The sequence below is a fragment of the Cryptomeria japonica genome, chromosome 1, assembly GCF_030272615.1.
Source record: "Cryptomeria japonica chromosome 1, Sugi_1.0, whole genome shotgun sequence".
NCBI lineage: Eukaryota > Viridiplantae > Streptophyta > Pinopsida > Cupressales > Cupressaceae > Cryptomeria > Cryptomeria japonica.
In genome coordinates, this window is record NC_081405.1 from 513,955,639 (window position 1) to 514,099,817 (window position 144,179).

The following is a 144,179-nucleotide window of genomic DNA, read 5'->3' on the forward strand; positions in this document are numbered from 1 at the left end:
GAAATAGAGTCTGGGATGAAATTGAGTATTTTGGTGCATTTTCAAAAGAAGCTATTCCCAAGAGTCAAAATTCCCACATGGATTCTTTGGCAGTATCAGCATCTTTATTACTTCCACATCTAGATTTTGCTACCGATGTTTACAGAATTGAAGTAATATATCATCCTAATGTTCCTAATAATTCAGATTTCTAGCAAGTATTTGAAGATGATAAACATATTGATAAGTTCTTACAAAATGCTGCAATGTTTGCTTCATCTTATTTTGAAGGTTTTGAAAATCAATGCAATGAGTTTTGTCAAGATGAGAAGGGAAGCTTCAGAGAGGGAGTGGTTTAGCTTAAAGGAAATCGAATTCCAAAAGGGTTAGAAACCTTAGAGAGCCTGTTTGACCACATTGACAAGTGTGTAAAAAGAACTAACTCCCAAAATGCTTATACATCAGGTGAATATGAGAAAATTAATATTGGTGATGAAAATAATCCAAAAATGGTCAATTTGGGTAAATGTTGCACTCATAAAGAAAGGTATTTGTTTGTTGAACTGTTGCGAATGCTTCTTGATGTTTTTGTCTGGTCTTATGAAGATTTGAAAGATTTTAGAAATGGCCAATTTCAACATCATATTCCCCTTAAACCAGGAGTGGCACCTTTCAGACAAAAACTAAGGAATTATAACCCCAAAGTTGCAGATGCTATTTTCAGAGAAATAGATAAAATGCTTCAGGCAAGGATTATCTATCCAATCCATCATTCCACATGGGTGGCTAATATTGTTCCGGTTCATAAGAAAAATGGACAAATAAGAATTTGTGTTGATTTTCGAAATCTAAATCAAGCTAGCTTGAAAGACAATTATCCTTTACCAACGATGGATCACATTCTCCAAGCTATTGCTGGATCTAAAATGGTGTCAATGCTTGATGGTTTCTCCGGATATAATCAGGTAAGTGTGGCAAAAGAAGATCAACACAAAACGGCCTTTACAGCACCATGGGGAACTTTTGCCTATAATCGCATGCCTTTCATTCTGATAAATGCTCAAGCCACTTTCCAAAGAGCAATGAACCTTTCATTTGGTCACCTGATTGGTAAGATCATTGTTGTTTATCTAGATGATTTGACAGTCTTTTCTAAGAAAAGGAAAGATCATTTCAAGGATTTAGAAACTGTGTTGCAAAGACGCTGAGATCATGGTATTTCTCTTAACCCAAAGAAATTAGTTTTTTGTGTTACTGAAGGAAAGCTTTTAGGACATATAGTTTCACAAGATGGTATCAAGATTGATCCTGATTGTGTTAGAGCTATCCAACAGCTAAGTTTGTCATCAAATAGGAGTGGTGTCAAATCATTCTTTGGTCAGGTAAGCTTTCTTAGGAGATTTGTGTCAGATTTTGCTGAAATTACTAAACATATTGTAGGAATCATGAGTGAAAAACAGATCTTTAAATGGAAGGAGGAAGCAAAGAAATCTTTTGAAGAGGTTAAAAAGGCCATTGCTCATGCTCCAACATTAATTAATCCTAATTTCAAGAAAAACTTTATCATTTACTGTTACGCCTCAGAACATACCATGTCTGGTATTCTCCTACAGAAGAATGAATTTAGTGAAGAGTTTCCTATTGTATTTATGAGCATCCCACTTAAAAAGCATGAATTAAACTATTCACTGAATGAGAAGTAGGCTTTCATAGTTGTTAAAGCTATTAAGCATTTTAGGTATTATATATTGCATTCTCATTCAATTGTTTTTGTGCCAAATTTTGCTACTAAAAGTATCTTGACTCAGCAAGAAGTGGGAATGAATGATAGAGCAACTTGGGTTTCAAAGGTTCAAGAATTTGACTTGGATATCAGGCCGACAAAGTTAGTTCATGGATAGGGATTATGTTGCCTAATTGCAGAAAATAAAGAAGAAGAAGAAGAAAGTTTGCCATTAGCTCTGTTTGTTAGCCTACAGGATGAATGGTTTACAGATGTATCCTTTTAACTAACATATGGAGAATGTCCTACGCATTTGTCTCCCAGAGAGAAAAGAAACTTAAAGTTAAAAGAAGCTAAGTATGTTATTTTTGATGACACATTATATAAGAAAGGTTTAGATGGAACTCTCTTAAGGTGTGTGGATAAAGCATAGCGTGAGGCCTTGTTGAAATAATTTCATGATGATGCTTGCGGTGGACATTTCTCTTCTACAATGACTACTTACAAGATATTAAGGAACTGCTATTATTGGCCTAGCATGTTTAAAGATGCATATACCTGGGTTGCTAAGTGTGACAAATTTAAATTCTTTACAGGAAAACTGAAACTAGCTACTTTACCTCTTAGACCAGTAGTCGTGGAAGAACCTTTCAAGCAGTGGGGATTAGATTTAATTGGTCCATTCACACCCCCCTCTAGCACTAGACATACACATATTCTCATGGCCATAGACTATTTTACTAAGTGGGTAGAAGTAGTACCTGTTAGGAGAACAACCTCAAAAGTAGTATGTGAGTTCATAAAGGAAAATATTGTGGTTTGCTTTGGGGTACCATTGAAGATAGTGACTGATAATGCTGCAAATTTTTCCTCCACTGAAATATCCATGTTTTGTTATGATCATGGCATTTCTTTGGTGCATTCCTTTGACTATTATTGGCAGGGTAATGGTCAGGCAGAGTCCAATAACAAAAATTTGATAAATATCATGAAGAAATTGGTTAGTGAAAATGCTAAAGGTTGGCACAAAAGGCTATATGAAGCTTTGTGGGTAGACAAGACATCACCAAAATGAGCAATTGGTATGTCACCTTTTGAACTTGTGTATGGAGTTGGGGCTCAACTCTCACTTCCTCTTAATTGGCAGCTTCTAAATTGCAAACAGTCATTGAAGATACATATTTTCAAAATGCATTGGAAAAGAGAATTATGCATTTAGTCAGAATAGAAGAAGAAAGGGAGAAGTTGGTCGATCACATTACAGAGCATCAACAACATGTTAAAAAGATTTTTGATCGCAAAGCTAGGCTGAGGAAATTTATGCAGGGAGCCGAAGGGAGCACATGGAAAATTTGAGTCATTGTGGAAGGGTCCATTTTTTATTCATGAAGTAAAGGGACCAAATTCCTTCAAGCTGGCTTATGTGGATGGTACTGTTCTTCCCCTATCTTATAATGGATAGGATCTCAAGCTTTACGAATTGTAAGCAGGTATTCCCTGCGTTTTCTATACATAACTCAGTTTTGTTGTGTCAGGTTTTTGTTGTTTTTAGCTGTGTCTATTTTCGGCCCTCGTCTTTGTTTTAATGCGTAACCAGAGATTCTAAGTTCCTTCCTAGTCCTTCACAGTCCTGGTCCCCAATCAGAGCCATTATTACCCCTTATTTATCCACTTATAGCTTATCAATTAGGGGTCATCATTTTATTAAGTATTACGAAGGTCAAGTCTTCATCAATTTGAGTTTCATACTCATTTGTTGAACCCTTTATAAAGTTCAAAACTCTAGTTCAAAGGAAATGTGGTCTATTAAGTTCTAAGTCTTCATTAGCATAGTTGTTGAACTTGAACTTTGAACCTTTCCGGTTCAAGGTTCAAGGTTCAATCAATCTTTTGTCTTATGTATTGCAGCTGTCCCTTTAACACCAGTCCTTGTGGTCATCTTCAACTTGAACCGTTGAACCACTCTTGGAATGGTTCAAGGTTCAAGGTTCATTTTCGCATCATTGAAATTTTCTTTTGTTTCCTTCTTCCTTTCCGTAAGTGTTGATCTTTTGTCTTTGAACTTTGAACCAATGAACTTCTTTTGAAATAGTTCAAGGTTCAAAGCATTGTTTCAAATTAGCCCGATGGTGTTTAGGAGATAAAGGCGGCGCAATGGGAACAAAATATTCCTAGTTTTCCATGTTTTCAAACTATAATTATGGAAAGCAATCATGAGAAAGCATGTCAACTATGTGGAATTGATTTTTAATTAATGAGCATGTCAGAACTATATCAAATCATGGGAAGTTTTACACAGATAGATGAGCTAGGGTGAAGCATGCTTTGGTACTTTTTGGTGTTTTTCGTCCTTAAATATGATGCTTCTGAGGTAAGAAAATTATTGTTGCTGCTGGTGAAGAGTAATGACGCGGAAGGTAATTTAGCTCAGTTTTTTTGAGGGTTACACAGTTTGATGGTGAATATAGGTGAGTTTAATCACTTACCTCCCCTGCTTTATTTTAGCTCTGAAATTGGTTAGTGTAATTCTTTGCCTCTGGGTTGAATGTTGTCTGATTGATGCAATTTTAAGCAAACATGAGACCAACTCTTCTGAACTTGGGTCAAACATCATGCTTAATTAGTACCCTTCCAGAATTAGATGATACAGCTTTAGTTCAGGATGAGTTAGAGAATTTTATAGGAAGGGCTAAGAATCCAGAGGCCAATTCAATGATGGAAAAGATAGTTCATAGTGGTCTGGTTGAAGCCGCCGCTTTCCCAATTGCTGCTCCTTGTCCAGAATTAGTATATGCATGCATGAGCAAATGTGATGCTAGTAACAGGTGTATTAGGGCCAATAATGGAGACATGTTAGTGCGGATTGATAGAGAAATAGTAATGGCTGTGATTGGGATCCCTCACAAAGATTCATACAAAGATTGGTCCATAGGAACCTCATATGCATTTTGCTCTGAGAAGAAAAGTGTTTATCAGAGTGTCATTGCCTGAAATTGGCTCCTTAAAATGCAAAAGGGAGGTTCTAGGTTACCTAAACCCTTGACAAGGGAGCATTTTATTACAAAAGTGAGGGATATTGTAATTCTTTTGAACAGGCTTAAGGGGAATTCACATGCCTTCTATTGGGAAGACTAGATGTATTTTTACATTTAGGTGTTATTATCTGGCGAGAAATATCTTGATTGGGCGCAAGTAATTGCAGAGAGATTGCATGAAGGTTTGAGAAATTTTGTTGCAATAGCCAGTTTTCATATGTCTTCCTACCTATTTTATATTTTAGCCTGCATCAGAGAATGGCTAGGATTATATCAAGAACCTTGGGTTGATGGAATGAAAGTCTGTGAGTTCTATCCACACTTGCAGAGATATAGGTATACAGAAAACTTCTTGAGATGGAATGATGTCTTTGTAGGAAGATTAACTTTTGAACTGCAGGGAAATATGAATAAAAGAATGTCATCTGAAGCATTAAAATTGATTAGTACTTATGGGAGTTGTTTTATTCAATTTCCTAGGTTCACTTATATTAGAATTGGAGGCTTTGAAGATGAACCTTTCAAATTGCCTAGATATACTCTTGATAGTTATGTACTCCTAGATGTTTGCCAATAGTTAGCTCATGTTCATAAGAAATTAGGGATGCAAAGTGAGTCTGGAGCAATTTTCCCAATTGAACTTGGATCTTAGAGCTACAAAACTATCTCTAATGCATTGAATTTAGAAGTGGAACTCAAGAAAATGAATTTGTGGTAGGGGTTTGACAGTAAAGGCTATGCAATAAAACATCTGAATGTTGATGTGAAATTTTCACATATACACCAATTAGAAAACTACTACGAAGATTGTTGTGATGAATTTGAAGTTTGAAGAAGATTATGGTCAAGGTTCACTTTATGGCAAATCATTACTATGAAATTATCAATGAACATAGGAGGAGTACATGAAGAGGAAGGTGAAGATGTATTGGACCCGGAGTTCAATAAAAGAATTCATAAGCAACCTATTCCTGAAATGGACTGGGATAGGAGAGAAGAAGAAAATATCCAATCCAGAACCTTTAATGTTATAAGGAGAACAGAAAAGTGGTTAAGAGACCGTAAATTTGGAATGAGACTGCCCACTACCTCAGTTGAGAAATTAGTTGAGCAACCTCATACTGCTACACAAACACTCATTTCTTCCTCTGACATAGTTGTTCATATTGCAGGTGCTACTGATACAAAGAGTGAGAAGGTTCAAACTAAGAGGTTCAGGGAATCACTATGTGGCTCCTCATCAGTTCAAGTCACCCATTCCATAAATAAGAAGAAAAGTAAAGAACCTACAAGAGAAGAAGCTATCATAATTCTTGATAGTGAAGAAGCACAAGTAATTTTGGGTGAACCAGTAGCAGATATCCTAGCAACTCAAGATGTAGATAAACAAAAAGAACAACCTGAGAATAATCCCAATCAGGTGACCACTTTGGCTATCATGGATTCATCAGAGTATCAGACGCCGCCAGCAAAGGAATCTTCAAATGTTTCCAGATGGTTGGGAGCCTCACTCAGCAAGAAATGAAATGTGGTTCCTATCAGCATTCCAATAGAATATATGGTGAGTAGATGCCTTATAAAAATGTCTAATTCTAAGAGGCTAAAAGTAGATGCCATGCTGTAGGTGGGTGAGAATGCAGGGCATTGGGTAGCTGAAACGGCTAAGCCAATTTTGGAGAAAGATCTAGAAAATGCTACTGAGAAGGACTTTTCCATTCAAAAGATTGATTTAGGAACTGCTTCCAGGGCTGCTGACGCAAAACATTTAGAGTCTTCCACTAAAAGGATGTTATCTAGAACATGGAAGGATGAGAAGGACAAGTAGGAATGGAAACAAGTTGTTAAACAGATGGTAGAATACATCAATCTCATACATCATCCTAGTCTGCAACCCCTGTCATAAATTTCTCTATGTTCTGATCCTAAATCACCAATGAACCAAAATTTGTTGGATAAGGTTCAGAGGAATTGTATGATAGAGAAAACCTTTGATGAGTGGCTTGAATCCATAATTTGACAGGGAGCAGGGTATATTGCTAATCTGATCAGGGTATACGAGGATGTTGTAACTGTAACTCGGGAGCTTGAAACAAAGGTGACAACGTGAGAAAAAGAAAGGAACAAATGGGCAGTAGTGTTGATTCAGATTAAAGATGTGCAAAAATATGGTGTCATGAAGTTTCTCGCTGAAAAGGCGGTAAAATATTTGGGTGACAAGATATTGTATGTGGCAAAAGAAAATATTGAATGGAGAAATTCAATCATTAAGTAAGGCCACGAAGAATCCAATAAGTTGTTGAAAGAATTGAAAGAACTCATTGTTGTAATGCAGAAAGATTTGAAGTGCATTGATGTACAGTTTCTCAAGGAAGACGGGAAAACCATCGAGTAGATAGTGGATATGGTGGAGAATTTCAAAGGAAAGATGAACCTAGTTAAACAATCAAAATCTTTAACCAAAGATGACTTCTCCAGAGTTGACAGAATTGGATCTATGTTGGTTGTCTATTCTGATCACTTGGAAACGCACAAAACTAAAGTTATGCAAGTGAGTATGGACAAAGATGTTTGGAAGCAATGCATCTTGCACATTAGGCTCCCACATTATCAGGTTGTTCACAACTTTTCAGCGGCTCATATGGAGTGGCGAAAAATACATGGCTCAACACACCAATAAGACAAATCAAGAACCGTTTCCTATTCTACAATTATAGCTCTGTTTATGGCTCTTGGCCATTTTAGTTAATTTCAGTTACAAACGGTTGTTTCTTGAAGCTTTGTATTTAGCTGTTAGGTCAGCCTGGTGGCTATAAATATATGTAATGGATGTTTTGGTAAGAATCCATGAAATTTTGTAAAAATTGAGATAGCAGACTATTTTACTTGTTAATTTCAGTGAAATACTCCATCTTTGAATGGAATGGAATATCTGATACAGCTTTTGAAACCTGTGAGTTTGAATATATAAAAGATTTCTATTGGGATAGTTATATGTTCATGTATTGGATTCCTTTCTCTTATTTTTATCTAATATCAAATCTGTGAATCAATCTGATGAATGAAATTAGCTGAAAGCATTTGAATATCCTGATTCCCCTTGTCCTGTGAGGCATGAGCAAGTATTAATCAAAGTTTAAATATTTTGATCACTTTATATAGGTTAATCGTTATTTGAAGTTTAATGTTTTGTTATGCATTCCGATAATCATTGTGAGGCATTCATTTTGTGTTGACAAGTGAATGTTAAAGCCTTTCTTTTCTTTCTGGTTAAAAGTGAATTATATGATAAATTTTGGTCAAAATTCATTGAATATAATATGGGTAGTTGTACCCTTATGCAGAGGGTAAATTAACATTATTTACCCAACTGTTGGTTTTCATTGGTTTCCTACTAGGAGAACATGAGTATTTGTTAATAAATTTTGGGAAATCCAATCTGTTAACTAACAACAGGTATCAAAATGGGTATAGAATGGAACATTACACAACTTCAAGTCTTTGGAGACTCTCAGCTTGTCATCAATCAAATTAATGATGACTATCAAATAAAAGATGAACAGATGATGCCTTATAAAAAAATGGTTGATGATTTCAAGAAGTACTTTGTAGAAATAGCTTTTCAGCAGATTCCAAGAAATGACAACAAATTAGTAGATGCCATGGCTACACTTGCTTCTCTCCTTCAGACATAGGAAAATCAACAGTCTTATAAATTCCTGATGGAAGAATTGTTTTACCTTGCTCATAATTGTCTGGATTCCCAAACTATCTATCACCTTGTCAAGCATGATTCCTCCCGCTATGGCCAAACTTCCACATACCTGAAAGACAATACCCTACCTCTCAATTTATCAAAGAACCAAAAGAGTAACTTTATTCGCCAATCCTCCCATTTTACTCTCATCGTGGATACTCTATTTAAATGAGGTGTAGATGGTACTCTCTTAAGATGTCTCGAACAAGAAGAATCTGAGAAGGCCTTACATGAAGTCCATAATGGCATTTGTGGCACTCATTCAAGTGGTCTTACCCTTTCAAGAAAACTCATACACTTGGGCTATTATTGGCCGACTATGGAATGAGATTCTTTTCAGATAGCTAGAATATGCAAACAATGTCAGATCTATTGGAATTTGATTCATGCACCAGCACAAGAACTTCATGATTTAGCAACGTCTTGGCCTTTCTGGAAATGGGGTCTAGATCTGGTAGGAAAGATACATCCTTTTTCATCTAATGGACACAAATTCATGCTTGTAGCTATAGAATATTTTACAAAATGGATTGAGGTTGTACCTCTCACAAAAATCACATGAAAACAAATTGTTGCATTTATCTTGAACTACATCATCTGACGCTATGAAATACCAATGAGAATTATCACTGATAATGGGCGACCATTAAAGAACTAGGATGTACAAGAGCTATGTGAAAAATTAAAAATCTAGCACACATTCTCCACACCCCATTATCCACAAGGAAATGGGTAGGTAGAAGCATCTAACAAAACTATTATGAAAATCCTCAAAAAGATAGTGAACGATGCTAGCAAGATTGGCATATTCAACTGAACCCTTCTCTATGGGCCTACCATACTAGTATTCGCACACCAACAAGTGCCACAACTTTCTCTCTTGTATATGGATCAGAAGCCATATTGCCAATAGAAGTAGAGATACCTTCTCTATGTGTATAACTAAAAGGACTCATCCTAGATGAAGAACAAAGAATATCTAGACTGCAAGAGTTAGAACTGATCCATGAACAAAGACAAAATGCCTTTGATCATCTAAAGGTATGTCAACAAAGAATGTGTTGGAGTTATAATCATAAGGTCAAACCAAGAGTCTTTCAAGTTGGAGACCTAGTGCTAAAGGAAAATCCATGCAACCAAGCAAATCGAGAAAAGAAAGGAAAGTTTAAACCAAACTAGTTAGGTCCATTTGTGGTCACAGTAGTATTTGGGTTAGGAGCATATCATCTATCAACATAGGATGGAGATCAACTCAAGGAACCTATCAATAGCATGCATCTGAAAGAGTTTTATGTTTGAAAAATCAGAAAAAATCAAAAACAGTGAAAAACCAAAAACAAAAAATAAAATAAATAAATAAAAATCAAATATCATAAAAAGTACAATAAAAACATATGGTGAAAACCTGGCAAATAGGCACTATCTGTCCGCTAGCTCTTCCATCTACTAGTTCATGTATTCTTTTCACTTGCATTTATTCATTTTCCATCAGTGTTGATCATCATAAAGCCTTTGTACATATGCAGACATCCTAGGTGGCTTCTTGCCATGGTTTGGATCATTGGATATATCATAACGAATTTGTTTCTAGGCTTGGGGCAAAATCCTACACCTAGCTGGGGGTAAAATCTTGATCATTTTGAGCTTAATCAAATAGGTAGAACAAAAGTTAGACAACTCCTATCAAGGGAAAAATGAGACACATCCAACATTGAACACAAGATAAAACTATCAACTATCAAGCTATCACAAAGTCAATCTAAGCACATCACACACTTTTCAGTGGATAATATCTTTTGGATAATGATTATAGCATGATTGTTTAACTTTTCTATATTGATTTTCGCTATCGTGATTTCTGAGTGACTCTAGGATGTCTTTGACTAGAGGAACAAGGAAGGAACATGATATTTTTCTTGTCTGCTATCTGAAAATTAATCTTTAAGCTGTGTAAACTTGTCTCAGGACATGATCATCAGAGTATCATTGAAGACATTTCCAATTTTCATATTGAAATGATTAATACTGCCTGTTTTACGCAAGAAACGCTTAGGTCATCTCGGTTCAATTAGACCTCTATGCTTGTGCTAACTTGCTATATCAAAATCTAGGAAAATAGTGCTGAGGTCATCATGGTTTAATTATACCATCGATGTTTGCACTCACTTCCCACATTTCAAAAGCTCAATGATGACAAAAATGCAAAATAATCCAGTGACTAGTCATAGCTTTGCATTCCATAGCATTTCATTTACATTTTAGCTTGCATGTTATCTAGTATGCTCCTTTTATCCAAGGTTAAATCTATCATAGGAATCATCAAAGTATCATCACAAGTGTATACACAATGAAACTGATGACTCATATCTCTTCAGATATTGTTGACCCAGTGAAAATCTTATGCTATCTCTCTCAAATCAACATCAACATATCCAAATATTTTTGCAACTTGATATCAAAAAACTGTTAGTTCTTTATCTAATCAACCTTGTCAAATCAAATCAATCAATCAAACCTAATCAATCTATCATGTCTTATACAAGATGTATCCTTCTTGAAACCACATGATCTGATTCGAATCCATGTCTTATATAGGATGTATCCTTCCTGAAACTAGATGCTCTGATCATGTCTTATACAGGATGAATCATTCCTGAAACCAGACACTGTGATCATTCATGTCTTATATAGGATGAATCCTTCCTGAAACTAGACTGAATCTAATGAATCAATATTTTTCAATCTTATTCATCTAAGAAATCAAGCTAATAAAAGAACTCGCATTTTAATCAAACATAGTCATAGAAATCAAATCATTTCTAATCGAGGTATCAATCTCGCAAAAACTCCAAAGATCAATTATTTCAATTTATCTCCTGAGGGGGCATCATTATACTAGAATTTAGCAATCAAGAGCTAGAGAATCCTATCAAACCAATATCATCAAAATTAGATTATTCTTTGAATCAAGACATCATCCCACCTCACTTCAAAGAGGGGCAAAACGTATACACCTAAAAATGGTCTAAAGATAATTAATTGAATAAGCAATTATTTAATCAATCTCCCTCCCCAATTTAATTAAATTCATCAACAATTTGATTAAAATACCCCCTTTCATCTACTTATTAATAAATCTTAGGATTTATTTATTAGGTTCATTTCAATAATCCACTTTGATTAATTAATTCCTCCCCATCAAAATCATTTCTTCTAACTTCTAATTATTTAAAACAAATCAAATCATGAGTTGTTGAGATTAATTAGCCTTTTCCTATTAAATGAATTTCTAAATTCAAATTCTCCTAACTTTTAACCACCTAACTCAACCATTCCTAAACCTAACCCATTCCATTTACCCACATGTCCCCTTTCATCTAACATCTTCTAGAACCTTTGTGACACTTGTCACTAAGTATTCCCTTCCATCCAACCTCTTCTAGAAGACTCTTGACACTTGTCACCATAGATATGATAGATGTTCCCTTTAATCCAACCCCTTTGCCAACCTCCTCCAATTTAACCATTGATATCTTAAGATCAATATTGACTGTGGATTCCTGCCACCTCACCCCTAGCCTTGGAAATCCTATAAATAGACCTTATTTTGGAGCACAAAGGGTCCCAAATTTGATTCATCTTATGCATTGTTATTATAGGCATCTAGCTTATAGTTCATCATTTTAACAATGTTATCATGCTCAATTTTAGCTTAAATCTTAGCTTAATCATGCCAGATCAATCATGAACTCATATAGCTTAATCATGTTATTCTTTTCTATGCATCTTAATCATTCAAATCCTCCATTTAAGTATAGTCAAGTCACTGGAATTTGCATAACAAGATCTAAGAGCAAAATTCATACTCACATTTACTAGGAGGCAATAGATCGATTTGTTATGGTTTTAGCTTTATTTGATACAAATCCATTAACCATGCTTGTAATGACCTATTGAGTGTTTTGTGTTCACAGGTACAAGTACACTTCACAATACACAACACATTCTGCAAAGCACTTTGCACATTCACAAGAAATTCTACCATCTTCCATGCTAAAATTCAATTTAAATTATTGATGTGGGTTGTGCCATGTTACCTCCTTCATGTAGATTCATCACCAATCACCATCATATCAAAAATCATTACCAGTTGAGTGAATTCATCACCGGTCCTAAAACCCTACTAAAACCCTAGCACAACTCCATTAGATATTCAAAACATGCCTTTTGATAATCAACATAGGATGCAGTTCCGATCATATACACAAATCCATCATAAAATCTTATGTCTCAAACCACAAGTCTCCAACCATCACTGATTTACTGATTCAATCAAAATCTTTTCTTTTACCAGTTGAAGTCCTAATTCTTAGTCCTATCGGTAAACCCTATCATACATACAAACTCTAAATCCACTAGACCAAATTACTTATCCAACAAATCAAACACCAAAGTTCATCTGTAACCATCATCAATAACAACACAAATAATTTATCATGTCATGATGATTCTTCTACTAATACATCCATCAACTCATGTGCATCAGTTATGCCAATCATGCCAACACTAGTGATGATTGGTGTGAAAGATAGAAGCTTTTGAGTACTAGTTTTTGGTTTGACATTGTACAACAATTGACTTGTATGGATAATCCTTATGTAGATTAAGTAGAATGGTTTTGGTAATTGGTTTCATGGTCCAGGTGTTATGTCCAATAGTTTTGGTAATGTGCAATCAACTATTTTTGTTCACATTAGTTTTTGTGCTCGAATTCAATTGAGTGTTCATAGACATTTGAATAACTTCTAAGTATTCATGAGATAACTATGGATGGATCTAATTTCTTATTCTGGATATATATGATATATTTCTTTGATTACTTTAGACATGGGAAAGAAGTTAGTTATTGATTATGTACATTTTCATGTGTGCTAGATAGAGATTTGTGCATTGGATTACAATAGAGCAATGTAATAGAGTAGTGAGAGATTAATTGTATGAAATTAGTATATTGTACTTAACCAAAACTATAATCGAGCATTTGTACATGCTATTCTTTAGTTCAATCACTGTAGTGATCTATTGTAATTAGTTTGTAGGCAGCAAGCGTCCCTTTTGAGAAATGAGATCTAGGTAGTGAGCCTCAATGCATGTGCATTCTTTATTGCAATAATTTTAATACAATATACTTATATTGTGGGTTCATCTCCATTGTGGTTTTTCCCTTGACTGGGTTTCCATGTACAAAATCTTTGTGGTATGGTGGTGTGGTTGTTTATTTTATGTTCTTGCATCATTCTTTTCATTAAATGTGTTAAGTTCTTACAAGAACAAGCTAAAAGTAAGATTTGCAAAATAGTGATTCACCCCCCCAATAAGTTTTCCTTGATCCCAACAATTGGTATCTAAGTATGGTTCCTCATAGGAAGTCTAATAGCTTAAGAAAGGTTTGGAGAGTTGATGTTAGACACAATGTACCACTGAGAGGGGGGTGAATCAGTGGTTCTCAATCCTTTCCTTTGAACAACTTAGATGTGTATACCAGTTATGTGATTCAACAGAGTATAGATTTACCAGTTAGTGTGGAGATAGAAATACACATGCAATCACACACAAAAGGGTCATCACAAAACACTAGCATGTATAAGGAAAACCCAAGATGGGAAAAACCTCAATGAGCAATACTGTTGGAGGCTAGTACTCCAATCTAGCCTCATAATGAAAAACTGTTACAATGTTTAGGGCACCAAACCAAGGAGCACCAACCCCTGATTTAGGGCACCAACCTAAGGAGAACCAACCCCTAACTTTTTTATGGGCAACAACCCAAAGGAGCTACAACTCAGTGTTCACAAAGATAACTTCAAATAAAAAATTAATACTACTATTACAAGTGAATCTTGTAACCATCTCATATACCTCTCTCTGTCGATGAGACCCCTTCTTTTCTACATTGGTACACCTCTCTCTCTACTACTGTCTTGTCGATAAACTATATCGGTTCACCTATACTTTCCTTCTTCTTTGCTGGATCTCCTCCTCACTCTCTGCTCTTCACTGATACTACAATCTGCCAGTTCTATAACTGCCCTCTCTAGAGCATCCTTCACTTCTTCTCTGTCGGTATGGACACTACCGATTTTGCTCTGCTACTAGTTGAACCCTTCAACCTGGTTCACCCTCACTCTTATTCTCTCTTCTTGGGTATGCATTGAGTACTTGACTGATTTTTTTTCACATGTAGGAGTAACTCTCAATCACTTCATAGCATCTCTATATTCTTCTCTTCAGTAGCAACTTAACTATGTCTTTAGCCTGCATATTTATAGACTAGTTTTCTCGCCAAAAGCCTATTCAAATTCTAGGTGATTAGGGTTTCTTCATCATCCTCAAGGAAAACCAAATCCAATCAGATCTTCCCCGATCTAATCTCTCTGACAACCAATAGTACACCTCCACCATTATTGCACCTTCTTGACCACACCTTCTATCTATGGCAGTTTTCTTTTTCCCTTATAGGCTGATTTCTTGGTCAACCACAAAAATTGGTCTTGTTTTTTCCTTCATTCATCTTGATCTCCTCAACCACTCTTAGCTACTTCTAAGTTGTCCTCCAAACCTCAAGCCGCAAACCTTTGTAACAACACTACAACACATCTCGTGATTTGTGGGATCTTCCATTAATATCGACCAACTCTATAACTACCATGTCGGTGTACATTCCTTCTTCATCCGAATGTAGATATGCCACCTTGACTCCATATGGCATCCATGTGAACCAATTGCTACCTTGACTCTTCATGTCAGTCCAGAAAGAATCACTAACCAAACACTTTATCGATTCCTCTTTCATGTTGATATCTCACATTCTACCAGTTAACTCATCATGTATGCATCTGCATCTACACCTTGCTTATAGTACCAGTGGACTTACATATCAATAAGCACTCTTGATGACACTATATCATCAACCTTCACCAGACTCCACCTTCAGTCAGGCCACATTCCTTTGTTTGCATCTACTCAGCCTTGCCTTCTCCTTGATTAGCTTGGACCATAACACAACTGGTTTGTCAAGATGACAAACACATCACTCTTCACCTGAACTTGCACCTCACCATGCCTTCTTTATTAGTCGAGTGTAAATCCCTATTCTCATGCACTTGAGGTATTTCTTTGATTTACCATTAGATCCGGTGTGGGCATATTCATTGTAAGTCATCTCTTCCCTTAGTGACTACATCTTCATTCAATGGGAGTCCTACTATTCTTCAACCTCACAACATACCTGTGATCTGTTCATTCTTCTCCTCCAGTGTTGATGTGATTTAGGTAACATTTTGTCTCTTCATCATAATCAACAACTCAAACAATTTGCCCATCCTTCTTGTACACTGGTAATCATCTTGCTGGTTGACAACCACTCACTTGGTTGATATGACTTTTCCATGTCAACACATCACTTACCAATTGACAATATTTCCTTACTGGTGATACATTGTACTAGTAACCTATTCATCTCATCCACACAAGTTAGACACTAACTTGTGTACGGGTAACACCAGTGGTCATCCATCTGAATGAAATTCTCTTCCTTACCTTACTAGTGTCTTGCAACACAAGGTGATATCAAAGATATCTCAACCTGTACTCCTCCTTGACAATGTTGTACATACATCATTTATACCAGTAGACATCCCATATTGGTTGACATCAATGACAACACAATGCAAATAGGTGATTCAATATATACCAATAGTCTTCAACAACAACTCTTAGTTGTACTAGATGATCTTGATTAGTCAAAAGCTAAAGTCTAGGATTTGGAGGTTAACCTTAAGGATGCTAAAAATTTCATTCAATCATTAAAAGATCAACTAAACAAGTCTAGGGAAAAGACAAAGGAACTATATGAATAGATAAAGTGGAATGAAAGCAAAATATTGAATGATGGTCATCTGAGTCAAGCCCTGAAGAAGAAGACAAAAGAATGTGAGAAGCTTAAAAGATAATGCAATCCTGAAACATGAGATAGAATCTATGGTGATGGGGTACTTGACGAAGGAAATTTAGGGAAGAAAGAAGAATAAAGAGAATCTTAATCAATCCTTGAAATAAATTTCAGATGAATGGCACAAACTAGATTGTGATATTGGCCAACTAAAGTTTGACCTACAAAAATCCAAACACAATGAGGAAGAACTCAAAAACAAGATTGACATTCTTAGGAATGAACTTGTAACTGCAAATGAGTACAAGGAGAAGTTAAAAATCAACTCAACTAAACTTTAAATGCTACTTCAAAACAAGAAGAAGGTAGAGGACAAGCAAGATCTTGGATTTGGGAAAGGTGAAAGCTCTATAATTGGTCAAAGCAATTCTAAGTTAGAGAATTGAAAGATCAAACCTAAAAGGTGTCCGATAAGACAACCTAGTGCTTGAAGGTATCCATATTTCAATGGTAATTTTTTTGTTTGCAATAAATTTGGTCATAAAGCTATTCAATGCAAAATAAAAATGATTCTAAATGGTCCATCTTTCTTTGATCAGTGTTTCAATTGAAATAAGTATGGACATAAATCAAGTGAATGCAAAAGTATGATAAATAACTCTTTCAAAAGAGGGAATGTTAGGTATTTTGGGTGTAATAGGTTTGGTCACATTGCTAATTAGTTCAAATCAAGAGGAAATCAAATGAATTATAGGTTTGGACAAGGAAATGTTGTGTGCTACAATTGCAACAAATCCGGTCATATTGTAAAATTTTGTAGAAGCAAGAATGTGGATAGGAAGGGTCTGATAGACAAAAATAAAAGTGTGTACAAAGATGATAAAGGGAAAGGGAAAGTAAATTTGGATGAGATCAGGAATCAAATAATGAAGACATGGGTGCAAAAGAGAGAGATTGATGCAAGAAATGGGCCTGGACCTTAATCTGGTGCTGAAAATTCCTCTAGGAATTAATTTAAGGCCTCTAGCCTAGAGGGTGTTTTCAAGAAAATCCTATTCCCCACACTATAAGTTGGTTCCTAAATATAGTAGGATATTATAAGCTATATTGGGGTATTGTAGATCAATTAGAAGGATTTCTAGAGGAAATTGAGTGATATTGCAGATCTGTAGAGGAATTTTTGTGAAGCAGTCTATGAAGACAAGGTATCTAGAAGATATAGGGCAATCACATTTATTACATCAAGAAGTTAGATGTGCAAATAATAAAAGGTAACTTAGTCTTCTCATTTGTCACTTTTCATTCTAAGAGAAAGAGAAGAAGTGATCTCTGCAAACATATTTTAATGAGATCATGGCGTGAAGGCAATTTTTGTGTGAAACCCTAATCTAGTGAAAAAGGTATTTCTCTATGAAGATTATGAATCTGAATTTTTTGCAAATAGATAAACCATTCGTTATTGACATCACTCAATGATCTCTCCCTAAATTCAAGAAACACCTATTCAAATCTATAGAGGTAGATCCGCTAGGTGCATTTTCATCTGTTATGTGTGAAGTTATTCATATCGAAGATGTTAGGACTTATATTCATGAAAATATTAAAGAGCATGGATGTTCACAGCTATTTAATTTGTACTCAAATCAGCTATGAGGAGGTGATTACAGGCTTAAGCTGTAATTTAAGGTGTTGGATAAGAATAAATTTGTCTAGGTTACCAAGTTCCCACTATTTGAGGAAGACGAATGGGTCTGGTATGTGTTCAGAAAAATTCATGTGGTTGAGCAAGCCATTCATGATCACCAAGGATGCAATTAGGACTGTTATTGGTTTGATCTCATCTCATGATTTGCCTATGCTGAAGTCTGTGAAGAATAAACTCGTTACTAATACAACTAGATCAAAGTTTGACAAGTGGGCTATGACAATTAATGACATGTAATTGAGCCAGATGTAAAGTTTGTTACGAATACTAAGAGGGGGGGGTGAATTAGTATACCCAAAAACTTAAACAAACTCTTAAGAAGTTTAACTGTAGACCGGTGTAGCAGATTAAACAATAAATTGATTAAAACATAAACAAGACAAATAGAAAAAGAAAGCATTCACCCATAGAAGCACAATCACCATAACATAAGATGTTTTGACATGGAAACCTAAATGGGAAAGACCACAGTGAGTAAAACTCACAAGTCAACTATCTACAAAATAGTAAGTAAAACTCACAAGTCAACTGTCTACAGAATACTAACCAAACTAGTTAAGGCCTTACAACGTTCTTCACCAGAACAAATCCTATTAGGAATCAAGATCTTTGTTAGGATATAAATCCTACTAAAGACTACCCTATTAGAGGATTTCAGATCCACAACTGTGAACCACCTTGTTACAGGATTTACAATAGGCTTGGATTAGCCTACTTGGTTAAGGGTTTTAGACTTGTCGAAGATATTAGTAATCAACAAGTTAATGATCTAGACAGTAGCACAAAATGCTTGATTAGATCCTTGATAGATTCTTGTTAATGCATTCGACCATTACTTTAGTCTTCTATATTTTTCACTATCTATCTTTGTTGTGAGATACCTTTTCTCGCACAGACCTAATCTTCTCTCCAACATTCACACACAAAAAGTCTTTTAAAACCCTAGACATGATGTCCTCATATAGGAACCTGATTTCATGTCAGTCCAAAAAGATTAGACTACAATTTTCTAGTTACAGTGCATCTAGACACATTTGGTAACACAACACAAAAATGTTACCAAAGTGTCAATGGATGATAACTCATTACACATTACAATTATAGCAGTTTAATAAATTATATAGATTACCAGTTGACAAATGAAGACTGGAAAATTGGAACATAGTGTTCCAATCAAAATATTAACTACCGCTTAGGGTCTTTGTTCCTCTTGAGATCTTCATACCAATTGCAGTCTTAGGTCATGTTGTGACCAGTAAGAATCTTCTGCAAAACACTAATAGTCTTCAACAAACAAAGACTATACATTTAATGACATACAATGCTGGTTGGAACAACTACCGATTGAGAATAACTCATACATCAAATAAATGTGTGTCCATAAATGATAGTCAAAACCAATCATTATCAAAATACCAACAATCTCCCCTTTTGGCATTGATGGAAACACTTAGGAAAATTTTGACATATAAGTGCTTACAAAACAACAAAAAAGATGCCATAATCAAAATTACTCCCCCTAAGGATATATACTACTCCCCTTGCAAAAATTACAAGTATGTGCATGAAATTTTAATACTCGCCAAAATTTTAATATAGACTACTCCCCCTTTGCCAACAATGACAAAGTAATGCAAAATATTCCTTTTTTGCATAATATGAAAATAGAGTATATGTTCATGACAATAAGGAGTAAAACTTCTCAAAAAAAGATTTAAAGTTTTGCATAAAATTCTTCATGTCTGAAGACCATGACTCAAGAAGTGAGGCAGCAATTTCACTCTCAGTCTTCATTTGGAAGGACAATTCTTCCATTGCATTGATGGTGCTCATCTTTTATGTCATAGTAATAGCCTCCAAGTTTAGGAAGCACTTATGAAGAACCTACAATTTTGGCAATAGGAGCAACTGGAGCTCCTGTCGAGTTTGATTGGAGATCTCTGAGTCAAGCTTCGCAATTTGATGCTAGTGAGTATGAACAGTTTGTCCATATATTATGAATAGATCATAGGGCAATTTGAATTTGCCAATATATTTTTGTAGCTATGATTGGAGTTGAATCTTTTGTTTTAGAGCATCTTCACAAAATAGGTGAGGTTGGCAGATTTTACTCAAGAGTAGGTTACCTTCACCCATAGTTGAACTTATATCATATTTTTGCTTAAGCAGTTGTGCCCTGTCTTCATCCATTTTCTTTACTAAGGAAACTTTGAATGCCTTTTCATGGTTTTGCTTTGTAGTGGCCTGGGCAACATCTTCCAAACATTGTACTTGATCATCCACTACTATGCAAAGAAGTTTAAGCTTGGCCAATGAGGAATCGGTACTGGGGAGGTTTGTACTAGGGATTCAATTAGAAAGGGTGTCAACAACAAACTGAATGACATCCTGTTCTTTCTTTTTCCTTAGTTCTTCTAATCTCTCCTGCTCTAGTTGAATCCTCTGCAATAGCTCAGTCTCATCAACTGATTGAGTTAGACAAGCAAGAGTCAGACCGGTGAGACTGGTGGAATCAACCTGCTTGGCTTGATCTCCAGTTTCCTTAGGAGTCTATCCTCCTTCCTTTTCCTTGATCTTTTCTTGTCTTTTCTCCTCCTCTTCTTATTTTTCTTGGGATACCTTGGTGGCCTTCACTTTCTCCTCTTCTTTCTTCTGCTCTTCTTGCCTCTTTTTCTCCTCTTCCTTCTTCCTTTTTCTTCTCTGCTTCCTCCTTCTTCTTCTCTTCTTCCTTCTTCTTTTCTTCTTCCTTCTTCTTCTCTTCTTCCTTCTTCTTCTATTCTTCCTTCCTCTTCTCTTCTTCCTTCCTCTTCTCTTATTGTCTCACTTTCTCCACTTTCTCTTTCTCTTTCTTTTCTTTCTCCGCTTTCTCTTTTTTGTGTGTCTCTTTTTTCGCTTTCTCTTTTTCCTGTTTCTCTTTTTCCGCTTTCTCTTTTTCCTATTTCTCTTTCTTTAATTTCTCATTCTTTTCTTTCTCCATTGTCCCCTTTTTAGATTTTTCTATATCTGGGGTGATATCCTCAATATCCAGTGCATCAACATCAATGGGATCATTTTATTCTACTATTCTTTCACCCAGACTATCGAAGACTTCATCCAATTTGTTTGTGGATAGGTGAGGCTCTTGGTTAGCTAGTCGATTACCTTCGGATACTTTTTTCATTTTGACAACAACTTTAACCTATAGATGGGTGTCTTTTTCCACTTTAGAAGTTTTGCCTCCGAGTAGCTAAAATCTTCTTCTTTGCATGAAGAAAATGCCTTTGTACTTTTCAATAATTTCAAACAATTCTGAATTAGAGGCATCTGGAAAATATTGAGCAAAAAATTTATGCCTAATGTCTTGCTCCTTTTCAATGGCAATGTGTCATTTGTTATCCAAAGAATCATACAAAGATTTAGAAGTAACTCACTTAATACCAGAAGGTTACTGATCATTAATACATAAATATTTAATAAGTTCTTGTATAACATCCTCTATTTCGCTATCATTGAAATCATCAAAATATTATTTTAAATCATCAAGAACTTTTCTTCTAATATTCTTTATGGTCCTTTGACAATGTGTCATACGTTTGTAAGAGGAAATATCTAAAGTTACCAGTGCAGCGGTTGCTGGTGCATTACTAGTTGATTTCATCTTCTTGTTTGATTGCCTTGTATTTTTCATTTCTACCTCTAGTTTAGTGCCTTCTGAATCTGATGAGTTATTCCTAGTTTTCCTCTTCCTTTCAAGTACCTTAGGTGGAATAGCCTTCAGTTTCTTTTTGGCTGGTGACCTCTTGGTCACTTTAGGACTTGTAGAAGATGTAATCGGTGTCGATGTCAATGGTACTACTTTATTCTTTTTTTGCTTTGGTACCTCAATAGGTTTGATCCTCTCTAAGTATCGATCCTCTCTAAGTAAGTATCGGTCCTCTTCTTCTTGGGATTTAGTGGTGAAGAAAGTAGGGTAGAGGCATACCCTATCAGTATATCATTTACCACTTCATACCCGATAGGCTCAACTACATCTTCTTTGGGTTTGATCGCTTCCATTATGCAATGATATATTTCGACTATAAAATAGATGTCATCTTCATATTTCTTAACGAGATCACTAGATATTCTCATTCTCTGGTTCATCTTTAGTCTAGACTCATCAAAATACCTATTTAGAGTCTCCGGATATGCAGTTCCCACTACTTACAGACTCTCCTTTATTTGTCTGGAAACTGATAGGTCAGTTGACCATTGAACATCACCGACTCTAGGAAAATATCCTTGAAAGTAGAAAAATAAACTGAAAAGAAATTGACCAAACTTAAACCTTAGTGTTTTGTCCAATTTGATCAACTTCAGGTTATCTATGAGTTGTTTCTACATGCAGGTACATAAGTCACATTCTGCATTCTTTTTTATCATCTTATAAGTAGCATGCACTGCAGTTGTAGGAACATAATTCATTTTGCTACCATAAAATATTCTATACCCGATTACCATGCATGTATATTTCACCAAGTCATCTTTAATGGTGTTAATAGTCATTGCCCATTGGTTGCTCATAGAATCGGTGAGCTCTGTCACTTTGGTTTTGGTGATCTTTCGAAGAATGGGGACTTCCCCAACATTGCAAAAACTGGTCATGGCATGAATTTCCTCCAATGTAATATCATGGGTTCACTCAAGGTACATTTTATCACCATGAAGCTTGCTAAGGATAATCCTGATGTGTTCTTCTATAAACTCTTCAAGAAAGTATACTGCATTATGTAATTTCTTCTTCTTTATTATGTTGTATTCAGGTTTAATCTTCTTATCATCTCCATAGAATAGACTTAGTTGGGAGTGAATCACTAGGGACCCTAGGTCATCTATTTTGCAATCAATATATCCTAAAAAATCACCTTCGACAATGACTCTGACAGGAATTTGAGATAGGGCATTATATTTCATCTTCTTTTTAAGAAACTCAGGTGCTTCCTCAAGTTTAGTAGAACTAGAAAGTGTTTTATATGCAAACGCCATATCTAGAAGATTCCAAATGATAAGAATGTTTCAATGAGAAATACCTTCACACTCTAAACTTAGGGTTTTCCAATGTTGAGCACAACACACTTCTTCAGAAGATTGTTTACCACTTTGACTTCCACACTAATAGCTTGAAGTGGCTGCAAAATCTTGTGCAAGACTCCTTTCTGAATTCTTTCAAATGCAAGATAAATTACTCTGGTTGCACTGCTCAAGCTTAGAAAAATTCTTCTCTGAAAATAGGTAAGTAAAAATGATGACAAAAGTCACTTTTAACATGCTCCCACCTACCATAATAAATGCATCATGATTAGGGCTCAAACCCTAATTTTACCTTTTTTCGCTTCATTTCTTATGTCGGTTGATAGGTAACAAATACCAATAAAGGTAATTTAGCGATATACTCTAGGGCTTTGAAACATTTTACCGATATGTTTTCCCTTTAAGCTTTTCGAAGCTCAGTTTGCCAATTCAGGGATATCCACAGTGGGTGTGGAAACTGGTACATCTTGTGGCTGCTCTTTAGATTTCTTTTTCCAAGTTTTATCCATATCCACCTAAATGGTTTCAACATAAATCTTCCCTTTTGGATTGATTGGTATGTCTCTCAATTAATTCTTTCTCAGTCTACATGCTTTGGCAGTGTGTCCCGATTTATTGCAATGATAGCATATCATTCCAGGTGTTCTCCATGGTCTGGTGTTCACATTTCCATTCTTCATTTTGCATGTTGCAGTAGTGTGACCACTACCATGACAGATAAAATAGGTTTCTCTCCAATAGGTTGCCACTTCATAACCATTTGATTGGTGGTCATAGGTTCTGTACTGGTTTGGGTTCCAGTTCATAGGAAGTTTCGGGACAACTCCTTTAGATCTTGGTGGATAACTTCTAGGGTTGTTCATAACTAACCTGCACTCAAAATCTCTATGACCAAACTTGTTGCATGCATAATAGTGACCATTAAATCTACCAGATCTAGCCACATTGTTTTGAAAGTAAGGAAAGTTATTGTAAGCCTTGCTCCTACATACATTGGCAGTATGTCCTTTAAGACAGTTAAAGCAAATAGGATTAAACTTGTTCTTACCTTTACTTCTATTGTTGTTCTTAGGTGCCAATTGCTTCTTTAGTGCATCATTCTTGGTTCTAGAGGTCTCACCTTCCTTGTATCTAGAGAAACCAAGTCCGGTCATATCCTTTGATGGCTTCACCGATTCCAGCTTTTGTTCCAACTTAGCAGCACTCTGGTTGAATTTAGCAAGTATCTCCTTTGTCTCAGCAAGTTCCTTGGAAAGAGCATCATTGGTCTCCATCAAGGTTTCATTTTGAGAAATAGCTGCATTTAGTTCAACTTGTATCCCTCCTCCAGATAGGTGGTAATGGTACCGATTTCTTGGTTCAACTTAGAGATCTCATGCTCCTTGTCCTTTACCAAATCTTCATCTTTTCTTCTATTTTCTAGCTCCTAACTCATCTTGATAGTCATTTCTTCCAACTCCCTCCTTAGGTTAGTTTTGCATTCATTTAGTTTTTCCATTTCTCTGACTAGGGCCTCCATGTCTTCTTAATTAGAAGAGTTGTTTTCAGTAAATTCCATCAATTTCTCAACAAGTTCTCTTCTTGCTAAAGAGGCTTTATACTTGATTTTGAGTTCATCATAGGCTCTCTCAGACTTAGTAAGATAGTGAGTGAGTTCCCTCATGTTGTATCCCCCCATATCTCCTTCCAAGTGGTTAGACTTATAGAAAGGTAGGCTTTGATAGCAACTGATGAATACTAAGAGGGGGGTGAATTTGTATACCCAAAAACTTAAACAAACTCTTAAGCAGTTTAACTACGGACAAGTGTAGCAGATTAAATAATAAATTGGTTAAAACATAAACAAGACAAATAGAAAATAAAAGAATTCACCCACAGAAGCAAAATAACCATAACACAAGATGTTTTGACACAAAAACCTAAATGGGAAAAACCATGGTGAGTAAAAATCACAGGTCAACTATCTACAGAATAGTAACCAGACCGGTTAAGGTCAAACCAGTTAAGGCCTTACAACATTCTTCACCAAAACAGATCCTGTTAGGAATCAAGAAATCTGTTAGGAGATAAGTCCTTCTAAAGACTACCTTATTAGAGGATTTCAGATCCATAACTGTGAACCATCTTGTTAGAGGATTTACAATAGGCTTAGTTGGGCCTACCTAGTTAAGGGTTTCAAACTTGTCGATGATATTAGTAATCAACAAGTGAATGATCTAGATAGTAGCATAAATGCTTGATTAGATCCTTGATATCTCCCTGTTAATTCATTCCAGCATTACATCATTCTTCTATATTTTGCACTCTCTATCTCTATTGTGAGATACCTTTTCTCGTACAGACCTAATCTTCTCTCCAATGTTCACACATAACAACTTTTTTAAAACCCTAGACATGATGTCCTCATATAGGAACCTGATTTCATGTTGGTCCAATAAGATTAGACTACAATTTCCTAGGTACAGTGCATATAGACACATTTGGTAACACAACACAAAAACATCACCAAAGTGTCGATGGATGATAAGTCATCACACATTACAATTATACCAGTTTAATACAATATACCGATTACCAGTTGACAAATGAAGACTGGAAAATTGGATCATAGTGTTTCGATCACAAGATTAACTACCACTTGGGGTCTTCGTTCCACTTGAGATCTTCATACCGCTTGGGATCTTTGGTCATGTTGTGATCTGTAAGCATCTTCTATGAAGCACTGATAGTCTTCAACAAACAAAGACTATACATTTAATGACATACAATACCGGTTGAGAATAACTAATACATCAAATAAGTGTGTGTCCATCAATGACAATCACAACCAATGATCATCAAAATACCAACAGTTTGCTTCAATGGTTATTGGTTAAAAAATCTATTTGTCTAGCTAGGAGAATTTTGTATCTGGTGCTATAATTTATGCAACTTATCAGATGGTTAAGGATAATAAAGATTATGATTTGTGTGAGCTACTATAGAGCTAGATAATGAACAATATAGATAAGATAAAGAAGGATAAGAATAATTAATTCAACTATGGGACTTTATTCTTGTTCTTATTATTTTACTTCATGAATAAGGTTCGAGGAGTTGGAAATGTTCAATGGATAAATGACAAGCCAATGGCTATTCAAATTAGGGAACATTTATATAGAATTGGTGCTATAAAGGCCTAGAGAATTGCTCTTAGGAGTTACTTCAATAGTTTTCAAGGTTTGATGCGGGCTAGGTAAAGGATTCCTAAATCAATTGTAGAGAAGTACAAAGACATGATATGTTTTATGGTTGAGATTGATGAGTGCTTAATGCAAGTAGTGGAGCCAAGAATAGTATGGATCATGCCTATGGGGTATAAAGTTGATGTAGAGATACTAGAAATATATGCTCAACATTTGTTGAGTAAGTCAATTGATGCTTTAGAAGATAGATTTGGTACTTTTGCAGAGAGAGACTTGCAATTACAGTCTCAATTTAAGAGACCGAAAATAGTGAAGCAAGTAAGAAAATAGGTAGAGGAGTATGCATAGACTATTGGAATTTGCAAATAAGCTATGAGGGAAGCCAGGAAGAGGACAACGGTAGTCGAAGAGGAGAAGAAGAAACTTGGAAGATATAGGTAACTATGAGCAATGTACGATAAGAGGACACTTAGAAGACATGCTCAGAATCTTAACCCGCAAGGAAAAACAAAGACAACAATTGTGTTGCAGGATAAGAAGAGATAAGTGTCATAGAAGGAAGGTCAATGAAGGCTTGTCCCATTAAGGTAAAATAGGTGCTCCCAAATTTTTTGGGATAAGAAAATTTAAGTATACATATAGAAACCCTATCCTGCATGGATCGTGAGGGGAGTGTGAAATGCCACAGGATAACAAAACAAGAAGAAAGCAAAGTAGACATTAAGGGTCTTCTTTTCCCATGTGACCAAACAAGGATAAGGAGAGACTCACTGGATAAGGAAAGTAACAAACATAGAAAGATACCTTAGCCCGCGTAGGTTAAGAGGTGCACAAAAATTTGTGCGGGATAAAAAAGGAAGTGAAAAATCTAGTCAAGGTTTGACCAATCTTATCCTGTATGTTCCTATGATGTTGTAGAGAAGGTCATAGGACAAGAAGTAGTAAGGAAAAAGATAAAGCCTTATCCTACACAAATTGATAAGCCACTCAAATATGACATGGGCTAACAAAGAATTGGGGAGGCTCTTTGTGATCAAACAAAATTATATCCTGCAATGATAGAGTTTAATGTTACCATGACCATTTGACATGTTTCAGATGACATGGTGGTATCACGATAAGCACGATGGTCCACATGGAAATTGTCTTGGGTTGATAAAATGATTTGTAAGCCAATTATGAAGACTTTTCACAACACTTGTGTATATCAATTGGCACACAGATCTTATGTGGAGGCTGACTGACCTTGACCATCTAATCTAGACAAAGGAAATGGAGACATATGGCTCCCTAACTAGTTGAAGAAGATATCTTATATGTGTAAGTTGGTGATAATGAAAGTAGTTGTTGATCTTGTATTGGTAAGTTGATAAAGGATGGAGAATGCATTAATGGCGACTGAGCTACAAGTGGTTGTTGGGATCCAGAAATTTAACAGAGGCAAAATCAAATCTATTAGGAAGAATGGAGCTGCTAAAAATAACAACTTAAGTATGGAGAATTCAATGCAGATGATCAAACCAAGAAACAAAATCCAATTAACTACAAACCATATCCTTGAAGAGAAGATTGAGATTACTAAATTTAATAATCTGTGTACTGATCGACCTGAAGATAGATGAAACACATTTAATGTATGCAACTAGTTTGAAATCATTTTGTAAATAGAGAATAAGAACTTTTTGAAAAAGAAAGCTGACTGTAGGCAAATCATTCTAATATGATTCATTGGGAGTAGATGAGAAAGTGGCAATTAGTGAAACAAACGACATCTCTCGAAATTGATAGTTGGTGTGAGGTGATGCAATGTAGGGGTGTTGTTGCTCCAAAAGAAAGAGTGAGTATTAAGCAATAGTGTGAGATAGAGTATACAACTATAAAAGAGGAAAATAGAGAAAGAACAACACATTCTAGAAATTAATCTTGTATCAAAGAGAATAAGATAACCAAGAAGAGGAAGGAGAGAAACAAAGGAATAACTCCAACAAATAGGCAAATTCAAGTTTGTAAGTGTTACAAAACTTGTTTGTAACAAGGATTTACCATTGTATTGTAAAATTGAATAATCATTATAAATCTCTAAGTGGGTTCTCAAAGTAGGGGTAGGTGCTCTTTTAAGTAGGTGCTCATAAATCAAGGGTTAGTGCCCTAAAGTTTGAAGGGTTGGTTCTCCTTCGGTTGGTGCCCTAAACATTATAATATGTTATTCATTATGAGGCTGGATTGGAGTAGTAGACTCAAGTAGCTATTCTCATAGAGGTTTTTTCACACATTAGCTTTTATTTGTACATCTTGTGTTATGTGATGTGCTCTTGTGTGTGTGTGTGTTCTAAATTAATTCACAATAGAAATTTGAGAACATAGTTAAAAAATTTTAAAGTACAATGATTCACCCCCCCTCTTAGTTGTCATTTATGTTCTTCGAGTGGTATCAGAGCCATAGGTTCCCTTGTAGTTAAAGCTTCCTCTGGATTGGGTAGATCCTATTGTGTGAACCAAATGTCTAGGAATGAATCCTCCTCTAAAGCATCTATCTTTGATGGCACTATCTATGCCTTCTAGAGTAGAAGAATGGAAACCTACATGTCTTCCCTTGGGTTTGATGTTTGGATGTCAATAAAATTAGTTACACTATTCCTCAAGCTCCTCCTACTTACCCTAATGCTAAAAAGGAATATGAGAATAATGCTAAAGCTAAGAATGCAATCTTAAGTGGTTTTTCAAATATAGAGTTTATCAAAGTCATGCATTTCATATCAATAAAAGAAACTTGGAACAAGCTACAGAGTGTATATTAAGGACATACCAAAGTGAAGGAAGCCAAACTACAAAATCTAAGAACTCGGTTTGAAAACTTGAAAATGAAAGAAATGTTGGCAATTGACACTCATTTATTAAGGTTTAATGGCATTTTGGGTTGCCATTGAGGGAAACCCATCTTCAAGAGATTACAATTAATGGGAATTCATCTCTAGGTGTAAATATTCTATCAAATTCATTACTTTGTTTTGTTTGGGTTAATCGAAATTCATTTCACGTAACTGACATCACTTTGCTTCACACCCAACTAAGTCCTGATCCCAGTAAAGTGCATTTTGGAACCTGGTAATGGATAGGACCCAGCTAGGAGATCTTAAAGCCCCAATCATTTCTTTCATGGATTTTATGGTAGCGTGTGAGGACGACATGTGAAGGCCAACATGATGATTGGGATTATGTTTGAAAATCATTATAACTTTACAGCCGACAGGTTTATACTTTTCATTGAATCCATCATGGTGGAAGTTAGAAGGATATTTAAGAAGATCCTTTCAGTGTTGGATGAATATGGTTTTTGGAATGGGAATTTTTGGTTGTGAATTATTTAGTGATTATTGGTATACAATTTTGTCAATGATTAGAAGCTTTTGTGTGCAGTTTCATGTGCACATCATAACATGTAGAAGAATAGGGTAGAACCAAGTATCAACAAACCGATATATAGTGTAGGTTATTAGAGCATGAATCGGAACTTATCAAGCATGGTTAGATGCATCTTATAAGTTCATTCTACTTTGTAATTCCTTTGTAAATATTTGTAAGTTAGTGAGACTTGTCATTTTGTTTTTGAGCAGTGATCTCTAGGTGGTTGGCCTAATTGCATGTGAAACCCCCTTCATGTAATATTTGTATACCTTGATCAAATATATAGACATTGTGGGTATTAGCTGCACCAAGGTTTTTTCCTCTTCTAGGGTTTTCTACATGTAAATATTGGTGTTATGGTGTTTCGTCTTTATGTGTTATTTGGTGTATGTACTTTAATTTTTATTTATAGATAACAGGTTAATAAGTAATAAGTTCAAAAGTAACATTCCTGACAGAACATTGATTTAGCCCCCCTCTCAGTGTTCCTAGATTCCAATAATTGGTATCAAAGATTGGTTCCTCAGAAGAAGTTTAACCACTTCAAAAAGAACTAGAATTTGGAATCAATGGAAACCGATTTGCAGTAATAACTTTGACTTGCTCTTGAGGATCTTGATAATGAGTAGATGGAGAATAGTAAATTGAAAAATGAACTGAAGCAAGCCAGAGAACACATCATTTTATTGCAAGGAAAGCTTTTGGTTGTTAAGGCTAAGAGAAAGGAGCTCTGTAATCAATTGTAAAATTATAACAATGATGAGGAAGATGCTATGAAGGATCAATGTTAGAAAATCACTTACGAGAACACTATCTTCTAGAATGAGATGCAAGCCTTAACTATGACAATGTGCAAGGAGATTCAGGATTGAAAGAAAAATGAAGAAAACCTAGCTCAAGCATTGAAGGATATATCTGATGAATGTAACAGGCTAACACATGAAAAGGATATGTTGAAACTTGAGGTGACCCAATCCCAAAAGAATGAACAAGAACTTGAGAGACAAATTATAATCATGAGAGATGACTTGGTCATTGTAAATAAGTACAAGGACAAGTTCAAGGACAACTCTACTAAACTTGATGAACTACTGAAGAATCAAAGAGATGCTAATGATAGGAGAGGTCTTTGTTATGAAGAAGGAGAAAGCTCCAATACTCCACAACAAGATCAATCATCCAAACATAAGAAGAATCATATCAACAACTGAAACCAAAAATCACCGGTAAGACAACCTAATGCTCACAAATTCAATGGTGCATGCTTTGTTTGCAATAAATATGGTCATATGGCTAGTCAATGCAGAAATAGGAATAATTAGAAAAATGAATCATTCACCGGTCTTGGAAATGTAACATGTCATGTATGTATCAAATTTAGACATATGGCTAACCAATGCAGATAAAAAGGAAATCAAGGAAATCAAGGGTTTAACAAAGGAATTCAAAAGAACAATATTGTATGTTATGCATGCAACAAGATTGGACATATTGGAAAATATTGCAGAAGTAAGAACCCACTGGCAACTAATGGAAATACAAATGAGGAGGGAAAGGCAAAAGTGGAAGACATATGGAAACAACATGAGAAAAGATGGGTAAGGAGATTGGATACACAACCAGAAGATCACTCAGTAGAGTCATCAAGTCCTACACTAGAAGTCGATACAACTGGTAAGTAAGGTACTTTTCTTTAGGGGTAGGAAAATCATTCAAGATTATGAGAATACCCCCAATTTGATCTATAGTCAAAAAAAATTGATTGCGGATGGTACTCAATAAATTTTAGTAGTTTACCAGAATCTACTTGTAGACTATATGACTTGATAATGCTTCCCGGTAGCATTTATGATAGTCAAAAATTAGGGTTCAAGGTGATAAAAGGAAAAAGTAAAGTTATTTTCTTCAAACAACGATCAAGCATTTAGACAAGTGATTTCCAGATTGATTCAGACTTCAAGGAAATCTATGCAAACACTTCATTTTTGAAGGCAATTTCATCTTTCAACAGTGTCTTAAGGTATTTTTCATTTGTAGAAACCCTAGTTTCCATATCTAGTTATCATGGATACATCATCATCTAGCATCAACACTCCTTTGGTGGTGGAAATCAAGAACTTCCCTCATCCAATTGTCAAGAAACATTATTTCAATTCACTTTTGGATGAACCATTGGGATCATTTTCAAGTGCTTGTCATGGTATTCTTCACACTGAGGATATTAGGGCATACATACATTTCAATAATGAGGAGCTTAGTGGATATAAGTTGTCCTATATTTTCACTTAAAACCTAATCATCAACAAAAAGTTGAAACTGGAACTTGCACACTTGTAGAGGAAGGGTTTCACTTAGTTCATGGATTTTCCTAGTTTTGACGAGATGGAATGGGTGCGATATGTTTTGAGCCGCATTCATGGATAGTTTATTTGGTTTGACCAGCCATACAAGATTATAGAGGAAGTGATTAATAATGTCACCTATCTTAACAAAGTTGGTGGTGTACCCAACCTTACATGCAATCTTTCTAACACTCAACTAAACAAGCTTATTGGTGCAACTTTTGATGGACGATCTATGAGAGTTGATGATGTAAGGGATATTGATTTGAAATTTGCCATGATAATTATAGGTTACAAGGTTTATCAGTCTAACTCGCTGAACTCAGTCTCCTGCAATAACATTTTGGTTGCTCATCGAATGGTTTAGGAGGAGGCACATTATGATCTTTGCAGTGTAATGTTGAATGAACTCATGACAAACCTCTAGAAAATAAAAAAAGACAATAATAATACTTTCTAGTATGGATCTTTTATTATTTGTCTAGTATTTTACTTTTTGGGAATAGTACCCAGTTTTGGAAAGATTCAATGGGATTTTGACTGCCCAATAGCATCTCAGATAGGTCAAATTTTGGATAGGCAAGGGGACAAGTTAAGTAAAGCTAATTTAGAACATTTTTCAAGACATTCCAAGAAGAAATGAAGAATAGATCTAGGATCCCTAAATCTATAGCAAAAAAGTATAAGGATAGTATATGTTTTGTATGGTTAACAAAGATGAGTGCATGATGGAAGTAGTACAACCTAGAATAATTTGGATTATACCAATGGGATATGAGGTGGATGAGGGTACACTAGATGTCTATGCACAACACCTACTATAGGCATTGGTAGATGAAAAGGAAGAAAAATTTGGCACAACTCAAGAAAAAGGACTTAAGGTTTACCAAGAATAGGTTGCACCAACAATAAGGAAGAAGATGACTAAGGTTGTAGTGGAATCAATTATAGGTGAATGGTATGATAGGGTAGAAGTTGAACAAAGAGTTAAAAATCTTGAAGCTCATAGGAAAGAAGAGATGAAGCAGAAGAGAAAATAGCAAAGGGAAGCCTAGAAAGTATCTAAGGCGAATCCCAATGTGGTCTTGGTACAAGCAGAGACTTCTAAGAAACTAGAAACACCATCCATGGAGCTTGCTACTTCTAAACCAGTTGAGCCCCAAAGAAAAAGCAGAAGGCTACTTAGCAATATGTGACTATTTCTTTTATGGAAACAAAATTTGATGAGAATACAAAGTAAATTCCTAAGAAGAAAGGTGTAGAGAGAGAGAAGAAGGAGGAACAAAAGAAAGAAGCTATTAAGGGGACTTCTCAGAAATCCAAGATCACAATTGTACATAAGAGAAAACCCAAGTCAAGTGAGCAGTCCCAACCGGAAGCTAAGAGGAGAACTAGTAAGAATAAAATGGATTCCTAGGATATAATTGGTCAAATCACTAATGATGAGAATTTAGATAAAATTTCTTTATTCTTTGATGCATTTGAGGAGAAGGATAAGAAGGAAATTGAGGAAGAAATTCTTTTATATCTTGACTCTTTTAGTACGACATTGATTGAGCTTGAGAAAATTTTGCCTAAAGAGTTGTATGATAAGTTGGAGGCCACAAAATTACATGCTTGGACTCTGGACTAACAGATAAAAGAGACATAATTGGTTAATCACTATCCCACAATAACCCCTCTAGGGATGGCAGATTTAATTAATAAAACTATCTCATCCGAATTCAATCCTAAGCATAGAATAAACATCCTAATGTTGGAAAGGTTTGAAGAGATTTGGATGGAAAAAATAGATATCTCGATAAGAATTATTTTGATTTTTGGGTATGAGCTAAGTCCTAGTTCTGTGCAATCTCAGAATATTTAGTTGCCAAAAGATCAGTAACCGGTAGAACAAAAAAGTGTACATACTGATAAATTGGCTAGCACTCCATTGGCTACCACTGTACCAATTAGTGAGTTGAATTTTGCATCAAAGGATTTATCGGTTGATAATATACAAATTGTAGGTCACATAGAGGTGAATGTAGATATGGATACAAGTAATAAGGGTACAGAGGATGTACATGATTTGGATTGTGTACCAAGTGGAAAAGCCCTCAGTGTACATGAGATAAAAGATTCTAAGGTTACCTCACCGGTAGACTAGAGTAAGGCAGTTGTGATAGATCTCTCTTCTAGATTGGAAATTTAAACTTCAGCCTTAACAAAAGTGAACTTGTCAAAATTTTCTATCCATTTTGATAAACCCTACCACCAAATGTCATGAGTTGAGAATTTTTCGGTAGAAATAGCACTTCATGTTGGCATTGTGTTGTCATTGATGTCAACTGGTATAGAAGGAAAACTGGTATGAGAGTATTGTTGACATGAAGTCATTGATGTCAACTAGTGTTGTAGATCACCGATAGAGAAGAAGAATGTCATTCAAAGGAATGACCATTGGAGTCACTGGTACACAAGTTAGTGTTTGACTTATGTGGATTATACGGACATGTTACCAATATAGTTTGTCACCAGTAAGGAGAAGAAGTCAATTGGTAAGTGACATGTTGACATCGATAAGATAAACTAACCAAGTGAGTGGTTGATAACCGGAAAACTAATGACCAGTGTACAAATAAGATGAGTGAGGTGCTTGAGTTGTGGTTTGTGATGAAGAGGAAGAATGTTACCTAAATCACATCAACATTGGTGAAGAAGGATGTATAGGTTACCGGTATGCTAAGTGGATCAGAACAACAAGACTCTCACTAGATACAGATGCAGTCACCATGTGAAGAGATGATTGATAGTGAATGTACCCACACCAGATCATGAGTGCATTATAGGATGTAGATGATAAGGACTCACTCCCACCAGTAAATAGAGCCTATCTCCTATTATGCAGAGTATTCATCTTTTTTTTGTGAGGTAAGGAAGAAGAGGTAAAGGCAGGTGTTTGGAGGCTCACACTGGATCTAACCAATGAAACAAAAGGATGCCTCAGGCACATGTAATCAAAGATGTGCATTGGATCAGAAAGGATTGGCATATTGTACCACTAGGACATAAAAGGAAGAGTAAAGAAGTGATGGCTTTGTCACCATGACAAACTTGCTGAGATGATGTGTAGTCTAATGGTAAAGAAGGCAAAGTGGAACATCTACAGAGAGAGAGTGAAACTTGTATGCAGAAGCCTTAGATGGAATTAGTTGAAGGTTGATGACATGGTATCATTAGGATGGATATCGGTGAGCATGAGAATCGGTAAGGAAGCCAAGAGGTTAAGTGATGTGCTCCTACATGATGAGAATGTGAATTCTATGGATAGACATGTCTGGCAACCAGTTAAGGTGATCCACCAGTAGATCCATAAAGTGCAAACATGAAGGGTAAGTGGTAAAGTGAAAGATACTAACAGGGTTAGTGAACCAACAAAAAAGAAGGACCAGTTGTATGTTTGGTCAATGATCCTATCTAAATTGACACAATGGTCCAAGCTAAGGTGGCAAACATGCATGCAGCGGTAGATTGAGTGTACATCGATGAAGTTGTTATAGAGTTGATCTACATTACTTGTAGACCTTGTAAATCATGAGATGTGTTATAGAAGAGTTGCAGAGGTGTGTAGATTCATTAAAGTCAAACATAGGTGATCAATGGGATGCATAGATCAATGCAGAGTGTCGAGGTGCAAAATGAGGTTGGTGATGAAATCTATAGAACCATTTATAGTGATTGATCTTGTGTCTCAATGACTAACTGTCTATGTTTTCTAAGTTTAGAAAATATGTATTGGAAGGCACGTTAATGGTAGTGATGTGCAGATAGTTTTCTTGGAGCTCATATTGAATGAGATTTGATTGGATTCGATGTACCTCATGATCAATGGAAGAAACCCTAAGGTACCAAGTTTGAATGTTTCGTTTGGTAGGAATGTCTGAATACAAATATGCGAGCCAAAGATAGATTGGATGATGCCTTAGAGAGAGATGCTACCAAGTGATGCACAAGGCCAAATAGAGAAGTATAGGAAGTTTGATATCTATAGAAGATCATAGAGGTTGAGTAGTATGGAGACTACTAGTAATAGGTTCTGGTGAATGTTTAACTAGCGAGGTTAAAGCAACCGGCAAGCTTCTAAATGAGAGAGTGTTGCTGCATGTGACAAGAAATCAGTCAAGTAATCAATGAGTATCAGAAGAGAGTCTGATTATGAGAGAGATTAGGGTTGAAGAGTTCAACGAGCAATAGTGAGTTAACTGGTGGTGACCAAACCAGTAGAGAAGAGTTGCAGAAGGGTGCAACGTAGGAAAGAAGGAATTGACAGAAGATAGAATCAATAGAGAGCAACAGAGAAGTTGAGAGAATAGAAAACCAACAGAGAGAATGGATAGAGAGAGATAACCGATAGTGAACTAAGTGGAAGATCCAATAGAGAGATTTGAAGAAGAGCTACAAAATCCATTTCTAACAAGTCTATTAACTTGTAAATGAATATATTTTGTATTTACTAAGTTGGAGCTCAGTGCAGGGGTTGTAGCTCCTTGGGTTGGTGCCCTAAAATAAGGGGTTGGTTCTTCTTGGATTGGTTCCCTAAACATTGTAATAAGAGATTCATTGTGAGGCTAGATTGGAGAAGTAGACTCTAGCAACATTTCTCACCAAGATTTTCCCCATCTTTGGTTTTTCCTCGTATATACTAGTGTTATGTGGTGTCCTTTTACGTGTGAATACATTTGTTATTCGTCTGACCACTAACTGGTAAGCTTGCATTGAGTTAGATCTGATAACTAGTATACATACATAGGATAGTTAAAGGGAAAAGATTGAGAACCATTGATTCACCCCCCTCTTAGTGGTGCATTATGTCTAACAGTTGGTATCAAAGCCTAGGTTCCTTGTTAGATGAGCTTTCTCCAGCATGGATAGATTTTTTCTTAAGAACACAATGGTCTTTTTAGTGTCAATCTCAACTATGGTGTTTAATGGGTCTAACTATTCCATTTGGAGTTGTAGAATGGAAGTTCACTTATCTTCTCTAGGGTATGATGTCTAGATGTCTGTTGTAAATAGCTGCCCTAGTAAAGTCTATCCTCCCACTGATTTAGATGCAGAAAGAAGAAACCAATGCAAAGAAGCAACAATGAAGGCTATACTCAATGGGCTATCTAGTGATGTCTCATCACTGGTAGATAGATGTAGATCTACAAAAAGCTTATGGGATAGATTGAAGAATCTCTATGGAAATGAGCCTACTACTACAAAAGCGACTTGTGAAGATAGAATGAGAAATGCATCTCATGCATCTAAAGGTGATGAAGGTAGATCTACTAGCAGCTAAAGCAATGATGATGAAGGAACCCACCTCTTCATGACTCAAGAATTAGAAGATGAGAGGCACACAGACGAGAATGATCATGCAGATCATGCCTACCGGCAAGATGTGTTTGGTAGTGATAGTGAAGGTGAAGAAGAAAAGGAAGGATAAGTTGATCTTGAAGGAGATCTTGTAAATGCACTTGAAGAACTCAATAGAGTAAGAAATGAATACAAAGTTATTCAAGAATGCTTCTATAATGGAGCAAAACCGGTTGATAAAATGCCTTGAAGAATTTGGGAAATGTATCTCAGAGTTGAATACTCAAGAAGAAGACACAAGGACTTTTGGTGTAAAGATATAGCATTTGAGCTAGAGTCAAAAGATAAATAATATTAGCAGCTTCTTGGAGAAATGGTGGTTCTCCAAAATAACCTTGAGAAATATTAGGATGAGATCAAGGTAAGAATCTAGTTTGATGACAGCAATGATGTCTTGGATACGATGCTAAAGAAACAATAGTATGCCAAGGATAGTGAAGGTTTAGGTAGTGGTGTACGTGAATGCTCCACCAGCAAGAATGTTCCCCACAATGACATTCTGTTTGTCTCCTCAAATGTAAATAACAAGGGATAGACCTTCAAAGTTAGAGATGCTCCATGGAAGAAGGTGGATCTAACCATAACTGGTAAAGACATGCAGACAAGGATAAAGTGTTGGCATTATACACTCAGATGAGAATGGTGGATCTTGTCATTGATGGCAACAAGGTTCCACAGGTTCAACCAGCAATAGAATTCACCTACCGGCACCAGCAAAAACAATAAACTTTATTCACACCAGCATCAAGTTTACACTGGAAGCAGCTCATACTGGCCTAGAAAGTCAACTTGGCAATAGTATTGTTTATGCGAAATAATTTGTAATGTAAATTATAATTGTATGGCCGACATATTTTATTGTAATAACTCATATATTTATGAGTTCTTGTAGGTCATTTGAAAGGTATAAATGGGATGATATGAGATAGGATAGAGATATGATATAGAATAGTTGTATATGCTTTTTGATGTGTTTATTTTGGAGTGAATAAGAAGCAGAGCAGAGTGAAGACTATTCTATATAAGCAGAATCATTATACAAAATATTGGCTAGGCTTTTCACAGAGGCAAAACAAGTATCAGACATAGTATAATAGAGAACTCGTCCAACATTTTGATGCAAGTTGTAAGAGTTCATTTTTGTGTTTACTTCAGTGTGATGTTGTAGTCAGTGTGACTCCATTTTTATTGTTGAGCAGTGAGCTTTAGGTAGTTGGCCTTCCTATATGTGCAGTCTCATTTTGTACTGAGTAATATTTATTCATATTGGCCAGCGAGTAAATATTGTAGGTCACAAATCCCACCGAGGTTTCCCCCTTACCGGGTTTCCTCACCAAAATATATGTGTTATGGTGTGCATTGATGTTGATTCTTTTGTTTCTCTTTACTGCATTATTCTTTGCTTACCGATATATTAATTTTAGTTACATAATTGCAAATAAGTTTAAATATTTCATAAACTAGTCAAACACTGATTCACCCCCCCTCTCATTGTCTTTGGGATTAACCAAGTATCTAACAATTAGTATCAGTGCTTGGTACTCTATTTGCAAAAGCCTAACAACTTGAGGAAGATTCTGAAACTGATACCAATAGAAAGTTTGAGACAACAGTTGGAAGGGGCTCTTGAAGATTTTGATGAGAAACATTAAAGAATATTAAACTAGAAGAAGAACTCAAATCTGCTTGAGAATTCATCAAATCACTTCAAGATAACCTGATCATGGTACAGAATAAGAGAAAAGAATTACATGTACAACTACAAAACCAAGATGATGAAGAAAAAGAAGGTCTTAGAGATATTGCAGAGAAACTAAGACAAGAGAATAGTAACATGAAAAATGAGATGTAAGACTTAACCATGAGACTATGTAAGGATATTGAAGATAGAAAGAAGAATCAGGAAGATTTGGCTAGATGATTTAATGAAAGAGCAGATGAATCTATAAGGCTTAGTCATGAAAATGATATGCTTAAAACAGAGTTGATTCACATGCAACATGACAAAGAGGAACTTATGAGACAAGTTAGGACTTTGGAAAATGAGTTAGTCACTACAAATGAATACAAAGACAAATTCAAAAAGAGTTCAGACAAGCTTGATGATATGTTGAAAAGTCAAAAACCTAATGGAGAAACAATTGGACTTGTATTTGAACATGGAGAAAGTTATAGAACTGCAAATAGTCATGATCATAAAAAACTGGTAAGGCAACCCAATGCTTATAAATTCAATGGAAAATGTTTTAATTGCAACAAATTTGGTCATAGAGAAAATCAATGCGGATATAGGAATAATCAGAATACAAACTCATCTACTGGTCAATGTTCCAAATGCAATAAATATGGTCATAACTCAAACCATTATAGAGTGAATCTAAAATTCTATGCCTGTGGTAGATTTGGACATCTATATAATCAATGTATAACTCAAACCAGACAAGGTTATGGAAAAGCTATTAAAAGAAACAATGTAACTTGTTATGCATGGAAAAATATTGGGCATATTGCAAAATTTTGCAGAAGAAAGAATGTACCAGAAAACAACACAGGATCTAATGACAAAGGCAAGGAAAATTTGAATGAAATCAAGAAAGAATTTTGTAAACAATGGGTCAAGAAGAGAGATCAAAGAAATGATAAATCTGGCTCTACACCGGTAGAACAGAGCAATCCTGCACCGACAAGAATTTCTTCATCTAACTAAGGAAAAATCCTTAGGGGTAAGGAAACTAATTGAAGATCATGCATTTTACCCTTAGATGATGGTAAGAAGTCATAATCCTTCTTTACCAGCACATATGTTGAGTTACAATGGAAATTCTCTGAACTAGTGAAGCATTTAATGCAGTTGTTAGTTAACTTTTTGGCTATAAAGCATTGAAATTTCTCATTTTGACTCACCAAGCATTAAAGTATTTGAAGAGTATAGACATAGAGCACCAAAATTCAAGAAGCAAAGCAACAAATATTTTTAGGGCCTGCAAGGTTTTCACTTAAAAGGTATTTATTTTACGACATGGCTTCTTCATCTTCCATTCTTGAATTCATTGCAAACCCTACTATTGTGAAAAATATCAAACCTTCTAGGTCAGTTTTTAAGATAATTCATAAGATAGCTAAGATGGACGACTCTATTGGAGCATTTTCAAAAATTGTGAAGGGAGTTGTATTCACAGAAGACCCTAGCACATACATTCACTGTAATATTGAAGATTTAGGGTCTAAGGATATAAATAGCATATTTATGGAAGTCATTACAAACAACAAAGGTGTAATCAAACATGAACATAAGATTGTGGAAGATTTAGGATTCGTAGACATCCTTCATATGCCTGAATTCAAAGATGAAATCATCTGATATGTTCTAAGTAGAGTTGATGGTGAATTTGTATGGCTTGAATCCATCTTCAAAATCACCAGGGGAGAAGTTAAAGTTGTTACAAGTTTACCCTCTATTGGCACAAGGCCTAAAAAGAAGAAGAAAATTCCAAACAAAGAGTTTATGAACTTAATCGACGTTACATCTGATAATAGATCATTCAGGGTAAGTGGAATAACTAATGACAATGTTAAATATGCTAGCATGGTTATTAGATATAAGCTTACACATACAAATAGGCTGAATTATGCTTCTAGTCTATGCATTCACAGTGCTTATGAAATGGTAAAGAACAATGCTAAATTTGACATTTGTGAGTGGTTGAAAGATGAATGGATAGAAAACTTGGACAAAATCAAGGGTGATAAAAAGGGAACATTCAAATTTGGGAAATTACTTGCATGTTTAATGTTATACTTCTCAAAGGAGATTCCCGACATAGGTCATAGGGACTTTGCCTATGATATTTATGTCAGAAAACAAATTAAGGAGGCAATTTCCAACATGGGTTCAAATGGTAACAAGCACATAAAGGAATACTTCAAAAAATTTCAAGATAAAATGAAGCAAAGGGAAAGAATCCCTCAGAGTATTATTGATAAATATGAAAAACATATATGCTTTTTTATTAAGAGAGATGAAATATGGATGGAGGAAATTAAACCTATAACTGTCTAGGTAACTGAGATGGCATATGAAGTGGACTCAAACATTTTGGAATCTTATGCCAAGATACTTCTAGATGCACCATTAGAACCTAGTAAAAAGATCTTTGGTACTGCTGAGACCATAGGAAAAGATGTTGATATTCATAAGCAAAGGAAGAAAAGAAATAAAATATTGAAAGATGCTTCGAATTTTTTTGAAGATGTTACAAAGGGATTGTTGAAACTTGATCAGTTGAGTGGTGTTTCTACAAGCATGAAGGAAAGAAATTCTGACCAGCAACCAATAAGACATGTTTCCCATGTTTTTACCTCATCTGACTCTGATAGTGATAAGGCTGCTGAATTTAAAAGGGTGGATAGGAAGGAGAGAAAATACTCACCGACACCTGATCCATCACCTAAGAAGACAAGGACACTTAGAAAGAAAGAACATGTTGTAAGAGAGCCTAGTGGTCCAAAGAATAAGGTTACATAGAAGGAACTAGAACAAAATGTATCTAATACTCTTTCCTTGGAAGAGCTTGTTAATGAAATAAATCAAGATGGAAATCTCAGTAATGTCAGTAAGTTTTATCATTCTTTTAATGAATTAGATAAAGACACTATTGAAGAGAGCATAATTTTGTATTTATATATATATAAGAAAATTCTTATTGAAGTCATTAATGTTCTCCCTAATGACTTATATCTGAGACTTGAAGCTAAAAGAATGTCTATTATGGAATTGGATAAGAAATTGAAGGTTGAAGCATTGTTGTTTTTTCATCTAGTTAAGTCTAGACAATAAATTGATGAATTGATATCTAAACATAACAAAACTATTTTTGCAAGTGGTCACCAGCAAGTAAGCCTCATGGATGGTAGAATAAAGGAAATAGCAAATGAGACAACAAATAAATGGGATATTTTCTTTGTGGAGAAAGAGAAAAGAGAAGAAAAAGAAAGACAAAAGGTCGACAAATCTTTTACTAAGGTATAACAAAAAGGAGATAAAGGAAAGAATAAGGTTGGTAGTGTACCTAACTTCACAATAAAACATAACTTACCACCACTGGCTTAGGACACCCCACTGGAAGTAGTAGAGACATAGGTAGATGTGCAAAATCAGCCCAAAGAAAAGATATCAGAGGAAGTAAAAATAGATGATGCTGATCCCAAGTCAAACATTCTATTTACAATAAATGTTGACACTTAGGACATCAATATTGTAATGGATAATACCTCTATTTCAGAAAGTTTTGAGGAGAAAAAATCTGAATTTGTAAATGTTGAGATCTCTGACTCACTAGTCAAGGCGGTTGACACTCAATGGGATGTTGAGATACCGGCAGAAAAAGAATAAGAATAGATAGCATCTGAACCAGCAAAGGATAAGAATGAGGATAAGGAAGTGGTTAAGGTATCTAAACAAATAACAAGAGACGAGAAGAAACTTAATGCAGAACCTAGCACTTCTCCCAGTACTTCCATTATGGATTTTAGACCAACAACTGTTATAGAAGTACTTTTGGATTCCATAAAGAAAATAATGGAATGTAATTCCTTAGCATTCAAGGCTATAGATGACTCTCTATTGATTTTGTAGATGATTACACCAGAGTGCAAGGTAGATCACATTGTTGGCTCAAAAGGTAAATTGGACACATTGTCTAAATTCATTTCTACTAACATTCAGACATTAGACAAAATAAATAAGGAGACTATTCAAGAAAGAGTTAATAAATAAAAGGAAGAGTTCTTTGGTAAAACCATAAAGGATTTTACTCAGTAGATTGATTCATTGCTACTGACATTGAATTCCACTATTTTGGAATATAAGGAATTATATCAGGAAGCTTGCAAACCTCATCATTTAACTGAAGATATTGATGATAAAATAAGGAAAACTCAGAAGGAGATTGATGATATTACAGATAACATAATTGGTTCTTTAGAACTAACATCAGTCTTCAATAAGGAAATGGCTATTCATGAAGAAAAGTTTGAAAATCTAGAAAAAGAAAAGGCTAGACTGAAAATGAAAACTAGGGAGTTGAAGAATAAGCTTTGTCCAAGATTGGACAATCTACTAACTCACCAGAATTAACTATCCAAGGAAACAATTCAAGGAGACAGATCACCAAAACAACAAATGCACTATCTTACTGGGATTATCAGGTAGACTGAAACAATAATTACTGATAGTACAACGTTTCAATAGGGTCTTAACTTAGTTCTAAAGGATATTTTTCAAATTATACATAACAGACATCAGGGATCTAAGTAAATTTTTGAATTTTTGATAATTTTCACATCCTTTGTCATTAATGTCGAAGAGGGAGTGTTATAGTGAGAAAAATGTATAGAGTAAGGCATGGTGAAAAGTGAACAAAAGGAGATCATTTGCTCAAGGGGAGCACTCTCATTTTTTAGTTTTTGATTTTTCTCATGAGTAATGCCATCAATGCCAAAGGGGATATTGTTGGCATTATACACTCAGATGAGAATGATGGATGTTGTCATTGATGGGAACACGGTTCCACATGTTCAACTAGCAATAGACTTAACCTACCAGCACTGATAGATACAACAAGGTTTTTTCACACCGACATCCAGTTTACACCGACAATAGATCATATCAACTTGGAAAGCTGACTTGGCAGTAGTATTGTTTATGTGAAATAATTTTTAATGTAAATTATAATTGTATGGCTAACATATTGTATTGTAATGACTCATATATTTATGAGTTTTTGTAGGTCATTTGAAAGGTATGAGAGTGATGATATGAGATAGGATAGAGATATGATAGAAAATCATTGTATATGCATTTTGATGTGTTTATTTTGGAGCGAACAAGAAGCAGATCAGAGAGAAGACTATTTTGTGTAAGCATAATCATTTTGACAAGATACTAGCTAGGGTTTTTGGCAAAGGTAGAACCAGTATCAGACAGAGCATAATAGAGAACTCATCCATCATTTTGATGCAATTTATAAGAGTTCATTTTTGTGTTTACATCAGTGTGATGTTGTAGTCAGTTTGACTCCATTTTTGTTGTTGAGCAGTGAGCTCTAGGTAGTTGGCCTTCCTACATGTGCATGCCCCTTTTGTATTGAGTAATATTTATTTATATTAGCCAATGAGCAAATATTATGGGTCACAAATCCCACTGAGGTTTTTCCCTTATCGGGTTTCTTCACCAAAATATATGTGTTATGGTGTGCATTGATATTGATTCTTTTGTTTCTCTTTATTGCATTATTGTTTGCTTACCGGTATATTAATTTTAGTTATAAAATTGCAAATAAGTTTAAATATTTAATGAACTGGTCAGACATTGATTCACCCCCCCTCTTAGTGTCTTTGGGATTAACCAAGTATCTAACATAAAGATCGATGCTGGAAGAAGGAATAACAATACAGATCCCAAAGGAAAAGGGAAGATGGGATAAGACAACTTCACAGGAAGCAGGAACATGAGAAGACAACAAAGTAGACCTCCTATCGATAGAGGAAAAAGAAATGCTACCGCCCACATGTCAAGACAAGTGTGGAAGAAGAAGAGATCAGATGGAAGAAATGCAAAGAATGGACAACCCAAGATCCATCCTCAGAGAAGGAGAAATGGAGATGCTAGATTGGTAAGATCTCCCCATGTATGGCAAAATAAGTTTGTAAGATATAAACCTTCCTTTTCCGATTATTGCTTTGCATGTAATGGTCATGGCCAAAGGGTAGAAGAATGTAGAAAGAGATCTAGAAGGAATAATCTAGGATCTCATAAATCTCATGTATATGAGAAAAATGTATCTAGGAGTAGATTCATGCATATTACCTCTCTCAATTATGTAAATAATGTTTTCCATAACTGCAATGGAATTGGCCACAAAAGTTATAAATGCAGGAAGAAGGATTTGCAGTCACATGGAAGCTGGTATAGCAGCTATGCTCAACTTAGAAATGGATATAGAGCATAGGGAAGACAAAGACCCACATGGAGTCAAAGGAGAAATCTCCTTGCAGGATCAAGAGGTCCACTGGTTTTGGTTGCCAATCACAACAACATGACCAAAAGAAGATGATCAAACTAGCAAGTTAAAATATTCCCCTATCATGAAGTAGGGATGGTTGTTGCATGCTTCTATAGCATTACTTTTGGTTGTGCAACAGAGTCTAGAAATGATAGGACCTATCTGTAGAAGAAGGTAAGACCTGCTCCTATGACTAAAAATGGGAAGAAGAATGAGACCAAGAAGGTATGGAGGAAGAAGCAAGAGGACACAACCATAGACTGATAGTATGCATTCAATGCATACGTAATATCTCCTAAGGCCTAAAGGAGATGCATGACCTCAGTGGGAGTAACATATTGAATAGATCATTCACCCCCTCAATGAATAAGTGCACTTGGAAGAAAAAGATGTTGTCGATATGAAGGATGGAAATGAGAAGATAAGTGTGTGTCATGGCTACCTTGGATACACACCTACAAATTAGACTTGGGTCATTATTGCATGTGTTAATAGATAGAGATTAACAATTGAAAATAAATACATTTGTTGAGCACAATGTACCACTAAGAGTGGGGTGAATCAGCAGTTCCTAATATTTTCCCTTTCTAAAGCAACCTCAGAGTACCGATTTTTATCCTAAGATCTAAAGAATCAAACCCATAAGATAAAAGATAATATCAAAAGGGACAATCACACAAATGCAACCCAATATGGGAAAAACCTTGGTGAGAAATGCTGCTAGAGACTACTGCTCCAATCCAGCCTCATAAATGAAACATTGAATTACAAAGATTTAGGGCACCAACCTGAGGAGCACCAACCCCTTCTGATTTAGGGCACCAACCCAAGGAGCACCAACCCCTACACCAAGCTCCAACTTGGTGATGTATATTGAAATACAATTTTGATACAGTTATAACTTCTTGTTGCCAATGAGTTATGCAACTCTTTACCAAATAGGTCCTTATCGGTTAACAGTCTTCTCTTCTTTACTAAATCTCACACTATCGGTTAACAAATTTCTCTCTCTACTTATTGGCTTCTCTTCTCTCTTTCTAACAACCTCTCAACACATTGCATCACACTGGGATGCCTTATTACTCAATCACACCTCACCAGTTGGGTCAACTGTTAGTCCTGCTACAGTTTACTGATAGTCTATCATAATTGGTTAAACCCTCTCACTAGTTTGCTTGCACACTCACTCTATAACTTTCTTAGAATAAAATTATAAGGGAGATGATCGTTCTCTGCACTCAATCTTGTTTCACTCTTATTCTTGTCCTCAAGCATCAATCATTTATGTTTCAAAATCATCTATTTATCATCATGAATTCCTGCCAAGAACGCATTCAATCATTGTCGTGTTAGGTTTTACCCTCTTCAACTTAATTTGAATTTGATTTGATTTGATATGCTTTTTCAGTGATAATATCTTCATGACTTTGATTAGTCACTAGTAAATCTTTGCATTTGAATGTGCATTTTCCAAATCTGGAGGTCTGCACCATGCTTTCCACTTTTCTCTATCATTCGCCATTAGTGGCTTTGTTGTTTCTTTCACCAAACAAGTATGAATATCAAATATTCTTCCAGGATCAGTTCAATCACTATGCCAAATTACCTTCCTCAAGATGCAATCATCTAGCATCCTCGATGAGTTGTAGGTTCTTCATTAAAGTTGACCTGCTTGCAAATTTGTTACATCGATGCACACTCCATTGACCTATGCAATACCTCCACCTAGCATCTAATTTTCATGCTTTTCGACATCCACATCTAATTGGATTCCTATGTCGGTTTAACATTATTTGCTGACCAAGGTAGACTATCGGTTATGCCCATCAAACATCCTCTCTATTCTACTCATTGGTTGTTGTGCCTCCATAACAAACAAACAACCTACATTCTGATTTATGCCTTACCAGTAAGCCTTCTTTTATGGTAGATGACACAAGTCATGCGTACCAGTAGCCTTCCTTCTATCTTCTCACTATCATGTGTATTTCCATCATACCGGTCACCACTTCTTACTTACAGGTGGCATTTCAAAGCTAGTTGACATTAATGACAACTTAATGCCAATAATGCAAACAACATTGTGACATAAAATGCCAGCAGTCATAAGATGGTTCTTCGGTAGTGATGATGTATCGGTAAAGGAAACCCATATGTGCAGGATGTTACCGACATAAATGCTAACAAGTACTTGTAGGCTATGTAAGACAATGAGGTCTAAGATCATTGCATTAACCCTGGTAATATGGAATGGGAAGTTATGTCTCAAGTGGTGTTTGTTAGACAGTTCAAATAACGGGAAGATAACTAAGAGGGGGGTGAATTAGTTGTCTTAGATTATCGGAACCATTAGCAATTTAAAATTTAATACTAGAAACCAGAATACTAATACTGGAATGCTTAAATCAAATAACAGAATAACAGTTAAACAAATTAGGCATAAACTATAATCATAGAATAAAGACCATCCATATGACACCAAGATTTATACATGGAAAACCCAGTAATGGGAAAAACCATGGTGGGAAGCCTAACCATAGTCAGATAATACTTCTACAGTAAGTATGTGAATTACAATTGAGGGGCTTGCACTTATAGGAAGGCTAACATCCTAGAGCACACTTCTCATCACAAAAGGAGCCTCATTGACTACATAGAAATATAGACTCCAATCTGGAGAAGTGTTTAACTAAAAAAGATAGCATCTCCTATGCCTGGGTACAATTATGATTAATCTCAATACCAGAGTACTAAATCCTCTTACATAAAACCAATTTGATCTCCAACAATTGACCAACTCCTCTACCTGAATGATATTACATTATTCACACATTACATTCCTTGACCATGACCTCTAGCATAACCATGATGATCTACAATAAGATTTTACATCTATATATGCAAACACTCGACCATAAATAATTAGGTGGGCCACCAGATAATAAACCAATTACATAATTACAAACCATGTTGGCCTAAGACCAAACAAATAATATCCAACACATAAGACATCTTGAAAATACATCGAGAGGTCCAATCCACATGTTACATTAAATCTAATCCATAACCTAGATCAACTGGGACCTAGTATAAGTCCATAGGTTATAGCAATGATCTCCATCAACCAAGTCTTGAACAAGATAACCAACAACATCCTAAAAATCCACCAGAAGCTGCACCAAAACCACTTAAGTATTTCATCAAAGGTCTTCATCAAAATCTCTATCGGTGAAACCCTCACCGAAACTAGAAAATAATCTTCTAAGAAAACTAGATAGCATCTGATCATTAGACCAAAACCAAGTGATCAAATATGAGTATGAGTATCATGAACAAGCCAATTCTATCACCAAATCATATTGGAGCCTACCGGATCATGCCGGATCCAAATCAACCAGAAACCATTCAACCTACCGAGACTAGAAGGGTACTAGTAAAGCATCCAAACAGCTAGTGTTGGCATCAATGACAAAACATCAATGCAACACATTATCAATTTCACAAAATAGCCAACAATCTCCTCCTTTGGAATTGATGGCAATGGTACATGTGAAAAACATCTAAGTAACAAGAAATGCCAAACAAGACTCTCCCAATGGAAGACAACCAACAATCACCCACATACAACTTATGAATGTCAATATCTCTCCCCCATTGACTTTTTCTTTTTCTTTCTTTGTCTTTTTCACATCAATATCACTCCCTCTTTGACATCAATGCCATAAATCTAAGAAAAATATCGAACCAAAAACATAAACCACTGAATCACAAAGCTGACTACTCCCCCTGAGCAGTAGCATCCCACATCAGTGCTGGAACAAATAGTATCTCTGATAATGCATGCCAAACTGATTCCAAACTACATCAATCAAGTCTCTATTGAAGGGGTAGAATTTCCCAATATGTCTCTTAGGTACTTAAATGATTCCTTGGGCAAAGTTTTAGTGAAAATATATGCAATCTTCTCTTTAGTGTTCACATAAACTAGTCTAACTTCATTTGCTTCCACCTTTTCCTTCAAAAAGTTATACTTGATATATATGTGCTTTGTTTTAGAATGAAATACCAGATTCTTTGATATATCAATAGCAATAGAGTTATCACACTGAATAACTACCGGTGCATCACAATCCACCTTTATATCATTCAACATTTTCTTCATCCATAAAATTTTTGTACAATTAGTAGTAGCAACAACATACTCAGCTTCAACAGTATATAAAGAAGTACATGGCTATTTCTTGTTGATCCATGAAACCAGCTTCTTTCTAAGAAAGAAAGGTCCATTGGAAGTTCTTTTTTGGTCATCAATATCTCCAACCCAATCAACATCTGTATATGCACATAAAGTAAAGTTATCATCCTTAGGGTACAACAAGCCATATTTTGATGTACCTTACAAGTATCTAAAAATCCTTTTCACTGCAATCTCATGATTTTCTCTAGGATCACTCTAAAATCTTGAAACAATACAAACATCATTCATAATGTTAGGCCTAGTCTGAGTCAGCTAAAGAAGACCTCGAATCCTAGATTTCTATCTTGTAGGATTTACCAGTGTAGAAACATCTTTTCTTGTCAATTTCTCACTTGTAACCATAGGAATACTTACCGATTTAGAATCTCCCATACCAAATTTTCTTAACAATTCCTTAGAATATTTAGTTTGATAGATGAAAATACCTTTGTTAGTCTAAGTAATCTACAAACCTAAGAAAAATTTCATGTCACCAATCATAGACATCTCAAATTCTTTCTCCATATTCTTAGAAAATTCTATGCATAACTTATCTTCACCTCCAAAAATAATGTCATCAAAAAATACTTCAATAATCAGTATATCATCATCAGTGATCTTATAATATAAATTAATGTCAACATTGCCCTTAGTAAAACCAAGCTTCAAAAGATATTTATCCAACCTTGCATACCAAGCTCTAGGTACTTGTTTCAATCCATATAAAGCTTTCCTTAGCCTACAAACCATATTTGTAGCATCTGATAGTGAAAAACCACCAAGTTGCTCAATATAAAATTCCTCATCAAGATCCCCATTCAAAAATTCACATTTAACATCCATCTGATAAACCTTGTAGTTTTTATAAGCAGCATAAGCAAGAAATAAAATTACAACTTCAATCCTAGCTACAGGTGCAAAAGTATCTCCATAATTAATTCCATTATTTCGAGAATATCCATTACAAACCAATCTAGCCTTATTCCTTATAACTTGACCATCCTCATTCAATTTATTCCTAAAAACCCATTTAGTTCCAATAACATTATTATTTTTACGTCGGGGAACCAAATTACATGTGTAATTTTTCTCAATCTGATCTAATTCTTCTTCCATAGCTTTCAATCAATATTCATCTTTACATACCTCAATTACTGATACCAATTCAACTTGTGAAATTAAACATACCTCATTGGTTTCAAGTCTTCTTCCTATCATCACTTCATTTCTCTTATCCCCAATGATCTAATCTACTGAATGATTCAATCTCACATACCTAGGAGTCTTATGACTTTTTGTTCCTCTTCCCTATTCTTTAGTTACTGTAGAATTTTTAGATATTGCCTGAGTAACTAGTTCAACACTCTGTTCTGGTAAAGGTGCTACTAGTTCAGATATAATCATTTCCACTACTGGTTCCTTCTCATAAACTCTGATTTGACTTTTGTTCAGCTCATCTACTTTGACATTAGTGCTCTCCACAATTCTTTGCAATCTCTTGTTGTAACATATATATGCTTTGATTTCATTAGAATAACGAAGAAATATTCCTTCATCACATCTAGGATCAAATTTCCCATTGATATCATCTCTCTTGATATAACATTTACTACAAAAATTTTGAAATACTTAACTATAGGTGTATTGACAAACCATAACTCATAAGGTGTCTAATCGGTTTCTCCTTCGATATTTACTATGTTAAATGTATAAACCACTTTGCTCACTACTTCTCTCTAGTAGATATCAGGTAGACTAGCTTCCCTCATCATTATTCTAGAAACATCCAAGATAGTTCTTGTTGGCCATTTGCTAGAATTGACTGTGTTGCATTGATGTTTTGTCATTGATGCTAATATTGGTTGTTTGGATGCTTTATCAACACCCTTCTAGTCCCAGTAGGTTGAGTGGTTTTTGGTTAACTTGGATCCAACATGATCTAGTAGGTTTTGGTATGGTTAGGTGATGGAAATGGCTTGTTCATGATACTCATGCTCATATTTGGTTAGTTGGTTTTGATTTGGAGATCGGATGCTATCATGCTTGCTTAGAAGCTTGGTTTCTGGTTCCAATGAGGGTTTCACTGGCTGATCTTTTGGTGGAGATCTTTGATGAATTACATAAGTGGTGTTGGTGTAGCTTCTAGTTGAGTTTTAGGATGTTTTTGGTGATCATGTTCAAGACTTGGCAGATGGAGATCATTGTTGTAGTGTATGGACCTATACTTGGTCCCAGTTGATATAGGTTATGGACCAGCTTTAATATAATGTGTGGATAGGACCTATTGATGTATTTAAAGGATGTCTTATGTGTTGATATTATTTGTTTGGTTTTAGGTCGACATGGTTTGTAATTATGTAATTGGTTTATCATCTAGTTGCCATCCTGATTGTTTATGGTTGAGGGTTTTGTATAAATATATGTAAGATCTCATTGTAGATCATCATGGTTATTGTTAGAGGGAATGTTCAAGGAATTTAATGTGTGAATAATGTAATATAATTAAGGCAAAAGAGTTAGTCGATCATTGGAAATCAAATTGGGTTTGTGTAAGAGGATTTAATCCTTCAACATTGAGCTTAACTAGAATTGTACTCAGGCATAGGAGATGCTATCTTTTGCATTTCAACACTTCTCCAGATGGTAGTTTGGATTTCTATGTAGTTAGTTAGGCTCCTTTTGTGATGAGCAGTGGGCTCTAGGTTGTTGGGCTTCCTACAAGTTCAGGCCCCTAAATTGTAATTCACATACTTAGTGCAGAAGTATTATCTAACTGTGGGTAGGCTTCCCACTGTGGTTTTTCATTTTACCAGGTTTTCCACATATAAATATTGGTGTCATGTGGATGGTATTTATTTTGTAATTATTGTTTATACTTAATTGGTTTATGCGTTATTTCCATATTAATGTTTTTGGTTCTGGTATTAAATTTTAAATTGCTAAAGGTTCCATTAATCTATGACAACTGGTTCACCCCCCCCCTCTCAGTTGTCTTCCACTTATTTAAACTATCTAACAATTGGTATCAAAGATTTATTCCTCTCTATAGAAAGTTTAACCACTTGAGGAAGATCCTATAGGGACTAACAGTTCAAATTCATCCAGTTCTTCTGGAGCTATCTTTCAAAGGGATATTCTGAGGCTTGATGGAACAAATTACATAGTATGGAAGATTCAAATGGAGACTCATCTGAGATGTCTTGGCAAGGAGATTTTGTAGATCACATAGAATGGTGTCACACCCTATAATCTAGGATCTAGAAATCCTCCCCCAGCAAACCAAGACAAGGAGCTTGAGAATGATTGTAGAGAAAGAGAAGCCCTCTTTTGTCCACTTTCTAATCAGCAAATAATGGGATTAACTGACAAATCATCTCGAAAGATTATATGTTATAAGTTGGAGACTCTTATTGAGGGTGACCCTACAATGAAGATTGCTAAACTTGATGGTTACTAGGTGAGATATGAAAACCTAAAGATGGAAGAAGATGAAAGGATTACTGTATTCATGGAATGGGTAAATGAGATTGTTATGGGAATTCAATGTTGTGACGGAAATCTGAGTGAAGATTAAATTGTTTCTAAATTATTGAGAGCCCTTTTATCGGCTTACAAAATAAAGGCTACTACTATTAATGAGTTAAGAACAATGGCTAATACATCTATCAGTAGAGATACTTTGGTTGGGAAAATATATTCTTTTGAGCTAGTAGAATTCGGACCTTCTGGAGCTATGAAGTCTGAACATTCTTTTCATGCATCTACATCTACAACTGGTAAGCAAGACTGGAAAGATTTATATGCAAAGGAAATGGAAGATATGAAAAGAGAAGATGATGAGTTTGAGAAACTTGAAGCACTATTTTCTAGAAGAGTACCTAAAGGATCGGTAGGAAGTAAGTTTGAAGGAAAAGCACCTTTTAAATGTTTTGCATGTAATAAGATTAGTCATTTTGCATCTAGATGTCTTGAAAGAAATTCAAGACTTGAAGAAAGAGTTATAAGATCATTTAAGCCTAGCCCTGCATATCAGAACAAGTATAAATAAAAGAAAAACAGAGACAAATTGTGCTACATAGTGGATGAGGAAGGCATTACAGATTCTGATGATGAACTGGTAGAAGACTCTTCTAGTGGATTTGGCAATGGGAAGGAATGGGTATTCCTAGCTATCAAGGAAGATGATCCAACACTCGAAGAAAATATACCTGAAGAGAAGGCACTTGCTACTAAAATTGAAGATAAGGATGAATCGGTAATTGACAGTGGTTGTTCATATCATATGACTGGAGATAAAGGAATTTTTTGTCTTTGCAAGAATTTGATGGTGGTCTGGTTAGATTTGGAGAATAAAAGGAATGTATGATCAAAGGAAAAGGAAATATATCATTGGATGGTAAGAACAATATTGACAATGTTTATGTTAGATAGTTCAGATAACTAGAAGACAATTGAGAGGAGGGTGAATCAGTTGTCACAGATTATAGGAACATTCATCAATTTAAACATTAATATCAAAACCCAAAACAATAATACTAGAATAGTAGTTAACCAATTAAGTATAAATAATAATCATAGAATAAAATCCATCCAAACAACACCAATATTTGTACGTGGAAAACCCAATAAAGGGAAAAACCACAATGGAAAGCCTACCCATAGTCACATAATACATCTGCAGTAAGTATATGAATTACAATGAGGAGGCCTACACTTGTAGGAAGGCCAACAACCTAGAGCACATTTCTCATCACAAAAGGAGACTCATTGACTACATATAAATCCAGACTACAATCTAGAGAAGTGCTGAACTGTAAAAGATAACATCTCCTATGTCTGAGTACAGTTCTGGTTAAGATCAATACCAAAGGACTAAATCCTCTTATATGAAACCAATTTGATATCTATGATTGAACATGATAGTTTTGATACTAAATATGATTAGTATAGATGCCAAGATAACAATATGAGAGGGGGGGGGTGAATCATTCAAACTTAATCTTCAATAAAAATAATAGATTCAACCTCGGTAACCTTATCAGAAAAATAGTAATGCATGCAGACCCATAAATAGATAAGATCACAAACATATAACACCAGATTTAACATGGAAACCCAAATAGGGAAAAACCACTATGGGATTTCAGACCCACTAAGAAATATACTCTTCTAAAGTATGCTCAGTTAAAAGAAAATCCTATTAAAGATTACAAACACATTGCTAGATGTAACCCGGTTAAGGGATTTCCCTCAGATCTATTAGGATCTTCACCTTGTTAGAAGTGACCTTGTTAAAGGATTTCAAACACTCAATAAGAATGTCACCTTCCTAGAGGATTTTACAAATAAGACTGTTAAGTCCACTCAGTTAAGAGATTTTCTACTACTTCTCAAAATAACAGTAATAAAAATATGTCTGCAACTTCACATCTAAAAATATTGTAGCAGATTCTTATTTTTTCAATACAATCAATTCATAGGACTTATCTTGTCCCTCTGCTGGGCTCTATACTCTTTTATCAAAACAGGTCTTCAAGCTTCTATGCTCGGTAATCACTATGTAGCATCCCTGTGCATACACTTGCTCGCATACATTGTTTATCAACAATTTCCTATTTATAAACAATCTTCCAACTGCTTAATGTCCTTGATCACATTTCCCATGATCAATCATAGCCATCAGATCTTCAATCTTGTCCAGGTTCAATGTATCCTTCGATTTGAAAATCTTTTACCCCGCCTTGGAACTTGCATTTTCACCTTGGAACTTGTGTTAGGGTATTGTGGTTCAATATGAGTTGTAGATCTTCCTGCCAATCTTTCTTTACCATAGATTCATTAACAGTCTTCATACATGGGTTACCAATCATTTAATCCACTCCATCTCATCAACTTCCTTCATTAAGTATCACATGTAAACATTTAATGCATTTTGTTATAGCTCGGTTGTAACTCAGTAAATACTAAACTTCACTCGGTAGACATTCTGCCTTCATTAACTGATAGCGATAACCTTAGGGTTTACTGACTAGGTTCCTTAGGGTTTACTGACTAGGTTCTTTTCTCGGTAAGATAGTATAGTATTAACCTTTCAAACAATAGCATATGTAGGATATCAAAACAATCTAAACATCATGATCTCATCATTGTCTAACTCGGTAATAGTTGCCCATTGAATAACTTATCCCATTATTCATCATATTCTTTTTGTGTCTTTTACCGACATCTTTATACTCATCAAATCATACTTCTTAAGATATGGCAACATCATACTGATTTAGAAAATCAATTTCTTGACATCAATGACAAATTAATAATATTAATACAGTAATCATCCTTAATCAGTTATATCCATAGTCATCAACAACCTTCTCAATATCCTTATTGAAATGCCAATAATATCTCATTGTAATTGGAATGCCAACCTTCTTCTTGTCTGTTATAATGCCAACAATCTCCCCCTTTGGAATTGATGGCAAAACCAATTGATTTGACTTTATTGATTCGGATTCAGATTGCTGTGAAATTCTAAAATGCTCTCCCTCTGTCATTAGTCTTCTCCCCGGTTCTGAAATGCAATCTTCTCCTTTGGTCAGTAGACTTCTCCCCCATACATTAGTCTTCTCCTATTTTCTCAGTCTTCTTTCCAATCTATTATCTGCTCTTCTCCCCTTTCATATGTATTCTCCCCCTTTGACAACAATGCCAAAAAGAAAAGAACTAAAACATAATTTGTTTCTGTAAGAAGTTATTTCCTACTATTGTGTATCAACTGAGTCTCGGTCAGAGAATTTGTCTTCAATTCCTGTTGCCTATTTATTATTTCCTGCACACATTTAGAAAACCTCCTAAAGTGTGTAAATCAGCATCAACTCCTAAAAGATATTATGTAGAGTCATCGAATTGATGCTTTCACTGAACTTGGCTAGTGAATGGAAGATAGGGTTAGGACCCCTAACTAACTTCTGAGATACTCAAAAGTGTCCTTTAGCAATGGCTTGGTGAAGATGTTTGCAATTTGTTCCTTTGTGCTAACATACTCCAAAACCACTTTCTTCTCTTTAACTTCTTCTCTAAGATAATGATATTTGATAGAGATGTGCTTTGTCTTAGAGTGCATAATAGGATTCTTTGAAATGTTAATGGCACTAGTGTTATCACATAATATAGTTACTGGCTTAGTAACTTGCTCATTTATACCTTCCAATAGTTGTTTGATCCATGCTATATTGGTACAATTCAGTGATGCAGCAATATATTTAGCTTCTATTGTTGACTAAGAAACACATCCTTGTTTCTTGCTAAGCCAACTCACTAGTCTTTCTCCTAAAAAGAAAGCTCCTCCACTTGTGCTTTTCCTGTCATCAATGTTGCCTGCCCAATTAGCATCAGTATAAACTTTTAAATAAAAACCATTTCCCTTCCGATATACAAAGCCATAATCTTCAGTGCCTTTTAAGTATTTGAAAATTCTTTTGACTGTCGTCATGTGTGTTTCTTTAGGATCTACAGAAAATCTTGCAACAATACCTACTGCATGTGCTATATCTGGCCTACTATGAACAACATATTGCAACTTTCCAATCATAGATCGGTAAAGTGTCTCATCAACAGATGTAGATTCATCATTCTTTGATAGTGTACAGTTGGTAGTCATAGGAGTACTTACTAGTTTTGAATCCTCCATTCCAAATTTCTTCAAGATTTCCTTTATGTACTTGGATTGGGTAATGAAAATCTCATCTTTCATTTGCAGTATCTGCAGACCTATAAAATATTTTATCTCACCGATTAATGACATCTCAAATTCTTTACTCATTTCATTTCCAAAGTTCTTGCATAGAGAGTCATTTCCACTAAAGATAATATCATCAACAAATATGGTTGAGATCAGTATTCCATTTTCATCATTCTTCATGTACATATTGTTGTTTTCACTTGTTCTTATAAAACCAATTTTGATCAAATATGAGTGCAATCTCTCATACCATGCTCTAGGTGCTTGTTTCAGACCATATAAAGCTTTGTTCAATTTACATACCTGATCATTATTTTATCCTTAAACAAATCCTTCATGTTGTTCAATGAAAACTTCTTCTTCTAATATACCATTCAGAAATGCAGATTTGACATCCATTTGATATACCTTGAAATTATTGTAAGCAACATATGCCAACAATGTTCTTGCTCCTTCAAGTCTTGCCACAGGTGCAAAAGTCTCACCATAATCAATTCCTTCTTCTTGGGCATAACCTTTTGAAACTAGTCTTGCTTTATTCTGAATGACCTCACCTTTTTCATTTAGCTTGTTTTTGAAGATCCACTTTGTATCAATTACATTTTTGTCCTTTGGTCTTGGGACCAGTGTCCATGTGTCATTCTTCTTAATTTGATCAATCTCTTCTGTCATAGCATTTATCCAATCTTCACTGTTAAATGCCTCTTTCACTATTCTCAGTTCAAATTCAGATATTAGACATGTGTTCTATTTTAGTTTGTTCATTGCCATCACTGGATCATTCTTATCTCCTATAATCTAACTTGGTGCATGATTGCTTCTGACATACTTGGCTAATATAGGCTTGGTAGGCTCTGTATGATCTTCTTCATCACTCGGTAACTGGATATTCTCTTCATTTTCTTCAACAGTCTTCTCGATAGGACTTCTTGGTTGAACATAGACAAATCCTTCATAATCTTCTAGTTCTCTGGAGTTTTCTTCATCACTTCTTTCTGCAAATTCATCAATTTTCACATTTGCACTTTCTACTATTTTGTTAGATGATTTGATCAGACATTTAAATGCTTTGCTTCTAGAAGAATAACCTAGAAATGTTCCTTCTTCACTTTTCTGATCAAACTTACCATTTCTATCATCTTTGTGAACATAGCATCTACTCCCAAAGATTTTAAAATAACTTACATTAGGTTTCTTATCATACCAGATTTCATAAGGTATCTTTAAAGTTCCTTTCTTCAGTTGTACTCAGTTCAGGGTGTAAACTATTGTGCTTATTGCTTCTCTCCAAAATGTTTGTGGAAATTTCTTTTCAATCATCAAGGTTCTGGCACAATCCACAATACATCTATTCCTTCTCTTAGCTATCCCATTCTACTATGGAGTTCTCAGTGTAGAGACTTGTCTTTTTATACCATGATCATTGCAAAATAAGTTGAACTCATCAAAAGTAAACTCTCCTCCTCTATCTGATCTGAGACATTTCAATTGTCTTCCTATTTCATTTTCAACTCTAGCCTTGTACCATTTAAACATTTGAAAAGCTTCTAATTTTTCTTTTAAAAACATTACTGACATCATCCTTGAGTAATCATCCACAAATAATATGAAATATTTATCACCATAATAACTTTGAACTTTCATAGGACCACAAAGATCAGTATGCACAAGATCTAAAATTCCCTTAGAAGTGTAGGACTTACTTGTAAAGCTTGATCTTGTCATCTTACCCATTTGGCATCCTCAGCACATAGCATTCTCAGGTTTTCCAAGACTTGGTAGACCTCTTACTCGGTTCTTCTTACTTATTTTGATCAGATTATCAAAATTAACATGACAAAACCTTTTATGCCATAACCAGGTATCATCTATCCTTGCATATAGACATTTATTCTGAGTTGAGTCAAGATGAAATGTATTAGCTCTTTTTTGTGTCCCGATAGCAGCTAACTTTCCATGCTTGTCATGAACTTTGACAATTCCTTTTTCAAACTCTATTCGGTAACCTGTGTTGTTTAGCTGTGCTACACTCAACAAATTGTATTTCAAACCTTCAACCCAATAAACATCATTACATTTAGCATTGTCAAGAAGTGTTATGGATCCTTTACCTCTTACCGAACATGGTGCATCATTACCAAATCTTACATAGCCTCCATCATAATCATCTAATTTAATAAACTTGTGTTTATCACTTGTCATGTGATGTGAGAAACCACTATCTATGATCCAAGAATCATTAGTATTTATATGAGATATTAAAGCTTTTTCTTCATACCTATCTTCATCTGATCCATCTTTGATAGCCACATAAACAACTTCCTTTGTATCAGTTTCATCTGATTTATCATCATTAGATTCCTCATCAGCTATTAGGCATGTCTTTTTACCTCTTCTCCTTAAGTCTCATTGTCCTCTGTAATGATTATCTTTCTGTCTATCATCTCGATAATCTCTCTTTTCACTAAATTCTTTGTCAGGATAGTTAGAAGCCATATGTCCTATCGTATCACAATAGAAACATTTTAAAGGTAGCTTTCCTTTATACTTACCTTTTCCTCTCGGTAGCCTTCTGGCTAATAGTGCTTCAAACTCTTCTTGCTTTCTGATTTCCTCATATAGTTTGTGTACCTCCTCCATGTTTTTGCAAAATCTTTCACTTGCTCCATTGTGATTCTCTTCAGAGTACTTATACTTTCTATCATTGTAATCATCAGTTTCATCAATATGAAAAGAACTGAATGCAGATTCAACTTTATTTACCGATGACCCACTGTTATCAAAGTTACTTAACTCAAATGCATGTATCTTACCAATAGTAGCATCTAAAGAAACTAGCATATTGGGTATAGACCTCAATTCATTGATTGCAGAGACTCGGATTGCATAGGCAGGTAAAAGGGTTCTCAACATCTTACTTGTTACATCCTTTTCTTCAATAGTTCCTCCTCCTCCTTTGATTTGATTTACAATCTCCTTTAGTCTTATACTATACTAGGTTATGTTCTCATCTTCATTCATCCTCATAGATTCAAGATGTCCTCTTAGACTATCCACTTTTGCTCTTTGAACATGTTCATCTCCACCATACATAGATATGAGCTTAGTCCACGTAGCCTTTGCATTAGTACATCCTTCTAGATCATTAAACTCTAAGCCGGTCAATGCAGATGTTATTTCAATCATTGCTTGAATATGTTCTTGCTTTGCCTTTATCTCTTCTATTGTCAATGGATAGGTGCTCGGTGTGATGAAATCATTCTCCAGATAATAGACAGCATATTCTCCAATTCTTGATAGATGCAGCTTCATCCTTTTCTGCCATGTAGAGAAACTTGACTTATTCAGCTTCGGTGCATCCCTCTTATACATCTTTTGGATCTTTAACTCAAGTTCCTTTAAAATTTTCTTCCAAAGTCCAAAGCTCTGATACCAATTGATAGTTCTGATACTAAATATGATTAGTACAGATGCCAAGCTAACAATATGAGAGGGGGGGGGTGAATCATTCAAACTTAATCTTCAATAAAAACAACAGATTCAACCTCGGTAACCTTATCAGAAAAACAATAATGCATGCAGACCCATAAATAGATAAGATCACAAACATATAACAATAGACTTAATGTGGAAACCCAAATAGGGAAAAACCACTGTGGGATTTCAGACCCACTAAGAAATATACTCTTCTAGAGTATGCTCAGTTAAAAGCAAATCCTGTTAAAGATTACAAACACATTACTAGATGTGACCCGGTTAAGGGATTTCCCTCATATCTGTTAGGATCTTCACCTTGGTAGAAGTGACCTTGTTAAAGGATTTCAAACACTCAATAAGAATGTCACCTTGCTAGAGGATTTTACAAATAAGACTGGTAAGTCCACTCGGTTAAGAGATTTTCTGCTACTTCTCAAAATGACAGTAATAAAAATATATCTGCAACTTCACATCTAAAAATGTTGTAGCAGATTCTTATTTGCTCAATACAATCAATTCATAGGACTTATCTTGTCCTTCTACTGGGCTCTATACTCTGTTATCAAAACAGGTCTTCAAGCTTCTATGCTCGATAATCACTATGTAGCATCCCTGTGCATACACTTGCCCGCATACATTGTTTATCAACAGTTTCCTATTTATAAACAATCTTCCAACTACTTAATCTCCTTGATCACACTTCCCATGATCAATCATAGCCATCATATCTTCAATCTTGTCTAGGTTCAATGTATCATTTGATCTGAAAATGTTTTACCCTACCTTGGAACTTACATTTTCACCTTGGAACTTGTGTTAGGGTATTGCAGTTCAATCTGAGCTGTAGATCTTCCAGTCAATCTTTCTTTACCATAGATTCTTTAACAATCTTCATACACAGCTTACTAATCGTTTAATCCACTCCATCTCATCAGCTTCCTTCATTAAATATCACATGTAAACATTTAATGCATTCTATTATAGCTCAGTTGTAACTTGGTAAATAATAAACTTCACTCGGTAGACATTCTGCCTTCATTAACCGATAGCGATAACTAGGTTCCTTAGGGTTTACCAACTAGGTTCTTTGCTTGGTAACATAGTATAGTATTAACCTTTCAAACAATAGCATATGTAGGATATCAAAAAAATCTAAACATCATGAACTCATCATTGTCTAACTCGGTAATAGTTGCCCATTGAATAACTTATCCCCTTATTCATCATATTCTTTCTATGTCTTTTACCAACATCTTTATACTCATCAAATCATACTTCTTAAGATATGGCAACATCATACTAATTTAGAAAAGCAATTTCTTGACATCAATGATAAAATAATAATATTAAGACAGTAATCATCCTTAATTAGTTATATCCATAGTCATCAACAACCTTCTCAATATCCTTACTGAAATGCCAACAATCTCTCATTGTAATTGGAATGCCAACAGAACAAATCTTCTACCTAAATGATATTACATTATTCACACATTACATTCCTTGACCATGACCTCTTGCATTAACCATGATGATCTGTAATGAGATCTTACATCTATTTATACAAACCCTTGACCATAAACAATCAGGTCGGCTACCAGATAATTACAAAAAATGTTGTCTTTAGACCAAACAAATAATATCTAACACATAAGACATCCTGAAAATACATCAATAGGTCTTTTCCACATGTTACATTAAAGTTGGTCTATAACCTAGATCAACCAGGACCAAGTATAGGTCCACATGCCTCAGCAATGATCTCTAATTGCCGAGTCTCAAACACGATTACCAACAGTATCCTGAAACTCCATTAGAAGCCACACAAACACCACTTATGCAATTCATCAAAGATCTCCATGAAAAGATCTATCGATGAAACCCTCGCTGGAACCAAAAACCAATATCCTAAGGATGATAATATCCAATCACCAGACCAAAGCTAATTAACCAAATATGAGTATAAGTATCATGAACAAGCCAATTCCATTAGGAGACTATATCCGAGCCTGCTGGATCATACCAGATCCAACTTAATTAGAAACCACTTAACCTACTAGGACCAGAAGGGTGTCGGTAAAACATCTAAATAGCTAGTGTTGACATCAATGATGAAACATCAATGCAACACATAATCAATTCCAACAAATGGCCAACAATTTATTCTGTTGAAGGTTTAAGGTATAATCTTTTGAGTGTAGGTTGATTGGTAGATAAGGGATTTCAATTACAATTCAAGGATGGAAAATGTAAAATCATTAACAGATCTGGCTTGGAGATTGTAACCGGTACAGAGACAAAAGGTAATATATTTCATTTGAACTCTAGTGAAAAGACATGTTTGATTACACAGATTGATGAGAGTTGGCTATGGCATAAAAGGCTTTGCCATGTGAATTTTGATTGCATTGTGAAGACCAATTCAACTAATGAAATTAGACGTAAGATTATGAAGCCCTATAATCTGGTATGTAAATAATGTGAAATGGGTAAATAGGTCAAAACCTCTTTTAGGAGTATACAAGATAAATCAAATGATGTTCTTGACCTTATTCATATTGATTTATGTGGCCCTTCTAGAGTTAAAAGTTTTCAAGGTGATAGATATTTCATGCTAATCATTGATGATTATTCTAGAATGATGTGGGTTACTTTATTGAAAGAAAAATCTAAAGCATTTGAAAAGTTTAAAATATTTAAGGCTAAAGTGGAAAATAAGACAAGATTGAAGATTGAATGTTTTAGATTAGATCATTATAGAGAATTCACATCTAGTGAACTTTTAATAACTTTTGTGAGAAGCATGGTATAGGAAGACAATTTTTTGCTCCCCAGACACCTCACTAGAATGGAGTTGTGGAAAGGAAGAACATAACTATCTTGGATGCTACTACAACAATGATGACGGAAGTTGTTCTACTTCATATGTACTAGAGAGAAGCAGTGAGTACAACAGTTTATACATTCAACAAAGTACATATCGAAGGAGAAATCAGTAAGACACCTTATGAATTATGGTTTGGCAATACACTTATAGTTAAGTATTTCAAAATTTTGGGTAGTAAATGTTAGATCAGGTGAAATGATATTATTGAGAAATTTGATCGTAGATGTGATGAAGGCATGTTTCTTGGTTATTCTAATGAAATAAAAGCATATAGATGTTATAACAAGAGATTAAAGAGAATTGTAGAGAGCAATAATGTCAAAGTAGATGAGCTGAACATAAGTCAAATCAGAGTTTATTAGAAGGAACCAGAAGTGAAATGATTATATTTGAATTGGTAGCACCTTTACCAGAACAAAGAGTTGAACCAATTACTCTAGTAGTATCAGACAATTCTACAGTAACTGAAGAACAAGGAATAGGAATAGAAAGTCAGAAGACTCCTAGGTATGTGAGATTGAATCATTTAGAAGATCAGATCATTGGGGATAAGAGCAATAGAGTGATGACAAGAAGAAGACTAGAAACTAATGAGGTATGTTTAATTTCACAAGTTTAACCAGCATCAGTAATTGAGGCATGCAAAGATGAATATTGGTTGAAAGCTATGGAAGAAGAATTAGATCAGATTGAGAAAAATAACACATGGACCTTGGTTCCCCAGCCTAAAAATAAAAGTGTTATTGGAACTAAATGGTTTTTTAGGAATAAATTGAATGAGGATGGTCAAGCTATAAGGAATAAGGCTAAATTGGTTTGTAAAGGATATTGTTAGAAGGAATGAATTAATTATGGAGATAATTTTGCACCTATAGCTAGGATTGAAGTTGTAAGATTATTTCTTGCCTATGTTGCTTATAAAAACTACAAGGTTTATCAAATGGATGTTAAATGTGCATTTTTGAATGGGGATATTGATAAGGATGTTTATATTGAGGAACCTGATGGTTTTTCACTATCAGATGATACAAATATAATTTGCAGCTTAAGGAAAGATTTATATGGATTGAAACAAGCACCTAGGGCTTGGTATGCAAGATGGGATAAATATCTTTTGAAACTTGGTTTTACTAAGGGCAGTCCTGACAATAATTTATATTATAAAATCACTGATGATGATATACTCATTATTGAAGTATTTGTTGATGACATTATTTTTGGAAGTGAAGATAAGCTATGCATGGAATTTTCTAACAATATGGAGAAATAATTTGAGATGTCTATGATTGTTGAGATGAAATTTTCCTTAGGTTTGCAGATTACTCAGACGAAAAAAGGTATTTTCATCTATTAAACTAAATATGCTAAGTAATTGTTGAAGAAATTTGGTATGGGAGATTCTAAAATGGTAAACAATCCTATGGTTATAAGTGATAAATTCACAAGAAAAGATGTTTCTGCACCAATAAATCCTACAAGATACAAATATATGATTGGAGGTCTGCTTTAATTGACTCAAACTAGGCCTAATACTATGAATGTTGTTTATATTGTTTCAATATTTCAAATTGACCCTAGAGAAAATCATGAGATGAGAGTGAAAAGTATTTTTAGATACTTGCAAGGTACATAAGAATATGGCTTGTGGTGCCCTAAGGATGATAACTTTATTTTATGTGCATATACAATTGTTGATTGGGCTAGAGATGTTGATGAATGAAAAAGAACTTCCAGTGGAGCTTTCTTTCTTGGAAAGAAGTTGGTTTCACAGATCAGCATGAAATAGTCATGTACTTCTTTATCTATTGTTGAAGCTGAGTATTGTTGCTACTAATTGTACACAAGTTTTATGGATGAAGCAAATGTTGAAGGATATCAAGGTAGATTGTGATGAAGTGGTAGTTATTCACTGTGATAACTCTATTGCTATTGATATATCAAAGAATCGGGTATTTCATTCTAAAAAAGGCACATATCTATGAGGTATAACTTTCTGAAGGAAAAGGTGGAAGCAAATGAAGTTAGACTTGTTTATGTAAACACTAAAGAGCAGATTGTAGATATTTTCAATAAACCTTTGTACAAGGAATCATTTGAGTACTTGAGAGAAAGATTGGGAGTTTCTCCTCCTTCAGTGGGGACTTGATTGATGTAGTTTGGCATCAGTTTGAAATACATTATCAGAGATACTATTTATTCCAGTAGTGATGTGGGATGCTACCACTCAGGGGGATTAGTTAGCTTTGTGATTCAGTGGTTTATGTTTTTCCTTTGATATTTCTATCAAATTTTTGGCATTGATGTCAAAGGGGTAGTGATATTGATGTGAAAAAGAAAAAGAAAGTGAAAAGAAAAAGAAAGGGGAAGTGATACTATTGTGAAAAAGGAAAATAAATTCATAGCTTTACAAAGATATTATTCATAGGGGGAGATATTGATATTTAGAGTTATATGTGGGAGATTGTTGGTTGTCTATAATTGGGGGAGACTTGTTTGACATTTCTTTGTACTTAGACATGTTTTTCACATCTAGTGTTGCCATCAATGCCAAAGGAGGAGATTATTGGCCATTTGGTGGAATGATTATGCACTGCATTGATGTTTTGTCATTGATGCCAACACTAGTTGTTTGGATGCTTTACCAACACCCCTCTGGTCCTAGTAGGTTGAGTACTTTCTGGTTAACTTAGATCCGACATGATCTAGTAGGCTTCGGTATAGTTTGGTGATGGAATTGGCTTGTTCATGATACTCATTCTCATATTTGGTCACTTGGTTTTTGTCTAGAGATCAGATGCGATCCTTCTTTCTTAGAAGCTTGGTTTCTAGTTCCGATGAGGGTTTCACCTATAGAGATTTTGGTGGAGATCATTGATGAATTACATAAGTGGTATTGGTGCAACTTCTAGTGGAGTTTCAAGATGTTGTTGGTGATCATGTTCGAGACTTGGTGGATGGAGATCATTGTTGTAGCGTATGGACCTATACTTGGTCCCGGTTCATCTAGGTTAATGACCAACTTTAATGTAACGTGTGGATAGGACCTATTGATATATTTCTAGGATTTCTTATGTGTTGATATTATTCATTTGGTTTTAGGATGACATGGTTTGTAATTATGTAATTGGTTTATCATATGGTGGTCGACTTGATTGTTTATGGTCGAGGGTTTTGTATAAATAGATGTAAGATCTCATTATAGATCATCATAGTTATTGTTAGAGGTCATGCTCAAGGAATGTAATGTGAAAATAATGTAATATAATTTAGGCAGAAGAGTTGGTCAATCATTGGAGACTGAATTGGGTTTGTGTAAGAGGATTTAGTTCTCTGGTATTGAGCTTAACCGAAACTATACTCAAGCATAGGAGATGCTATCTTTTGTAGTTCAACACTTCTCCAGATTGTAGTATGGATTTCTATGTAGCTAGTGAGGCTCCTTTTGTGATTAGCAGTGCACTCTAGGTTGTTTTCCTTCCTGCAAGTGAAGACCCCTCATTTGTAATTCATATACTTACTGTAGAAGTATTATCTGACTGTGGGTAGGATTCCCACCTTGGTTTTTCCCTTTAACGGGTTTTCCACGTATGAATCTTGGTGTCATGTGGATGGTATGTATTCTATAATTATTGTTTGTGCTTGATTGGCTTATCTCCTATTTCGTTATTAATGTTTTTGTTTCCGGTATTAAATTTTAAATTGCTAAAGGTTCTGGTAATCTGTGACAACTAATTCACCCCCCCTCCCTCTGAGTTGTCTTCCAGTTATTTGAACTATCTAATAGGTTTTTTCTTCCTTTCCACAACTACATTCTGCTAAGATGTCTACGGAGTAGAAAATTGTCTTCTTATACCATGCTTCTCACAAAAGTTATTAAACTCATCGGATGTGAATTCTCCACCATGATTTGACCTCAAAGATTTAATCTTAAATCATGTCTCAGTTTCCACTTTAGCCTTAAATATTTTAAACTTTTGAAATACTTCAAATTTTTCTTTATGAAATAATCATTTTAGAATAATCATCAATGATTATTATGAAAGTAACCCACATCATTTTAGAATAATCATCAATGATTATTATGAAATATCTATCACCTTGAAATTTTTTAACTCTAGCAGGGCCACACAAATCAGTATGAATAAGATCAAGAACATCATTTCATTTAGCTTGTATACACCTAAAAGATGTTCTGACCTGTTTACCCATTTAAAATTCTTTACATACCAGATTATAGGCCTTCATAATCTTAGGTATATCCCTAACTACCTTAATTGAAGTAATCTTCACAATGCAATCAAAATTCACATTACACAACCTCTTATGCCATAGCCAACTCTCATCAAACTATGTAATCAAACATGTTTTCTCACCGGAGTTCAAATGAAATTTATTATCTTTTTTCTATGTACCGGTTGCAATCTCCAAGCTAGATCTATTAATAATTTTGCATTTTCCATCCTTGAACTGTAATTGAAATTCCTTATCTACCAATTATCCTACACTCAAAAGATTATGCTTCAAACCTTCAACATAGTTAAAATTGCCAGTATTATTCTTACCATCCAATGATATAGTTCCTTTTCCTTTGATCATACATGCTTTGTCATCTCCAAATATAACTATACTGCCATCAAATTCTTGCAAAGATAGAAACTTTCCTTCATCTCCAGTCATATGATGTGAATAACTGTTGTTAATTACCCATTCATCCTTGTCTTCAATTTTAGTAGCAAGTGCCTTCTCTTCAAGTACATTCTCTTCTAGTGCTGGATCATCTTTCTTGATAGCCAGGAACACCCATTCCTTCCCATTGTCAAAACCACTTGTAGAGTCTTCTATCAGTTCATCATTGGAATCAGTAATGCCTTCCTCATCTTCTATGTAGCATGATTTGTCTATGATTTTCTTGAACTTATACCTGTTTTGATATCTAAGGTTAGGCTTAAATGATCTTCTAACTCTTTCTTCAAATCTTGAATTCCTTTCAGGACATTGAGATACAAAATGACCAATCTTATTACATGCAAAACATTTAAAAGGTGCTTTTCCTTCATACTTGCTTCCTACTAGTCCTTTAGGTACTCTTCTAGAAAATAGTTCTTCAATTTTCTCAAACTCGTCATCTTCTCTTTTCATATCTTCTATTTATTTTTCATATAAATCTTTCTAGTTTTGCTTACTGGTTGTAGATGTAGATGCATGAAAAGCAGGTTTAGACTTCACAACTCTAGAAGGTCCAAATTCTTCAAGCTCAAAAGCAGATAGTTTCCCAACCAAAGTATCTTTGTTGACATATGTATTATCCATTGTTCTCAAATCATTAATAGCAGTAGCCTTCATTTTTTAAGCTTGTGGTAGGGCTCTCAGGACTTTAGAAATAATGTCATCTTCGCTAAGAGTTCCACCACAACATTGAATTCCCATAACAATCTCATTTCCCTTTCCATGAATGTAGTAATCCTTTCATCTTCTTCCAGGTAACCATCAAGTTTAGAAATCTTCACTATAGGGTCACCTTCATTAAGAGTCTCCAACTTATCTCATATAGCCTTTCTAGATGATTTGTCAGTTAATCCCATTATTTGCTGATCAGAAAGTGCACACAAGAGGGCTTCTCTTATAAGGTGTGACACCATTCTATGTGATCCCCCAAATCTTCTTGCAAAGACATCTCAGATGAGTCTCCATCTGAATCTTCCATACTCTGTAATTTTTTCCATCAATCCTTGAAATATCCCTCCCAAAGATAGCTCCAAAAGAACTGGATGAACTTGAATTGTTAGTCGCCATAGGATCTTCCTCAAGTGGTTAATCTTTCTACAGAGAGGACCAAAGCTCTGATACCAATTTTTAGACAGTTCAAATAATTGAAAGACAACTAAGAGGGGGGGGTGAATCAGTCGTCTCAGATTATTGGAACCATTAGCAATTTAAAATTTAATACCAAAACCCAAAATACTAAAATTGGAATGCTTAAACCAAATAATGAAATAGCAATTAAATTAATTAAGCATAAACTATAATCACAAAATAAAGAACATCCATATGAAACCAAGATTTATACGTGGAAAACCCGGTAGAGGGAAAAACCACAATGGGAAGTCTACCCACAGTCATATAATAATTTTGTAGTAAGTATGTGAATTACAATTGATGGGCCTACACTTGCAGGAAAGCCAATAGTCTAGAGTGCATTGCTCATCAGAAAAGGAGCCTCACTGACTACATAGAAATCCATACTACAATCCATAGAAGTGTTGAACTACAAAATATAGCATCTCCTATTCTTGAGTACAATTTTTGTTAAGCTCTATACTAGAGGACTAAATCCTCTTGCATAAACCCAATTCAATCTCCAATGATCGACCAACTCCTCTTCCCGAATGAAATTACATTATTTAAACATTAAATTACTTGACCATGACCTCTAACATAACCATGATGATCTACAATGAGAAGTTACATCTATATATACAAACCCTTGACCATAAACAATTAGGTTGGCCACAAATTAATAAACCAATTACATAATTACAAACCATGTCGGCCTAAGATGAAACAAATAACATCCAACACACAAGATGTCCCATAAATACATCGAGAGGTCTAATCCACACATTACATTAAATCTGGTCCATAACCTAGATCAGCCGAGACCCAGTATAGGTCCACACGTTACAACAATGATCTCCATCCACCAAGTCTTGAACATGATAACTAACAACATCCTAAAACTCCACCAAAAGTTGCACCAACACCACTTAAGAAATTCAACAAATATCTTTATCAAAAGCTATGCCAGTGAAACCCTCACTAGAACTAGAAACTAAGCTTCTAATAAAATAGCATAGCATTCGATCACCTAACCAAAACCAACTAACCGAGTATGAGCATGAGTATCATGAACAAGACAATTCCATCACCAAATCATACCAGAGCCTACTAGATCATGCCAAATCCAAATCAATTAGAAACCACTCAACCTACTGGAACCAGAGGGGTACCGATAAAGCATCCAAACAACTAGAGTTAGCGTCAATGATAAAACATCAATGCAACACATAATCAATTCCACCAAATGGTCAATAGTGTTGTTGAAGACTTGAATGACATATGTTGGCCCATTTGTTGATTATGTATGCATACATCCCTTAAGGAGTAACCATTTTAACTCTTGGCATGATGATGACATTGTATGGCATTGTGTACATCCAAGATCATGTGATAGGTTGTGGTGGATATGATGGAGCTTATTAGAGCTTTGGTTTTAGACCTTATAGACCCGAGATGTATGAATCAGGGGGAGTAGCCATAACTCTTGACTTTCTATCAAATTTATTTGACGCATAGGGTGTGAAAGTTTCTATGGCTATACCAATGTGATGGTTTTTTTGGAGGTATCTAGGACTATGAGGTACTTCAATGCCTATTGAATTGAATTCACAACTAGATCACTAAAAGAGTTGTTTGCAAAAAGGGAGAGTTAGCTGCACATGAGAACATATAGTTGGTATCAAAGAAGATACAATTGGTATCAACATCTTGGGGTCAAAATAACTTCTGCATATCAAAGGGGAGATGATACAGTCTGACCGATAGGTAATTTTTTGTTCACTGACACATGGGTCTTCAATTGGTTTCAGACTTCTATATTCATGTGTTTTCGGTTTGCATAAACACTTGGTTCTAAGAAATTGGTGTCAATTGATGGTTGAGTCTGCCATCTCAAGAGTTCTAACTTGAGAAATTGTACCAATTGGTATCAAAAGAGGAGATGCATTCAGTAAAGAGAAAAAGGGGAGAAAAATATCTGACAGTGACCGATAAATACAAGGAAGTGGGAGACCCTGAGAGTTCCCTTTGCCATTGTTGTCAAAGGGGGAGAAGGATTTTTTAGTATGTCAGATACTACATGAGTTGACATCAATGCCAAAGGGGGAGATTGTTGGAATTTTGTTGTCATTGATGTGAACTAGTATAGAAGAACAACCGGTATGGGATTATTGTTGATATGAAGTCATTGATATCAACTAGTGTTGTAGGTCATCGATAAAGAAGAAGAATGTAATTTAGAGGAATGACCAATAGAGTCATTGGTACACAAGTTAGTGTGTGACTTGTGGGGATAATATGGATAGGTTATCGGTATAGTTTGCCACCGGTAAGGAGAAGATGTCAACTCATAAATGATTTTTTCACATGGACAAGATAAGCTAACCAAGTGAGTGGTTGACAACTGATAAACTTATGACCAATGTACAAATAGGATGAGCGAGGTGCTTGAGCTATTGTTTGTGATGAAGAGGTAGAATGCTACCTAAATCACATTAATGCGGGTGAAGAAGGATGTATAGGTCACTAGTATGTTGTGTGGATGTAGAACAATAGAACTCCCACCGGATATAGATGTAGTCACCATGTGAAGAGATGACTGACAATGAATGTACCCACATCAGATCATGAGTGCATTGCAGGATGCATATGACAAGGACTCACTCCCACTAGTAAGTGGAACCTATCTCCTATTATGCAAAGTATTTATCTTAGTTCTATGAGATAAGGAAGAAGATGTAAAGGTAGGTGTTTGAAGGCTCACACCAGATCTAACCGGTGAAACAAAAGGATGCCTTAGGTGCATGTAATCAAAGATGTGCACTGGATCAGAAAGGGTTAGCATATTGTGGCACCGAGATAGAAAAGGAAGAGTAAATAATTGATGAGTTTGTCACTGCGACAAATTGACTGAGATGATATTTGGTTTGATGGTGAAGAAGGCAAAGTGGAGAAGTTACAGAGAGAGAAAGTGCAACTAGTATGCAAATAACTTAGATGGAACAAGTTGAAGGTTGATGAAATTGTGTCATTGGGATGGCTACTAGTGAGAATGAGAACCGGTAAGAAAGCCAAGAGGCTAAGTGATGTGATCCTACTTTATGAGAATGATAATTCTATAAATAGACATGTTTGGAGACTGGTTAAGGTGTTCCACTGATAGATCAACAAAGTGCAAACATGAAGGGTAATTGGTAAAGTGTAAGATATCGGTAGGGTTAGTGAATCGGAAGAAAAGAAGGACTAGTTGTGTGTTTGGTCAGTGATCTTATCTGAACCGAGACAATGGTCAAAGCTAAGTTAGATGTCGACAAAGGTGCCATGTGGAGTCAAGGTAGTGGGAATGCATGCAACAATAGATGGAGTGTACATCGATGAAGTTCTTAAAGAGTTGGTCGACATTAATTGTAGACCCCATAAATCATGGGATGTGTTGTAGAGGAGTTGCAAAGGTGTGTGGCTTGAGGAAGGTTGAACAAAGGTGATCAATGGGATGCATCAATCAATGCAGAGTGTCTAGGTGCAGAATGAGGTTGGTGATGAAATTTGTAGAACCATTTATGGTGATTGATCTTATGTCTCTTCATTTGACTGTCCATGTTTGCTAAGTTTAGCAAATGTGTATTAGAAGGCATGTTCATGGTAGTGATGTGCAGATAGTTATCTTAGAGCTTAGATCAAATGAAATATGATTGGATTCAATGTGCCTCATGATTAGTGGAAGAAACCCTAAGGCTCCAAGTTTGAATGTTTCTTTTGGTGGGAATGTATGAATACAAATATGTGGGCCAAAGATAGATTAGATGATGCCTCAGAGAGAGATGTTGTCAAGTGATGTACGAAGCCAAATAGATAAGTAGATAAAGTGTGATATCTAAAAAGGATTATAGAGGATGATCAGTAGGGAGACAACTGGTAATAAGTTTTGGTGAAGGTTTAACCATCAGGGTTAAAGAAACCAGAAAGCTACTATATGTGAGAGTGTTGTTTCATGTGAGAAGAAATCAGTCAAGTACTCAATGAGTATTAGAAGAGACACTGAGTGTGAGAGAGATTAGATTGAATAGTTCAATGAGAAATAGTGAGATAACTGGTGGTGACTGAACCGGTAGAGAAGAGTTGTAGAAGAGTGCAGAGTAGGAAAGAAGGAACTGGTAGAAGATAAAACTGATCGAAAGTAGTAGAGCAGTAGAGAGAAGAGACAACTAGTAGAGAGAACCAACACAGAGAGAGAGAACTGGTAGTGAACTGGATAGAAGATCTAGTAGAGATATTTGAAGAAGAGTTACAAAATCCATTTGTAACAAGGCTAATAACTTATAAATGATTATATTTTGTATTCACCAAGTTGGAGCCCGATGCAGGGGTTGTAGCTCCTTGGGTTGGTTCCCTAAATTAGGGGTTGGTGCTCCTTGGGTTGGTGCCCTAAACACTGTAATCACAGATTTATTGTGAGGATGGACTGGAGCAGTAGACTCTAGCAACATTTCTCACTGAGGTTTTTCCCATATTGGGTTTTTCCTTGTATGAGTTGGTGTTATGTGATGTCCTTTTTTGTGTGAATACATTTGTGATTAGTCTCCCCACTAACTGGTAAGCCTGCATTGAGTTAGATCTGATAACCAGTATACACACATAGGATAGTTAAAGGGGAAAGATTGAGAACCACTGATTCACCCCCCTCTCATTGGTGCATTATGTCTAACACTTCAAGCACAAGCTACATAGGAGTTGGCTCAGCAAGATTCAAAAGACATAAAATTAATTTAACATAGTTTTGAAGTTTTGAACCAGTTGGTACCAAAATTCCATGCAAAAGAAATCATAAGCTCATCTAGTAAATTGTAAGAAATTATCAATTCCATTCCCAAGCACTATGATTCTTTATTGAAAATTTCATTAATAGGGGCTAAAGAAAATTTGGTTGTGGCTCAGAAGGTAAGATTTTTGCAAATGATTGAGATTGACAAGGGTAAATTCCAAACTTGCTTGCAATCCATTGATGTAGCATTAGTGGAGGGAGGCAATGTATATAAGATTTTTCTAGATTTTGGTAAGGTCAAATAATCTATAGACAAGAAACTCTCAAATTGTAGGAATAATCTAATTCAGATTTCTAATTCTTACAACCTAGTAGCAAATCTTACAAGTTCTTGATATGGTCCAATTTGGTAGTCATGGATCAAATTTCAAAATTGGAGAAGGATAGAGACAACATAATAAAGAGAGAAAATGAGCTCTAAAATCTTATTGGTCCTGGGTTAGATAATTTATTGTTTCATAAGAATCAGTGTATTGCTAACATGCAGAAGGAGGATCCCAAAAAATCTGAGGAAATTGAGTATTATTCCAGTCTCTTCAATCGATTCATCTCCATTCTTGATTCACTTAAGCAAGGTTGGGATACCTACTTTTCATTTTTGAAGAATATGTATGTGCACATTATGAAATTTGTATAGGATTGGCTTGTATTTATAACTGTACAAAATCCTTTGAGGACACCCTTCTTTGTCATTGATGTTAAAGGGGGATGAATAAAGTAAAAAATGTACATAGTTCTTAGGGGGAGCATCAGATGTATATAATAGATTCTTGTTCAAGTCATGTGGCGAAGAAGATTTAGAGGCATATTGGTGTTGTCATCATTTTTCACATGAGTGTTTCCATCAATGCCAAAGGGGGAGATTGTTGGCAATTCACACTCAATAGGTAAGGGTTAATGGCATTTTGGGTTGTCATTAATGGCAACTCATGTTCAAGTGATTAAAATCCATTGGAACTCATCTATAGGTATATATATTCTATCAAATTCATTGCTTTGTTTTGTTTGGGTTAACCAAAATTCATTTCACTAAAATAACATTCATTTTGCTTCACACCCGGCTAAGTCCTGATCCCGGTAAGTGATCCCAGTAATATGCATTATGGAACTTGGTAATGGATTGGACCCGACCAAGAGATCTTAAGGCCCTGATCATTTATTTCATGGATTTTATGGTAACGTGTGAAGGTTGACATGATCATTGGGATTATGTTTGAAAATTATTATGATTTGGCAACTAACATGTTTATACTTTTCATTGAAGCTAGCATGGTGGAAGTTAGAAGGATATTTAAGGAGATCCTTTCAGCGATGGATGAATATGGTTTTTGGAATGTGAATTTTGGGTTGTAAATTATTTAGTGATTATCGCTATAATTTTGGTCAGTGATTAGAAGATTTTGTGTGTAGTTTGCCATGCACAACATAACCGGTAGCATAATAAGGAAAAATAGAGTATCAACAAACCAGCACATAGTGAAGGTTTTCAGATCATGAACTAGAACTTATCTAGCATGGTCAAATGCATCTTATAAGTTCATTCTACTTTGTAATTACTTTGTAATGATTTGTTAGTCAATGAGAATTCTCATTTTGTGTTTGAGCAGTGATCTCTAGGCAATTGGCCTCATTACTATTAGACACAATGCACCCCTAAGAGGGGGAGGGGGTGAATCAGTCATCCTCAAATATCTTTTCTTCGGTAGTCCTTTAGGAGCACACTAGCTGATAGATTTAACTTAATGCAGACTTACCGGTTAGGGAGGAGACTAACCTAAATGTAAAACATACTCACAAGGGAATATCACATAACACCAACATATATGAGGAAAACCCAAGATGGGAAAAACCTCAGTGAGAAATGTTGCTAGAGTCTATTGCTCCAATCTAACCTCACAATAAACGAAGTTACAAAGTTTAGGGCACCAACCCAAGGAGCACCAGCCCCTACCCGATTTATGGGCTACAACCCAAAGGAGAACCAACCCCTGATTTTAGGGCACCAACCCAAGGAGCTACAACCCCTACACCAAGATACAACTCAATTTTCACAATGTAAACATCAAATACATAAGTGGTTATCTTGTTACAAGTGAATCTTAGAACCATTATATATATCTTGCTCTATCAGTGAGATACCTTCTCTACTTCACTGACTCACTTCTCTCTTGCTCTTCACTTGTTGCTTCTCTACTATTAAGACTTCCCAGTTTATCTCTCTTCTATACTACTCTCACTAAATCTCCTCTTCACTAATTCTCCTCTCTACCGATTCTTTGTCTAACTTCTCTACAACCTCCTTCACTTCTATATTGCCAGTATGAACACTACCGGTTCTCTCTCCAACTAATTGAAAGCTTCAACCAGGTTCTCTCTCTTTTTATAGATGCTCGTTGAGAACTTGGATGATTTTCTCTTACTTGGAAAAGTCTTTAGCTTTGCAATCACACAATATTCTACTATTCAGCAACACTAAACATTCTCTTTGGCCACACACGTATAATCTAGTTTTCCCTCCAAAAATCAATTCAAAATCTAGGCGGTTAGGGTTTTCTCACCATCCTCAAGGCAAACAAAATCCAATCTAATCTTTTTGACATCCATTTGCACAACTCTACCATATTCACATCTTTTGGATCATGCCTTCCATCTCTGGTGACTTGATTTTCACCCTAATAGTTGATCCCTTGGTCAATCATGAAAGAACTCTTGTATTGTTACCTTTGTCACCTTGATCTTCTCAATAACTCTTGGTTGACTTATAGTTTTCTTCCAGATCTCAAGCCTCAAACCACTTGAATCACTCTAGAGCATGTCCCATGATTTGTGTGACCTTTCATTAAAGTCGACCAACCCTGCAATAAACCTATTGATGTACATTCCGTCTTTATCCAAATGCAATTTTGCCATGTTGACTCCATCTAAAATCCATATTGACAAACTACTAGCTTGGCACTTCATTTTGATCCAAATGGGATCACCGACCAGCCAACCAACTGGTTCCTCTTTCCTACTAGTTTGCTAACCCTGTCGGTATCACACACCATACATGTAATCTCAACATGTCTACATCTTGCTGGACTGTGAGTGGAACACCTTGACCCATCATCAAACATGTCTTTCTTTGAGAAATCTCATTTTCTCATTTCCCCAAGGTGGAGAGTGATCTGCATCTACACCTTGCTATATTATCAGTAGGCTTACATACCAGTTATCACTCTTGCTGACACTGGTCATCAACCTTTGCTAGAGTCCTTCATCGGTCTGACTATTCTCCTATGGTTGTATCTGCTCAACCAGTTTGTCTGAATGAAAAACATATCATTCTTCTTCATCATGCCTTCTCTGTCGATCTAGTGCATAACTTTGATCCCATGCACTTAAGACATTCCTTCAATTCACTGGTAGATCTAGTGTGATCCTTCAAGTTCTTGATTTTACCTCTTCACTCTTATCTCACCAAACTATAATGCCTCAATTCATCTAGGAGATAAGCCCCACTTACTTGGTGGAGTAACACCTTGTGATCTACTCATGAGTTCCCTGTTTGTGTAGTATTTCTTCAAACAAGCACATGTGATCCAGTGTGGACACACTCATAGTTTAGTCATAGCTTCTCATGATGACTACAGCTTCAACCAATGAGAGTCCTATTGTTATGCAACCTCGCAGCATACCAGTTCATTCTTCTCTTCTAGTGTTGATGTGATTCAGATAACATTCTACCTCTTCATCATGATCAACCTCTCAAAACACCTCTCTATCTCATCACACAAGTCATGCACTAACTTGTGTACTGATGACCTCTAAGGTCATCTTCCTTACCTTTACCGATGTTCTACACCATAAGGTGACATCCAAGATATCACATCCTATACTCCTTCATAACAGTGTTGCACATACATCTCTTCAACTAGTGGTCATCACATAACGGTTGACATCAATGACAACATAATGTGAACAATCTCCCCCTTTGGTATTGATGTCAACACATGTAGTGTCTGGCATACTACATGATTCTTCTCCCCCTTTGACACAATGAAAAAGGGCATTGTCAGGATATTATTTCTCTTTGTATGTACTGGTCACTGAGAAAAATATTTCTCCCCCTTTGTCTTCATTATATGTAGCACTTCCTTTGATGCCACTTGTTATTTTATCACTGGTTGTTACATCTTCTCAAGTTGCCACACTTGAGGTGGGGAACATAACCATCAACTCACACTAGTTTAGTATGCAAGTCCAATGATATTTTAACTCAATTTGTAGAAAGATTGATACCAATTGTTGATGTGTCAGTGAATACTACTCATCTATCGGTCAATCTACAACACTATTGCAATTTTCATATCCTACAATTTGGGCAGTTAGTATCCTTGCAAGTTTAGGCATGCTTTCTTTACATCCTGAACACTTGAACTCCCCCTGAGTCATACAGCTAAGGTTCTCATTACCAGTTAGGTCCAATACTGGAACTCCATTCTTCACCATATACCAGTTGAGTTGTGCATAAGTGGTCACTTGAAGATCCTTCAGCTCTGCTATATCCACCATAGCCTATGACATGATCTTGGATTTACATAATGTCAGGCAATGTTTTCATCAAGCCATAATGTAAACTAGTTAGCCCAAAAAACATGCAAGCCTGCATGATCAACAACTGGGCCCAACATATGTCTTTCAGGTATTCATCAACACCTCCTGAGGCATAATTTCACTCCATGCTACCGGGACTAATGCAATTCTCTCCAACCTCATTGTCTTACATAACCTGCAAATACTTGTTAACATCCATGCTGGGAACATCCTGCACATACCGATTAACATCTGATGCCAACTGTTAACCTTCACCCTTGAAACATGCAATGGTGATCTATCACTGATCTTTTGGTGTGTAGTCAAGACAACATCTACACACACCTATCTTTACATTCTCATCTTTCATACCAGCAACATTATGTTCTTTCATGTTGCCTCCTTCACTAAGGGGGTGAAAGATTAATTCAATGTGTTACTCCCCCTAAGATCTTGCATCTCCTTTAGGCCTTAGGAGACATCACTTGTGCGTTGAGTGCACGATGCCGGTCAATGGTCTTCTTCCTCCATACTTTCTTGGTCTCATCCTTCTTCCCATTTCTAGACTTGGGAGCAGGTCTTTCCTTTTTCTATAGATGGGTCTTTCCATTTCCTGATTCTTCATTATAGCTGGAAGTAGTGCTATAGTAGCACACAACATTCATCCCAACATCATGATTGGGAAATCTCTTAACATACTAGTTTGACCATCTTCTCCCATTCATGTTGCTTTGACCAACAACTAGAACTAGTGAACCTCTTACTCTTGCAAGGACATTTCTCCGTTGGTTCCATGTAGGTCTCTACCTTCCATATGATCTGTTTTCACTTTTCTGTAGAGCATGGCCATTTTTTTGGTGCCCATGTGGCTGTAGGTTCCTCTTCCTACACTCAAACTCTCTATGGCTAGATCCATTGTAGTTATGACAAAGAATATTTGCATAACTGGGAGAAGGGTCATGCATATATCTCCTTCTGGGTACATCTTTCCCATAAGAATGATTTCTATGATCTTACATTATCCTTTCTGGATCTCTTTCTACATTCCCCTACCATATAGCCATAATCATTGCATGTAAAGTAGTAACTAGTAAATGATGGCATATGACTTACATATTTACTTTGCCATGCATGAGGAGATCTTGCTAGTTTTCCATCCCCATCTTTTCCTTTTTGAGAATGGACCCTTGGTTGTCCATTCTGAGCACCTCTTTCATCTGATCTCCTCTTCTTCTCCCACACTTGCTTCCCCCTATGTGTGGTAGAATTTTTCTGTCCTCTATCGATAGAGTGTCTCCTTTGCTACTTCCTCATCCTCCTGCTTCTGGTGGAGTTTTCTTCTTCCATTTTCCCCTTACCTCTGAGATCTGCATGAAGATTCCTTCTTGCATCATTGATCTTCACTTTTGTTTGCAAGTCCACACCAGTTGTGGTTAGTTCAACCTTCTTTAGAGGAACATATCTAATTGGAGAGGTTTGGCCTTTGTTTTCTTCAAGCAACCACTAAAGTTTTTTGTCTTTTATCTCTAGCTGAGAGGCTAGATCTTCACACTGGCATTTCTTGGAGTCTTCTACCCGAGTCTTCAACTCTAAAATGAATTTCTCCAATTCTTTAAGGCATTTGACTAACCAGTTCTACTCCACAATAGCAACATTCTTGAATAGCTTGTATTCCCTTTTAACTCTATTGAGTTCTTCAAGTGTATTTACAAGATCTCCTTCAAGGTCAACTTCTGCTACTTCTTCCTCATCAGAAGGATCTTGATGGCAAGATCTCTCTACCATGTCTTCTTCTTCATCATCTCCACTGCTCAACATTTTCTGTTGAGGAGAAATTTTTTCCCATCCACTTTCATATTATTGGGCCATGAAGAGTTGAGCTCCTTCTTCATCACTATTGTGGCTAATAGCAGATCTATCTTCCTCATCTAGATAAATATGAGAGGTATTTCTCATATTTCTTTTGATTTCTAGTTCTACAGTTGAGGGTTCATTTCCATAGAGCTTCTTCAATATTTCCCAAAAAGTTCTTTGTTGTTTTACACCTATCCACCTATGAAGAGACATCATCGGTGAGTTCACTAAAAATAGCATTCACGACTTCTTCATTGCACTAGTTTCTTCTATCTTCTATAAATCTAGTAGGAAGACTGACCTTTCTAGGGAGACCATCAACTACTGACATCTATACATCAAACCCTAAAGAGGATAGGAAAAATTCCATTCTACAACTCCAAATAGAAAAATTTAAACCATCAAATACTAGAGCAGAGATAGACACTAAACAAACCATTGTGTCCTTAAGCTAGAATCTACCCAAGTTGGAGAACACTTTTCTATCTAGGAACCTATGCTCTAATAGTAATTGTTAGACACAATGCACCACTGAGAGGGGGAGGGGGTGAATTAATGGTCCTCAAATATCTTTTCTTCTGCAGTCCTTTATGAGCACACTGATTGATAGATTTAACTTAATAGAGACTTAACACTTACAAAGGAGACTAACTTAAATGCAAAACAAACTCACAAGGGAATATCACATAACACCAACATATACAAGGAAAACCCAAGATGGGAAAAAGCTGGGTGAGAAATGTTGTTGGAGTCTACTGCTCCAATCCAACCTCACAATAAATGTAGTTACAAAGTTTAGGGCACCAACCCAAGGAGGACCAACCCCTACCTGATTTATGGGCTACAACCCAAAGGAGCACCAACCCATGACTTTAGGGCACCAACCCAAGGAGTTACAACTTGTGCATCGAGCTACAACTCAGTGTTCACAATGTAAACATCAAATACATAAGTGGTTATCTTGTTACAAGTGAATCTTGCAACCATTATATATATCTTGCTCTATCGGTGAGATACCTTCTCTGCTTCACTGACTCACTTCTCTATTGCTCTTCACCTGCTGCTTCTCTGCTCGTAAGACTTACTAGTTTATCTCTCTTTTGTACTACTCTCATTGAATCTCCTCTTCACCACTCTTCTCTTCAATAATTCTCCTCTCTACCAATTCTTTGTTTATCTTCTCTACAACCTCCTGTACTTCTATATTTCCAGTGTGAACACTACCAGTTCTCTCTCCAATTGGTTGAAAGCTTCAACCAGGTTCTCTCTCTTTTTATAGATGCTCGTTGAGCACTTGTCTGGTTTTCTCTTACTTGTAGAAGTCTTCAACTTTGGCATCACACAATATTCTACTATTCAGCAACACTACACATTCTCTTCAGCCACACATTTATAGTCTGGTGTTCCCTACAAAAACCAATTCAAAATCTAGGCATTTAGTGTTTCCTCACCATCCTCAAGCCAAACCAAATCCAAATAGATCTTGCACGATTTGATCTTTCTAATATCTATTTGCACAACTCTGCCATATTCACATCTTTTGGATAACACCTTCCATATCTGGCGACTTGCTTTTTACCCTATGTTGGTTAATAGATTTGTCCCTTTCTTGAAACCTTAATAATTATCTTCTTTAAGCAAAATATGGCTCTGTTTCACCCTTTTTAAAAGGAAACAAACTACCAATAGTTGGATGAATTATACAAAATTCAACCTCTACATTAGAGGGCATCTCCTTGAATGATTTGCAATGAATTTATTATACAAGTGATATGCTAATACTTTTTACCAGAAAGCATTGAAAGGGTTTAGAATTCATTCATCCACACAAATAAATGCCTTCAAAACTGCACACACATAGGAAATTTTCTGAAAGAATTTTCAAAGAGAGTTCACAGACTCTGATTTATAAACATACTCGTTGTATAAATTCAAAACAAAACAGAGGCTCAACAAATACTGATGGTTGACTGATACTCTCTCATTCCTCATAGGACAAGGGGGATCAAGAAAATCAGTACAATGTGAGTCCTCCAACAACTAATAATAACCATGAATTGAGGGAAAAATTCAGAGATAACTAATCACAAAATTATATCATGCCCACTCAAGAAAGATTACAAATCTCAAAACACATAGATTCAAAGATTGCATAACATGATATTTCATTGATAATTAGTCATTGCATTTTCCAAACAATTCATTTGAGAAATCAAAATATTGTCTACTCCTCCTGAAAAATCATAGTTTTCAGAACCCCTCCAAAGACAAGCTTTTTAGCTTGAATAGCCACTAGGCTCATAGTTTTTACATGATCAAATAACATTTACTTTCACCCAGGTGAAAGAAAGCATTTGAAACAACATAAAAGAAAACTAAATTAATAGCCACTAAGAGGCTGACATTTCATCTTCAGATCAGCTAGGCTTCCACCATGGGAGAGGAGGTTATGGATTTGTCCTTCTTTACCACAAAACAATGTCATTCCAGGTGCGCTGTCAATAAGTTTAGGATGAGTTGGAAATAAGGTAGACCAATGTATAGGATCCTCTGCTTCCACACTTCTTTGTCCATATTTACCTGTGTGACTTTCATCTTTTGAACCTCTAAATGGTCTGAACAAACAATGAGCATTGATTTATCCTTGCTACCTTTGAAAAGTCATCTGTGGTCAAGTATTTTGTTGTCTGGATGAATTGGATCCTCTATTGAAAAATCTTGGTCATGTCTATGGCCTCTTCAATTGACTTCGTGCCCTCCTTTATAAGTTGAATATCAATACACTTGAGGTCTTTTTTCATTATGTCAATCATGTTGGTCAATCGTTTGAGTAGCTTGGTGGATTCTTCATGGCCTTGCTTAATGATTGAATTATGCCATTCCACATTTTTCTTGGACACGTACAACACATTATCATCCAAGTTCTCCAAAAAATTTTCAACCAGGAACTTCATCACTCCATACTTCTGAACATTGTTCATCTATGCAAGGACTACTACCCACCTAATCCTTTCTTTCTCCCAAGTGACCATTTCCAGTTCAAGCTCTTTACACATGATTTCAACATCCTTATAAAATTTAACCAGGTTACGAATATAATCCGACCCTTGTTGTATTATCAAGTCCAACCATTTATTAAAAATCTTTGTCACTGCCCTATTCCTTTGAACCTGATCTAGCATTTTTTGGTTCGCTAGTGATTTAGGGTGGAATGACACTAGTATCTTTGACAATGGTTGAGGGTCCATGTTGTGGATAGCATTGATGTACTAAGCCATCTGGGTGACAACTTGCTTCAGTTCTCTTTTATCCTTTTCATCTTTCCATGTCCTTGAAATTATCCTCTTCATGGAGGATTCCAGATTCTTAACATCTAGAGCACTTGAAGAAACTTCCACATCTATCTTTTCCACAGTAAAATCCTCCTCTATAGCCTTGTTTGCATCTCTTCCTGTGATGGGTTTGGCTACTTCGGCTATCAAGTGACCTATTGTGTCATCTACATCAAGCATTACTTGTGTTTTGAGCTTTTTGGGCTTTGATGCCTTTCCCAAACATCTACTAACCATGTCCTCCATTGGAATTGTGACCAACACCACACTCCATTTCTTTCCAACAGTATCTTCTAGCCATCTTGGTGCGTTTGCAGGTTCTTTGGGTTGCGGGGTTGTCTATGCATTTGGTGAAGTGACAATTACCAAGGTATTCATGGGGTCTATCTGAATTTCTTCTTCTTTATTTGTGTCCATTTCTTGTATCTCGGGCTCATCTTGATCCTATAGATCCATTGTTCATTCAAGCTCCTCACTAGGGTCCAAGTCTACAACAACCTACTCCAAGATAGGCTCCCTACTCTTCTTTTTTCTTCTGGACTAAGTTAGTCGAGAAACTATGAGACTAGATGGCAACCTTTTTGACCTTCTATGTTGAATTTTCTCTACAATGGGTTTTGAGGCACCTGAAACATCAACAATTTCATTAGTGGTAGAAACAGAAGGTTGAACCACAATATGTGAATTAATTCTTGGTTCGTGTGTGGACATGTGAGGTCCTTCCTTGAACTTCTAGTTTCTCAACCATCTCTTTGTCCTCCTCACCAGATTGAAGGTTCTGGTTTGGATACTATCATCTTCCTATTTGTTCCAATCAATTTCAAGAATCAGTTTCCCTTTAACCTTTGTATCAAACTTAGTTTCTAAAACATCCTCCTCATTATCTTCTCATACTCTGGTGATATTAATTGGAATCCTCATAGTGGTGATCTGCTGCAAAGTGAATCTGGACCATAGTCTCTTTCTTACTTCATAATCATCATCGCACTTCTCCCAATAATCTTCTACTTGATGTTCATGACAAAAATGACTATCTACATTTAGGTTCTCTATTGCATAACCCTTGCTGTCAAATTTTCTCCTTGCCACATATGGCTATAGTTTCATCCTTTTGAACTCTAGCTCTAGGTTCAAGGCATTTGATACAGACTTACAACTATAATATCCATGTTCAACTAGGAATACAACCCCAGACTCACCTTTTGCTCCTAATCTTTTATCAATGTGGGCCAACCGCCTACTCACTTCTATAAGTACGTAGCTATCAAAAGCATACCTGGGTAATTTGAATGGTTGGCCTTCAAAGCCATCTACCCATATCTAAGTAAACCGGGGAAATTGAATAAGGAAACTTCCATATATACTCACAAATTACATAGCTTCAACAGACATCCTCCTATTTACATCACCCTAGAGCTCAAAGGTAAGTCTTCCCGTGAAGACTCCATTCCACCTATTAATCTGCTCGACATGTCTCTATTGTTGTAATAGGGGGTAATAATTGTAAACCCTCATTCCATCAATCTAGGGTTCATTAGGTAGTCTAGGCCAATCCCTTGTGTAAGATAAAATGTAGAAAAGATAGGAAGACATGTAAAACCCAGTCATCCCCACAAAATTTCTCAATCCTATGTGAAGTCTTTCTATAATTACTTGAGACCAATCTAGAAATCTATCACCGGATAAAACCACTTGGATGAAAAAGTACATCCAATTCTCCTAGTAGAAGGAATGTGAATTCCCCTTTACTCTGTTCAAAAGTATAATAATGTCCCACACCTCTATGATGAAGTGCTCTCTGGTCAGGGGCTTGGGTAATCGTGATCCTCCTTTCTGAATCTCCAAGAGCCAATTCCTAGCAATTATGTTCCTGTACTTGCTTTTCTTTTATGATAAATAGGCATATGAATTCCAAATAGTCCAGTCCTCATACTCATCCTTGTGTAGAATACCCATTTCTGCCATCACTGTTTCTCTATTAATACTGACTAGCACCTCACCATTGCTGGTTCTGATACATTTGTTCTTAGAGTCATATCTGTTAATGCAAGCCAACACTAAATTTGGACATAGTGCTACAAGCGGGAATGCAACAGCCTCCACAAGACCACTCTTACCTATCTTCTCCATTAGTGAACCGATCTAAGGGTTCTTAGTTCTTTTTAGGAAATCCCCTAAATCTACATGAACTAAGGAGGTGTCTTCCAATTCTGGCAATATACTAACTAGACATGAGGTCCAGCCAAGCTTTGGTAGCATTGGCCTCATATTGTCTATCTACTCCCTTACCCAAGAAATTCTAACAACAAGATAGTATCCCACCCCAACAAATTAGAGATTTTTTTTTTCTATATTGATAAAACCTCAAAACTCAAAGAAACACAATTTAGGAGGAATCAACTAAACTTACCCATTACCACCATGAAAATTGGAAATTCTTCTAGAGAATAGAGTTGGTTTTACTTTCAGTACCTCCAATTTACTGAAGTGTGGTAGTTGTGACCTTCTTAAATATGGAAATAAATTCATACACATTTCCTTCAATTAGATAGGTAAATATCTATAGAATCACACACGCTTCATCATAATTTACCCAAGCCCATGAAGTAACAGTGAAATGACAAAACTAACACTTTCTTAATTATCCATCATTTCCGCATAAGTAATTTGATGTCCTCATGATTAGTTTCCATATTTAGAATTTTGAATTACCGAATAAGGGAATATTCCTTCTTGTCACACTACTTTATTTTCACCAAAAAGCCTTAGAATTAGTTTTGAAATGAACCCATGAACCTTGAACCATTTGACAAAAGATTCATCGGTTCAAGTTCACTTAAGAAATATAACAATGAGTGGGTGACACACACAACAATACCAGGAATGAGCAACAAAAGAAAAGGACTATTACACATGAACCTTGAACCTTTTGAACTGCTTAAGATTTGGTTCAAGGTTCAAAACCACATATCAACTAAAAACATAAGGAGTCACACTCGTCATATAATGATACATTGCTGTGACTCACAAAAGGCATTTTGAGCCTTGAACCTTTTGAACCACTTGAGATTTGGTTCAACAAGTTCAAAACTTCAAAGACCACAAAAAAAAGTGCACTTGTTCACATGGCGACAAAGACCAAACAAATGACTCTCTTTTTAAAATGTGTTTTGAACCTGGAACCATTTGAACATTTTAGAAAGAGTTCAATAGTTCAAGTACTAGGGAAAGCAAATGACCCAACAAAAGTAAAGGCACAAAAGGCAACCCATGAGTTTGAATAATTTAAAGAGAAAAATTGTGGGTGGACTAACATCGGCTCTGACTAGGGACTAGAACTGTGAAGGAACTAGAAATGAACTCCAAAATCTTTGGTTTCATATGCAGACTTTATTTAAAGGCTCAAACAAAAATAGAACAGAAAAAACACACAACTGCAAATTGACTAAACACTATATACAAAAACCATGAGGGACTCTCGTTTACAGTTGATATAATTTCAAATCTTGACCATTATAGGTCAAGGGAAGAATAGTACCATCCAGATATGCAAGTTTGAAATAATTTGGTCCTTTTACCTCAAGAATCAAGAATGGTCCTTTCCAGAGTGACTCAAACTTGGCATGCTCTCCCTTCGGCTCTCTTCTTCTGTCCTAGAGTAGTACTTGATCACCTAGCATGAACTTCTATGGCCTTTCTTTCTTGTCAAATATTATTTTCACCCTCATTTGGTGTTTTGTTATCCGGTCCACTAGTTTATCCCTTTCTTCATCAATTCTCGTCAAGTACAATTCTTCTTTTCTAGAGAATTCTAGAAATAAGTATCTTTAATAATGGTTTGTAATTTATTGGCTGCCAACTCCAAAGGAAGTTCTACCTGTGCACCTACACCATAGACCAGTTCAAATGGACACATCCCAATTGCCCTCTTTGGTGATGTACGGTCAGCCCAAAGGGATTCATATAGTTTCTTATGCCAATCCTTAAAATTTTCACTCACTAATTTTTTCATGATATTAATGAGGTTTTTGTGATTGGATTCTGCCTAGCTATTTCCTTGAGGGTAATAGTCATATGAGTGAGCAAGAGAGATTCCATGATCATAGAAGAATAAAGAGATTTTGGTAGAGGAAAAATTAGTAGTGTTGTCAGCTACAATTTTTAATGGAAGGCCAAATCAAACTAGGATGTTCTCTTTCAGAAAATTACAAACGATCTCCGAGGATGTCTTTTGTGCTAGAATGGCCTCAACCCATTTAGTGAAATAGTCTATAGTTGTCAAGATATGGGTGTGTCTTGCACTAGAGGTAGGTGTCAAGGGATCAATGAAATCTAGACCCCACTGCTTGAAAGGTTCATCTACAACCACCAGTTGAAGTGGTAATGCTGCGAGCTATGGCTTACCTGTAAACAACTTACAATTTTCACACCTGGCCACCCATGCATATGTGTCCCTGAATATTCTTGGCCAATAATAATAGTTCCTCAAGATCTTGTAGGCAATTACTGTTGAACAAAAATGATCCCCATAGGCTTCATCATGAAATGTTTTCAAGAGAGACTCTTGGAGCAACTTATCAACGCAACACAATAAGGTTCCATCCAATCCCCTCTTATATAATACATCATTAAAAATGATGTACTTAGTAGCTTTTAGCCTCAAGTTCCTCTTCTCTTTCATAGAAAGATGTTCTGGGCAATCTCCATATGTCAAGTAATATGCTATGTCTGCAAACCAGGAATCTTGAAGACCGACAAACAGGACTAAAGGTAATTCCTCTATCTCTTCCTTCTTACTCTCAACAATCATCTTGCACAAACCTTACCCCCTTACCAACTTTGTGGGCCTGATGTCTAAATTAAACTCCTGAATTTTTGACACCCAAGAGCCTCTTTCATTCATTCCTATGTCTTGTTGTGTCAACATGCTCTTGACTGCTGAATGAGGCACATAAATAATAGTGTGGGAATGGAGAATATAATACCTGAACTATTTTACTGCCTTCACGACCACATATTCTTTCTTTTCCATTATTGAATAATTCAATTCATGCTTTTTCAGTGGTACGCTCATGAATGATATAGGGACCTCATCATTATCCTCATTCTTTTGTAATAAAATCCCTGACATAGTGTGCTCTGAGGCATAGCAGTAGATAAAAAAATCTTTACTGAAGTCAGGATTAACTAGAACAGGTGCCTAATTTATAGCATTGTTTATTGAGGCAAATGCTTTCTTCCCTTCCTCACTCCATTTGAAGGGTTGTTTCTCACTCATCAAATTCACAATATATCTAGTAGTCTCGGCAAAGTCTGGGATGAACCTCCTTAGAAAGTTTACCTATCTGAAGAAGGATCTGACGACATTCATACTTGATGGTAGAGTTATCTATTGAATTTCTCTTACCCTCTCAAGATCTATTTTCACTCCTTCCCTAGAACATATATGACTGAGCAACTTACCTTTTGTGACTCCAAACACTGATTTCTTTGGGTTTAAGGATACCCCATGCTCACAACACCTCTGCAACACTTGTCTCAGGTCACACAAATGATGCTTTCTTATTTTTGAGAATACTATCAAATCATCTATATATACAACAATGATCTTATCCTTTAAGTGGCCAAAAGACAAGTCCATAGCTCGCTGAAATGTCACCCCTACATTGATCAAACCAAAGGGCATTTGGTTATATGCAGATGTACCCTAGGGAGTAATAAAGGAAATTTTGTGTTGATCCTCTTCCTGAACGCTCGTCTGAATATATCCCAAAAATCCATCAAGCATGGACATCATCTTTGACCCTAAGAATGTTTACCTAATGTGGTCCATGGCCGATAACGGATAGTTGTCTTTTAGGCTAGCTTGGTTAAGATTTCTAAAGTCTATGCAGATCCTTATTTCCCCATTTTTCTTCCTGACAGGTATAATATTTTCTATCCATGTAGAATGATGGATGGGATATATAATCATGGCATTTAACATCTTATCTACTTCCTAGAATATAGCTTGAGCTACTTTTGGATTGAAGCTTCTAAGCTTTTGCCGGAAAGGGCTTACTCCATGCTTTAGGGGAATCTAATGCTGGAATTTTCCTTCTCTAAAATTTTTAAGATCATCATAGCACCAGGAAAACACATCCTTGATCTCCACCAGAAGGCTAATGAACCTCTCCTTTTCTACCATCATACAACACTTTCCCAGATTAATATATTTCAGTTCATTCTTAGTACAAATGTTGACCTTTTCATAGCCTCCAATGTCCTAAGCCTCTCAGGGCTTGTCACCTTTATTATTCTGGTAGGCATCATTATGGTCGAATAGACGCTCCAAAGAAACTATCCCTTTAGGGATTTCATTTACTTTCAACTACATGATTCCATTAGGCAACTCTTTGGCTCATTCTGGCAAAAATTATTTGCACTCTACATCTCAACCTTGAAAATACGTGGCAGAAAACATGTCTATACTTTGCATAAAATTATTTATTTATTTATCACTTTCAAATACCTGCCAAGAATTAGAGTTGTCTAAGACACTGGGCCAATATATCAACTCTACCCTATAAATATCATTAGTAAATTCAGGATGTGGGACAAGCAATGAAGTTGAGACTGCTAGTGAATCTACTTTTGAGTTAGTTCCCCGGGTATTGCCTCAATAGAAAATGCATCAAAATCCTTGATTTCATCCCAAACTCTATTCCGATAGTTTTTTAACCTTTCATTCTTAACACTAAACAACTCTCTAGCCTATTTTACAATTAGTTCAACATCTCCTTTAACCCATAGGAGTTTCACTACCAATCTCTTAGCTTCAGCTAAAACTAACAAAAAAGACTCATACTTAGTTGTATTGTTGGTATTTTTGAATTCTAGCTTAAAAGAAAAAGGAATATGGTTGCCAAAAGGTGGTATTAACACTACCCCTGCACCAGAACCTAACGCTGCACAACTACCAATAAAATCCATTAGCCATAGGCTTTCTTTTCCATCAAGTTGAGATTAATCTTCCTCTACCTCATTGTCAGACAAAATCATGTAGTTTTCAAATTGACAATCATGATACAAATTCTGGGCTCTAGGGTCATCAGATGGGAAAATGGTGAATTTGGACTTTGGTTTAGGCTGTAGGATGACTCGCTATTTTCCAATAGGCATTGTGGCTTGGGACCAATCCATTTTGATTTCACCACCTAAGTCCCTACAAAAAGTACGACTTAGCAGCATACCATAACTAGCTAGGATGTCATCTATCAGAATTGTGAACTTGATTCTTTTATCCGGGTACAAAGCAAGAACTACTTGAGCATCCTTAATTTGGCCTAGCAAAGGAATTTGTTTTGAATCCATAGAATAGAATCTTCCAAAGGTCTTGGTGAAGGATAGCCCTAATGCTTTGGCTACTATAAAGGACATTATATTGTCGGATGCACCTGAATCTATAATACAATTATTGAACCTATGACCATTTATGAATAATGATATATAAAAGGGCTCCGGGTTCGACTCAAGGGAGGGTGTAGAATCATCCATTTTAAGGGCGGTTAGTTTAGGTATCTTTTCACAAACCAAAGGATGAACCAATTCATTACTATGTGAGGGCAATATGGCATTTACTAACTGTTGTGTTCCATTAGTCCATTGTGCATTATTCCCTTTTAAAAATTTCACAAGCCTATCTACTTCTTTAGGATTTAGCTTAAGATACTCAGTAGGTGTTATTTGGATTTGAGAAGATCTGCAAAATTCTATAATATCAAATGAACTTTCTTTTTCAACGGGCCTTAAAAATAAGGTTTCTTGCAATTTTTTATCATTATTTTGAAATTTTAGGTCAATCCCTTTACCTTTGAAAGCCACGGCAGATGATGAAGAAACCCCCTAAGGTTTCACATTTTGTTGGTTTCTTGTGAGCATGACACATGAAGGATCTTCTAAAGTAACCAAAATATCACCTCCTCTTTCTGAATCTAGCTCGTACTCAAGAAAATGGATTTCAGAGTCGTCAGGTTTCTTTAAAGATTCTTCTTCACCCCACTCATTCGAGGTGTCTTTAAAATTCACCAATTGTGCATAACGCACCATCTCAGGATAGGAACTACCATCATGTTCATTAGTAAGGTGAAAAACACACATATTCCCTTTAGTTGGAGGAGCTTCAATTGCTAATCTTTGCTGAGTAGGGGGTAGCTGCATGGTCTTGTTCCCATAGCCCAAAGACTAGCTTTAGGCAACTATCTTTTAAAGGTAATCACATCATTCATTAGTTACTAGATTACAGGGTCAGAAGATGTTGATGGTTGAGCAATGGGTGTCTATAATTCTCTTTTCCATTTACCTACTATGATTAGATCATCTTCTAACTCAATTGCAAGGGTTTTAGTAGCATTTAAATATACAACTCTTTACCTACGGATCAGGAAACTTATTTCTGAAGGCATAGAATTGATAAAGAAACACTTAAGATTGTCATCTGAGGGCTTTTGATTAGCTGCAATCTTATGCAAGATCTTATCAGTTTTTGATACAAAGTCCCTCATGGATTCTAGAATTTCCCTCTTCAACTGAGCCAATTGAGCCAAGAGGGAATGTTCATCCTCAGCCACTTTGAATCTTGCCTCAAATCTTGTTTTTAGGTCTTGCCAGGTTGTTATCACACTATTTGGTAAGTGATAAAACCAATTGGCTGCTACCCTAGTTAGTGTCTGGACAAACAACCTCACAACAACATCTTCATGTTGAACCGCTATTATCCCACAAGCTACATTGAATGCATTTAGGTGCTTATCCATGGTGATTTTTCCATCCCCACTAAATTTTGGCAAGTGATCCCTAACACCTTTTGGTAAGGGATTGAGATTTAATCCTAAGTTCAATGGGCCTACAACAGCCCCCCAAGGATTATTTGCTGCCATTTTAAGTATGATATTGAGTGGAGTCAGGTTGATTATATTTGGTAAAGAAAAACCGTGCCAGGTCAGAGCTTGACAAACTAAGGACATAGGTGCTGATGGCGAAGGGGAAGGAGGCCTACTTCTTGCCCTTCTTCAAGGTGAAAAAGTGGGTTGAAAATTTAGGTTCTGTAACTCCTGAAAGACAAAATCAAATACCTCTTCCCTCCTTTGGGACCTAGTATATCTCCTTGACTCCAGTCTTGCAAATAGGAAACCAGTCTTATAATTTGACTCCCCAGTAGAGTCACCAAAAATCTATTGGTTAATAGATTTGTCCCTTTGTTGAAACCTTAATAATTATCTTCTTTAAGAAAAATATGACTTTGTTTCACCCTTTTTAAAAGGAAACAAACTACCAACAGTTGGATGAATTAATAAATATTCAACCTCTGCATTAGAGGGCAGCTCCTCGAATGATTTGCAATGAATTTATTATACAAGTGATATGCTAATACTTTTTGCAAAAAAGCACTAAAAGGTTTCAACATTCATTCATCAACACAAATAAATGCCTTGAAAACTGCACACATAGGAATTTTTTTGAAAGAATAATCAAAGAGAGTTCACATGCTATGATTTATAAACATACTCATTGTATAAATTCAAAACAAAACAAAGGCTCAACAAATATTGATGGCTGACTGATACTCTCTCATGCCTCATAGGGAAAGGGGGATCAAGCAAATCAATACAATGCGAGTCATCCAACAACTAATAATAACCATGAACTGAGGGAAAAATTCAAAGATAACTAATCACAAAATTATATCATACCCACTCAAGAAAGATTACAAATCTCAGAACACAAAGATTCAAAGATTGCATAACATGATATTTCATTGATAATCAATCATTGCATTTTCCAAACAATTGATTTGAGAAATCAAAATATTGTCTACTGCTCCTGAAAATTAGAGTTTGCAGAATCACTCCAAGGACAAGATTTTCAGCTTAAATAGCCACTAGGCTCATAGTTTTTACATGATCAAATAACATTTACATTCACCTAGGTGAAAGAAACTATTTGAAACAACATAAAAGAAAACTAAATTAGCAACCACTAAGAGGTTGACATTTCATCTTTGGATCAACTAGGCTTCCACCGTGGTAGAGGAGGTTACGGATTTGTCCCCCTTTACCACAGAACCAAGCAATTCCAGGTGCACTGTCGAGAAGTTTAGGATGACTTGGAAATAAGGTAGACCAATGTATAGGGTCCTCTACTTCGACACTTCTTTGTCCATGTTTACCTATGCGACTTTAGCCTTGTGAACCTCTAAATGGTCTGAACAAACAATGAGCATTGATTCTATCCTTTCTACCTTTGAAAAGTCATCTGTGGTCAAGGATTTTGTTGTTTGGATGAACTGGATCCTCTCTTGAAAAATCCTAGTCATGTCCGCAGCCTCTTCAATTGACTTGGCGCCCTCATTTATAGGTTGAATATCAATACACTTGAGGTCTTTTTTCATTGTTTCTATCAAGTCAGTCAATCCTTTGAGCAGCTTGGTGGATTCTTCATTACCCTGCTTGATTATTGAATTGTGCCATTCCACATTTTTCTTGGACACGTACAACACATTATCATCCAAGTTATCCACCAATTTTTCAGCCAGGAACTTCATCAATCCATACTTCTGAACATCATTCATCTATGCGAGGACTACTACCCACTTAATCTTTTCTTTCTCCGAGGCGACCGTTTCCAGTTCAAGCTCTTTACTCACGGTTTCAACATCTTTATAATCTTTAACCAGGTTACTAATATAATCTGACCATTGTTATATTATCAAGTCCAACCATTTATTAAATACCTCTATCACTACCTTGTTCCTTTGAACCTGATCTAGCATTTTCTAGTTCACTGGTGATTTAGCGTTGAATGACACTAGTATCTATCACAATGGTTGGGGGTCCAGGTTGTGGATAGCATTGATGTACTCAACCATCTGGGTGACAACTTGCTTTAGTTCTTTTTTATCCTTTTCATTTGTCCATGTCCTTGAAATTATCCACTTTGTGGAGGATTCAAGATGCTTAACATCTACAACCCTTGAAGCAACCCCCAAATCTATCTTTTCCATAGTAAAATCCTCCTTCGTATCCTTATCTACATCTCTTCTTGGAATGGTTTTGGCTACTTCAGCTGTCCAGTGACATGTCGTTTCATCTACATCAAGCATTGCTTGTGTTTTGAGCTTTTTGGGCTTTGATGTTTTTCCCAAGCATCTGCTAACCATGTTACTCAGGCAACTGTGAGACTGGATGGCGACCTTTTTGACCTTCTAGGTTGAATTTTCTCTACAACAGGATTTGAGGCACCTGCAACATCAACAATTTCATTAGTGGCAGAAATAAAAGGTTGAACCATAATGTGTGATTCAATTTTTGATTCATGTGAGGACATGTGAGGTCCTTCCTTGAACTTCTAGTTCCTCAACCATCTCTTTGTCCTCCTCACCACACAGAAGGTTCTAGTTTAGATACTATCATCTTTCTTTTTGTTCTAGTCAATTTCTGGAGTTGTTTTCCCTTTAACCTCTATATCAAACTCAGGATCTAAAACATCCTCCTTTGTATCCTCTCATACTCAAGCAATATTAATTGGAAGCCTCATAGTGGTGATCTGCTACAAACTGGATCTAGACCATAGTCTCTTTCTTACTTCATACTCATCAGTGTAGTTCTCCCAATAATCCTCTATTTGAGGTTCATGACAAAAATGACTATCTATAGTTAGGTTCTTCATTGTATAACCCTTGCTGTCAAATTCTCTCCTTGCCATATATGGTTGTAGGTTCATCCTTTTGAACTCTAACTCCAGGTTCAAGGCATCTAATATAGACTTACAACTATAATATCTGAGTCCAACTAGGAATACAACCCTAGACTTGCCTTTTGCTCCTAATCTTTTATCAATGTGGGCCAACTACCTACTCACTTCTATAAGCACATAGCTATCAAAAGCGTACCTAGGTAATTTGAATGGTTGGCCTTCAAAGCCACCTAGCCGTATGTAAGTAAACTAGGAAAACTAAATAAAGAAACTTCCATATATACTCACAAATTCCATAGCTTCAATAGACAACCTCCTGTTTGTATCATTTCGAAGCTCAAAGGTAAGTCTTCCCATGAAGACTCCATTCCACCTATCAATCTGCTAGACATGTCTCTGTTGTTGTAATATGGGGTAATAATTGTAAACCCTCATTCCATCAATCTAGGGTTTCTTAGGTAGTCTAGGCCAATCCCTTGTGAAAGCAAAAATTTTGAAAAGATAGGAAGACATGTAAAACCATGTCATCCCAAAAAAATTTCTCAATCCTTAATGAAGTCTCTCTGCAATTACTTGAGACCAACCCAGAAATCTATCACCAGATAGGACCACTTGGATGAAAAAGTACATCCAATCCTCCCAGTATAACGAATGTGAATTCCCCTATACTTTGTCCAAAAGTATAACAATGTCCCACACCTCTATGATGAAGTCATCTCTAGTCAGGGGCTTGGGTAACCATGATACTCCTTTCTGAATCTTTAAGAGTCAATTCCTAGCAATTATGCTCATGTACTTGGTTTTCTTTTTTGAGAAATAGGCATATGAATTCCCAATATTCCATTCCTCGTACTCATCCTTATGCGGAATAACCATTGCCACCATCACCATTTCTCTATTAATACTAACCAACACCTCACCATCGTTGGTTCTGATACATCTATTCTCAGAGTCGTATCTATTCATGCAAGCCAACACTAAATCTGGACACAGTGCTACAAGTGAGAATGCGGAAGCCTCGACAAGACCACTCTTAACTATCCTCTCCATTAATGAACCAGTCTGAGGGTACTTAGTTCTTTCTAGGATATCCCCTAAATCTACATGAAATAAGGAGGTGTCTTCCAATTCTAGCAAAATACTCACTAGACATGAGGTTCGGCCAAGCTTCCGTAGCATTGGCCTCATACTGCCTATCTACTCCCTTAACCAAGAAATTCTAACAATAAGACATCATCCCACCCCAACAATTTAGAGATTTTCTTTTTCTATATTGATAAAACCTCAAAACTTAAAGAAACACAATTTAGGAGGAATCAACTGAAATTACCCATTACCACCATGATAACTAGAAATTCTTCTAGAGAACAAAGCTGGTTTTACCTTCAGCGCCTCAAATTTATTGAAGTATGGTAGTTGCGACCTTCTTAAATATGGAAATAAATTCATACACATTTCCTTCAATTAGATGGGTAAATATCTATAGAGTCAGACATGCTTCATCATAATTTACCCAAGCATGTGAAGTAATGGTGAAATGACAAAACTGACACCTTCTTAATTATCCATCACTTCTATACAAGTAATTTGATGTTCTCATGATTACTTTCCATATTTAGAATTTTAAATTGCCAAATAAGGGAATATTCCTTCTTGTCATGTTGCTTTATTTTCACCAAAAAGCCTTAGAATTAATTTTGAAATGAACCCATGAACCTTGAACCATTTGACAAAAGATTCATTGGTTCAAGTTCACTTAAGAAATATAACAATGAGTGGGTGACACACAGAACAACACTGGGAACGAGCAACAAAAGAAAAGGACTATTACACATGAACCTTGAACCTTTTGAGCTACTTAACATTTGGTTCAAGGTTCAAAACCACATATCACTCAAAACATAAGGACTCATGCTTGTCATATAATGATACATTGCCACAACTCACAAAAGGCATTTTGATCCTTGAACCTTTTGAACCACTTGAGATTTGGTTCAATGGGTTCAAAACTTCAAAGACCACAAAAAAAAGTGCACTTGTTCACACGATGACAAAGACCAAAAAAATGACTCTCTTTTTAAAATGCGCTTTGAACCTTGAACCATTTGAACATTTTAGAAATAGTTCAATGGTTCAAGTACGACAGAAAGCAAATGACCTGATGGAAGTAAAGGCATAAAAGGCAACCCGTGAGTATGAATACTTTAAAGAGAAAAATTGTGAGTGGACTAACACCCTAATAGTTGATCCCTTGGTCAATCACGAAAGAACTATCATGCTATTACCTTTGTTGCCTTGATCTTCTCAAGCACTCTTGGCTGACTCATAGTTGTCTTCTAGACCTCGAGCCTCAAACCCCTACAATTTCTTTGTAGCATGTCACGTGATTTGTGTGACCTTTCATTAAAGTCGACCAACCCTGCAATTACCATGTTGATGTACATTCCATCTTTATCCAAATGCAAGTTTGCCACGTTGACTCCATGTGGCATTGATATTGACAAACTACCAGCTTGGCACTTCATGTTCATCCAAATGGGATCACCGACCAGCCAACCAACCGGTTCCTCTTTATTGTCAGTATAACACACTGTACTGGTAACCTCATCATGTTTATATCTTGCTGGACTATGAGTGGAACACCTTGACTAGTCGTCAAACATGTCTTTCTTTGAGAAAGCTCATTTGCTCATTTTCCCAAGGTGGAGAGTCATCTACATCTGCACCTTTCTATATTACCGATGGGCTTACATACCGGTTATCACTCCTGATGACACCAATCATCAACCTTTTCTAGACTCCTTCATTATTTAAACCATTCTCACCTGATTGTATCTATTCAACCGGTTTGTCTAAATGAAAAATATATCATTCTTCTTCATAATGCCTTCTTTGTCGGTCCAGTGCATAACCCTGATCTTATGCACTTAAGACATTCCCTCAATTCACTGGTGTATCTAGTGTGATCCTTCAAGTCCTTTCTTTTACCTCTTCACTATTATCATACAAAACTATAATGCCTCAATGCATCTAGGAGATAAGCCCCACTTACTTGGTGGATTAACACCTTGTCATCTACTCATGTGAGTTCCCTATTTGTGTAGTATTTCTTCAAACTGGCACATGTGATCTAGTGTGGACACACTCATAGTTTATTCATTGTTTCTCATGATGATTGCATCTTCAACCGGTGAGAGTCCTACTCTTCTACAGCCTCACAACATACCGGTTCATTCTTCTCTTCTAGTGTTGATGTGATTCAGATAACATTCTACCTCTTCATCATGATCAAGTGCTCAAATTACCTCTCTATCTCATCACACAAGTCAGGCACTAATTTGTGTACTGATGACCTCTAAGGTCATCTTGCTTACCTTTACTGGTGTTCTACAACATAAGGTGATATCCAAGATATCACATCTTGTACTCCTTCATAATAGTGTTGCAAATACATCTCTTCTACTGGTGGTCATCCCATACTGGTTGACATCAATGACAACACAATGCCAACAATTACATGTGCAATCCCCTTCATGTAATATTTGTATACCTTGATCAAGTATATAGATATTGTGGATATCAGCCCCACCATGGTTTTTCCCTTTTCTAGGGTTTTCCACATATAAATATTGGTGTTATTGTGTTTCCTCTTTATATGTTATTTGGTGTATGTATTTGAATTTTATTTATAGTTGTGTAGGGGAAAAAGTGAGACTAGGTTAACATGCCCTAATCCTACCTTTTGACACACATTACAGAATACGAAAGAGCCTAGAGATATCGCACAATTGGCTACTTCTTTTGGTGAAAGAGAGAGCCACGGGATATCTATTCCCTTGTTGAAATTGTAAGATCAAGTAATGCAAGTTCAAACCCTAATCCCAAAATGCAAGTATGAACTAATAACAAGATTGCAGAATTGAGATTAAACAATGAACAGCTGTAAATACAAGGATGAAATAAGAATGCAAATGTGTACCCAGAGTCAAAATCGGACTGAAAATGTTCGAGACGGGAGCGCGGGCGCCACTATCCTAAAAACTGCACCAGAAACTGTTGTTCTACACTCTGAAACACTGTCGGGAAGCTGTCTGAAAGCTGTCTGTTCGGAGGACTAGGGCGCCCAGCGCCTCTATCCCAGGGACCAGGGCACCCAACGCCCCTATCCTGGCAGGACCAGGGTGCCCAGCACCCCTGTCCTAGTCTTCTGCTCTGCAATTTGATACAGAGTGCTATCACGACCTTCTCTCTCCGGATCTGTATCCTGTGGCATCATCCGAATCCTGAAACCTGCAATGATATCTGAAAAAGGGGGTATGGGCGGCTATATAGGGTTTTGCCTTAGTCAAACCCCCGCTTCGGTGATTTCCACCTCCACGAATAGCCAAGTTGTTTTGTAAAATGTATTGTGTGTGCAGACCTAGTGTGTGTGCAAGGTCCTAAAATGCAAGAAAGCAAACTAGAGAAACCTAGAAAGTAAACCCTAATTGCTTGTAAATGATAATGTAAATGCTCTAAACCAAGATTCAATGTGATCTAAAGCATGAATAAATGATATATTGAAGCTTATGCAAAGACATGAAAACAACATGAAATCATAACCAACCCTCAAGGGAGGAGTACAAGCCAATCTTCAGTCGGTAATCTCCTATTGTTCTTCAATGTCTTCCAAGCCCTAAGTGAAGGAATGAAATTGATAGATGCTTGATAGAAGGATGTTGAATGTTGTTTAAGTCTTCAAAAATCTGTTCTTTCACTGCATATGAGGCTCCTGAAAACAAAAATCGGATCCCTTCAAATGAAGAAAGAGAGCTCTTATGTAGGAAACCCTAGATCGTAAATTCGTCTTTTGGCCGACCTAGAGATTGAATATCCCGCCAATTTCTTGGGGTTAAGCTTTATTTTATGATTGGATCGTGCTCCCAAAATTTTGGGAAAAATGTTTGGGACCATGTACACTCCGGGCGCCACGGTCCCGACAACTTTTCACCAAATTTTCAGGGCCGTCGGATATGATGATTTTAGAGAGAATCCCGAAGTTACAGGTGATTTCGAGATGTTTTGACCCTGAAACCAAGCCCCCAAGTTCAGAATAGGACTTAATTAGGGTTTTTGATTAAGTGGTGTATTGGAGGAATAAAATGCGAAGGGCGCACTTTAGTGAAAGGGCCCAACTTTATGATGTAGAGAATGATGAAATAAAACCTTAGACCTAATTAATTTGATTAATTAAGTGCTAAAGGAGAAATGCAATGCAGAATGTAAAATGCACTAAGGCGAGTGCTAAACTAGGTGTGAAATTGTACCACCCTAGCGAGTGCATATAATTTACGACGCTACATTTAGCCCCCACTTTACCGGTCATATGAGTACTACGTGCATATGCAAGCTAAAGTACAGAAAAGTAAACATCATTTGAAAAAGGATATATCCATAAGTTGTCAGACGAAGCCCCCAACAGTATCTGCAGTACATAGTTAGGAACCGCACCCTACAAAACACACGTTAGATCACAAAATCACCTAATGCTTACTAGGGAAAGTGATGAAGTCTGTGAGTAGCTATATGCCCCCCCCTGTTTCGACTTGCTTATTAGGGAGGTGAAACAGGGTAGCATGTTTACTTACGACAAATTATGTAATAGAGTATCGATGAGGGGTGTTCACTAAATAGGCTTCATCAAAGCACTTTTGGGAACATCCCGAGAGTAGGAGAAGGAAAATACGATTCCAACGCAACAAACGGCTTGAAAATTGCATCTCCCAAACCCAAGTTATGATAAAATGAATGATAGAGGAAAATTAGGGTTTCAAAAGTGAAGATAAACAAGTAAGAGTATATACTTTGAAAGTGACACTTACATTTGTCACTTTGTCGATTTTAGAATACTATTCAGTGCAGCGGAGCCCACCTAGCCATCATCATGCCTTCACGATGACCAGAGCATCCCACGAGGATCGAGATCCTGCGCTAGGTCGTGATCAACGATGAGCCACTGGACGAGGTGAGTTGACTGAACGTTTGACTTTTGATTTTTTGCATGTTTGACTTTTTTGTGATCGTATGCGGGCCTTGAAGGTTGACCGGGGCCCACCCAGGGCGCCATGGTCCCTATGGGGTGCCCTGGTCCCCTCAGGGCGCCATGGTCCCTGATAGGGGCGCCATGGTCCCTTCAGGGTGCCATGGTCCCTGACAAGGCACCATGGTCCCCTCAGGGTGCCATGGTCCTTGACAGGGAGCCATGGTCCCTGATAGGGCGCCATGGTCCCCAATCAGGGCTTGGTGAGGGGTTTAAGGACTAGCACACGATGTTCGACAGTTTGCATTAGCGATTTTGATGATCGAGTACTGATTACGGTCATGTTTTTGTGTTGCAGGGTCTCCCGTACATGAGAGAGCATACAGCGGGACATATTCTTCACAGTTTGCGAGATCAGATTCTGCGGCTGACTCAGTCAAAGAGAGACACACTATCGATTGTGGGATTGTGGTATGTGATCCTCATACCAGCCATTCGGTTCCATCCTGCGATGCTGATGGCATTGATGGAGCGATGGGATCCTGACACATGCACTTTTCACCTTCCAGTAGGAGAGCTGACAGTCACACTCGAGGATGTGTACCGTATACTTCATCTTCCTATCAGAGGAGCGACTGTTACATATGCGACCGATTGGTCAGCGGAGGATCATCAAAGAGAGCAGGTGTATTGCATAGGGAGAGTCATGCCGAGCGAGACGAGAGGTCGCATCATGGTCAGCTGGCTCTTACATCCTACAGGGGAGGTACCCCTTTTGAGACGCCTTATGATAGCCATCATAGCACTAGCCGTCTACCCTAATGGGTGAGGGACACACATGCATGGGGGTCTCACATGGTGTATCAGAGCAATGGAGAGACACAGGAGAGTGTATGCTTGGGGTCAGAGTATGCTTGCACATCTCTATCATGACCTTGAGGAGTACGTATTTGGACAGGGTTGCAGTTTGATGACATGTACACTTCTGCAGGTGTGGATTTTAGAGCACTTCACATGCACCAGGCCCATCGGCTTTCCACTGAGTACAGCGAGCGAGCGACCTAGGGTGTTTGCTTATCCACTTACCAGCGAGTGGAGATTTGGAGATTTGTTATATTGGAGAGTGATTTTTGACAGACTGACAGCCGAGGTGACAGTGTGGAGACCTTATCTACGGATGCACAGATGGGATGGTATGGAGAGATAGTTAGCATGCCTACAGAGGAACCGCCTACTGCGGGGACGATATTCACACATCATAGTCCCATTCTACTTTGACCGAGTATGGAGGTAGTTCGAGCTAGAGCAGTGTGTTCCAGCCAATGTGCCCATCTATACTCGACACTCACGGGTCCTTCCCAGACCTAGAGCAGTAGCAAGACCGATGATAGATGACATTGGGACGACAGACCTAGAGGGATCTGATCAGGATGTAGTCACTGATTATTCTGTAGAGCCTGGAGCACAGTGTAGATATGTCTCATGGTTTATGAGATCATATCCAGGTCCTATCTTTCCACCAGATCATCCGACAGGCTATCCAGGCCCATGGAGACATGGAGACCGAGACGAGGACCAAGGATCCAGGTCAGAGGAGCCAGAGGAGGGAGAGGGTCATGAGGAGGTGGGAGATCCTGATCCACCTATAGGCGATCAGCCCAGTGATGAGGAGGAGGAGGAGGATGCAGGTGATGATGCAGATGAGGACAAGGATGAGGATGATGAGGAGGACGATGAGGAGGAGGATAGAGATGATGAGGAGGAGTCAGATGCAGCCCCCCACCATTCAGGAGATGATACCATAGCTCTGGATCCACCTCTTATTCCCCAACAGGGGGAACATGAGGTGATACAGAGACCTATCCCTAGTACTGTCCAGCCTACACCCATCGTGGACAGATTATTCGAGCGAGGGGAGCCTAGTGGTTCCCAGGCACAGATGCTACCATATCATGATCCCTACTAGCGCGAGGGAGATCCAGGTACAGTAGGTTTATATTGATTGATTGATGTTTTGATGATATAGAATGGTACTAACAAAAATCTGTTCTACTACCACAACTAATGTGCAGGAATGGCGTTCCTTGATTCAGCAGGCAATGACAGACATTTCCATGATAGCACAGATCCCCAGTTCCTCACAGATTGCCTATAGGCCTCAGGGGAATGCGGGTCGACATGAGGATTTGTTTTCCCCATTCCGAGTACAGGTAGATATATGGAGGGAGAGAGAGAGAGTCCTATCAGAGGACCTCCAGCAGGCGAGGCAGAGAGAGTCCTATTAGAGGACCTCCAGCAGGCGCGGCTAGATCTAGCAGCGGCTCAGGCCGAGGCTACCACCTATCGCGCGATCCTTATGGATAGGGATCGTAGGAGTTCCTCTCGGAGTCACTCACGGTCTGTATCGTGCTACACACCCATGGGTCCACCTTCACGACCAGATCAAGAGGGAGCGTCCAATCGACACTCTCCAGCCACTAGCCCTAGGGATAGGAGATGATTTTATGATGTAAAAGAGAGGTCACATTTTGGATATATAGTGACCTATATTTGTATACGATCCACACATATATATATGTATATATACATGCTTCTCTTTTGTCTCAAATGTGTTATCTTTAATGCTTAAAACAATGTATATTTTGTTTTGATTAAATCTAATACATTTGGTAAATGTACATGTATGTTCAGAATTTAATTTCCATGTGATTGATTTCTCAATGCTCCATGATTAAATTGATACATGTGTGACTTAATTAAAATATTTAATCAAGTACTACATTGATGATAAGGAAGAAATATGTATTAAGTCTAAGAATCATATAACTAATGTGATTTAATTTAGAACTTAAACACAACATGATACGATTCTACTTAACACATAAAGACACTGTATAATATGCTAGCATAATGGAAATGTAAATCTTTTACAATTTACATAAATGAATTCAAGACAAACTATAAAGTAAGAAGGCACGCTTGTTAGGAACGAAGCAATATAGATTAAACATCATAACATTTAATTCTATTTTGCTTTAATTAAGAAACACTAACATATTATCCAATGTTGAAGAATTAAAAAGAAGATAGATGAGAAATGAAGAATTAAGCATAATATCTATGCAAGTGCATAGCATTGATAGGTTCTTTAAGAGGCGTACTGTCTACATTCTCTATTTTGTAAGCACCTGATCCATAATCCTCAATAACGATATATGGTCCAAGCCAATTAGGACTAAATTTTCCCTTTTCTGCAGGTAAGGCATTCACATTGCGCTGATTCTCATAAAGGACTAAGTCACCTACTGAGAAGGAACGTTGAATAACCTTATCATTATAACTTCATTGTAGAGTTTTGTGATACGCTTGAATATGCTCAAGAGCATTTATATGCTGTTCATCAAGCATCTCAAGCTGTTGAAGTCGTTGTTCTCTATAAGAGTCATCATCTACTATACCTTTGAGAGAAACCCTAAGTGATGGAATCTCTAATTCTAAGGGCATAATAGCGTCAGCACCATAAACAAGATTATAAGGAGTAGTTCCCGTAGCAATTCGTACACTCATTCGGTAGGCCCAAAGATCATAGATTAGCTGGTTACTCCAATCCTTACCATGCTTATTCACGATTTTACGAAGAATTTGTTCAATTATCTTATTGGATGATTCGGCTTGACCATTTGACTAAGGATAGTATGGTGTAGAAAATCGATGTTTGATATGATACTTCTCAAGGAATTTCTTCACGTCCTTGTTCTTCAACGATGTCCCATTATCTGAGATTATAGTGGAAGGTATCCCGAATCGAGAAATAATGTTTTCTAGAAGAAATTGACAAATCACTTCAGCAGTAGTAGAGCGAAGGGGAATAGCTTCTACCCACTTCGTAAAGTAATTTGTTGCGGTTATAATGAAGGTGTGTCCTTGAGATGAAGGAGGAGAGATTTTTCCAATAAGATCCAAACCCCATGCGGAGAAAGGCCAAGAAGCTACTTGAGAACGAAGTTCTTGGGTAGGAGCATGAATCAGATTATTGTGTTGTTGACATTGATGACATTTCTTGACAAATGAAAAGGAATCCTTCTGCATAGTTTGCCAATAGTATCCCATACGAAGCAATCTATGAACCAAGGATTTGCCCCCAAAATGCCCCCCACAAGCACCTGAATGTGCCTCTTCAAGAGCAACGGGGATTTCCGATTTGTTAAGACAATGAAGTAGAAGACCATCATAACCCCTTCAGTAAAGGACATTAGAAAGAATGATATACCTAGCAAACAGCTTACGGATTCTAGCCCTTGTGTTCCTATTAGCAGAATCAGGAAAGGTACCATCGGTCAAATATCTTACGATATGCGAGAACCATTCATCTGAATCTACAAAGTCACAACATGTTACCAAGCTAGAATTGTCTACAATAGCTGGAGAAATAAGGTTGTGAATAACGAATTTAAGATCGACCACAGGGTCCTCTAAAGATACCAGAGAAGCCACACATGCCATTGCATCCACATGTCGATTATCTTTTTGAGGAACGGGTTCCATGGTATAAGAATCAAATTTTTGTAATAAAGAGATAGCAAGGTCTTTATATTGTGATAATTTGTCTTGTTTTGCTTGATACATTCCTGTTACTTGTCTTATAATCAATTGCGAATCTCCATAGATATGTATGTGTTTTATATTTAGAGCTAAGGCTGCTTTTATTCCTGCTATAAGAGCCTCATACTCAGCAATGTTATTGGTACACAGGAAATTTAGACGATATGATAAGGGAATAGATTTCTTTGTAGGAGAAATCAGAACAACACCTGCCCCCGATCTCGTACGACACTTAGAGCCATCAAAGTATAACTCCCAAGTTTCATCTTTCTCTATAGAAAGAATAAAGTCATCGGGAAATGACTCAGGGTTAGGGAAGGAGAAAGGTGAAGGGGCCTCAACTAAGTGATCGGTCAACGCTTGTCCTTTAATTGCTCTTTGTGAAACAAATTTAAGGTCAAATTCAGTTAACATCATAACCCACTTAGCTAGACGTCCTGATAAATCAGTTTTAGAGAAAAGATGCTTCAAAGGATCAAACTTTACCATGACGTGGACTTCTGAATTTAAAAGATAATGTCTCAATTTCTGAGTCGCAAACACCAAGGCCAAGCATTGTCTTTCTATCGCAGAATATCGGGTCTCATAATCAAGTAAGGTATGACTTATGTAATAAACCGGACATTCCTTACCATCTTTATCATGTTGTGCTAACAATGCTGTGAGAGCATGAGAAGAAGCAGCTGTATACAGAAGGAAGGTTTTAGAAGGTTCAGCAGGTTGAAGAATAGGAGGACTAGCCAAATACACTTTTAAATCTTCAAATGCTTGCTGACAATCCTCATTCCATTGAAAATTAATATCCTTTTTAAGAAGTTGAATAAAAGGAAAGGTATGATCCGCAAGTTGAGACACGAACCTATGAATGGCTTGGATCTTTCCTTGTAAGCTTTTAAGTTGAGACACATTTCTAGGAGGTGGCATGTTAACAATAGCATCTATTTTCTTAGTATCCACCTCAATCCCACGATGCAAAACTATGAATCCTAATAGTTTTCCACTATCCACACCAAAAACACATTTTCGGGGATTCAAGCGCATGTGATACTTACGAATTCTTTCAAAGATTTGATGAAGGATTTTAACATGATCCATGCGAAGAAAGGATTTAGCTAAAATATCATCAACATAATCCTCTAAAATCTTATGCATATAATCATGAAAGATAAGGGTCATCGCTCGTTGATAAGTTGCACCGACATTTTTAAGTCCAAAAGGCATCATTATCCAACAAAACGTACCCCAAGGAGTGGTGAAAGCGGTTTTGTATTGATCTTGAGGGTTTATGAAATTTTGATTGTAGCCTGAAAAACCATCCATGAAGGATAACAGGGCATGTCCTGCCATAGAATCAACTATCATGTCAATGTTTGGAAGAGGGAAATCATCTTTTAAAGAAGCTTTATTTAGATCCCGAAAGTCGGTACACATTCTTATTTTGTTGTCTGGTTTAGCCACAGCGACAATATTTGAAATCCATGGGGAATAGTCAATAGGGCGGATAAATCCAGCCTCCAGTAATTTTTCAATCTCAGCCTTAACAAGCAGAGCCACCTTAGGATTCATTTTTCGAATCTTTTGCTTCACGGGCTTAGCATCAGGGACTAAGACAATATTATGAGTAACAATCTTAGGATCTATACCAGGCATGTCAAAGTATGTCCAAGCAAAGATCTCAAGGAATTCATGCAATAGTTCTTCATATTGTTTCTATTCCTCTTCATCCAAACATTTTCCAATTTTAATAACTTTCTCTTTATTGCGAGGATCCATCTTAACATCAGTGGTGTCACTTATGAGAAGATTACTTTGTTGAGGAGTATCCTTTAACTGAGGGAATTCTTTCACAATCTTATCGTTATCAATCTCTTTTCCAAAATAGGCTTCAGTGTTCAAACAATAAGGGAGTCCCCTATTGTGATGATAACGAGGAAGAGTGTCATAAGCTCCCAAGAACTCAGCTAAAGCATCGTCAGTAGGGAAGATATCCAAAGCACAATCACCCAAAGGATCCCCATCAATATACTCAGGGTGTTGTATTGATAAAGATGTAGAGATAGCATTAACACTAATGCATGGTCTTTTAGAAGCTTTAGTATGTCTGCAAGGATTATAGCCAAGTCCAAAGGCATAATGTTGAAAATTAGTCTCTAGAGGAACTCTTATCCCTTGTTCATTAGCACCACAACCTTTTCCATGATACCCATGCTTAGCAAAAATGTGGAAACCACGACCATAACGATCAGCCATTTCAGGAAGAGAAGGTGGTTTTTCATAAGACAAAGAATCAAACTCTTCATAATTAGAGGTGTGAGGAGAAGTTTGAGAAGCGGCCACAAAATTGTTACTCATAGATTCAGGTAAGGTTGATTGATTTTTAGCTTCTTCTTTCTTTTCAACTTTGTGATTTTTAGCTTCTTCCTTCTTTTCAACTTTAATTTCTCTAGAAGGAACCTTATATTCACCTACAAAGGTAGGGTTAAAATCAAGAGATCCCCAATCATCTTCTACGAGAACTTTCTTAGGATCAAAATCCTTTTTATGTGTAGTTTCAAGTAGCGAAGGATCTTCTTCAGGAGCTCCAGACTCATCCAAAGAATTTTGATCATCAGAGAGCGAAGACTCATCGATAGGTTTCTTGTTTAAAGAGTCATCACTAGACGAGGATGGCTTAGAAGAATCTCCTTTGGAATTAGATGTTTGTAGACAAGCTTGAAAATTAGTATCACCTATCAAAGTATATGTCTTATTGTTATAAATGAATTTAACTTGTCTATGTAATGTAGAGGGGACAGCTTGCATGCTATGAATCCAAGGCCTCCCTAATAACAAGTTATATGTTAAATTTCCCGACATAACATGGATAGGAGTAGGCAAAGTAACAGGTCCCACTGTGAGAGGTAAGGTGATGATACCCAATGAAGTCTTAGCCACATTGTCAAAGCCATGAATGGGATGAGAGTTAGGCTCAATAAGAGACGTATCCACATTCATCTTATGCAATAGATTAATACTACACACATTAAGGCCAGAGCCATTATCTACTAGTGTTAGTCTTATAGCAGTGTCTTTCATAATAAACACAATCATCAAGGGATCATATTGTTGTTGAATTTCACTAGTAGGCAAATCATCTTGGGTAAACACAATTTGAGCTTTAGGATTCATCACAAAGTTAACCAAAGATGCTATATTACTAGATGTATTCGGTGGAGGAACATTCAAATCTTTCAAAGCATCTTGTAACATTCCATGATGAGCGGAAGAAGTTTGAATCAAATCCCAAAGGGATATCTTAGCAGGGGTAGCTTTAAGTTGTTCTATGAGATCATATTCCTTACCCATAACTTGCGAAATACGGGGAGCTTGAGGAAGAATTGGTTGAGGATTAGGAAGAGAGACTAGAATAACAGGAGGAGGATTAGGTTGCCTATTATTTCTAGTATGATAAGTATGGGCAACCGCATGATAACTCTCTCTAGTTATTTTCTTAGCATAACTGTAAGGACTTATAGGTTTTCTTCCTTGCATAGTGATGATTGGTTTATTAGGGGTACGAAAGGAATCATGATCATACCTTCCTTGGAAAGTAAGGAGAGGTGATTTAGGAATTTTAAAGGTGGGAGAAGGATAAGCACCTTGGACTTCAAAGAGAGGCTTATTATGTTCATTCAAGTTTATCATGTTAACCAATTTAGAGGTCTTGTTCTTGTTTAAAGATTTCGATAAAGCCACAAAGTCATCAAGAGCATCATCCAACAAAGCATGATCATATCGGTTAAAAGGTTTGTCTTTTGATTCAAAAGGAGACATCTCCTCATAGAGGGGATTATTGAAAACAACCATGTTACTAGATTCAGAGGAAGAGTGGATAGGAATGTATCCTTGAGAGGAATCATTCGACTTATCTTTCTCATCACACCTAAATGGCATAGTAACAAGGTTTATGAGTTTTTGGTAAAATGAAGGTTTGGCATCCTTAGGGTTTAAAAACTCATCTAAAGCTTCATCTAATTCATCTTGGCTACACTCATAATAATCATCGAAAGCATGAACATTTTGCAAATAAAAATCTGACATTTTGAAAAGATTGCATAAAATTTAAACACACAATGCAAAGAAAAACACTTTTTTTTTTTTCTTTTTAATGAAAATGAAATGAAAATACACTAAATCTAGATCTAGATCTAACAAATGCAATGCAAGAAGAAGCAATGATAGATTCACGTCGGGTTCACTAAAATGTGTAGGGGAAAAAGCGAGACTAGGTTAACATGCCCTAATCCTACCTTTTGACACACATTACGGAATACGAAAGAGCCTAGAGATATTGCACAATTGGCTACTTCTTTTGGTGAAAGAGAGAGCCATGGGATATCTATTAGGATTTCTATTCCCTTGTTGAAATTGTAAGATCAAGTAATGCAAGTTCTGTTGGATTTTGCCAAGATCAAGAGGTCAATGAAATGTACAAGATAGAGACATAATATGGGACAAGAATAAACTGTATTCTTATCAATAGAAAATGATCAATAATCAACTGGATTATCGTTATTGTTTCATACAATGTAGATGAGCCTGCTTATATAGGCAAGGCTAGGGATATGTATGAGCACACAAATATGACATGTGGCTCAATAAGAAACAAGGGTAGGTAGGAAATAGGTGTGGGTAGGTAGGAGAAATAATATAATATTCCACATGAGGTGGATCACCCACCGAAGGTGGAATTATCACTCCACAATAAGTGGATATGATAGTGTAATAACAAGATCAACACCATAAGAGGTGGAATTTCTCCAACACACACTATCCCAATGTGGCACAAACACCCAAGTGTCTCATATCCAAACTACTATGAAATGCATTATCCTAAGTAAACTTAAGTAAGTGTAATAATATCCATGATGAATAATTATTTACACCAACACCCCCCCTTAAGTGCAACTTAGGGGAATGCACTTAAGTCTACAATGCAACTAAGCAATGCAAGATGGGTCCCGGCTACGAGGCCATTTTAGGTACCCATGAACAAATGCAAATGCATGCAAACCAATGCAATGAAATCTCTCACAAAGTGGGGAAAGAGAGAAAAACCCAATGGGAAAAAACCCTCCCCCAAAAGAGAGATGAAAGCTATACAAGAGAACTCTCAAAGAAGTATGTGAGGAACAAAACCCCATGTGAGGAAAAAGTCCCCCCCATATGAGAGAAGAAGAGAAGTCAAACTGTGATCCTCCCTCATTGAAGAATCTGCACCAATGATAGAAGCTCGATGTATGAAGAAACTGCTCCACGAACGTCGAACAACATTCCTCCCCTTAGGAAGAAACAAAACCAAAGGTGTATCCATGAAGTCTCCCCAATCATGAAGGGAAGATGTATGAAGAAAACTCATGATGAAAGGAATCTCTGAAAACTGCTCAAGTGTCCCCATGTCGATGCTGAAAGATACCCCTTCCAAAGGTGGTGACCTGCTCCACACTGCTGAAAAAGGAACTCCAACATCTAGTGAAGATGAATGTAGAACAATATCCAAAGACTCATGTGTCTCCTCAAAGAATAAAGAGACCTCCTCCAACTATTGTACATAAGTATCCACAATCATGTCAACCTCGAAAGAATGATCATGTAGAGAATGAACAAGAGGGTCAGAGTGTGCCCTCGCAACAATCGAAGAAGGATCATCTTCATCAAAGAGAAGATGTATGTCATCAATGATGTCTCCCAAATCTGCAATGTAGGATTCCACAAACAAACCTGCAATATCTGTCAAGTAATCATCCCATGAATCTGAAGCTGGAAGACAATGTATATCCTGCTGCACTGAATCACATGAAGGCAAAACTGTCGCACTATCTGCATCATCAGGTGCAATAGGTGATGTGATATCAATATGAGAAGATGAAATACAAGACTCAAGAATGGGGTTACATGTGAGAATCCCCATGTTCAAGTGTCCAAAGTTCTCCTCAAAATCTGAATCATCACAATAAGTATGATCATCATGTGTAGAATCATCAAATGTGAAATCATCATCATCAACAAAATCTGAAAAGGAGTATAACCGAGATGCATGATCAACCACCCCAGTTGCAATGATAGCTCTAGTCTCCATGTCTCTAATAAAAATTGAGTCAGGTGTAAACTCCACAACTCTCTTAGTTGCGCCATGTGTGATTTGATAGATAGAAAGGAGATTGTTTCTCAAGTGGGGTACACACAACACATCATTGAAGGAGTTATCCCCAATGTCAATAGATCCTTTCCCAATTACATCCATGTATGTATGATTGCCCATCAAAATCTATGGCATGGTGCAAGGCTCAAATGTAGAGAACATAGACTGTGAAGATGCCATATGATGAGAAGCCCCTGAATCTAGAAGCCATATCTTTGAAGTATGATTTGTTGTAGCACATAGAGCTTTTCCTTTTCTTGTTCCAAAAGAGTGAGTTTTTCCACTTGTAGAAGCCATGAATGCTTGCCCTTTTCCTTTTGAATGTGAGGAAGTGGAAGTTGATGAATCATCCTTCTTGTAGACTTTAGGCAAATCAATGTTATGCTTTTTGATGATATGTGTGAGCTCATCAATCTTCTTAGTATGGCAACGATGTTCCTCATGACCAATCTTTTTACAATAAGAACAAGTAGGTCTCTCTCTCTTTGGTGAATTATCTCTCTTGGAAGAGGATGAATCTCCTTGTTGTGGAGAAGATTGTGCTTTTTCCTTAGGCTTTGATTGCCATTTCTTCTTGTTTGAGTTGTCCTTTCCTTGATTTCCTTTGTTCCCTTGATTTGCTACTAATGCTTGAGACTTAGAAGAAGCCTTAAGAATGCCCATGCTTATCAACTTAGTTTGTTCCATCATCAACATTTCATTGAAAGCATCAAATGTAGGCATTTTGTAGCTTGAACCCATTGTCATCCTATGAGTTTGGAAACTAGAAACAAATGCTGCATATTCTTGTGGAAGCTTCCCTATCAAGTTGAATATCAATTGAGTATCCTTCTTATCAATGCCACAATCTTTGAGTTGTGCCCTCAACTCATTTGCCTTAGTGACATAATCTTGTATAGTATCAAAGTTCTTGGGATCTAACATGGTGAGATCACTATCAATTTGATATCCCCTAATCTCATCAACTTGACCATACAAGTCTTGAAACTTTTGCCAAGCATCCTTGATTAGAGTACATTTCTCAATGTGAAAAATGAGATCCTTTGATACATACTTTCTTAAGGTACCAATTGCCATGATATTTTTAGTGAGCCAATCTAAGTGACCAACTGGATCAACCTTAGGATCAGCTGGAGCAACAATAGTTCCATCAATGTAATGAGTGAGTCCTTTTTCCATAAGTTTACTCCATGCATCAATTTTCCAAGTAGCATAATTATGTGGAGTTAAGAGAGGAAACTTAGAAGAACCCATAGCAGAAAAAAGGAAAGAACACAAGAGCACAAGAGCACAAGAGACACCCCCCAAATTCAATCAATCAAAGTACCCCCCCAAAAGTGATGATTTTGGCACTTTATACTTAGTGCGATTACAATGAGCCACTTGCAAAACAAGGCAAAGTGGGCTTATGATGCAAATTTTACAACTTCTCAAATGAGATACAAGAGACTTCAATCAATAGTGCAATGAATCTAACTGAGATTCAAGCAAATATACAAGTACCAAGAGAGCCAAAAATGGCCAAGATCTGAAAGTACAATTTCTACTTACAATGACATCAATTTGATAGCATCATGTGAAAGTAGATGAAAAAATACACACTTTCAAAAAAAAATGGCACCTAAAAAGGAGGTCGGATGACCCCAAACGAAGCCTCTGAAGTTGCAAAAACTGGGATTACTCAGGGACAGTCACCAAAAACTGCATTTTCTGACAAATCCGTGCATCAAAATCAAAAAATTCTTTCACCACTATGGAGAGCACAAAATTCTAGCCCATTTCAAAAAAAATTGCACCCAAAAAGGAGCAAAAATGAGCAAGTTATGGCCATTTGAAGTTGAACTGCAAAATCAAAAATGCAAATGAGAGGGGGTCCAAAAATTTTCAAACCCTGCTGATGTGGCGCTGATGTCAGCAATTCACTAGATTAAATTTGACGGCCGTATGACCGTCGCCAAAACTTCACTGCCTGGCTGACTGGGCGTCCGTACCGTACGGACGGATGACGTGGATAGCCGACTGTACAGTCCGTACTGTACGGAAATGCTGATGGTGCAGAGTGATGTGGCTGTTCGTACTGTTGACTGTGTGTACGGTAAGATCTGCGTGTCTGTATGGTTTTCCACGTGGCAGTATGGAAAAATTGATGTGTCGGGTTTAGTCCACAGGCCACGGGCCTCCTGCCACGTGGCGGGCGTGGATTCGCCTGCCTGGATGCCGCGTGGCGGAGGGCACTGCTGGGAGCGGAGGAGCCTCTGCCATGAGGAGAGGATGCTCCAGCGGGAGGAGATGTTGTGGAGGCCGCCGGGAGGAGGCGGAAGCTGCCGGGAGGCGGAGCGGCGCAGGCCGGGAGAACCGAGGGCGGAGGTGCCGGGGAGCGGCGCCGAAGGAGGAGCCGAGGCCGGGGTGGAGCAGGGGAGCTCGGAGCGGACGGTGCAGACTGCGGAGGAGACGCGGCAGGGACGAGGCAGCGGACGGGCGCCTGTAGGGATCAAGGCGGCACAGACAGACGGCGCGGAGAGGCGCGGCGATCGGGGCTCTGGCGACGGCTGGTACGGTTCGGCTGTCAGGTCGGAGCACGGAGTCTGCAGAGTACGGCGAGGGCGGTACAATGCGCAGACCTGCAGGTTACGGGTACAGCACGGGGGGGGTCTGCGGACCCCCCAAAAACCAAAGTTTTTTTGATTTTTTTTTGCTTTCTTTTACAATTTTTTGATTTTTGATTTTTTTTCAAATTTTTTTTTGATTTTTCAATTTTTTTGAAAACAGTTTTCAGAATAAAGAAATTTTTTTTTTGAAAAAAAATATGAATATTCGAAAAATCCGTATGATTAGCAAAATTGGGGAAAAAAATTTTCCTCACCAAAATAGGCCAACTTTATAACCAAAATTCATGGAAACGGCCTTCCAGACGCAATGGAGAGGTCAGATCTGGTCTAGGACGCCTCCAAATAATGCTGCTCCTCAGATCTGCCTCTTGACATCACAATAATGCCTCTTCAAGACGAATCAATGAGACTCCAATAGCTCTGATACCATGTTGGATTTTGCCAAGATCAAGAGGTCAATGAAATGTACAAGATAGAGACATAATATGGGACAAGAATAAACTGTATTCTCATCAATAGAAAATGATCAATAATCAACTGGATTATCGTTATTGTTTCATACAATGTAGATGAGCCTGCTTATATAGGCAAGGCTAGGGATATGTATGAGCACACAAATATGACATGTGGCTCAATAAGAAACAAGGGTAGGTAGGAAATAGGTGTGGGTAGGTAGGAGAAATAATATAATATTCCACATGAGGTGGATCACCCACCGAAGGTGGAATTATCACTCCATAATAAGTGGATATGATAGTGTAATAACAAGATCAACACCATAAGAGGTGGAATTTCTCCTACACACACTATCCCAATGTGGCACAAACACCCAAGTGTCTCATATCCAAACTACTATGAAATGCATTATCCTAAGTAAACTTAAGTAAGTGTAATAATATCCATGATGAATAATTATTTACACCAACAAGTTCAAACCCTAATCCCAAAATGCAAGTATGAACTAATAACAAGATTGCAGAATTGAGATTAAACAATGAACAGCTGTAAATACAAGGATGAAATAAGAATGCAGATGTGTACCCGGAGTCAAAATCGGACTGAAAAATGTTCAGGACGGGAGCGCGGGTGCCACTGTCCTAAAAACTGCACCGAAAACTGTCGTTCTGCACTCTGAAACACTGTCGGGAAGCTGTCTGTCCGGAGGACCAGGGCGCCCAGCGCCTCTGTCCCAGGGACCAGGGTGCCCAGTGCCCCTGTCCTGGCAGGACCAGGGTGCCCAGCGCCCCTGTCCCAGTCTTCTGCTCTGCAATTTGATACAGAGTGCTGTCACCCAGATCTGTATCCCGCGGCATCGTCCGAATCCCGAAACCTGCAATGATATCTGAAAAAGGGGGTATGGGCGGCTATATATGGTTTTGCCTTAGTCAAACCCCCGCTTCGGTGATTTCCACCTCCATGAATAGCCAAGTTGTTTTGTAAAATGTATTGTGTGTGCAGACCTAGTGTGTGTGCAAGGTCCTAAAATGCAAGAAAGCAAACTAGAGCAACCTAGAAAGTAACCCTAATTGCTTGTAAATGATAATGTAAATTCTCTAAATCAAGATGCAATGTGATCTAAAGCATGAATAAATGATATATTGAAGCTTATGCAAAGACATGAAAACAACATGAAATCATACCCAACTCTCAAGGGAGGAGTACAAGCCAATCTCCAGTCGGTAATCTCCTATTGTTCTTCAATGTCTTCCAAGCCCTAAGTGAAGGAATGAAATTGATAGATGCTTGATAGAAGGATGTTGAATGTTGTTGAAGTCTTCAAAGATTTGTTCTTTCACTGCATATGAGGCTCCTGAAAACAAAAATCGGATCCCTTCAAATGAAGAAAGAGAGCTCTTATGTAGGAAACCCTAGATCGTAAATTCATCTTTTGGCCGACCTAGAGATTGAATATCCCACCAATTTCTTGGGGTTAAGCTTTATTTTATGATTGGATCGTGCTCCCAAAATTTTGGGAAAAATGTTCAGGACCATGTGCACTCCGGGCGCCACGGTCCTGACAACTTTTCACCAAATTTTGAGGGCCGTCGGATATGATGATTTTAGAGAGAATCCCGAAGTTATAGGTGATTTTGAGATGTTTTGACCCCGAAACCAAGCTCCCAAGTTCGGAATAGGACTTAATTAGGGTTTTTGATTAAGTGGTGTATTGGAGGAATAAAATGCGAAGGGCGTGCTTTAGTGAAAGGGCCCAACTTTATGATGTAGAGAATGATGAAATAGGACCTTAGACCTAATTAATTTGATTAATTAAGTGCTAAAGGAGAAATGCAATGCAGAATGTAAAATGCACTAAGGCAAGTGCTAAACTAGGTGTGAAATTGTACCACCCTAGCGAGTGCGTATAATTTACGATGCTACAATAGTTAACCAGTTAATATGCAATATGTTCAAAGCTAACATTACCAGTAGAAAACTAATTTACCCCCCCTCTTAGTGTTCTTAGATTCCAACAAGAAGAGAAGATAGCTGAATATTTGTAAAGAGTGGATGAGACTGTAAGTGCAATAAGAGGACTCAAAGAAGAAGTCAAGGATGAAGTTACTGTAAAAAATGGTTATGAGATCAGTAACCTTAAAGTATGATACAAAAGTCTTAGCTATTGAAGAAGCTAAAAACGTAAAGACTTTATCTATAGATGAATTGTTTGGTTCTCTATCTACCTATGAAATGAGAACAATATTCATTGAACCTTCAAAGACAGAAGTTGCTTTCAACACCACACATAAAGGAAAATAACAAGCCACAAATGAGGATGAAAATGATTCTATTGTTGCTATAGTAAATTTTGTTTGGAAAGTAAAAAGAGGCTCAAGAAAGTACAAAGGTAAGTTGCCTTTCAAATGTTTCAACTATGGAAAGATTGGAAATTTTTCATCTAAATGCCCTTATGGAGAAAAGAATGAAGATGGAAAGAAAACCATGAAGTCTTTTGGCAAGGAAAATATGAATAATTATTATAATCCAAGGAGAAGGAGTTTTAACAATGAGAGTAGTCCTTAATCTCTTTATGGCATAAGGATAATTATCTGATGAACACATTGTTGATGATGAAGAAGAGGAAATAGAAGCTGAAGTAGACCTTGAAGGTGAACTTGTGAGTTCCCTAGAGGAACTTAGAAAAGTAAGAAGAGTATAAAAATCACAAGTATGTTGTTCCTGAAGAACAAGATTTGTTAAACAAATCACTCAAGGAATCAAAGAAAATAATTTTTGATTTGAAGATTTAGTTGGAAGAAGTAAAGAGGATGCATGAAGTGACAAAGACAAATTTAGAAAGAAAGGATAAAGAGTATCAACAGTTAGAGGAAAAGATTGTGAGTCTTAGAAAAGAACTTGGAAAGAAGAAAAATAAACTAAACACAAGGATTAAGTATGATGGCAACATCGAAGCATTAGACAAAATGTTAAGTAAGTAAAAGCACAACAAACACATCAATGGAGTTGGATTTGAAAATGGAAAATGTTCTAATAGTAAAGATTCATCAAACAAGAAGATACTTTTCACCTCTTCAAGTGAAAGTAAAGTCAAACAAACCTTCCTAGTCAGCAAGCCCAATGAGAAGAAGACATATGTTGCTGCTACAAAGAATCTATCAAGGAACTGACATACTGATCCTAAAAGAAAATTCAATGTTGATAATGGACACTTCACAAAGGTCAAGGATGCATGAAGCATGAGCTCAAGAAGACAAAACTATGATGTTTCAAGGAGACAAATAAGAAATAACTAATAATTATTGGTATGTACCTCAATTCCATGGATACTACTATAAATGTAATTCTTATGGTCATAGAATTGCAAAATGTAGGCTTATGCATAGGTCTCGTCCTAGTTTTGAAAGTAGAAATCAATTTTCTTCTCTTAGGGATATGAATGTTGTTTGTTATCAATGTAATAAGTATGGTCATAGGAGTTATGAATGTAAGAGAACTGTATCTCAATCCTGCAATAGATTTTCAAACTCATCATTTAATATAAATGTAAAATGCTATCATTGTTGAAACTTGGAAAATATTGCAAAACATTGTAAGCTTAGGACATCTAGGCAAAAGAGGACGATTTCAACAACTGAACCTAATGCAAAATCAGAATAGAATTAGATAGTAGAAAAGAAGAAAGAAACCAAACAAGTTTGGGCAAAAAAGGATAAAGATAAGGCCGAGTCAAGTTTGATTGTTCAAACTTCCCTTCATGATCAAAGGAATTTTTCTTGGGTAGTTGACAGTGGGTGTTCCAACCACATGACTGGTGATAAAAATAAATTCATCAAGTTAGAAGATTGGAATGGTGGTTCAGTGAGGTTTGGAGATAACTCATCAATTAAGATAAAAGGTAAAGGTACTCTCAATATTGATGGTAAATTGAAAGTACATGATGTATACTATATGGAAGGTGTGAAGCACAATCTTCTAAGTGTGAGTCAAATGTGTGACAAAGGATATAAGTTTACATTTGATTAAAAAGATGTCAAATCAGAAAAGAAAGAAATGGATAGCTTGTTGTTGAAGGAAAAAGGATAGATGACAATATATACAATCTTAATGAATTCTTTGAGTCTCAATGTATGATGGGAAAAGTTGATTAGAGCTAGCTATGGCATAGAACACTAGGTCACATCAATTTTGATAATCTTGTTAAAGTAAGAAAGAGAGGGTATGTGAGGCACATACGATAGATTATCAAACCAGCTAGCATCTTCTATGATGAGTGTCAAAATGGAAAGGAAACTAAAAGAATCCTCAAAACTAAAGAGATTTCAACTACAATGCCACTAGAACTTGTGCTACAAAACTGTGTGGGCCTACAAGAACAAGAGCCCTAAATGGAGAATGATACTTCATGTTGCTCATAGATGATTTTTCAAGAATGACATGGGTCACCTTCTTCCAAGGAAAATCATAAGCATTTGAGAGATTCAAGATATTCAAGAAAATGGTTGAGAAGGAGAGTGGTTACAAGGTTAAATGTTTGAGATCAGACCGTGAAGGTGAGTTCACATCAAATAAGTTTGAACATTATTGTGAGAGACATAGAATCAAAAGATAGTATTTGACTTCTATAACACCACAACAAAATGGTGTTGTGGAAAGGAAGAACATGACAGTCAAGGAAATGGCAAGAACAATGTTGAATGAAATCAACCTGCCTAATATTTATTGGAAAGAGGCAGTCCACATAACTATATACACCTTAAACATAGTTCAATTGAGATTAAACAAAAATTGACACCTTATGAGTTATGGTATAATAGGAAATCATCAGTCAAGTACTTTAAGGTGTTTGGTAGTAAGCACTTCATCAAAAGAGATGACAATGGATTAAGAAGTTTTGATTCAAGAAGTGATGAATGTATCTTCTTATGGTACTCTACTCATAGAAATCCCTATAAGTGTTTCAACAAAAGGATAAATAAGGTAATTGAGAGTGTACATGTGAAAGTAGATGAAGATATACATAAAGGAAGGCAAAACTCAATTACTCAAACTGAAGAACCATATGTTGAAGAAGAAGATCAATCTAAGAGTGATCATGAAGAAGAAACACCTAGCAAAGCCTCGAATAGATATGTACAAAAGAATTACCCTAATAATCAAATCATAAAAATGATGGTGTGTAAACTAGAAGGAGAACTAGGAACACTGAGAAAGTAAATTTCTTCCTTGTGACAAAAATGGAACCTAGAACATATGATCAGGACAACAAAAGTGAAGAGTGGATCAATGAAATGGAAGAGGAGTTGTAGCAAATAGAAATGAACAAAAGATGGGAATTGGTTCTTAGACCTGTTGACAAAAATGTCATTAGGACTAAATGGGTCTATAAGAACATGATTAATGAAGAAGGCGAGGTACTAAGAAATAAGGCAAGGGTAGTATGAAAGGGATATGCTGGCATTATGTCATTGATGTCAACTAGTATGGATGGTTTCCAGTATACAAGGTGTATGCAAGGTGTAAAGGTGGATACAATATGCAAGTAGGAGATGTTACTAGTCTAGATGTTCACTAATAAGAAAATATAAGAAATGTAGAAGAGATTTCTAAAGGTAAGACTAATCATATCAACCAGTACAACATAATTAATATGTATATATTGTCAATCCGATATATAGGAAGGTGTAGTGTAAACCGGTAAATAGACTCACCAATGAGAATGTATGAACAAGTTATAGACAAAAAAATAGAGTGAATGATTGCCAGATGATGTCAAGTGTAAACACAGTACCAGGTGCAATCCAAGTTATGCTGGCTAGACCGGTAGAATAGTGAAGAGATGACACAAAGGATGACTGGTTGTTGGACAATTGGTAGGGTAAGAAGACCTGTAGCATGAAGGGAATACTAGTTGTATATTTTTGTTGGTAAATGAGTCTAAATTGACATAATGGACTTCTCTGAGATGGATACCGACAAAGGATGCAACGTAGGAGCCAAGTGGATATCATATATTATTCAGTGAAGTGTGCTTCAATGAGGTAGTTACAAAGAGTCAAAATTAAATAAAGACTATGAAAATCATGGGTAAGTTACAAAATTTAGTGGCTCGATGCATATCGATGGACGACTCCTATATGGTGATCGATGCAGGATATTTGATCTTCTTGTTGACCTAGAGAAGGAAGCTATAAGATCATTTAAGATGATTGACAAATGAAGAGTCATGTTTTATTAAATATGGCAAGCATGTATTGGAAGCAACAAGATTGATGGTGAACAGTGATCTATTGCAGGTTGACAATCTTAAAGAAAGATCAGATATGGATGGAGTCAGTGGAAGAAATCCTAGCATGTGAAAGGTTTGAAGTTACATTATCATAGGAAAGATTGACTATAAATATGTAACAAAAGACTGTGTATGTTGATGCCAAAGAGAGAGAGTGATTGAGAAACCAGAGAGTGATCAAAGTAAATATAAAAAGTGCCTAAGTGTTGGAGTAGAACTGATTGAAAAGGTTGACCTAGTAAGAAGGGTTCAATAGAGGGTTACTCGATAAGGCAAAAGAAACCAGGAAGTTGCAAAGAGTATGATAGTTGTGTGAACTGGAAAAGGGAGATCCAACAAGACAACATCTTAGAGTGAATGATGGTTGAGTGAGAAGCAGAGGAATTCAAACAAGGTAGAGGCACAAAACCGATGAACTATTATAGAGTTAACAGTCAAGGGTACCAGAAGTGATTGAACTGGTAGGAAAGATTCATAGGGTAAAAGTGTGCAGATTGAGAATCAGGGGAAGATAAGAAAGGCAAAGGGTAGTCGGTAAGGGATTGGATAAAGTCAATTCGTAACTATTAGTGAAATAATTGGTGAAATAAAGAAGACTTGTAACTGGAAGCGAGAAGTCACATTGGTGTTAAAAAACACATTTGTAACAAGGTGTCATCTTTGTAATAAGTTGTTATTGTAGTTTATATCACTGAGTTGGATCTTGATGCAAGGGTTGGTCCTCCTTTGGGTTGATGCCCATAAATAGTTAGGGGTTGGTGCTCCTTGGGTTGGTGCCCTAAATATTTGTAATACAATTGTTTTGATTATGCAGATGGATTGGAGTAGTAAACTCCAACAACATTTCTCACCAAGGTTTTTCCCACATTGGGTTTTCCTTGTATAACCAGTGTTATGTGATGTGTTTTATTGTGATTGCTTTCTGATCTCCTTTCTTATCTCACTAGTATATCCTCTTAGTGCTAGAACTGCTAACTAGTACTTTTAGTTAGGATTAAAAGGTTAAATGTTTAGAAACCACTAATTCACCCCCTCTCAGTGGTATCTTGTGTTCAACAATTGGTATCAGAGCCTAGGTTCTTGGTTAGATAATATTTCTCTAGCTTGGGTAGATTATGGTCTTAGAACACAATGGAAAGAAATGGTTCCTCATCCTCCTCTAAAGCTCCCATGTTTGATGGAACCAACTATGCCTTTTGGAACAAAAGAATAGAAACCTATTTGTCCTCTCTAGGATTTGATATTTGGATGTCTATAAAGAATGGGTATACTATCCCTAGTGTTCCTCTCACTGACCTGAATGCTAAGGAGTATGAGAACAATGCAAAGGTTAAACATTCTATCCCCAGTGGGCTATCAGATAATGAGTTTGTTAAGGTAATACATTACTCATCTACAAAGGAGACGTGGGATAAACTATAGAGAAAATTAAAAGGAGATGTCAAAGTCAAGGAAGCCAATCTGCAAACACTAAGAGGTCATCTTGAAGGGCTAAAGATGAAAGATGAAGAAAAGATTGCAAACTATCTTCATAGAGTTGAGAAAACTGTGAATGCCATCAGAGGACTTGGAGAAAAAAAGGATGATGAAGTCATTATCAAAAGGGTACTTAGATCACTCAAATCTAAGTATGATACTAAGGTCTCTTCTATAGAGAAATCCAAGGATCTAAAATCCTTCTCAATGGATGAGTTATTTGGCTCCTTGACTACCTATGAAATAAGGACAACTAGTGAAGGATCTTCAAGAAAAGAGGTTGCCTTCAACTCCATCAAAAAGGGAAAGGAAGTGGTTTCTCATGATGAGTCTAGTGAAGATTTAGATACTAATGCGGCAAAGCTTGTTAGGAAGCTCAAGAGATTATTAGGTGAGTATAAAGGGAAACTGCCACTCAAATGTTTTAACTATGGCAAAATAGGACACTTTGCTGCAAAATCTCCCTATGGTGAAACCGACAGAGATGAGTAGAGAAGGTTTGGTAAGTCCTCCGGTAAAGATAAAGAGAAGAAGGTCTACCAGGAAGAGAGGAGAAGCTACCAGAAGCAGAACAACCTATATACCTTTGAGGGTGATGCCACAAATGAATAGAGCACATTAAAAGATGATGTCCATGAAGGTGAAAGAGAAGCTAATCTCTTTATGGCACTAGATGAACCAATTAGTGAATATGAGGAAGATGAAGACATTGAAGCTAAAGTAGACCTAGAAGGTGATCTCATAAGTGCTCTTGATGAATTGAGAAAGATAAGAAGATAACTCAAGAAGGTCAAGCATGATTTTGTAGAAGAACAAGATTTTTTGAAGAGATCCCTGTATTAGTCCAATCAAATAATTGCATATTTGAAACTCTAGGTGGAAGAGGCCAAGAGGATATCTGAAGTTACATCCTCTAATCTGATGGAGAAGGAGAAGGAGAATCAAAAGTGAGAAGAAGAGATTGTAAGTCTCACAAAGGATCTTGAAAAGAGAAAGTATGAACTGAAAATGAGAAACAAGTATGAGGGCAGCACTGAAGCTTTAGACAAGATGTTGAGAAAATAAAAACACTCAAAAGATACTGGTGGTATAGGATTTGAAGAAGGACATATTTCAAACAACAAAGACATATCTGGTAAGGAGATACAATTCACCTCCTCAAGTGAAAGTAAAGAGAAGGAAACCTTTACAATTAGAAAAGGTACCGGTAAAAAGACCTATGTCGAGGCTATAAGAAATCAGTTAGTAAACCAATATGATTAGAACCAGAAAGGTCACACACCATACCAGTATGAAAATAATAAAGGCAAGCCCAAGGTAGACAAAGAAGGGTTCACCAGAGTCAAAAACATGAGAAGAAGACATCTGGTGAGACAAAGGCTTACTGGCCCATAGCAACAAGATGGGTATGTAGCTAACTTCCATGGCTATTGCTACCGGTGTAATAATTTTGGACATAAATTGTTAATTGTAGACTAATGAACAAGCCCCCTATTAGCTTTGCAAGTGGAAATCCATTCAATTCACTTTGGGATATGGATATTGTTTGTTATCAGTGTAATGGATTTGGTCATAGGAGTTTTGAATGTAGGAGAAGTAAACCGATATCCTACAATAGTTTTTCAAACTCATCTTTTAATGTCAATGTGAAATACTATAATTGTCAAGAGTTTGGACATATTTCAAAGCATTGCAAGCACAGGAAAATCAAGTAGAAAAGGACAACTCCTTATCAGAAACTAGTGACAAAATGAGTGAACGAAATTGCAACAAATAAGAATAAAGAAGACAAACTCATTTGGGTGGAGAAAGACAAGAACAAAGCATAATCAAATATGATTGTGTGATGGTATGATAAAAGAATAAGTATTGAGTAGATTACTGAGAGTGGGGCGAACTAGTAACTAGAAAAACTGATACAAACTTCCCAAACTCAAACTCAATCTCTTAAAGTAAACTTATCAATGAAATACCACTACCAAGATCAATACTCATAAGAATACTCAACATCAACTAGTTAACTCTTACAACAACTTAATAGTAAACATAATTCAACTTGTAAACATCCAAATACTTCATCATATGTCAATACTTTATTTCTTAATTCTTCCAGTTATCATGCCTTATCAAAAATATTTAATCAAATAAACAATAAGATCATAACCACAAAAACATTCACCATATGACACAAGTATTTATATGTGGAAAACCCAAATAGGTAAAAACCATGATGAGATGAGACTCATAAGAAAATATTTGAACTCTTCTGAAGTTCACCCTATTAGGAGCCAAGTCTGTTAAAGCTTTTACAAAAGTCCTGTTAAGAACTAATCATGTTAGGAATCACCCGGTTAAGGGATTGACTACAAATGCCTTGTTAGAAGCAAATACCCTGTAAGGAGTAACCTTAGTAGAGGATTTCAGAATCAAAACTAATGGACCACCTTGTTAGAGGATTTAATAAGTAGCCAAGCTTGTTAGAGGTTACCTAGTTAGGGGATTTCAAATCTGCTGTAATTGTTAGAAAATGATAGGAATTTCTTGATCTGTCTGAATAGCACTAAATTTGCTTAATCAGATCCATTTAAGCTTCTATCTACCTTTACTCAATTGTAGAGTCATTCTCCAGTTCAGTAACCACACACTCAATTAATTTCTATTAATTCTTGCCAACACTTAAATAAAACAACTTCATCGACCTTAAATACAAATCAATTAGGTTGGTAACCTAACAAAAATCTAATCTTCTCATCATCGAGATTACAAACAAGTCGATATTAGCATGAAAGTTGGATTTCATAGAAATCTCTTCACATAATTCAAGAAAACCTCAACCGCTCCTTGATTACCAATTCATTGAGCTCAGTAACTCATCACGCATTTTGTATTAGATGTAATACATTTTGCTCCTTCCCTAGACAAACTATCAAACATGCCAAAAAAATATGAACTTGTCTTCATACAATGACCTTATGTGTCACCATTAGATCATAAACCAACATAACCAATTGAACAACCTTAATTGGTTAGGGTTTAGCAAAAACAACTGGTAGGGTTTACTAGTTACATAACATAAGAAGGGTTTAACCTTTTACTCCAACTTACATACCGGTTCACAATAACCTTCGCAAAGCTCTTCCTACCAGTTATAAGACAATATAAACAATAACATTACCAGTTCAATTGACATCAATGACAACATAACATATCATTAATGCAATCTTTATGTAAATGCCAACAATCTTCCCCTTAGTCATTGATGGCAATACAAACTATCAACACCATTGCTTACTCCTTCGATTGTGAATAGGAATCCTGGTTACATTACCAAGTATTCACATGCTCTCTCTATCTTCATTTTTTTACTATTTTTCCTTCACATAATTAGATAATTATTCTCCCCCTTTGGTAGCAATGCCAAATTGAAAGTAAAACATGTCATGCCAAATTTACACTATGCATCAACAACATACTACAACTTGATGCTCCCCCTATGGAATACCTCCACTTAGACATCAAACTTTGTAAAATTTTGCAAGTGATTTAGGGACTAATGCATTCAACATCATGTTCAACTAACTTCATTAAGAGGGACAACCCCCAATTGACTTCTAAGATACTCAAAAGTAGTCTTAGGTAGAGGTTTGGTAAAAATATCTGCAAGTTGTTCCTTGGTAGAAACATGCTCTAAGATAACATCTTTACTCTAAACTTTTTCCCTCAAGAAATGATACTTCAATTCAATGTGCTTGGTTCATGCATGCAAAACAGGATTCATAGAAATATTAATGGCACTTGTGTTATCACATAAAATCTTTATAGGTTCTTAAATCATCATCTTAAAACCTTCCAAAATGTGCCTCATCCAAATATCCTATGTGCAATTCATATAAGCTGCAACATACTCAACTTCAGCAGTAGATTGTGAAGTACAACTCTGCTTTTTGCTACTCCATGAAACAAGCCTTCCTTCAAGAAAAAATGCTCCATCGGTTGTGCTTTTTTCGGTCATCAAAATTTCCTTCCCAATCAACATCTATGTATCCCTTCAAATCAAAGTTTTCACCATATGGATACCATAATCCATAGTCAACAATACCTTTTAGGTATCTAAAGATTCTCTTGGTTTCTATTAGGTGTGTTTCCTTAGGATTCTTCTGGAATCGAGAAACTATGCCAACTGCATGGGATATGTCTGGTCTGCTGTGAACAACATAGTGTAGCTTGCCAATCATTGACCTGTATTCCTTCTCATCAATAGACATAGATTCATCTTCCTTGGACAACTTACAACTTGTAACCATTGGTGTCCCAACTAGTTTACAATCACTCATGCCAAAAGCCTTCAAAACCTCTTTCACATACTTAGATTGTGTAATGAAAATACCATTCTTCATTTGTTGTATCTGCAAGCCTATAATTTTTTTTATTTCCCCTACTAAAGACATTCCAAACTCATTTTTCATTTCTTCTACAAAACTATTGCTCATGACATCATTACCTCCAAATATAATATCATCAATAAATACTTCACTGACCAATATTTCATCTCCTTGAGACTTTAGATATATGTTACTATCATCACTAGTTCTTAGAAATCCTATCTTCATTAGATGTGTATGAAGCCTTTCATACCATGCTCTGAGTGCCTGCTTTAATCCATATAAAGCCTTATGCAATCTGCATACCATGTCTTTGTCATTATTCAATGCATAATCATCTGTCTGCTATATGTATACCTCTTATTCCAATATCCCATTCAAAAATGCATAATTAACATCCATTTGATATACCTTGAACTTTTTATGGGCTAAAAATGCAAATAAAGTTCTGACACCTTCAAGTCTTGCTACTAGTGCAAAATTTTTGCCATAATTTTCTCCTTCTTCTTGTGCATAACCCTTGTAGACTAATATTGCCTTGTTGTGAACTACAACACCATCTTCATTCAATTTGTTCCTATATACCCATTTAGTACCTATAACATTCTTATTTACCAGTCGGGTACTAGGGTCCAAGTGTTGTTCTTCTCTATCTCATCCAATTCCTCCTCCATAGCTTTTACACAATGATAATCACCAAATGTCTCCTTAGCATTTCTTGGTTCAATGGTGGAGATCATGCAATAATTCTCTCTGATTCTTCTTCTGGGCAATACAAAAGCATCCTTATCTCCAATAATCTACTCAGGATTGTGATTTAGTCTCACATATCTAGGAATAACATAATCATTATCTTCAGGTTCAAATTCATCATCTTCTTCTGAATTTATTTAGTTCGATTGAACCGTTGCATCAAAATTTTCTTTATCAATTTAAGATTTCATAGTTTCGAGTTCCAAAAACAAAATGCAAGGATCTTCATCCTTCTTCTCTGAACTGATTCCTTCTGAGACTTCAGGAAATTCATACACTCCAACATCAACACTCCCAACAATTCTCTATGTCCAATTGTTAAAACATTTGTAGGCCTTACTCTTGGTGGAATAGCCAAGAAATATGCCTTCATTACTCTTAGCCTCAAAATTTCTAACGTAATCACCTCTCTTAATAGTTGTTTTTCTTCCAAATATCTTAAAATAGCTAACATCAGGTGATCTTCCATACCAATATTCATAAGGAGTCTTTTCCTTACCTCTCTTTACCAGAACCTGGTTCATTGTGTAGACAATTGTGTTAACAGCTTCTCTCCAAAAGGTTTTTTCTACACCACCTTGTATCAACATTATCCTAGCAGCTTCAAGAACTAGTTGGTTGTTCCTTTCTGTGATGCCATTCTATTGTTGTGTCCTTGGTGTAAAAAGCTGCCATTTGATACCATTCTCTTCATTGTACTTAGTGAGTCCATCAGAAGTAAATTCATCGCCTTGATCTGTCCTCAGAAATTTTATCTTCTTACCACTCTCTTTCTCAAGTAAGGCCCTGAATGCCTTGAACTTACCAAAAGATTTAGTCTTATCCTTCAAGAATGTAACCCACATCATCCTTGAGCAATCATCAGTGAAAATTATTAAATATCTATCACCTTGAATGCTTTTTGTTCTTATTGGTCCACAAAGATCTCTATGAACCAAATCTAACAAATTCTTCATTCAGAAGGATTTGCTTTTGAAAGTTGAAGAAGTCATCTTTCCTAACTGACATTCTTTATAGAGATTATTAACTGGTTCATCTAACTGAGGCAAACCTCTCACTATCTTGGACATACTCACTTTAACAATGTTATCAAAGTTTATATGACAAAGTCTCCTATGCCAAAGCCAACTATCATCTATTTTTGCAATAAAATAGTTGGTAACTTTAGAATTAAGATGAAACATGTTACCTTTAGTTTTTTTCCTAGTAGCAATCAATTCACCTTTGTTGTCAAAGATTTTTCATATACCATTTTTAAACTCCAGTGGGTATCCTTTGTCATTAAGCTGTGCCACACTCAAAAGATTGTGCTTTAGACCTTCAACCTAGTTGAGATCATATGTACTGCTCTTCCCATTAACAGAAATAACTCCTTTACCTTTAATCATGTAGGGTGGGTCATTTCCAAATCTAACAACACCGCCATTAAATTCTTTCAAGGAAAGAAATTTCCTCCGATCACTAGTCATATGATGCAAACAACCACTATCAATGATCCAATCATTAGAGTTATCCATCCTGGATACTAATGCCTTCTAGTCTGATATCTCTTCCTTAATAGCTACAAACACAATATCTTCATTAGCATCACCATTAGATTCTTCATCGGTGATACCACTATCAATAGCAAGAAGACAATCTCTTTTGCCTTTACCCTTATACTTCTTTAATTTATCTCTCTTGTGTTCATTTCACCATTAGGACAACTAGTCACAATGTAACCAATTTTGTTGCATGCAAAACATTTTAAAGGTAGTTTACCTCTATATTTACCAGTACCTCTAGGCAACTGCTTTGCCAATAATACTTCAAGCTTCACTAAATTGTCTTCATCATCAACATCTCTGCTCGATCTAGATTCATAACCATGACTAGTATCTCTACTTTTTCTCACAGATGGGTTAGAAACATAAGCTCTAAACGTAGACTCAAATTTCAGTATACTACCATCATAACCATTTATTTCAAAAGTAGTAGGATTTCCAATGATGGAATCAAGAGTTACCTTTGTTTTGTCAATGGACTTTAGCTCCTGAATAGTTGCAACTCGAATAGCATAGACCGATAGCAGGGTTCTGAGTACCTTACTGATCACTATGGAAAATTCTACTTTCCCTCCCGCACTCTTAATTTCACCAACTATTTCCTTTATCCTTTGACCATACTGATGGATATTCTCACCTTCAGACATCCTCATGTCATAAAATTTTCCTCTTAGAATCTCCTCTTTAGCAATCTTAACATGTTCATCACAGCTATAAATCTCTTCAATTTTTTTTGACACTTTATATGCAGATTCAACACCATGAACATCTACATATTCAACATCAAATAGGGAACTGATAATAGCTTCCAGTGCTTGATTATTTTCTTGATGCTCTTTTTAAGATTCCCAAAGATACTGAGAGGGGGGGTGAATCAGTATCTTACCGATTAATGGATTTTCTGAACTTATTAAACAAATTGCATTCCAAAATAGTGTACCGGTAAACTAGAATTAATGCAGTAAATAAGAACAGTAAACACAACATAGAAAGCATACCATAACACAATATTTTTGGCAAGGAAACCTGGTGTGGGAAAAACCTCAATGGGATTTGTGACCCACAATATTCGCTCATTGGCTAGTAAGTGAATATTACTTACAGAAAGAGGTACCTGCACATGCAGGAAGGCTCACTACCTAGAGATCACTGCTCAATTACAAAAGGAGGTCTCATTGAATTACAAAAGTGGATTATGGAAATCCAAAGTGATGCACTAGTACAAAAAGAATCTGCTATGCTAGGTTTAGTATCGATTTAAGCTCTTCCAATTATACTTACTTCAATATTCGCTCATCATATCCATCTATGTCCTTACTTTTTAAAATGATCCTAAAAGATCTCATACTTATATGAGTCTCATTACAATATGCCATGTCGGCTTACAAAAAGATACTACAATTAAATACATTAAGCAATAAATAAATTCCTGTCAGCTTAGGGAGTCGATAATCATCTTGGTCACTGTCGGTGAACTATCTACTGGTGTAGAGTCTGTCAGTGCCGGTGCCTACTGGTGCCATAGGATTGTAAGGTTGCCATCAATTAAACTACCTTCAATCACCTATAATTTCTCTTTGGAGTGTGCATTTTCCAACAATCTCCCCCTTTGGCATTGATTGCAACACTCATGAGAAAAAGCCAAAATTGTATCCAATATGTGTGGTCCAAAAAATCTTACCAAAACTGTCTTGCCAAAACTGTGTGCTCCAAAATTGTCTACTCCAGAATTGTGTGCTCCCCTTGAGCAGATGATATCTTCTATCATTCATTTTTCTCATCCTACTACTCCCCCTTTGGCATCAATGATAAAGGCTGTCAATTAATGTCAATTGAGTGCAGTCCTTGTCTGGTTCCCTATAACTGGTGGGTTACAATCTAATATAAATCCACTAATGCAAAATTTAGGGTATTAGTGAACCTCTCACTATCCTTTAGTCTTGTTTCTTTCCTTTGGATGGTACCAGTGAGTATGTATATTTTCTCTTCTGATATCTTAATTCCTAAATCAAGAGCCTCTGAAATCTCTTTTCTCAAGGAGATGAGGATGTCTAGTTTTAGACCTAGTCTGCATTTGATTTCCTTAGCCTTGTATTTTATCCTTTCCTTATCTTTTTCAAGATTTTCAATTTTCTCTTCAAAGCTTGCAATGTCTTGCTCTATTTCTAATATGGGGTCTGATGAACCTAATAGATTATCAGCTATATGACTTATTTCCTTTTGTGCTTTGTTGATCTCTTTATCTATATCCTCTGTCAAAATGTTGGTTTTGCATGAATCTCTGTACAATTTCTTGAAGTCCATTATTGTCTTTCCCAATGCCGATAATAATGTATCAATATGTTCCTTACATCTATCTATTGACTTTGCAAAGAATTTTTCTTTCTCTTTATTCATTTTCTTACTAAAAGTATCCTCATTGATCTGATCCATTGTTAGTAGATTGTCGGTTATGTACTTAGACAATGTGTCTAATTGGTTTAAAGAATCTTTATTTTCTATATTACACTTGGGTGCAATCATCTTCAAAATTGGAATGGTATCATCAATTTCCTTGTATGCAAGTGCAAGTGCATTGCAATCAATTATTTTCTTGATAGAATCCAGTAATAGCTCTTTTACATTTCTCGGTCTAGATTTTGTCGGTGAAGAACCAAATGATTGACCAACTGCCTTAACAATTTGCAATCTACTAGTGAGAGTAACCTTTTTGCTTGTAGTGACCTCTAGTAGGTCATTTTGAGTATGCATCTCTACTAGCAAGGGTTTGGGTTTCTTAGCTGATGACGGTGGGATAGTCTCTGTCTGAACCTTTTCCTCAACCTTTTTCTCTTCCAGTTTTTCAATGTTGACCTCTGTCGGTTTCTCTGAGCTTTCCACTTTCAATTTCTCTGATTGTATCTCAGTGTTTTCTACTAGTTTCTTTGTAGGTTTTTCAGTATGTACATCAGTCTTTCCAGTATCCAGGGGATCAGTTGATTGTTCAGTGTGAGTTTCAATCCCAATCGCAATGTTTCCAACTATAATGTTTTCTGTCGGTGGTTCAGTTGCCACATCTTTCTTCTCAATTTTTTCCTTATCAACCACAATGTTGACTTCTTGTGTGTCAATATTCATGGTATACAACACCTCTGAATCATGATTGGTGTCTTCATGTATCATTTCCATACTCTCCACATTTTCTGTTACCAGTGGTGTATCAATATTTACAATCGGTGGAGTATCAAAAGGAGGTGGGGGCAAGTTATCTGTTAGTTTTATGCTCGAAGGACCACCTACCTTACCTTTACCTTTATCCTTGTCCTTTTGATAGACTTTGAAAGTATTTGGTCATTTAAGCTCTTCTTGTTTTTCCTTTTCAACAAAGAAGGTATCCCATTTGTGTGTTGTTTCTTCATATATCTCATTTATCCTGCCAGCCATTAATGCTACATGTCAGTGATCGATTGAAAATACAGTCCAATTAGCTTCACTTATTAGTTCATCTATCTCTTCTACTGAATTGATTGGGTGAACTGCAAGTAATTTCTCTACCTTCATCTTCTTGTCCAGTTCAACAATTGCTACCATTCTTGCTTCTAACCTTCTGTACAAGTCACTAGGTAGATCATCTACAACTTCTATAAAAAATTTCTTGTAGATATCTAAGTGTAGAATAACAATGTTTTCTATACTTTCCTTGTCCTCATTAAATATTGTATTATACAACTTGCTAATATTTGACAAGTTACCATCTTTAGTTATCTCATTCAAAAGATTGTCAAGTGGAGGGATAACTTGGTTTTCTTTCTTCTTCCCAAGTGTCATTTTCTTTTCCAGAGGCCTTATTGCCTGTTGTTTCTATCTTGTTCTCTTGGGTGCAGGTGAGGGTATTGGTGAAGGTTTCCTTTTTCTTTCTACTCTTTTGAATTCTACCTGTATTTCACTATTAGAGGAGGTAGTAGTCGGTCAAAGATGTGCTTCTGATTGTGATCCTTCCAAGTCACTCTACTTAATACCAGTTTTATTCAATATATCTTCCTTGATTTCTTTTACTTTCCTTGTTGCATTTCTAATTGTTTGTTCAGTTTTCTTTATTATTTTCTATCTTGAACTTTGCTTTCAATGGTTTATGCATTTCCAAATACTTCTTGCATTGGTTCTTTAGGGGCTTCTAGAAAGGCTTTACCATAAGTTTCAATTATGTTCTCATCTACCTCATAACCCATCTCTGTAACCCAGACTATCCTTGGAACCACTGCCTCCATCCAAATTTCATCCTTCTTTATGACAAAACATATCTCCTTTTGATATTTATCACCTATGGATTGAGATAGTCTTTCTCTGCTTTTCATCCTAGCCTTCAGTGCCTGAAAGGGTTCAATCATGTTCTTCTCCTTGTCATCTCCCATGTTGTTAAGAATATCCAAAAGTTTTGCATTACTATTTACCATGTCATAAGCACTCTTGATACATAAACTAGAAACAAAGTTTAATTTGTTGGCATGTGTAGCCTTGTATCCAAGAATCATGCTAATGAATCTTACATTTATATCTTTCACATCATTGACTCTGAAGGATCTCTTGTCATAGGTTGCACTAGTTAGGGTCATTACAGTGTCGTTTGGAACCTTTTTAGTCTTATTAGGCCTGCTACCTATGGAAGGTAAGCCTTCCACTACCCTACCTGCTTCTTTTGTTATCTTATGAATGAAATCTAACCAAAAGAACTCCCCATGTACTCTGCTCAATACAATCCTTATAACTTCTTTGGGAAAATCAGGGATGCTAAGTATCTCCACAAAACCTAGAATTTCAACTATCTTGTGTTCCAGCTTCACATTACCATTATCATCACATATAACTATTCTATACATGTTCATAATCTCATTAGCACCTAGTTCTTCAATATGACAATGTATGTAAATTCTAGGATCCTCGGCGTATACAACTCCTTTGGGTATTTTGGAAAATGTTCCTAGGGTATCATCCTTCTTTGCTACTTCGGGAATGATTTTAAATATGGGCTTAGGGCATTTAATTACTTTAATTACTATAGGGTTTGCAATGAATTTAGGTACAGAGGAGGAAGTCATTGTATAAATACCTTAGTCTGCCTTTAGGTATGAGTGCTTGAATGATTTGCTTCACTTCTTGCTGTGGATGCCTTCGCTCGGGTTTTTCGCGCTCTAAGGAAGTTTGAATGCTTAGTGAATGAAACAGAGCTAAAAATACTTGCTTTATAATTTCATTTTCTTCAACTACCACATTAAATGCTTGCTGGTTAAGTGAAACTTAACTCATTTGCTGATAAAGAAGTAATCCAACTTCTCACCATCAACTAAGGGTAAATTAGCATGTTTTTAAATTTGTTGCTATACCCCCAAAAGGTTTCTTTTCAGTTAGATGAATAATCTCCTGTCGATGGAGTGATACTATGTTTACCAATGAAGAAATAGCTTCATTAACATTCTAATCTGGCTTTCTAATCCATTGTTTTGAAAATTCTTGCTTTACCTCTTCAACCTTTTCTTTACCTTTCAAATTGGGTCCTTGTTTTTTGCCAGTGATGCCTTACTTCTACAAAATTTTGCAATATGTCCAATCTTGTTACAAGCATAACAAGTCACATTTTTTTTCTGAATATCTTCTCCATATCCTATGTCGGTATGTGTTCTGCATTGATTAGATAAGTGTCCAAATCTTCCACAAACATAACATCTTACATTCATTCTGCAATTTTCTGAGTTATGACCAATTTTGTTGCATTTAGAACATTAACTGATGGGTGCATTAGTGTTCTGATAGTTTCTAGATCTACATAGATTTTCTCTATGACCATACTTGTTATAGTTAAATCATTTCCCATTGAATTTGTAAGCATTAGGTTATCTTACTGGTTTACTATGATCATGACTATTTGTAGTACCAGAGCTTTCACCAACTTCAAAGCCAAGGCCATTAGTATCTCCATCGAGTTTTTGATTTTTCAGCATGTTATCAAGTTCCTCTGAAGTTTTCTTGAATTTCTCTTTGTGTTGATTTGCAGCAACCAACTCATTTTCCAAGATTCCCTTCTATCTCATGAGTTCAATTCTATTATTTTGTGTATGCATCAAATATGTCTTCAACATATCATTTTCATGACTGAGTCTTGTGTTTTCATTTCCAGCATCATTTAGTCTTCTAACCAGGTCATCTTCATTCTTCTTTCTATCTTCAATATCTTTGCAAAAACTTATAGTCATATCTTGCATCTCATTCCTCATAGTACGGTTTTCCTGTCTCAGCTTGTTCACAAGGTCATTAAGAGTTTCTTTTTCATCATCATCACTTTGCATTTTCTCAGAAAGTTCTCTTCTTTTGTTCCTAGCAATAGTGATATTTTCTTGAAGTCCTTGGATGATTTCCTGTGCAGTCTTCAGATCATCTTCAAGTTTCATATTCTTCAATTTTTTTGCATCATAATCTGAAAGAGTTGTTTCCAGTTATTTTCTCAAGTTTTCCATCTCTACTGGTGTCAGAATATTCCTCAAGATGTTAGGATTTTTAAAATAGAGGACCAAGATCTAATACCAATTATTAGGATTCCCAAAGATACTGAGAGGGGGGGTGAATCACTATCTTACTGGCTAATGGATTTTCTAAACTTATTAAACAAATTGTATTCCAAAATAGTGTATTGGTAAACTAGATTTAATGCAGTAAATAAAAATAGTAAACACAACATAGAAAACATACCATAACACAATATTTTTGGCAAGCAAACTGAGTGTGGGAAAAACTTTGGTGGGATTTGTGACCCACAATATTCGCCCACTAGCCAATAAGTGAATATTACTTACATAATGAGGTGCCTGCACATGCAGGACGACTCACTGCCTGGAGCTCACTGCTCAGTTACAAAAGGAAGTCTCATTGACTTACAAAAGTGGAATATGGAAATCCAAAGTGATGTACTACTACAAAAAGCATTTGGTATGCTAGTTTCAGTACTGGTTTAAGCTCTTACAATAATCGTAAACCTTACTTCAATATCTGCTCATCATATCCATCTATGTCCTTACTTTTTAAAATGATCCTATAAGATCTCATACTTATATGAGTCTCATTACAATATGCCATGTCGGCTTACTAAAAGATATTACAATTAAATACATTAAGAAATAAACAAAATCTTGTCGGCTTAGGGTGCAAGTAATCATCTTGGTCACTGTCGGTGAACTATCTACCAACATAGAGTCTATCGGTGTCAATGCCTGGTAGTACCATAGGATTGTAAGGTTGCCATCAATGAAAATACCTTTAGTCACCTACAATTTCTCATTGGAGTGTGCATTTGCCAACAACTCTTTCTTCTAATCATCAGTCAGAGTTCTAGTAGGTGAAATATACTTAGTTTCTACATGATCCCAATACTGACTTCCCAGACTCTTAATACAAATTTTCATTTTGTCGCTCCATATCCTACAGTTTTCTCTGTTCAACTTCAGACCTTCCTTCTTCATCATGATCTAGCAGATCTTTTCCTCAAGCTGTTAGGCTTAGATCTTAGAGGACCTGAGGTTATCTCTTATACCAATTGATGGTATGATAAAAGAATAAGTATTCGGTAGATTACTGAGAGGGGGGAGGTGAATCGGTAAATAGAAAAACTGATACAAACTTCCCAAACTCAAACTTAATCTCCTAAAGCAAACTTATCAATGAAATACCACTCTCAATATCAACACTCATAATAATACTCAACATCAACTGGTTAACTCTTACAACAACTTAACAGTAAACATCATTCAACTTGTAAACATCCAAATTCTTCATCAAATGTCAATACTTCATTTATCAATTCTTTCGTTCATCATGCCTTATTAGAAATAGTTAATCAAATCAACAATAAGATCATAACCACAAAAACATTCACCATATGACACAAGTATTTATACGTGGATAACCCAAATAGGTAAAAACCACAATGAGATGAGACTCACAAGAAAATATTTGAACTCTTGTGAAGTTCGCCCTGTTAGGAGCCAAGCCTATTAAATCTTTTACAAAAGTCTTGTTAAGAATTGATCCTATTAGGAATCACCCAATTAAGGGATTGACTACAAATGCCTTGTTACAAGAAAATACCCTCTAAGGAGTAACCTCAGTCGAGGATTTTAGAATCCAAACTAATAGACCACCTAGTTAGAGGATTTAATAAGTAACCAAGCTTGTTGGAGCTTACCCAGTTAGGGAATTTCAAATATGTTGTAATTGTTAGAAAATAATAGGAGTTTCTTGATCTTTCTGAATAGAACTACATTTTCTTGATCAGATACATTTAAGCTTCTATCCGCCTTTACTCAAACTATAGACTCATTCTCCAGTTTGGGAACCACACACTCAACTAATTTCTATCAATTCTTGCCAACACTAAAACAAAACAACTTTATCGACCTTAAATAGAAATCAGTTAGGTCAGTAACATAACAAAAATCTAATCTTCTCATCATCAAGATTACAAACAAGTTGGCACAAGCATGATCGTTGGATTTCATAGAAATCTCTTCACATCAATCAAGAAAACCTCAACTGCTCCTTGATTACCACTTCATCAAGCTTAGTAACTCGTCATGCATTTTGCATTAAATGAAATACATTTTGCTCCTTCCCTAGACAAACAATCAAATGCACCAAAACAATCTAAACTTATCTTCATACAATAACCTTACATGTCACCATCAGATCATAAACCAACATGACCAATTCAACAACCTTAATTGGTTAGGGTTTAGCAAAAACAATTGGTAGGGTTTACCGATTACATAACATAGAAAGGGTTTAACCTTTTACTCTGACTTACCATATCATTAATTAAATTTTTATAGTCCAAATAGGTAATTTTAGGCCCCATAGGCAATTAACAATATTAAGAAAATTGCTTTCTAACCAAATTTTCCTATTCTCTCCCTTTAAAGAAAGAAATTTAATCCAATTAGGGTTTAATTAGGGTTACATTTTTTTGTAGGATTCAATTAGGATTAGCATACAATTAGGGTTAGGGTTAATTATAAGGTAAAGGTAGGTTACGATTAAGCTTACTTTTCTATGATGATGTGTGGGGTTAGGGTTATAAATTAAATTATATAATTTAGGATAAAGGTTAGGGTTCAATTTAATTTAGTGTATGGGTTAGAGTTATATTTAGGGTTTAATTCATCACATTACCCTACTTTTTCATCTACATGGGATTAGATTTTGGAACCTTGGGAGAATTGAATTATGGACAGGGTAAGGGTTGAATGTTTTGTGATGGTTTAATATAGTTTCATTTAGGGTCATGGTTTATTATATCAAGATCAATCACAATGATAGTGAATGTAAAAATTCATCAAACATTGGAGTATATTTTTGAGCCACCTTTGTTCAATCTTCAATTTTATTCCCTATGAATTTGAACCACCCTTTGTACTATCAAATTGCTAATTTTATAACATTTTAATATAGTATCATTTTATTTCTTGGGCCACTTTGACTCCCTCATGGCTGATACAGATTTCTCCATTTTTCTTCTAATTTATAAATCAATTTTAGTAACTACACTTTACTTTCCTTTTCATTTCCCGTTGCCAGCCAAAATTGACCCATAACATATGAGTTCCTCATTGTATAATCAATGGATGGGCCTCTTCCTTCCATTGACCTCTACAACTTTGCACCATACTTTTATATCAAAAAGGAGAAAAAATTGCATTTTATTTGATCATTCAAAATGACCTTTACTTATCATTAACATTGGAATAAAATCAAGATGTATTTATAACCTAGTGTTGGAGACATTAATGCTCCATTAGTTTTAATAAAAATTTTACCATTGCAGGTAAAATATACTATTGACTACTAATTTTGTATTAAATGCTAACATCCTTATGGGAAATTCAGTGATGGGGGACCTTTGTACAAAGTTAACTGAATAACCTCCAAGTTTGAGAAGTTGTCTCTTCATACAATGTGGGGGGGGAAAGGAGAAAGAAAAACTTAAATGTTATACTAATTAGGCTATGCGCCAGAATATTTTTAGAACATATGAAACATAGAAAACCAAAGTATTTGCATTTTTAAGGCTCATTCAACAATCTACATGCCCAATACAATTTGAAAAGATAATCAAATAGGGTTCATTCAACATAATATGACATACACTATTCATTTGACAAATAACAAGTTAAATGACATAGTTTAATTCATAAAGTCTCACAACATATATCATATAAGTTATTGAATTAGAACATAGCACATAAGTTCATCTATTCAGCTTCAAAACAAATAACCATAAAGGCCATAGGCATAGTCTGATATATTTATCATCCACCAAAATATAATTAACATAAAGACTGGCTTCATAGAACCAAAGTGTAATAATATTTTCTCAAAGTCTGAACCCCCAAAACAATAGAGGGAAGGCCAATAAATATCCCTTAGCCTTCAACAAAAGGAAAGCACAAGAAAAATCCCATCAACTGCTCCCTCTCAAGAATATCCTTGCATGGTGTCCATAGAGATGAATGCAATCAAAAAAGGCAAAAATGGTCTTTCAATGTTATTATGCTAACTGTATCATGGCAACCTCAGCACCTGCAAAAATAAGAAAACCACGATGCCAACAAAATTATGGCTCATGAGTCATCGAAGGGGCACATGACAACTCAAAGGAGACTCAAAGTCGAGCATAAAAAGGGGATCAGACATGAAGCATGGAGATGCCAAGTGTCACTACTAGCACGTGGAGAATGGTGGGACCAGGAAAACCTACTCAAAGGAAAAAACTGCACCATGCAACATCTCTACACTTTCTCAACACAAGGAGAGAAAGGTGATCCTCTTAGAGCAGTGTTGTGACACAATGTGGCATGTGCAAACAAATGGAAGAGTGGGCCAAAAAGAAAAGGAAGATGCTAAACACTTAACCAAAATGTCGCTTGCAAACAACTTTGAAAGAGTATTAACATTTATGGTGACTAAATAGGGAATTCTCCATATGAAATGATAGGACCCAAAATTGTTGGTTTGGAGACAAGACTTTTAGCTTGAATTTGGAAAAGCAGATCAAAGACCTGCTGCAACAGAATCCAATTGTCTTCAAAAGGAAACACCTAATCTTCCAAGATCTGGCAACTCTGGGCCAAATAGATAACTTGATCAAATCAAAAGATTGCTGGTTCTTCATGAACCATCTTCAAAAGTGCATAAAGTTGAGACAAGGGGTGTAAAAGCTGCTCGAATTCCTCTGCTAAAATAGGACTATTGAAGCGCTATTGGAAAGTCCAATCTTGCTGCAGCTTTTCAATTTGGCTCATAATTTACTCAATCCCCAAAATAGAGTCATGTATAGGAAAAAGTGGAGTCATGTATAGGAAAAGGTGAAGGTAGCCCATGATTCACAAATCTCTCCACACACCACTATATATCTAGAACTGAAATCTTCAAAGAATTAAGCATTGTTGATGCTTGCATGGCTACCTTGTGATGATTAATGAAAAGATTGGCCCTCATGATTAATTGCTTGCAATATGTGATTAATGAAAATATTGTCCCTCTTGATTAATTACTTGTGATCTGCAACTCCCTTCACTATAAAATCTTCATCAAAAGTGGAATATAGCAACTGAATCAACCTCTGGGCTATGCGGAGCTCAGGACCAATTAAGAGTGTAACTCTATCAATGAGAAAACTTGCTCCAACACAAAGAGACTATGGTTCACCTATGAACCTCAGCACGGGCTGCAACAAAGGGAAATACTGCTTAATCTTCTCCTAATGAGAAATATACAATTCTTCCACAACTAAGGAGAGATCTTGAGGAACTTCCAAAGGTGGGGGAAGATGCGATAAGCACACAATTTCATTGTCCTTCACTCTTATCTTATTTTGTTACCAGATCTTTATTTTTATCTTTTTCATGAGTGGCTTGATGCTCTAAAGTGAGGATCTTTGTGCCTCTATCTGCTATGCGATCTTTCTCTTGCTGTAATAATCCTTTTGCATTATGGAGCTCCTTCTCATTTTTCTCTAGGCTACTCTTCATTTCACATGTGGCTGTTTCAAAAAAATTTATTTTCTAAGAAAGAGTGACCTGCGTATTGCTCAAATATTGAGTGTATTCTTCTTTTAGGTGAACCTCTTCCTACAGCTGAGCTTGAATCTAGATAAAATCTGTGGAAGTTGCTTTCAAGTACTACACTTCTTGTTCTTTCTCTTGCAATTCCTTCACTGCTACATTCCATGTTTCCTGTTTCCCCTTCAATTGAGAGCCCACATTATTCAAGGTGGCTTACAACTTTTCCTTTTCATAATTTGCTTGAGCTAACAAGCCTTGAAAATAGTTGATTTCAGTACTTATAGCTTTGTGTCCTTCCTCTGATGGTCCAATGATTCTCTCTAGTGAATGAGATCTTCTTGTATCTTGTCCAGATGTTGGCTCTTCTTGATGAAATCCGAAGACACGACCTTAGAAGTTCCTTCCATCATTTCAACCTTATCCATCATAGTACCATTCATGAGATCAACCCCGATAGCATGTAGGGAGTAATCATCCAGCTTCATTTGCGCCTCTAACTTGTTGACCTTTGGGAACATGATTTCACAGAAGAGTCTTTGATTCTCCTCATTGAAATGTATCAGCACATGTGGTCAGGCTGGCTCATGTCCATCCTTCTTCTTCCTCTTATGATCTCAGTTAAGATGTGTAGTCTTAGAGTAGGTGACTTACTAGTAATAAGTATTCGGGGCTGAAATAGATTGACCCACAAATGTTGAACCAAGAGGAACAACATAGGGAAAAGAGGAAATGAAGCCACCAAACATTGTCTGAATGGCTTGGGAAAACATGGTCAGGAAGAACAATAGTACAAAGGGAGACACTCTTGAAAAAGATAGATCAACGAATGCTAAACCAATATTGTGGGGAGGAGTGGACTCTTCAAAACCTAGTACATGTACCATAGGGGTTGTAGTGGATGTCTGTAGGAAGAACATTGCAAGGAAAATGACATTAGCAATAGGGAATGAGGAAGTGGCCCACAATGATGTAACTTGAGGCTCAACCGATGATCTGACGAGTACTAATGCTAGAGTAGTAGGGACCTGAGCAGACATGGGTGCAAATTGGGGCACTGAGGAGACTAAAGATTGATAAGAGAGGAGGGAAGGAGTAGTGCGTACTTGAGCCATAAAAGTAACTGCTTGCTAGCAGGTAGGAGGAAATGCATGAACTCGATAAGATGAACCCTTCTTTGCAAAACTTATGTGTTGTTTCTTTTTGGATGGGGGTTCAGAGATCTGCCTATCAGTTGGTCTTTTTGAAGATTAGGAGTATGATTTTTGAACTAAGCTAGTAAAAGGGATTGAAATGTTAGCCTCAACACCTTGCTCCTCTACACTTGAAATCTCCACTTCTTGTTGTTGAGCCTCCCCAAAAAATGAATCATCACTTGGGGATTCATCACCTACCTCTTCCTCATCATCATCATTCTTTTTCCATTCATCCTTAAAATATCTTTCCAAGGGAGCATTGCCCATATTAGCCTTGGGTTGTTGAGTTTCTTGATAGTAGATCTATAAATGATCTCTCTTCTTTCTAGTTCAAAAATCATCTTTCATGGTCTGCAACATATTCTAGGGAATAGGCTTAGTCATGTTATGCCTTTGCATGGGAGTATAAAAACTCAACTATGGGGGCACTCAACTATAGGAAAATCACTAGGATCAACATAAAGGATTGGGTCATTCACTGGATGATTAGTGTGACATTCCCATGAGC